At 40.8% G+C, this 144,179-nt stretch overlaps 2 protein-coding genes and 3 long non-coding RNA genes across 17 annotated transcripts; 2 read left to right on the top strand and 3 right to left on the bottom strand.

Moving 5' to 3' along the window:
* Positions 1 to 30,397: 30,397 nt before the first annotated feature.
* On the bottom strand, positions 30,398 to 86,119 carry PCGF3 (polycomb group ring finger 3). Of its 12 annotated transcripts, XM_064405718.1 has the most exons (14): positions 85,830 to 86,119; positions 80,141 to 80,178; positions 57,923 to 57,965; positions 56,851 to 56,938; positions 56,014 to 56,057; positions 53,997 to 54,059; positions 51,259 to 51,376; positions 46,472 to 46,568; positions 42,663 to 42,718; positions 41,596 to 41,706; positions 41,003 to 41,091; positions 39,224 to 39,361; positions 37,145 to 37,225; positions 30,398 to 35,736 (listed from the first exon to the last, which is right to left on the bottom strand). In XM_064405718.1, the coding sequence occupies exons 7-14, from the start codon at positions 51,365 to 51,367 to the stop codon at positions 35,689 to 35,691; spliced, it is 729 nt and encodes a 242-aa protein (XP_064261788.1). In that variant the 5' UTR covers positions 51,368 to 51,376; positions 53,997 to 54,059; positions 56,014 to 56,057; positions 56,851 to 56,938; positions 57,923 to 57,965; positions 80,141 to 80,178; positions 85,830 to 86,119; the 3' UTR covers positions 30,398 to 35,688. The 12 variants fall into 12 exon arrangements, with proteins under 12 accessions (XP_064261788.1, XP_064261792.1, XP_064261789.1 ...); XM_064405722.1 differs by lacking the exon at positions 56,851 to 56,938; XM_064405719.1 differs by lacking the exon at positions 80,141 to 80,178.
* LOC135291483 (uncharacterized) lies at positions 47,469 to 66,321 on the top strand. Its single transcript, XR_010354272.1, has 4 exons — positions 47,469 to 47,544; positions 50,856 to 50,937; positions 60,672 to 60,818; positions 66,166 to 66,321. It is a non-coding gene; the product is annotated as an uncharacterized LOC135291483 (long non-coding RNA).
* A 21,389-nt stretch (positions 86,120 to 107,508) lies between the features above and the next one.
* On the bottom strand, positions 107,509 to 113,969 carry LOC135291533 (uncharacterized). Its single transcript, XR_010354345.1, has 3 exons — positions 113,765 to 113,969; positions 111,678 to 112,871; positions 107,509 to 109,674 (listed from the first exon to the last, which is right to left on the bottom strand). It is a non-coding gene; the product is annotated as an uncharacterized LOC135291533 (long non-coding RNA).
* Positions 113,849 to 139,272, top strand: SLC49A3 (solute carrier family 49 member 3). 2 transcript variants are annotated; one of them, XM_064405802.1, is made up of 10 exons: positions 113,849 to 114,427; positions 123,249 to 123,407; positions 124,284 to 124,503; positions 130,212 to 130,288; positions 130,406 to 130,543; positions 131,107 to 131,223; positions 132,749 to 132,901; positions 134,692 to 134,849; positions 135,836 to 135,948; positions 137,362 to 139,272. In XM_064405802.1, the coding sequence occupies exons 1-10, from the start codon at positions 113,888 to 113,890 to the stop codon at positions 137,514 to 137,516; spliced, it is 1,830 nt and encodes a 609-aa protein (XP_064261872.1). In that variant the 5' UTR covers positions 113,849 to 113,887; the 3' UTR covers positions 137,517 to 139,272. The 2 variants fall into 2 exon arrangements, with proteins under 2 accessions (XP_064261872.1, XP_064261873.1); XM_064405803.1 differs by lacking the exon at positions 135,836 to 135,948.
* LOC135291534 (uncharacterized) lies at positions 114,439 to 118,866 on the bottom strand. The gene is made up of 3 exons (XR_010354346.1): positions 118,662 to 118,866; positions 118,334 to 118,512; positions 114,439 to 115,082 (listed from the first exon to the last, which is right to left on the bottom strand). It is a non-coding gene; the product is annotated as an uncharacterized LOC135291534 (long non-coding RNA).
* Positions 139,273 to 144,179: the final 4,907 nt, after the last annotated feature.

The raw sequence follows: 144,179 nt of genomic DNA, 5'->3' as shown, positions 1-144,179 counted from the left end.
CCTAGGACGTTGTCCTGCAGTGATCCAGACCCATCATCTGGGGGTTGTTCATGTTTCCAAACGGCTCATGTCATTGAATATTTCCCACAAATTCCTGTTCCACATGGCAAAACCACTTCCCCTGACCTATCTTTCTGACAGGTGGGAAGGTTGGGTAGGTTCCACAGTTCCTACCTGAGGGTTAGCTCAAGTATTTCTGTAGAACCCTTCTCGCCAATTACTAAATCCCAATTCCCTAAGTATTTTCCAGAATCACTGTTCTGAAAACGAGCCTAAACTCCCAGAACACAAAACTTTTTGCTAGAAACAGCTCTGCATTGATACAGAGCCAGATTTTTTCTGTTTCTTTCATATTAATCCACAATTTCATTATATAAATTTACAAAAAATTAAATACATCCAATTACAGAATTTCAAAATCTATTCAGAAATAAGAAAGGAGCAAGCCCACAATTAGCACAGTCCTTAATGCAGTTTCATAAAGCCCATAGCAATTAAGTTGCAAAGTGCTGTAATTTACATGAACAAACAAAAACAGGAGTGGGTGTAGGAGTCTTTGCTTCATAAACAAAATAAATGTCACAGACAGCTCTAATACAAGACTGTACAACAGCAACAGCAGGGATGGCATTGCTCAGTGATTCTGGCTATTGCCTGCAGACATTCAGGTTCTTTTCAGATGGGCCAGAATTGGTGAAAGTGAGGCAGGAAAAGGATGGCATGTTTCTACCAGAGGTTCCCAGGACAACAGTTAAACTCTGCTCAAATCTACATCAATGCCTGATCCCAGAAAGGGCATCAAAGAAATAAGATGCAACTGGGAACATGACCTCACATTTTAAGTGGCAGCCTGTGACTACGGCCCTGAAACATCAACAGGAATGTCAAAAAATCTCTGCATTTTTACATTTCCCTGGGCAGCAAATCAGTACAATGAAAGGGTTCTTAAAGAAGACCTATAAATGCCAGCCCTCTGCCCCGCTTCCCATCATGGCAAGAGGTGTCTGGGCCCCGTAAGAAGAGGGAAGCAGAAATCCCTCTCTGAAGCTTTCTTTGAGGAGCTGTTGTCCTTAAGTTCATTGGAAAAAGCTACTTGGCACCCTCATCAAATATCTCATCAACAGTTCAGTTAGTGTTGTGGCTGCTCAAGACAATGGGACCAGCTACTCCCAAAACTCCCCTACAGGCTTTGGGCCATGGTGTCCAATTCTGAGCATGTAGGATAGGGTTTAGCTCAAGTTTTACCAGGAACAAACTGGTCCTTCAGGTGCTAGGGAGAACATGCCAGTCATCCAGACAGCCTTTCAGCTAAGTGCCTGACAGGTAGAGGCTCTGGGGCTCCCAGCTTTCTTCAGGCATGCTGCTGGAAACTTGACTCAAAAGTGAATTCATAAGCTGCAAGAGAAATGTGTCATTTCCCCTTTTCATAAGTGTGAAAAATATGTGAAAATGTCACAATATCCCTGTAGGAGAGAAATTGCAGCTTTAACCAGCTCACCTCTGAAATTTGTCAGCATTCTGGTACATTTGATGCCACTCCAGACAAAACAAGCATAGCTCATCTTCCCATCTGTGCACACAAACTACAATAGCCGAGGCTGTAGAGAGGAATTACATAATGGTTCAGCCTCCTATCTCTGATCCCTTCACCCTTCCCTCATTAAAGTTAGAAAGAGAAAGTACATTATCATCAGCTGCAAGAAAGGCTTTTACTGGTAAAATAGTGTGACTAATGGTGTTTAAAAATAGCAAATGGCCTTTAGAAGCATTAAATTCCCCAACAATTTCACAGCTTCACTGTAGCAAAATCAGTTTTGCTAAAGTTCTGTAAATGTCACATCAGCATTTCATAAAAATGTTTTGCAGCTGTTTTCCTACATTTTAAGTAACATCATGTAGTGAAAGGCCTGAAGCACTTGCAGATGTCATGCTTTCCTAGAAGAATCAGAAATATTCCAGGAAAATGGTTTAATTATTTCAAAGTCCCATATAATTTCTCAATAGTTTTCAAAAACATGCATTGTGAGAGATGAACAACAGAAGATGTCCCTGAAGACCTTCCCTGTTTTGCTGGAGACACCTGTTTGACACCATGGTGAAATGAATTCTCCACCGTTGCAGGAGCCCTTCTGAGCAGAGGGAAAAGCATGGTGGTCTTGTCCACAAAATTGGATTTGTTACCTGGTGTGCAACACATTGACAGAGACATTGATTACTTTTTTCAGATCTGTGCTGTGTGCATGGAGGTTTTCCACAAAAAAGCACATCGGTAGGACCCTCTGCAGCATTATTTATCACAAAAGTTCAAAGTTAGTAACTTCCCAAGTACAGCCCACTCATTATGATTTGTTAGTACTTTCCATTTAAACAAGGCAATCCTAACTTCTACACAAGCCAAGGCAAGGCTTGTGTCATTTGACTTTTAGGCATGACTTTCAGTGTTATAATAGAGACAGCTCCTCTAAGGGATACATCGTCCTTGAGTCATTTGCCAAGTTTATTCCGTGACATTCATAGACATACAATGTTTTCATTTATTACGTTCTTACAGCCTGGTTCCCAGATATCTTTGACTAAGGAATGCTAACTGCTTGTTCCACTGATTAGGAGTTCTTTCTTGCTAATATAGGAAAGTCTTAATTAGCCAACCTAAAGTATTTAAAGAACATCCCAACTTAAGATAATTTCGACATATCCCTCATTCTGCAACAGTGGTATTGAGAAAACTGTCACTTTTCACACCCAGAAATCAGTCCTGCTGCTTCAGTCTGGAATAGAAAAGGGCTCTACTGTAAATTACAGACTGTCTTTAAGGTAAAATCAAGAAAATACAAGTGATTTTGTGAAGATGTTTGAAGTTCAGTGTCTTCTCTGTCCTTAATTTTGCTGCTGCACTGTACAGAGAGATTGGATGTATACTTGAGTGTAGTACTTCTGCTTGCATCCAGAGCCAGAAATATCTATGACTCATGCATGTTAATCTACACCTCCTGTGATCATTAAATTCCATCAAAATCCTTTCTGCTGGGGAAAAGTTCCCTTTCTAGCTTTCAGGGATGCAAAGAAATGTGAGTGCCCTGTTCAGCCTTCCTGGGCTTGAAAGAGAGATGAACCCCTTCTCCATAGTTTTCACAGGTTTTGTAACCAATTTTAGGCTTCCCACCACCACGAGCAGTGCTGATCCCACAGGGAGAGTCTGGCCAGGGTTTGAGCACTGGACCCACAGTGGGATTGGAGGTGACTGGACATAGAAAACATTTGTGACAGCATGACTAAAAAAACCCCAAATGCAAACATACACACTCATTCAGTCTCCTAAAAGAGAATGGTGGGAGTCATCTATATGTGTCACTCACAGCATCTCCTGGAGGAAACTGTGAATAAGGAAAACACAAACCTGTTTTTAAAGTCCGTGGTTTTTAACTCCTCTGGCTCAGCTTTGTGGAAGGTACATCTGATGCCCTAAATTATAAAGGCCAGCGACAAACAAGTTCTTCCATCCTTGCCTTGCTGGTGCAGTTGATAATCTTCTGTGGCTCGGGACGAACTTGCCTTTACACAGCCATCATTGCATTCTCAATCAAACCAGAGACAAACCAGATGTGTGCCTTGTCCTCCTCCCTCAGGTAGCAGCTAGCTTCACCCATCAACACCTGCACATAAACTCTCAGAGAAATAATTGAGTCCTGTCTGACATTAGGAGGCATAAATACAGTCCCCAGCACTGCCATCTGCTGAGTTAGAAGTACCATGACAGCACATGCCAACCCAGCTCATCCTCAACCAACACTGAAGTGCCAGTAGGTGTTACAAATACCCTGAATTCTTCTCTTCCCCTGTACAGTGGAAGGAAGTTATTGCAAAAAATGTAATGCTCAGAAGTGCTATAAACTATCAAAATCATTCAGAAATAACACAAAGACTTAGAACAGACTACAAACCCCTCTGCTCATGGTCTGACATATCTGGCAGAAAACACAACTGTGAAATTATAGTTACACTGGACATGGCAGCAAATGACAACTAAAACAAATATTTGTGACTTCTATCTTTAAAACACTTCACAGGTGTTAAAACAGTCAGAAAAGCAAATCTTCTGGGCAGATCAGCATTTCTTTACTGCATAGTCAGTGCAAATTCTCTGAGAAAAAGCCTAGAGCTTCTCCCTGTTAGCAGTTTGGCTCCTCATGAAAGATAGAAGTCCTGTCAACTTAAGCCTTAGATGGACATTGCTGTAGGATTCTATTTGATATTTGCATAGATTGAGGAAGTTTTAATATCCACTACATTGCCTAGTTAGTTCTACTGAGTAGTTGTATTTGAGCCTGTGTCTCCCTCCTGCAAGATTTCACACATTTTCTGAGTGTGGCAGCTCAAAAAATGCCCCACAGCATCTTCTATAAACAAGTCAGCTGTGCTCACACTTGATGCCTATGTAGCTTCCTTCATCAGCATGGATTTTATAACTTTTTTAACCCAGACTTACTAAGCTTGTGAAGATTTAAAGCCCTCAAAGGACTGAGTAACTACAGTTTCAAATCTGACCTTGGCACTGCTCTACTTTCAAGTGGTTACCTGCTTGTTAGCAAGTGTCCTATTTATGGAAATTTTTCTGTGGCACAAATAACACAAGAGGCTACTAAACCCTTCACAGTCTTTAAAAGCATGGTTACAGGTGAAAGCAAGAGTTCATGTAGTCTAACCCTCCTGCAGTACTGGTCAATTTGAGTTATTTGTTTAATTTGAGTTATTTGAGTTGCTTTGCATTTATCCACAGGACTTGGGATTGGGCAATGTCACATTTTAATTACTAGTACCACATGCTGTTTTCACTGGAATTTTTAAATGTCTCACATTTATTTGGGCTGAAATCTTCTGACACATTTCATTCCCAAGGTGATCTGAGATAAGAAATCTGCTCACAGCTGCTTCTAAATTCTGCTTCCATACATATTATATCACTCAGCATGTTTCAAATGCAAACTGGTAACTCAACAGCTAAATCCTTTACTGATCACTTTTTAGTTCTCCTGTATCTTTTCAACAAATCTCAGACCACTAACAGGACCATAAAAAAGAAATGAATATAATTAGTATACTCCTTACAGCGTGGAATTGACTGAATGGAAAGCTTGTTAAGCTGCAGCTATTCATTCACTGCCTGGCTTCAATAGACACCACAATAAGAAAACACTGAGGTCTGAATTGTTCCTTCACTTCCATTGCTCCCTGGCTATGAATCCTGTGGTCCATAGGACACACTGGAAGGTTTGGAAGAGCTCACATGGGAAAAGCTGGGGACTTAGGGCTCCATGGGTATGAGACCTCAGCTATGAATGCTTATGCTTCGCCAGCTAAGGAATAACAGGCTTTAAGAATTCCTGTTTCTATTCCTATTAGGGAACTTTTATCCAGAACATGTCCTTGAACTACTTTGTTAAATCCAGAGTTAAAAAAAAAATCTGGAAAGGCATCATTAGGTGATAAATATTTTGATTAAATCAATACATCTACAATTTTCTTATTCACTGCTTCAAATTTCACTTCAGAAATCTTCAGAAAGGAGATAAAGAGAAGGTTTTGCAGTCCAGAGACTGCTGGGTTAAATAAAAATTCTCTTCTGATGACTTTGAAATGGAAACTGTGACTTCACACAAAATAAAAGACCAATGAAGAACAAATCCACAAGAAAAAGTCTTAATTTTTCCTCTCCAGTGTACTTTCAGATAAAAGGAAATCAATAGTTGCTGTGAGATCCACATCATAAAGATCAGCTTATTTATGTATGAGCACAGGTCCCTGACCCCCTGAAGATGTCCGTGCCATTCCTGGGAACAGGTCAGACTGGCCTGAGGGCAAAAAAACATTCGAGGACAGAGTACTCAGCAGTGACATAGACTTTAATCTCTGATAAGTTGGAGATTTGGTCAAAGCAAGGGAAAGTTTTGTATTTCCCTATGACCACAGAACCTGTTTTTTAACTTCCTTTCTATGCAGCAAAACTCAGAGAATGCTTCCTTTCCCCCACCACCACCACCACCCCAGCTTTCTTTATTCTGAAAAAATGCATTTTTCTACCTAGAGAGGTTACAACAGAATTGGGTTATCTTCCTTAGAAGATACGTTTTAATATATTCATAGGCCAAGCAATGAACTATGTACATATGTTTACCAAGGTACTCTAAATTGTTGGATTACATATATCTGTATTTCTGTCCCATACTGAAGTCCCAAAGCAGAAGCCAGACCTTTGCAGCAGACTTTAGGCTGCTTGAGCCCTGTTCTACAAGGCACTTGCTCACATGTGGATGCATGCCTGTAGTTTCTCTATGGGCAAGGCCCTGGAGAAACTCACTAGCAGGCTGAGCCTGGGAATCAGAAGAGGACCTTGTGTGTCAGACTTTGAGAAGTTAATCTGCTCTTCACAAGACTGCACTAATTTGTAGGGGTAAGGAATGGGACACACTTTGCTTAAGCGAGCAGGAGAGCTAGAGATGCAAATACTGGTTACATACTGTGTACCACACTAGAACCATCCTTTCTCAAAGATTTGACTGCTTAAAAGAATATTTCCTATTATAGATTTAGACTTTCATCTTCCCTCATTTTATTGCTGCCAGCCTTGACAATTTCCAGCAAGTCTTCCTTGGCATATTTCAGGATTAGAAAAAAAATTCAATTCCCTTCAAAAATCTATTTTCAGATTCAAACTTATTAAGAATTCAAGCTCTACTCCATCTCTTATCCACACCTACCAAATGCTGTCTAAGATACTTGGCATACAAACACAGGAGACTGAACTGGAGGAAGACAAGGAAGTCGCATCTTCCAGACTGTTCAAATGTTATTTTCAAAGAGAAAAGTCTTTCCTTTTTACAACAGAATCCTTCAAGACAGAGCACGAACACAGACACGCAGGGCTTTGAACAGAGTATGCTGAGCCATTAGTAACTTGTAATTATTTTCTTTCTTTAGTTTTCAGAGTTGTCTCCCTGAAACAAATGGTACATATTGTGAAGATGCTCTCTTCATAACTATTTTAGCTGTGTAGATTCTGACAAGATTTGTTACATTTTATTTGGAAATTAATGGGCTACATCTTTCAAACTGTTGAGTTATGAGCACAAGCACTGACAGAAGTTTTGCTGCAATATAAATTAGATTCCATAGAAGTAATCAAAATTTAAATATATCTCCCAGATAGTACTGGGAGACACACACCAGCATTAAAGCATACTAAATGCTTTGGTGCGTACTGTAATAAGCAATAGACAGTAAAATTATGTTTACGAAGGTACTCTAATTTGCCAAAATCTTCCCTGACTGTCCATAAAATGTTCTAGCCTCCAGTTTATAGCAAATCTCATCTAGAAGGAGATCAGCTGAGACTACTGAGTTTCAGAAAAAAAACCTGTGGACAAGCAGAAAAAACACCATTCTTCCATTCCCTTTTCTATAGCAATCAAAGTGTTCTATTTGAGGTGGTACAGATTTTTTTCCAAATGTTTCTTAACAGAGAAATCACAAAACAAAAGTAACATTTCTTAACAAGCACACAGAAAATGGATTTAGAAAATTGCATATTGTTCACTCTACTCCTGCATAAAATTTGACCTTCTGGGGTGCCACGAAAATTCTCCTTCCTATATTCTCTGCCAAGTACCAAACTCCAGAACTTGAATTGAATGAGAATGGACAACTTTACACATGTTCTAACTTCCCTTTAACCCCTAAAATCCCCGAGGCTCTGAATAAAACATTACCAGAATAATTCACAATTAATTCCCTATGGAAAACTCCGAACTACCCCTTAAGATTCCTTGTACAAACTCTTCATGTCTTTTTGTGTGTAATACATTATGAAAGACAGGGAAGGTATTCACAGGTTCTGTCTTCTCTCAGCTGCATCTAACAGATAAAATGCTTCAAAAAAGGGTGAGAGAGGAACGCACATTTTGAGGTCAGAAAGAACCACTGGCTATCAGTGATCTTTGTTCTTGGCTGTAAAGGGGTTGAGCCAAGAGGGACACAGTTTGCTGATAAAGGCAGGAATTGTTTCACCCGTGCAGGGACACTCAACAAGGTCACTCTAGATGTGGAAACAGGGACCACCAAACTAAGTGTAATGCCTCTGTGCCAGCGCTGTACCTCACAGTCATCTGCCCACTTGAGGGGGCACTGCAGAGAAAACTTACTATCCTGAGCCTCTGCTAATTATGGTGAAAAGCTTTCACCATCAAAAAGAGCTTCCTGAAGACAATGCTTCAGTGCCGTGTGTGCTGCAGAGGAGGAGGCTCGATGCTAGTTGGCAGGAGACAGCCTGGGAATCTCAACAGAAAAGGGCATGCACTTCTCCTGTGCAACTTACTCTGGCTCTCCATGGCATCTCAACACCACTGAAATTCTCATTTGGGAATCACCACCGTGTCTGTGTGATGAGAAATGAGAAGAGACTTGGTGAGGCTGGAAGCTCTGTAAGAAAACAAACCTGGATATGAAAAGAAAATGAATGAAAATAAAACAGGTTGTGTGTTCCCAAGAAGACAGCATGGAAGAGGCGGCTGAGAAAGAAGGCAGTACCTTCCCAATCTGCACACACACATGGCAAAAGGCAGACCCATCCAAAACATAAATTCAGTGAAAAACTAAAAAACAAATTATTGCTGGTGATGATGGTGGGGGGAATATCTTCAAATCCTGATTCAATTGCCAATTGGTGCAAGTCTTAAGGAAGACCAAGTGCAGATGAATGGACAATTGCATTAACTACCCAAAAGATAAGTACTCCAGAGCAAGTCCTATGGGATCAGTTAAACAAACACAAGTGCGAGAATGAACAGTGGATCCCAAAGAAGGAAAAACATAACCCAAAACAGTCATCAGCCTGCAGCTTGTTGTAAAAGCTCCTTTTTCTGCCCAAAATCACAATGGTCCCCATAAACTGTCAAGAAAAGACAAGCTTTAAAATTTTCTTTGTTTTAAAACATTTGTAATTCAACTTTGGTAATTAAATCTCTTCTTTTGATATTTGTGAGAGTGAGTGTGTGTGGGGTGTGTGTGTGTGTGTAGGCTGGTGGTTTCTTTTTTCCTGTTTCCAGTCCACAGTTTATTTTTAGACCTAACCTTTTGTTCTGAATCAGGAGAGAATAATAAAATAAAGCAGTGAAAATTCCCACAAGGCAGAGAAAGGAAAAAGAAGAAAAAGGTGTTACAGAACACCAGCTTTTGAGATAGACACAGAGCGACCTCACCCTTCTTCAAGCCCCTAGGAGATCATCCCCATAACTTTTCTTGTGGCATTATTTTAGCTCACTCTTCTTCCCTACAGACTGCTGTAGCCCTGAATTTCAGAAGTTTTCCTCCCTGACCTGTGTTTCTATCGGTTGCTGTATTCATTGCAAGTTGTTGCAATGTGCAAAAGCCCCATAGCAGGCAGGCCAGCTCAAACTTCCCTATCTAAAATCAGTTGCATGGATTGGTAAAAAGCAGAACAGCAGGTTAGAAAATCTAATTGCTTAGAAAACACTGTAGTCTCAAAACATCCTTTGGTGACATAGGGAAAGGGGGAAATGTTTCACTGAAATAACTCCAAATAAAGAAATCTGCTTTACACAAAACCCACACAAGCACTTCTGTGTACAACTGATGTCACTGCTGACAAGTTAAGCTGTTTATATTACCCAAGGGGAAAAAAAACCAACAGAGAGCAGGTTTTCACTTGCAAATGGAGTTTAGCTTATTTCCAGGAAAATATCATGGACACAACAAGTTTCTCATTTTTGCTTCCTTAGTCTCTCATTTCAAAAAGTATTCTTCACGAGATATTGATTCCTTCATTTACAATGCAACAAACAGAAATTTTGGAGGACAACAGATGCTGTCATCAGAAAGCTGGACTTTGGATTGTATCAAAATTTGAGTATGCAAAACTACTCTAAATCACAATCTGCTTTGGTCATCCAAGCTCTCCTCAGGCTCAGAAACTGCATCAAGAGCCACTTATTGCCATGTTGTTCAGAGATTGCATTGGCTCTGGAACACTTACCCAGCAAGGCTTGAAAGAAGCAGCACTGGCCAGAGATGGACACAAGCTGCACATGGATTGTGACTGTTCAAGTCCTTTCACTTGCAAGAGCAGCGACTTTCAGTCTCCATTCTTGCATGAAGGCACTGCCCAGATGACAAACCCAGTGAGCTCATTTGCTGCTTTGCACTTGCTGACTTAAAGCCTTTACAAGTACAGGGGTTTGGCCATGACTCAGAGAGTGGTTGCTAAGCTGCACATTCTTCCTCAAACACAGCAGCTGGGAAACAGCTGCCCAAGAAAAACACGCCAACCCATTGCTCTCCCTCCTCTGCAAAAGATCTCCCCCAGTCCTCACAGGCAATGGGGATACCCCATGGATACCTCCTCAAGGGTACTTCCCAGGAAATTATGTTTTGCAGGCCATAATGCAATCCTGAAGGAGCAAAAACCTGACAGGAAGTAGTGCCCATGTCTTGCGAAGTGAGCATCCTTAGATGCCAGCTTTCTCTGTTCTGCTACTGGAACAGAAAAACAATGAGAGAAAAAAAATCTGCCAGAGAAAACAGACTGAAATAAAGCATTTGCAAACACTTTCTCCACCCGTGTTCCCAACTACTTTCAGATACTTCCTGAGACAAACAGTCCCACAAGGTCCCCAGAAATGTCTTTGTCTCTGGTTCTTCTAAGCTTATCCAGTTTCCTCTATCATCTGCACACTGAAACTCTCAGCACAATCATATGGAGCCCTTACGTGATTTAGCAAATACTTTTTTCTTCCACATATCATCAAGCAAGCTGAGCATATGGACAAGGCACTTCAAAAGGGTTACAGCCAGGGCCAGGAGATGGCATTTTTTTCTACTCTGTGCAAGGTACTGTCAACAGAGAGACAAAAGATTCTGAAAGAGAGCCAGAAGACTAGAGCCAGTAGAATCTTCAAACTTATGGGGTGTTTCTCCCATGGCACAACCTGACAACTCCTGATTCAGTTTCAGATACAGGAAAGACTCCAGCTCCAGCTGCATCTAGACAGAATGAAGCTTCTGAAGAAGAATTTTCGAGTGCTTTGCAGAAATTTGATGCATATCATCCATCAGCATCTGGGTTTTACCTACAACAGAAGTAAGTTCAAAGACCCTTCTAACATTTCACTCAATTTGTGTGAACTCCAGAAAGCTTTGGCAAGTACATATATTTTTACCATATGTACATAATGGCTGAAAGGATTTATTTTGTTTCAAAACAAAACGGTGCTGCATCCAGTTGGTGGCCAGTCACCAGTGGTGTCCCTCAGGGGTCTGTGCTGGGGCCAGTTCTGTTCAATATTTTTATTGATGATGTGGATGAGGGGATTGAGTCTTTCATTAGTAAGTTTGCAGACAACACTAAGCTGGGAGCGTGTGTCAATCTGTTGGAAGGTAGGAGGGCTCGGCAGAGAGACCTGGAATGGTTGGATGGATGGGCAGAGTCTAACAGGATGAGGTTTAATAACTCCAAGTGCCAAGTCCTGCATTTTGGCCACAATAACCCCCTGCAGCATTATAGGCTGGGGCAGAGTGGCTGGACAGTGCCCGGGCAGAAAGGGACATGGGGGTGCTGGTGACAGCAACTGGACCAGGAATAGCGTGGTCAGCAGGGCCAGGGAGGTCATCCTTCCCCTGTACTCGGCACTGTGAGGACACATCTTGAGTGCTGTGTCCAGTTCTGGCCCCTCACTTTGAGAACAATGTTGAGACGCTTGAGCGCGTCCAGAGGAGGCAACGAGGCTGGTGAGGGGCTTGGAACAGCCCTGTGAGGAACAACTGAGGGAGCTGAGGTTACTTCATCTGGAGAAAAGGAGACTCAGAGGTGACCTTACAACTTGTCTACAACTCCCTGAAAGGTGGCTGTACCCAGGTGGGGGTTGGTCTCTTTCTCCAGCCAGCAACTGACAGAACCAGAGGACACAGTCTCAAGCTGCTGCAATTAGGAAATTAGGGAAAATTTTTTTACTGAAAGAGTGATAAAATACTGGAATGGTCTGCCTGGGGAGGTGGTGGAGTCACCATCCCTGGATGTGTTTAAAAACAGACTGGATGTGGTACTCGGTGCCATGGTTTAGTTGAGGTGTCAAGGAACAGGTTGGACTCGATGATCTTTAAGGTCTCTTCCAACCTTGTGATTCTGTGAAAACGACTTTCCCACTGCTTTTTTTCCCAAGTCAGATAAGCCATAGCATGATCAAAAATATAAGAATCTTTCTCCACTGGTGAACTCCTATTTTATGACTCTCTTGTGCATGCACAGGTTTTGCACTTTGCTTGGCTTTTCTCCTATGGTTTCAATGATTCCCAGTTTGCATTTGATTGAAGCACAGGAGAGGGTAGAAACTGTCCCTTTACTTTTTTCCTAAGTATTCGATGACGCATCTTTGAAAGGGCTTCATAATCCTCCCAGTTCACAGATCTTACTTGCTGGTGCATGTACCACAGCAGCTTCTCTTCATAATATCTTTTCACCGCTGCCTCATTTTCCCTTTTCTTTTTGTCCAACAATGCATAGAGCCTGCTCTATACTGCCACGTGAGCACTGCAAGAGGAGCAAGCAGGTCATTCTGAATCACATACCTGATAACTCAAACTAACACCAGAGCAGGAGGGAGATGCAGAGGTGTGCCCAGCCAAAGGCAATTCTGTTTCCAGAATGTCACAGGCGGAGTAATGGAGACCTGTGATCCTGACTGGCATCACAGAGGTGCCTAGGAGTAACTGTGGTTCAACTTATTAATCCTCAGAAGTTTGGGAGTTTCAAAAGAGGAGATGCTGTCATGAAAATGCTGTGACTGTGAATTCATCTTATCAGCATCACTAACCATTCAACATCTTTAGGGAAAGCCAGCTCTGCACTGAAAAAAAACCACAAAAAATTACCTAGAAATCCACATAATTAGCTATGGTTTTGGGGGAGGGTTGGAGATCTTGATATGTCTGTATGTTTACACTGGTCTTTTAAAGAGTATACAGAGGACAGGAAAGATCTGTTGTGCTCTCACAGCTCTTTTTCAATAACCTAAAAGAAAATGCCTTTGTTACTATGAGACTAACACTGCTGAAAATGGAACAGAAAATTATGAAATCAGTGGTAATACCTTTGGAGAGGGTGGAATTCACAGCTTTATTTTTTGGAACTTCAGAAGCCTTTATGATCCGAAGACAAGGTTACCATTTTTCTATTATACCAACAGAGAAACAATCACAAGGTGTTGAACACTAAATGCATCCCTAGGCCATAAGATTTCCAAGGCGGCAATAATTACTTTTTCCTGTCTGCAAGGCCTTTACTGTAATGAAGCCTTCATTCTATTCTTTACTCTATTAGTCACATCTAAAATGATAACTTTCTGCTATTACTAGTGATGATTGTGCTGGATTTTTGGCAACGTTCTGTACTATGAGAAAAGTTTAACATCAGATAACTGGGGCAAGAAAGTACAGGAAGGTTTCACACAAGGGGTATTGTATCCTGAACAGAAGCTGCTGGAGGCAGCCATGAGGGTAAGAACAACTGGGGCAGTCTAGGGCAGATGGGATAAGCAGTCGTGATGGCCAAAGGTGAATGCAGAAAACTACCGCAGCTCTGCAGCTCTGCAATCAGGTAGCCAAGTATTTCTCCCAAGCATGTGTTTGCTCATATACTGGGAGAGTTAGCTACACAAACAGAAGCTTGCACTACCATGGTTCATTTTTTGTATCTGTCAGAATAGTTTGGCACCCACGAAACACCACCACAACGAGGGATAAATATCCATACCACTGTGAGTCTATCATCAATTCTCCTCTGCTGAAGCAACTGACTTTGATTTGAAAATTAACAAACATGACCTGACTGATTGTTTTTATGTTGCTGCTTCTTGTATTTATATTTATTATTATTTGTAAATCATTAACAAGGAGATGGAAATTCTACTAATTTCTCCACTTCAGCCAAAAATCAGACTATAGATACCTGTGTGCACTTCCAAAAAGCATTCTGTGAGTTCTCCATTATCCCTGATTGGCTTTTCGTTGCTCACCTAACTTCCCCCACATAATTTTTGTCTTCACTCTTCTGCCATTCAGAGAGTTGAAAGCTCCTCTGTTCCTTTTTGCCCAGTACTCTAAAGAACAGTAATGGTCCTATGTGGCCACCTCTCCTTCTGCTTTTCTTCCCAGCATGTTCTCAGGCAAATCTATATTTATCTGACCTGATTAACATGTCCAGACTCTGCTGCTGACTGGGAACCTCTCTAGAGACAACCAGGTCACCAAGAGCCAGAGCCATGAGACCTGGGGGTGTCACAGGCCTGCAAACACTCTGTCTGTATTTGGCAAATTCACAGAGAGTCTTCTAATCAACAGAGCTTACAGGCACATGGATAAACTGCAGGCACTAACAGGTCACCATCATGTTTGTGAAGGAAATATGTGTTTTACTAATTTATTTGTGTTCTTGGGATGACCTGGTAAACATGCCAGCTTGAAACAGTTCTGATGGCTTTCAACACAGCCCTCAAGAGATACAGCTTTACCATGGGCTTGCAGGCTAAAACCCTCATATAAATGGTTAAAAGAGAAAAGATAAAGAACAGGAGAAAGTGGGGGTTTATTTCAACAGAGGAAAATCTCAAGAGAGGTGTGTATCACTGACCTTTGCTGTTCGACACAGTCTCAAATAAGCTTGTAAAAGGTCAGAAGAGAGGAGCAGGGAGGCTAGAAACTTCACCAGCCTAATCACAGTTATCCAGACAAGAGCTGACTTTGCATATGTATCTGGTAATATCAAGTGACTAGACAATAAGAGAGCAGATTAAATTCTATGTGGATAAGCATAAAATTATGCACATGGGTGGGGAAAATACTGCCATCAATTTAATATATAAAATGATGATATCTGAGCTAATAGTAGTCCCTCAGGAATCGCATCTTAGTTGATGATACACCAAAAACACCAGTTCTGTACTCAGCAGTAGTCAAAACTTTCACATTCTCAGATTTATTACACAAGTAGTGGAGGACACTATAGAGAACATAATTATTATCTTCCCGTATAGGTGAATAAATCCTGAGTTCTCTGCTCAGGTTTCCATGACAGCTCACTAGAACTATAGACCTATAGTTAGATAAATATGTAACTACATAACTCTATCCAGATATAAACTACAGCTTGCTTCCCTGATCTGTTAATTGTCATCACTGAATTTATTCCTTATGCACCAGCATAGCACAGCATCTTGGAGACAGCAGTACAGGAACAAAGGAAGTAGAATTCATACCTGAAGCAAGGAGGAATTTCCAGGTTAGATAACCCTTGGTGATACTGTGATCACTCTTTGCAGCATGTTTTCCTAGGCCATATGCAAACCTATCTAATTATAGATTATAAAGCCTAGCATGCTGGAATAGTAGCACCTTACAAAATCAATAATGTCAAAAGGTAGACATATTATTTACAATTACATATTATTTACAATTACATATTATTTACAATTAAGAACAATATAATTATTATCCTGCCGAGAGTTGGCTCTGGCACATCATAGGAAATAAACCAGAACAGAGCTGTTCCAGTGGGTTCATCAACATCCTCGCTAAACTACAGCCAATTTCTAAGTTTTACTGCTCCAATCAAGTAATTTAGCTCCAATCAAGCTATTTTTCTCATACCTACACTTTCCTCTAAAGAAAAAAATGCTCATTCCCATGTAACCTCAAAATGCACAGGTCCCACATCTTACAAGTGACTTCTGTTGTGAGATCATAAACCAAAATGTCTTCCCCCTTGCTATGCACCCCATTTTCGCTAGGAGTTTCAAAGTTCTACACTTAGATTATTTCAGTTTGTGCCAGAGACAGGGTTAAAGCAGAAGTGGATGCTGTGAGCAGCTGAGGTCCTAAGGCGTCTCTCTGTCTCTTATTTCTACTTTCAGGTGCACTTTAAGCTGCCTTGTGTTAGTAGTGATGGACCAATCACAGAACATATTATCATAGCATGAGGGAGGCTGAAATCTTGACTTCTAGCCAAACTAGGTAAATTGCCTTTTGTACGTCTCAGAATTTCTACTTTCCCTCCTGAGGTGGGAGGGAAACACATTCAAGCAGATCTCATGAGTGTGATGGCAAATCAAATTCAGTTATCAGAAAGAAGAATCAGAAGCCTGAAATGGCCAATCTTCTGAAGCACCCTGCAGAGTTATCACTGAAATGTGTAGCTATTTGCCCTCATCCATAAAGTGCCCTGCACACAAGCTGTGCATTGATCTGAGATTCCTGCATTAGGGTCCTTGTCAGGAAGGGCAGAATAGTTTCTTGGTTTTGTTAAATGAAATTCTTCCTTGTTGACACAGCTATCAAGATCTCCATGTAGCTTTCTCTCTACCTGCCCTTGCATGGCTCCAGGAGAACCATCCCAGGCAGCCCTCCCCAATTTCTTGGTCTCAGGAATCACACACATGCAGATCAGAGCTGCTGGTGACTAACCAAAATGTTTGCCAGAGTGTTCACACAGTTTGTGCCTCCAGCTGCTGGGCTGTTTATCAAGTATCACTCTAGGTTACTTTGCTATTAACTCTTCTTTTGAAGAGTGTTCAATCTGTTACCCAATGAGGCAGAGAAGCTAGCAGACAGGCCTTGGGACCTCAGAAACCTCTCCCCAGCCTCTAGCTCAGACCTGATCCTGCAGGCCTGATGAATAATAACTGCAGACGTGTCCCCATCAGGTGGAAATGATTCTGTAGAAGATGTTAATTGACATCTTACAACAGCAACATGTGGGGGAAGAGGGAGCCAGAGGGAAGGTGTAATTTAAAGCCAGCCAGAGCTTAGTGTCCAAGTCTTTGCCAACCTGCAGGCCTTGGAGAGATTTCATCCTGCACCAACCCATAAGGACACAGTTTATTTGTGACAAACGTTCTGTGGAGGATGTTCCTCCCCAGCTCTCCCCAAGTATTTTCTATCCCCACTGGGATGAATGATGTGAAAACAACCTTCCTGTCTCCCGGAGATGGAATGAGAGGGTGCTGGCATGCTCCAGTGAAGATTGCTGTAGGTTTGGCCACACTGCTCAGCCAAGTCAGACATTAATTGTTCTCTTAATCAAAAGCTGTGTTGGGGTTTCAGATGTCATAAGACAAGGATCTGCAAGTTATCAAGCAATAACCAAAAAGTGTGAAATACAATATTTCGCTTAGAGCCATGCTACATGATTGGACTCGGTCTGTAAAATCATAGTGCTATTCAAGGGAACTTGTATCCAGATGTGTTACAGGGATATCACTTCCCCATAATTTTTATAGTCTGTCATAGCAGTACTCTCTCTTTCCCTAGCAGAGAGTTGTCAGGAGTTCCACACTTGTCCCCCATTTAATCCTCACTGTGACCAAATTTCTTACTCATTTCTCTTGTGAGAGAACAAGGCTCCAAACAAAAGAACTCAAAACTCTTCTTCTTTACTCATACTACTGAGTACGGTAAACTCTATTTGTGTCTGTCCCAAAATATTCTGACAACCAAAGCTGAAATTATTTGTTCTTCCCATCTCTGAGCTTCTTTCTTTGTCTCTTGTCCAGCTGAAATGAAGACAATGTGAGGATCCCATCCACTCAATTGCAAATTCCATAGAAGAACATTGAATAGAAGACAATCACTATTTCTAACCAGAGAGAAAAATCTTATCTGTAAATGCAAGAGCAGTATGTTTTAAAGTCCAGTGTAACTTTTCTTAGACAAAACCAGGTATTTTTATCCATTTCTTACACCCTGGCAGTACAATAAAAATTATCTATTCTGATTCTCAGTCCTTCTAAGGTATATAACAACAATAAATCATAGAGAAATAAGAAGTGCAAGTATCAAAATATGCAGTGGTACTTTCCCCTGTACTAAATCACCAACTTCACTTCCTTGGTCTTGATAGGCTAAAAAGTTTTATTTAAAAAGAACATACTTATCAGACCACTTGCAGAAAATTCATTTTACCATTAATTTTAAGATAGAAACTGTCTCTCCTGAGGCAACTGTAATTCTCTTTTTTGACCTGATGTGTTGAGCTAGACTAAGCAAAGCAAAGGTATAAAGGACTCAGACTAAAGAAGATAGCTGGGAAACGTGCAGTAACATACTCTGCATTTATAAAGCAATAAGACAATGGCTTGCACCCTTAAGTAAGGTGAATACACAACAACTTTGCAGAAAAATAAACCTAGATTAATAAACCTTATTCTGCATTGAATTAAGAGGTATTACAACATATCCCATAGCATTATGCAAAAAAATATATTTCTTGACTATTTGTAAAGGTGGGTTTGCCTTTTCCTTTTTTATTATCCACCCAAATTACATTACTGCAGTTTGACTTTCAGGCTGCAGCCTCCAACATTAAGTAATGGAATTTAAGTGAGGACTAAAGTCATCGATCGGTGCCGAAGCAGTTTCACTAATGTACTTTGGGTAATCCTGGCTTGTGGTGTTAACCAAGGGCAGCCAGAGCAGCCAGCTGCCCTCACAGGGCCTCCATCTTCCCTGTCAGCAGGTGCATGCCCCACTCTTCACAGTGGGAATGGGCTAGTCTGTGGTGTCAAAATTCCAAGAAAGCACCTTGATTTTGTCAAAGGTAAATTTTATGGTAGCCCAGTGAGGTTGTTTGGGATGGGTGGTGCAGCACAGGCACAGAATCACAGAATTGATTAGGTTGGAAAAGACCATCTCTGAGATCATCAAGCCCAACCTTCTGAGCAATCAAGACTCCTTTGACTGAGAGCCACATCCAGTGTTAGCTTAAACACCTCCAGGGATGGTGATTGCACCATCTTCCTGGGCAGCCCATTCCAATATCTAATCACCTTTTCTGTGAAGAAACTCCTCCTAAAGTCCAACCTAAACATCTGCTGGTGCAGCTTAAGACTGTGTATTCTTGTTCTGTCACTAGTTGCCTGGGAAAAGAGGCTGGTCCCCACCTGGCTACAGCCACATTTCAGGGTCTTGTAGAGAGTGATAAGGTCAGCCCTGAGCCTCCTTTTCTCCAGGTAAAACACACACAGCTTGCTCAGGTTCTCCTTGTAAGACTTGTGGTTCAAACCCTTCACCAGCCCTGGTCTCGCTTTGGAGGGAAGAGCCTTGTGAGAAAGCAGTCCTGTTCCAGCACTGAGGGGAAAGTCTAAAACCACAGGTTTCCCCAGGACCAGATACAGCAATTCCTGTATAAAAATATGCCTAGAGCAGAAATCTTAAATGCCTCATGCACTCAAAAGGCATCACCCAAAGTGAATTTGGAAGTGAAAAGTTAAATCTGAGTCACTGCACTACCATTATACAGGTATTTAATTAAATACTGTACTCTCCCAAGAGGAGATATGAGTATTCTCATAACAACTGTAAGAGATGTATGTGTAGAAAGAAACATTTAAGATTTTTGATATAACTAAAACCTAAATTATTAACTTTCTGTTTTGGATCACTTTTTGCTTAAAATGATGTTTTATTTAGTAAAAAGGTTATCCAAAATGAATGGATCATTTTTTTGAAACGTTTAATATATTACTCAGAAATGCTTATATATTTTAGTTTGTCTAAATTTATAAAACAGCTACAGACTGCCAAAAGAATTATATGTTTACTACTACAGCTCTGCTAGGAGATACTCAGTAGCAGTTTATATTGGCAGGTCGGGGAATGCAGAAGAAATATTAACACTGAAAATGTTTGGGTGGTGAGCTGGCTGTTTCAGCTGCCTCCCTAAAAGAAATCTAACACAAATTTTTGTTCAAATAACCCATGACAATACTATAGCAGTTTTGAATGAATGAAATTACCTAGAAAGCAAGATCAGAAGAAGCTGTTCATGACAATAGCACAGTCTCTAGGATTGCTTTACTTTTCTACTTCTACATACCTGGAGAGCAATGCTAACCAGTGTGGACAGGGTCAGGGGGGAAATCCATCAGCAGTGTCCGTGCACATACTCCTCTCCGAGGTCACTTCTGTTAGAGGCTCTCACTGATGCACCCCTAAATCTTTGCAGCCACAGTGTGAAAAACATAGACAGTCCGAATGAAATGAGGATGCAAATCTCTGCAATGGCAGAGGAGGAATTTTCCCCAGTTTTTCACCAGCCTGCACCTTCCCACTGGCCAGGTCCTGGAGCTCTGCATGGTGACATTGGCATACAATGGCACCATGCTGCTGGCCAACTACATAGACACTCAAATCAAGGAACTATTTCCTTCTGAAAACCTAAGGGAGATGCATGTCAGTCAGTTTATCAAAGCATAGCATTACTTAGAGCTTATTTGTACAAAAGACAAGGCAAGGAGAGGAAAGGAAAAAGGACATTTTTTCTACAATGTAGTGAACATTGATAAGCTCCAAAAATTGCTGCTGTAAATTTAGTCTCAGAGAAATACAGCTGGTGACTCCAAAGTTCAAATGATGCACAGTGGCCAACCTTCTAGCAGCCAAGTATCAGTTCTTTGCCATCAAGCTACAGGAAGAGATCAAACAGGCAGTGTACAGAGGCAACTATGGACATGACTACTTGGTATTTAATAATTTTTGAAAATACTAAGGTTTACATCAGTGGGCCACAAGAGGAGAAGCTGTGAAATAAATGCTCCCTGGGGCAGAGAGACTCTTCCTCTCTCTCTCAGAAGGAATCACAACTTCTAAGAGCTAAATCAGTGTCTTATACCTTTTTCAGGTGCTCTCTTTTGTCTCACAGGTAATACTACTGAACAGCAGCACCACCAGATCACCATGCAAAACATGAGACACATCTTTAATTTTGCAGGTGTCAATCTCTCAGTAGCATTTCAGATGTTTTTTTTCAAAGAAGAAGAAGCTTTCCAGAAGAGATGTGTTGCCTTAAGAGAACAACCTGGGCTTGTATCTCTTCTCTTCTCTTCTCTTCTCTTCTCTTCTCTTCTCTTCTCTTCTCTTCTCTTCTCTTCTCTTCTCTTCTCTTCTCTTCTCTTCTCTTCTCTTCTCTTCCCTTCCCTTCCCTTCCCTTCCCTTCCCTTCCCTTCCCTTCCCTTCCCTTCCCTTCCCTTCCCTTCCCTTCCCTTCCCTTCCCTTCCCTTCCCTTCCCTTCCCTTCCCTTCCCTTCCCTTCCCTTCCCTTCCCTTCCCTTCCCTTCCCTTCCCTTCCCTTCCCTTCCCTTCCCTTCCCTTCCCTTCCCTTCCCTTCCCTTCCCTTCCCTTCCCTTCCCTTCCCTTCCCTTCCCTTCCCTTCCCTTCCTTCTCTTTTGTACCTTCTGAAACATGAAAAACATAGGCATTGCGAGAAGGAAGCTGCTGAATTATCTGTGTTCTGGTAGAGGGTCTGAAGGGCAAGAATCAAAGCAACCAGTGATTCTTTATTTCTGCCATTACATGTCTTTGCTTGAATAGAGGTGACCCCGCAGAGGGTTCAGAGTGATGTAGTGACACATAAAGCCTTGGTGGTCTGGTCAGACACTCCATCCCACTGTCCCACCCAATTATCCATCTCCTTGTGAATTTGCCTTTCTGGGAGCTGCAGAGAAGGCTTGACTTCTCATTCCTTTCAAACACTGCCACTTCCCGGTTCAGCTGAACCACTGCAGTTCTTCATTTGCAAGAAAAGCCAGGATGTGGACTAGACATGCCCTAGAAAGGAATCGCTCCAGGAATTACCTTGCATTACTGTAAGAGGCTGAAATCCTAGGTTGAAGCAGGAGGAAGTCTGATAAAGTTTGTTCATATCTTAAGGAAAATTTTAATAACTATTTTAGGGTAGGTTAGACCAGTCTCAAATCTTTCATTTACTCATCCTAACTAAATCTGCAGAGCCGCCTCCAAGCTACAGTATGCTTCAAATGTCCCCTGCTAGCTCCCTGGAACAGATGGGAGACTTTTTACTCTTAAAAAACTAATCTATTACTCGATTAGCCCCCTGAATTTTATGTATTTCTACTATCTTCTCATAATTTCAAATATTCCTTTGGAAAGTTAAATAACATTTTCAACAGGAATATGAACATGAAATATACAGGAATTTCTGCTGGTTTCCCATAGCTGAGTTTATTGCAGACATCTCAAATGAAAGTTTTTTAGGGCCAACAGTTAATTTGCTTCAGATATTAGCTATGAAATCTCACAGAATCCTACAGTCCTCAAGTGTCTCTCTAAGGCAGGCAGTGGTCAGCTGCAGGCTTAAAAAAGAAACATTTGAATATGAAGGGACAATATGAATATTTAATCACTTGCACACATTGCTTTTTAGAGTACCACAAATATTTGGAGAACATAATCTATGTCTTTCTCCAAATGTAAGAGAGGTGGTGCTAATGAAACTGCAGTGGGTGGGTTTTAAAAATACCTCCCTGCAGAGATTTTTAGGAGTGGTTGAAGTGACTCTCATGCAGCTTTCCTCCTGTACTATTTATAACCAGCCCAGCCATCTGAGGTGCCCTTGAAATATTTCATTATGTCAGCATATAACATTCTGCATACACTGCTGGTTCCCTGTGGCGCAAAGCAGTTGAAATAATTGTTCTGCAAACAGGAGCTTTAGGTTATGTTCCAGAAAGCTGGTCAAAGCCTGGAAGGACCTCCAAAATGATCCAGACCTCCAGGACTAACTTGACTTGGACTCTCAATCTGTATTCTATTGCAAACCTGGAAAAGGTCAGCTTTACCAAAGTATTTCCAAACTTACTGCCAAGCACACGAAGAGAGCTCTGCTTGTCCTGTCCCAGGCCACTTCATTTTGTCCAATAGTCCAATACTTCAATCAGTGAGCCAAATCTATTGAAGTACATTCATGCCCACAGCCTGCACATAAAAACACGACTGCATGGAGGGAAGTTTTACAAAATGGTTAGAGAAAAGCAAGGCTGGCCAGGATGAAGAGAAAACATCAAACAGCACATGAAATTAAATGCATCTATTTTTGCACTCCCTGGACTAGGATGTGTTCCGCAGAACCCACAATTAGCTCAAGAAAATTGACTTTTGAAAGCATGAGCATGGATACACCCCCAAAATGTAAGCCAGGAGGAGGCATAGCACAAAATAAGCCATTACTTTAAGTGCTTTCTAAATGTCAGTCCTCATTCTTGCAACATTTCACAACAGTTCACCCCGACTGTGACCCCACTTCCAGTCTGTCTAGAAAGCCTGTTGCTTTGAAAAGCCATCAGGTAGATGCCACACTGCTGTTAGTGCACTCAAAGCCTGTGGGCAGCTCAGTTTGTACTTTACTTTGCCAGCTATAATCCTTTTCCCTTGCCCTGAAGATATGTATTCCATCCCCAGCAAGGCTGAACACATGAGGAGAGGAATCTGCGCAAAGCACTTACAAAACCTCATGATGATCACCTGCAGAGGCTTTCCAGGAATAATTGTTTTTCCTGCAAAGGTGAGCACTGCCACCACATTGCAAGAGATGGGAAGTATTTAACATAAGCACGCTTGATAGTGTTAAAAGCAATAGGCTTCTCCTTTTCTACAAAGTAGTGGTGGGCTTTAAAGAAGTTTATTCAGAATGCCTTGGGAAATTCACAAATGCATGAAGTCTGCCTGCAGCTGAGCAGAGATGTGCCTCATTATCCTTTAAGGATAGCTTGCAGCAGTGGGCAGGCATCCTGTCCAGTCTCTCGTCTCTCCAAAATGAGAAATGAGCAAGATCTGCAACCAGTTCTTGTCTACTACCCCTCTTGCTACTCTGCATGTCCACAGCAGCAAAACTGAATCACTCTTGCACCAGGATGATTTACTGTTAGCCTTTATCTAACTCAGACACAGGGACACAATGGCAGGAAAATTAATGACTCTTGAGGAGTCTTGTCCAACCCCTTTGAGGGCTGTCCCAGGAGAACCATCAGCCCAATGTTCAGGTGTCATAGCCACGCTCATGAGTCATTCAGGAGCAGCTCTCCAGATCAGGTGTCTGAGGGTTTTGCTGCTTAGGGCTATGAGATGTTTTATGAAATGTGGGGAGAAAGCAGTTCTGGATGGCACAGGACTCATTATGGGGAGGAAAAAAAGGCAGGAAAAGGGAGAGGCTTAGGTGATGGGAAGCATGAAAAAAAACATAGGAAAACAGAGCTGTAAAGGCATTTAAAAGGACCAGGTTTGTGTAAATAGCTTGTCAGTACCTAGGTCTTACTGTGCCATGCACCTGGTGTGCATCTGTCTCATCTTTCACAGTGAACTCCTTTCCACCCACTTCCTGCATGAGGGGCACTCAGTTATGCATGCAGGTGTCTGGGGATGGTGAGTGATATGTATGTGATGGTCAGTACCAGGAGCTGGAATGGAGCTGTGCCCTCCAAGGCATGCATGTCCAAGCAAAAGCAACTGAAGAGACTGGGATTTGGTGTCCATCTATTGGATGGGTGGGGGACTGAGTCCAGTCCACCTTGTACTGAGTAAATGCTTTCTGTGAATGACTACAGCTGAAGCTCAGAGGCCCCACCACACACAAACACACACAAGCACGTGCAGTTCACATGTTCTGCTACTGGTGCCAGTTCTGAGCTTTTGTTTTGTATTTGGTTTCTAGAAAAAAGTGCCTGTTTTTCTCAAAACTTTGCTCTTCACTAACAAATGCACTTTTGTGAGCAGTCTGCTCTTCAGCACCTGGTTTTTTTCATGTTATGCATGACTTTGGCTGCTCTGAAACAAGCTGCAAATGGCCAGCAAGGAACTCTGTTTTTAAGTAGACCCATTATACAGTAAGACAAAAAAACAGATGCATGAGTGTCAAGGAAATCCCATGTAATTCAGCTTTCATGTCTGTTATCAAGAAGTTGGGTTTATACACAGTGGAGGATAAAACCAAGAGGCTTCCTGAATTACAATTCTAATAGCAAAAGAGATGTGTTAGCATATAGCCCAATGTACAGTGACAAAGTCAGCTGTCCCTAGTGCATCACATTATCTGCAGCCACCATCTACCCCATCCACTCCTCTGAGATCTGTAGATCTCTAGACCCTGTATTTACAAGGGGATTTCTAACTCCTTCTATGCTGCAGATCAGAGAATGGATCCACCATTGCCTTGGCCCAACTGTTTGCTTGGAGGGTGGTCAGCCGAGCAGTCCAACACTGCACTGCTACCCTTAATAACCCCAGAATGAACCAGACCCAAAAAAAACTTGGAAAGGAGCTGCCATAGCGTGATACAAAATGCCCTAAAGTGGAACAAAAGAAGCAAGGGAAAACCAACTAAGGAGCTCTTGGAAAAAGAAAAACTGCAGCTAAATCAGGAAAATTTAGTTGTAAAATAATCAAAGCCATTTCTGGACTCCAAGACCAAGAAGACTTACAGAAGTGGAATGAGCAAAGAGCCTGAACCTTTGGGGACTTAGAATGCCAAGTTGTGCCTTCTTGCATGTTGAAATCTTGCAGACATGTGCTCCTAAAGCTCCTATGAGTACCTGCCAGCAGATGGGTGGGATCTAGCTGAGATTGGCTCCAGATCGGTACTAAGTTTAAAACAGCTGCATGCATCTCTGATAAAACTGATCTGTGAGAGGGCAGATCGATGATAGATGGACCATTGACTTCCAGTTAATGACAGCACCCTGCTGCACCCTGGATGTCACTATCTGAAAGATATGCCTTCTTTTCCCTGAGGCTGGCTGGCTGGTAATTGTCCGTAAAGCTACACGCTTGTCTTTGGATACCCCTCTTGCTGCTTCCAGGGCTTACCTCTCCCACTAGCTGTTTGACCACCTCAGAGGTGGTCAAATGACCCTGGAAAACCCCAGGACACAGTTTCTCCCCCCCCTAGCTGTGACTGGCCATTTCGGAGCCTCCTTTCTAACCAAGGACCTGATGAGAAACTCTTTCACTGCCACAGGGCTCAGTAAGGGCCTCCTAGCACAGCTTCTGCACTGGGGCTGCTGGGTCACCAGGAAGTGTGCAGGGACACCAGCCCAGCACTTCCAACATACAACAAGACATTAAATGGTACATGACACAAAATCCAAAGCAACCTCATCTACTGAAACAGGCATTTCCCAACTCATCTCTCTTTTCCATTGTGTCTTTTTCCAATTACTTTGCACCCAGAAGTGCATAGACTTCTCAAACATCTCAAGTAACCCCTGTGAAGCCCATCATTTTTCTATTGTCTAAGCACAGACTTCACTGTTTCAGTCAGCTCACCCTTCCTGATGACCTTTAGAATCTCCTGCAGAATTCTTTTTTTTTCTGACTTTAAATTAAATTTATCATCAATTATGTAGCAGTGGCTGTCCTTTCAAATGCCCAGCCACAATAATTACATTTTGTATGTTCCAGGCACTCAGTGTGTTAGTCTACACACAGTAGACTTACCTCTTCCATGAATTATGGATAATGATTGATTAGTAATAAAATCAGCCTCCTCTCCAATTCCAGCACAAAATCCAGAAAACAGCAGACAACTTTTAAGATCATGACTACCTGTGTCTGCAGAACCTGATATTAAGAGAAAGGCTACAAAAATGCTTCACCATTATGTCTGCTTAGCAAAATCTCTCGTGAATTCCTGAAAAGTAGTCCTGTAAGTCTGTAAAAAAGTAGTCTGTAAGTCCTGATTGTGAACAGCCCAGCTTGAGATCCATAAAAAGGAAGGCAAAACCTGTGCAAAAGTGTGGAGAAGAAGAGAAGGGCAGAATCTCTGACCTTTGCCTTCCCTGACCCAACACCGCCTGCTGTGAGACACCCCAAGGCCTCTGGAAGATGATGCTGTCAGCCCAAGGAGAACCCTCCAATTCTTCTTCCTTGAATCCAAATCACATGTGAGCTGTGGAAACCCCCCTTCTCCCTGCTCCTGCCTTGTGTGCTGAGAGCTTGACCACAGGGATCGGACACCATGCCTGCATTTTGGAGGAAGGGTGGCTGCTTTCCAGCTAAGCTGCCCCCAAGATTGGAGAAAGCAGATATGACACTTCAAATGGCAGAAAACAAAAAAAAAAAATGCACAAACTGCTTCGTCCCAACCTGGTATCAGTGGCAAAAAAAGGTAGAAACAGTGTGGTGGTGAGCTATACTTTTTAAAGTAACCTTAGCTTTTTCTAACTTTTCTCTACTTTTCTTCCTCTTTACTACCTCTTTACTGTTAAATAAAATATATCAAATTTTTTGGTATCAGTGTCTAACCTCGTTTTGGTTTTATTCTTGTTGCTGGGAATAACTGAACCTTTGAGCTCGTCCTGCTTTATTCACAGAGAGTTCTCTTTGTTCCTCCATGACGGGGGCGGATTATAACACCACCAACAGAACTGGCTCCTGCTCCTAGCGTGAAGCAGGAAGTTGAACTGTCACTTGTGCCATTTACAACACAATGTGCAACATCAAATGGGCCACACAGTATCTGAACAGCGAAAGAGGGACAGATGAGGCCTTCTTATACCCAGTGGGAACAGCTCCCACACTGCAGCAAAAAAGTCAGTCAACCCACCAAAGCCAATGAAGCAAGAGGATCAGGCCCAACGCAAGTTGAAAGCATGCTTTCTTAAGAAGGATCCTCAGAGATCAGACAAACAGTACCAAGATGCCAATCAGCCATGAAAAATTCTGAAGGTGGGATCCACCTACTACCTCAGATCTGAGAACTTTCTTGAAGGCAGTGTGAGGTACCCCAGGTGCCCATCACAGCCCTGTGAGCAACTCTTTGCACCTGCTTAGTCTCCAGCCATTCTAATTAAAAATAGCAAAGTTACTTGTGAGACCTTGTGAGCCTGAATAGTCAACCTTGTCTGTAGAGGATACTCTAATCTCAAAAAGCTCTTGAAGAGAGAAATGGTGAAGCAGTCCCTGTCATATCAGAATACATAGACTTGGGACTGCTTGTTTTCTAGGGAAAGAAAAGACAGTCATCAGAATGACAAGCCTGTTTTCTCTTGAGTCACAACACAGAGGATCTGTTGAGGTGCCAGTGGCAGAGGATCCAGAAACAATTCATCATCTGTGCTTCGAATCAGCATTGACCATTTTTAAGCAATGCCCACTGCAATGGCTGCAATAAAATCTAGAGAGACCCTCAAAGCTGAGCATTTCAGTTGAAATCATCAAGTCTCAGATATGCAGCTGCAGTCTGTAACACTGACACAAAGCAGAGAAAGGAATCTTTTCCAGAGGCGTGAGATCAGCCCAAGGGATACATTCTAGCTGACATCAAGATTCATTAGTGTACTAGTCTCTTTCCAGGCACTTCTGTAAAAGAGCAAAATGCATTTAAATAATAATCCAAGTAATGCTAATACATTCCATTGCAGCTAGTTACAAAGGCATTTCTTAAATGGGAAAACAGAAGCATTTGGACAGTACATTGTATTACAAAGTACACCAAAGCAGAACTTCTGTTCTGTGCCCTGATGAGAACCAGTAGAAAAGACAAGAAGAAGAGAGATTATTTGCTGCATCAGCAGTCAGTACTGCTCCCAACAGCAATGGAAACTGTCATATGGTGCAGCCGTGGAGCACCCACAATCAAAGCCTTTGTGTTCTCTTGGAACAAGGATTCAACCAAGGGACAGCAAGGGAACTTTGCATCAAAGGAGAAAACAAATAAACAAATAGCCTTTAAGAATTTAATGACAATGAAGTTTTACTTTCTTCAAGTGTGTGAAGAAACATTTGCAAACTACAAACTGGGGCAGGAAACAACAAACAAGGCTTTAACGGCAACATCTTCTCATGGAAATCACCCAATCAAGTCTTCGGACTGAAGCCAATGGCTTTCATTTTTGTTCTGTTCTCATTTCCATGGACACATCAACATGCAATCATTACACAAAACACAAAAAGCACAGACATGTCCAATTCAAGCCCTTCAGTAAAACACCCCTACACACAAGTGCAAGCGTATTGCCATGTGAAAGACTAGACATATTTAAACAGATGTGGATCACATCTTCCTTTTAGTAGCCGAATAATCTCTCAAACTACTGTTGCAAACATTTTATCCACTTTTTCAAAATAAAACTAATGAAAAGGAAGCCTAAAAAAATCAAGAATATAAAAAACTAAATGAGGATGATGTTGGAAATTAAAGACGCACAGGAACTTGTTATGGAGGTACTAGGGATTTGCACTGCAGTCTACCTCTATTCATATGCAGGACTGGATTAAGCCTAACTTCAGTTGTGGCCAGTTGAATCCTGAGTGACTATGTCTACACCTGGGTTAAAACAGCTGAATGTATCTATCTTAAATGCACATATTCAATTGATGTGGATTTTTTTCTCTGACTTCTCTAATCCCAAGGAAGAAGTTATTGCATAAAAAAAGGTAATGCACTCAAAGTAATGATTTTTCTGTAGCAGACTAGTCAATCAGCAAAATAAGAAACTCTATGTTACATATAAAGTAAGAAATACCAGTAAAAACTTTTGTATTTCCTCTGGGATAAAAAATGTAGTTAGTTTCTACTGGCTGCAGGGCAGGTTTATGCTTTCAGGGCTAGCAAACACAACTATTAGCACAATTAGCACAATTTCTTTTTGTGATGCTTGGGAATTTCAGTCAAACAGGAGAAGTTTTTACTCTTTATTTATTAGAATAACACCATGTTTAGGAAAGGGAGGGAATGAGGCCCATACTGGTTACGTCACAGATAGATGGAAGCAACCAGTAGCACAAAGTTCAGGTAAGTATTAAAACCACATATAATAAAGTCTTTTGGAAGACTTTCAAAAAGCAACACTTGCTGAATTAGTGCTAATTTTCATTCACTTTTAAATGACTATACACAGGCAAAGGGACTTTTCTGCAGTTAGTCTCTCATATTGATATTTAAATGAAGCTAGTAAGTGGCAAATGCCTAATTTCCTCAGGACAATTATGCATGGGTAATATTAGTGCAAATAAGAAATGTGTGTATGAACTGATTTCACAGCAGCCCAGAGCTGCTGGCAGTTCCTAACAAGCCAAGAGCATAAATAAAGGTATTGTCCTCTCAGCATGCAGAGCAGTTCACAAGCTATACATCTGCATTACTCCATGTAATTCCAAGAAATTCCACTACTGTAGCATCTGTTTTGCATTGTTAATGTCTCAACCAGGGTACGGTTGTAAGAGTAAGACTGAAAGGAACACATATAGTTCAAGTAAGTACCTCTTTATCAAGGTACATAAAGACATCAGGATAGTGCTGTTTTCCCTCTGGGTGACTGAAGCCATTTAATTGCCTATCTAGCAGTTACTTGACACACACTTGTCACAGACATACTGCCAGCGGAGTAATACTTTAAGCCATCCTTCTGTTTTGAGTAAAAGGCAGATTTTATGACAATGCAATGCCACACCACCTCTGTTTCAACCACACTGCATTTATTCAGTGCTACGATGACTGCCAGCTCCTTATGTTCCTGGGAGAGAATGGGACAAAAACTTTCAGCCTCACAGCATTTCAAGTTAGTTTCTCTGCTTTTATTAACAAGCATATAATATTCATTGGCAAAACACTGGATACAAGCTTCACTATCATAAAATCAAAACATTAAGCATTAATCCCCAAAAGGCTTATTCAGACAAAACTAGCCACCAGTAGTACAGAAATTACACAGCAACACAAAGCATAAAAAATTGTAAACTTTTAAATGAAGCTAAGCCAAAAATATGGTTTTACACTCTGACAGTTCCAGAATCTTTATTATGCCACATATGAGGATAAAAGGCTTAGTGGTTGCACTGGCTAATTGTCCCTTAACTGCAAAATGATCCTGTTTGCAGAAGGAAAGAACAAACTTTCCTTTTGTCCAGATAAGTCACTTGAATTAAAGATTCCATCAAACCAATACTTTCCATTTCAAACAGAAATAACAAAAATAGTGGAATATCAGTACTCAAAACTCAGGAGTTCTTCCTTCAGCCACACCTCTGTTTGAATGAATGATCCCACTGGTTTCTGTGGAACCATCCAGGTTATTAGTAAAGTTACCAAGGTAAATGTTCATAGAATTGGACATGTAGTTCCTACCCTACCACCAGGACATGGACAGGTCATTGTGGCTTCAAAAGATTTCCAAAAAACTCTAAGTAGGATAAAATATGGAAGAAATAGTAGAATCATACCTTTGATTTGTATATAAATAAAACAGGTAAAACACTACCTGTTGATTTGCCACAAGACCCAAGTTCCTAGGTAATTTTTGTCCTGACTGCAAGTTTTGATGAGAGCAGAGATTGAAGCATTGTTCCATACTCTTTATTGTTATTCTCTGCAACTTCTTCAAAAACAGATCTCAAGACCCAAGTAACATCTAATTGGATCTTATGTAGGGAGACTTGCGTGCGGAACAATTTCTGTTATCAATTTTAGGCAGACTAACTAAAGTTGCATTAATGTTTTCAGTGAAACATCCAAACGGAAGTGATTACCTGAGGAAAAGCAGAAACTTGATTTTTCTGTTCAGTAAAGCCTTCTGTACAAAATGTGTACCTAAGATTCATCTCACTGATGTACAGACTGGTTGGCTTTTTCCTATTATATTTATCTCAATGTAATATGCAGAATGCTGTAAAACAGCAAGTTATATTTATCATCTAGTAGAAAAAAAAAATCTGTAAATCCCCTAGAACTGTGTTGTTATAAAGACAATAAGAGCCACATAAGCTTTCAAAGGCTCATAGCCTATTGGAAAAAATAGCACCATCATAGTTGTAGTCTGATATTTTTTACGGTCCCATATCTCCTGAGTGACAGTGTTGTGTATACTATTGCACAACCGCAGAAAAAAATATTCCCAGGTGTGATGGTACACAAATATACCAGACCTAACAATGGCACAAAACATTTTCAGATAGGCTGCAAGTCTTGTCGATTGCTTCCACAATTCACATTAAGGTTTCTTGCAAGATCATTTATTTTAAAATATTGCTGACAGATAGTTCTTGTACTTACAGATATTTTAAATCCCCCATTTCACTCTTAAAATAAAAAATGGAACAAAGCATAAAACACACACACCCACCCCCAAATAACAGCCCCAAATAAAACTCCATTTGAACAAGTGAGAAAAGCCATCTACATTCCTTTTAAATGTAATGGTAAGTAGATGCTACATTTACAATTTAAACATAAGCCTAATAAATGCATGTTTCAAACCTATTGCACGAAAGCATAATAATGCTCTTTATCCATACAAAACAAAAACATACAGATGAAAGCTACTCAAACTCAATGTAAAATGAAGAAGCTTGTAAAAACATCTTACAATTTCAATTTATATGCCCGTAAATAAAGCTGGACCACTAAAACCAAAAATACTTGGATGGTAAAATAAGACAGAAGGCTTAAAATAGAATAAATAATTTTATAAAGTTAAAATTTAAACCCCCAAATCTTATTTAAATTCAGCATTATATATTCTATCTGAATTATTTATTTTTACTGAAAGTATACTTAATGAGACTCTAAGCCCAGGTGATTCATCAGTCTCACTGCTGCTGAGGATAATGCAACAAGATACTTCCTTACCGCAGCTATTTACCAGCGTAAGAAATTGTAAAAACTACTTCACAGTAATGGCATCTTCACAAAAGCCAAAACCAACTACCATGATCTCATCAGGACTAAGAAATATGTATGGCCAAGTCCAAATTTTAGTTCAACTTTCAACAGTATCAGGGTTACTTTACCCAATATAATCTTGATATAAATTGTCTCTTAAGTGTCACAGAAATTCAACAAGGCTCTGACCCAAAGAAGACCTCGATCTACACTGGAGTCTTTTAGTGAGACTAACATATGGTACAGACAGTCACACCACTTCTGAGGGCAATTTTTGTAGTGAAGATGTTATCACATGTGATTTAGAAAAACAACTGAGTAACTTTGGAGTTTTCTGTTGGTTTGGGGGGTTTTTGTTTGGTTTTCTTTGTTTGTTTTTTGTGTTTTTTTTTATTTTTTTGTTTTTTTGTTTTTTTTAACTGGTGCGGTTTTATCAGATTAAACACATTGCAAAGCAGTTACACACAATTACAAGCAAAAACCCCAGCTATAGGTATTAATACTGGCTTGAATTTATGTATCCATATAAAGTTTTCTATATACTGATAGCACCATAACAAATTCAAGTGATTCTAAAGATGGTTATAAACTTATGAGTTTTGTATTGTAAGTTGTTACAGCAAGAGATAGATTTGAAAGGCTTCTGAATTTGTGTGTTCGTAATTAATTTCTCAGTTGCTCAAGTACACAAGGAAGAAATGAAATCCTAATGTACTTTAACAGCACTGCGTCAGTATCTAGTCATACAAAAGTTTCCTGCAGTACACACACTTGAGGTAGACAGATCTCATTTATATGTGTATATGTATATATATTTTTGTTTATGTGTGTGTATATATATAAATATATATATATATATATTCTGATTAAGGTGGTTAATCAGAATGCTGTCTGGCAGCTTTAGTTCAATGTCTACATCAGGTACAGCCACTGTGTGTATACTATGGGTGCACAGAGCTGGGACCCTTACAGTCCTGTCCACATTCCCAGGGCCTCAGTGGCAAAGCCAGCCTCTAATTTACACTAGAACAGTAACAATCACATAGAAACAGCTCCAGAGAGGCCCATTATGAAAGCTTGTGTACACATCCATACCACCTGCATTGACTGCTTTCATGGAAAGTTTTAAAAATGGTAGACACATGATCTTGTTTGCTCTTTTCTGCCAGATCAAGTAATGCTAAATACAGAAAAAGAAAGCTGAAAATACACAAACAGCAAGACAAAATCAGAGCCAAATTTGATTCCATGAATCACAGACATGCATACAAACACCACACAAGAACCAGATGTGGAGTTCTGTGTAACCTAAACATTCAAATGCAGCTATCTTAAGACTTTCACCCACAAGGACAGCAGCATGTTCTGGCCATTGTGTGGCTCTCCTTTCCATCTCCACAATTCAGGAGGCTCCCTTTCATTCTCTGCTCACATAATTTCTTTTTCATTTCCTTCCTACTCACATCTGTGACTGTAATCAAAAATAAGGAGCCCTGTTGTCAAAGGTAAGCACAAGCAGCAGCAGAGCTGGGAAAGGAGAACTGAAGCCACGAGTCAAGGACACTAAGGGAAATGTGCTGAGGAATGTAGGGCTTTGAAAACTCAAGAGGAAGAATATTTAAAATGCTTAGATAAATCTCTTGCAGTATCAGCTTCCGGTTACTAAGTAACACTTTCTAGCAGAAGAAGCAAAAGAGCACAGCAAGAGGAAGCAGGGCTTCTTATCCAAAGACAATTTTTCAAAAAATAACAGGGTTTAATAATAGGAATAATGACTAACATTTTCAGCTGACAGGAAAAAAATTCCTTCAAAAAATCAGGTTAACTATTTCCAGCTGGCAATAATAGGGCATACACTGTTTTCAGTGACTTCACACCTGCGCCAGACAAATGTTCTTACAATTGTACTATGGATGATACACAGTGGATAGAGCTTGCAGAAATCACTTTCAACTACAGTTTTTTAAAAGCCAATTATTTTCAAAAGCCTTACAAAAAGTGCAGTGAGCCCTGCTAAGTGCCATTGAGGGTTCTTTCTATAACATAAATAGTTATATGTGTATACAGATGTATGTACCCATACATACATTAATGTGTATTACCTTGCATCCATTAGGGCTGATGCAAGCAAAATTACTATTTAAGGCCAAAAGGTGCTAAAATAATCTTGTCTTGACTCCCCCTTCCTCCCCATCCCATGTAAGTTAGGAATTGCAGCAAGTAAAATGCCATGGTTTCATAAGAAAACAGCTAAAGAAATTTAAAGCTGCCTGTAAGTTTTAATCAGTGAAATGAAAAATCTGCAATACTCCCAAAGTTGTCCAAGAGCCACTTTTCCAATAGATAGTGATAGCAAATTCTCTCTAAATTAAAAACTGATTTCTGCAAGCCACAAATACATAAGAAATGTTTATTTTTTAAGAAATTCACAAATCTAGCACTTGTGAGTATTTGTCATTACGTGGTGCAATGTATACCATAGCAAAATATATATCACAGCACATGAAAATCAACTGAAATTATTTCTATTAGCCTTACCAAATTAACACGTATACAGAAGTATCAAAACTTTATTAAAACACAGGTGAGGGAAAGCAATGGGCAAAAATGACAAATTTACTGGTTTCCCAGATCTTCTTAAGTTTTCAATGCAGCATAATAAATTATCACCAGTCACTGTATTATCAGGTATGTTCAATGCTCTACAGAATAACTTGAATAAAGCCAATGCAATCAGGCATACTATATAAGACAATAACACTTTGCAAAAATATAGTTTTTAAAGATTTAGAATGCAAGTAACTAAATGCAACTTGGTGTCAAAAGCAACATATTTATATCACCCCACAACACTCAAACTTTTTTTTCTGTGTGTAACTGTAAGAGACAAATCAGGCTGAGCTACATGGAACTGTGAAGTGTTTTCAGTATCTGTAAACTTAATGCTGGTAGTGTCGTGCTGAGTTGAAACTTCTTTCTTCTGTACAAAAAAAGTATAAATATTGTCTGCCCAGAAGTCTAGGTAACACTTCCCTAGAAGAAATATTCAGGACAGCCCACTATGAAAGCCCTCCAGTCTTCCAAAATTATTCAGCTGGTTTGTGTCATGTGATTAGTGATGCACTAAGAAGGTGCCAGATGATAGTCTCTGCAAAAAGCTCTGTCCAGAAGGACAATAAAGTTCCCTTACAGCAAGTCCATTTTGGGTCTATAATGTAGAAGTAGAGGTGCTTTCTGCAAGACAGAAATACCAGTAAGTTAAGAAACAAATCCAGAACTAATCTGTTAAGAAGGAAAAAGTTCTGCGTCATAAATTAAAGCTTCAATTAATATAAGAGCAGCCATCTGATCTGTCAAAAATTCACCAAGACAAAGACAAGGTGCAACTTCATCTGTGGAGCTCAAACAGGTGATAAAGAACCCTTTCCCCTCTAACTCAGGAGCATATCTGTTTATCTTGGAAAACTCCCTGAAGTAAGGGATGTCTAGAAAGCAGCACTAGACTATGTGGTACTTCACATTTAATAGCTCTCACTTGATTCCTCCTCTGTGAAAGCATCTGTTGATTTTTTTATGAACAGGCAAATATCCACACCACAACATCCTGCACCATGGACTTCTGTGTCTCATAAAAACAGTTACTTCAGCTTGTTTGTTCTGGACCTTCTGCGTCTCAGCTCCATTTTACATCCACCACTTCTTTTACTTGGGAGGGCAGTTTACAGTTCTGCTTTCCACATGACTCACAATTACACAGATCTCTCACAGTGGACTGTACAGATGCATATCAATTTGATGCTCATGTTTGGTTCACCCAGCTACACCACAAAACCCTAATGTTTGCATTGTATCCTTTTATCTATACCTACATTCAACTTCAGATATTTGTTAATCACCTGTCACTCAGAACTGTAAAGACTTCATCCAGTATTTTATCATCAATCTTCACTAACCTAATTAATGACAATGATGTCACTGCACTGGTAATGAACTACTCAAATGCATTTCCAGGTCATTCAGAAACACCATATGAAACAGATTCCAGCAGGATTCCACTTATGACATCTCTGCATTTTTTAACACTGACCACTGACTTTATCCTGTGACTCTTATACAGGTCAATTATTTTGTAATTCCAAGACAGAAAAATGCTCCCACATGGACCTCTTCTAGATACGCATCCAAAGCCACCGAGTGATTTCACCTCATCGTACGTTGTATGCTCAGAATGTGTTGCTTCTGCATTACAAATACAAACTTCTTCCAATAAGTCCATGTGTACATATACTGACTATGTTCAGTGTTGACTTCCCTCATAAGAGTTCAGTTTTGCTACTCATTCATAACCCCTTCTGCCTGAAGGGGTTAAAAATAATACTTTTTGTAGCTTCTACTTCCTCTGACAGACTTGATAACAATTTGACAACTAATATAGTGTTCCCTTTTCTCTTCAATGAATACTTAATTCTCTTTTCCTTAATTTACTGGAAACAAATAAATACTTGGTGTCTAAAGATATTGTAGTAGATATTTATAAAAGTACATTCCATAAAGGTATACTGCAGTATATTCCAAATTATTGCTATTTTATAAACATTTTATTTGGCCATTTCATGATTTACATTGAATCATTGTGTCATACCTTAAATCTCCATCTAGTAACAACTACAAACTTGAGCGTATGGTCCTTGCCAAGAATCTCTTCATTGCATAATATGTCCAGCTGACAAAATAAAGGAGACAGTTAATTCATTGGGACCCAATGCACCAAACAACATATTTCACATAATACAAGACTTTTTTTTTTTTCTCTGAAGACACTGGAAATTCTGAAGTTGCCCTGCAGACAAAAATCATACCAGGAAAGAAAAGATAATACCTGCTCTCAACATGAAGTACCATGTCAATGCCTGCCTAAGAAATACAGTATGATAAGGATTTAATGTTTGATTTATCTTCCCAAGCAGTACTCAAGTTATTTCCTGAAAGCTTTACATGCTTTTAAAAATGTTGAATACATGAACAAGGGGACAGAAATCTCAAAGAGAGCTGTTATTTAGCATACTATGATTTTTTTTTTTACCTAACACCAGTCAGGTGGCATTGTTACAAGGGCAGAGGTTTTTTAAAAAACACCATCTACCATATACTTATATGCTACATTTACAGGGATTTTACAGATACTCAACAGGTATTTTTTGTTTTCTATCTCTGTTTTAAAAAATCTTGATATTAGAAACAGGGAGGATCTCAACATAAAGGCATGAGGATCATACGACTACTAAATCAGCTGAACTACAATATCTGAACATGAACTAAAACCAGGCAACATGTATGAAAACAGCAAGTTCCACAAAGATGGCTTATGTTACAATGCTTTACCCCATAGCCTAGCAAGGCCTGAATGTGCATGCAGCCCACTTACATGGCAGTAACTCAAACCTGGAATAGTCTGTATCAAGCAACCAAGTAACCATATGCTCAAATTCTCCTTCTATGTTACTTGGTACTGGTACAAGGATTACACGGTATTTATGTAATTTTTAAGAAGGCACAAAGCGATAACAAGGAAATAAACAGTACTCCAGAAAAGTTTTTCCTTCAGTAGAAGCCAAGTAGATTTTTAAGTTACATCTTGCCACACCGCATTGGAGGGCTTACACACGCATATACCAAAAGAATATATTAAAAATAAACCTATTTGAACAATCCTTGTAGCTATGCAGCTGCTGTGCTAAAGCCAGGAGTCAACCACCTCTGAGCCAGCTGAGAACGAGGTGGGATACATAGTTTTGTTTTAGGAAAACTGGCAGAGTTTGGGGATATATTTGAACCATAAGAGAGAGAGTGTGTTTGAAGTGTACAGAAGATATGAAGGAAAAGTGATAGAGATGCAAATTGGCTGTTGACAAATTTGAGCAGCAAGGTGTTGACACACTGGACTGGAAAGCAGATGATTTGATTTGTATGAAATATCTTAATGAAATTCAGTGAATCAGTGTCATAATATGGAATTGAGAAATGTCAAGCTGAGAATCAACTGAGATGCCCAGAAACTGTAACCAAGATCCAGCCAAGTGATAAATAGGGGCTGCATTCACAGTTTGCCACTTTTCATTTTTGAATCTGGTCTAGGAGAAGTTCAAAGTATTGCCTTTCCTGTACCTTTCAACTCAAACTCTTCCCATGATACCCTGCAAAGACAAGGAAAAGTAGACATCTGATAACACTCTGGCTGTGGTAGGCAGCAACTTCAGATTGTGCTTCACTAAGACACAGAAAATAATAATCTATTTGTGTTGCTTTCTCTTCAACTGGGCTTCACTGTTGAAGCGTTGGTTTCTGTCTGGCCCCTGCAGAGTGCAAACTTCCTAAAATGCTGGAGATAAACTCAACTACAATCTGTCAAACAAATCATCTTGCCAGAGTCCATTTCAACACATGGAAGCACATAACCAAGGCTTTTTGCTCAACTATTTATAAATGCGCATTAAAAAATGCACTGCAAACTAAGTGGGAAGTCCTGTACAGACCAAAGAAAGGACAAGAAAATTGCTACATAAAATATAATTCAAGAAGCAGTGTATGCTTCTGTTTCCTGGAAATAAAATCAGAATAAAAGACATCCTTTTGCAAAGGAACAAGCCCACCCCTTTCAAGTTTTCGTATCTGTATGATACAGATTTTTAAAAATTAAAATTTTTAAAAATTAAAATATTACCTCATTAAAAGAAGAAAGGTTGAGTTTTTTGGCAATGAACTTCTTTAGATGCAAGACTGTTGCTTGTGCAGAGCAACGAATCCATTTTCGTTTCAATCCACGCAGTTTGCTACTATTGCACTCCAAGCAGATGCTCACCTTCAGGAAAAGGCAAAAAATCAAGAGTTGGCTGCAACAATTTCCTGCAGTCTCCTATGTATTCCACATGCAGTTTTTATTAATCCAATACAGTGAAGTACAGTACTAGTGTTCTTTAAATTGAAACACCTATTAAGAAAACCACTTTTTCTAAGATTTCATAAGCTGAGTGGTAAGTAATAATCAAAAATCTTCAAGCAGTAATTTTTGATGTTGGAACAAAGAGGCTACTTCAGTCCAAATTCATAGGCTGTCAATAGCATAAGAGGACCATATGATAAAAACTGGAGCAAGAAAACAGTAAGCAAACTATTGTCAATTCTTAATGATTGCTTCTAACATAATTTCCAACTGTCAATGCAACTGCTAATCTAGTTTAATTTTAACATGTTTAGAAAGAATTAATATAAATTATATGACAAATATTTCAAATGCTCACCTTTTTTCCCTTCCAGCTATTCATTACAGTCTAAACTCTTTGTGATGGTATGCACTTGTATTGCACTAGGAGGATCTAGTAACAAGTATAATCCCTTTGAAAGTTCCCTTACATGGCAACTGAGAAGAAAATTAACCCAATCTAAAGTTACTCTGGACATGCATAACTAGAAAACTTAAAAGGCATGGCCTGTTTATACCAAAGGGAATTTTCACCTTCAAACAAGCTTTGTGTTTAAAACTTAACAGTGGACTTCCCCGCTTTTATGATATTTTTATGATACAGGGCTAACACTGACTTAACATTAAAGGTTGAAAACAAAATATGTAATAAGTTAGTAAGAGTGCTGTTAAGGAAGCTTCCCTGTCTGACCATGCAGGAGCCTCTCTGGCAGTCACATTCACACCAGCTAAGCTGGGACTGTGAAGCCCCTTCACAGCTACACCCCTCACACTCACATTCAGACCAGGATTCCTTACCAACTCAACCCCAGGTTTCCCATAGCAGAGTCTCAAACATCCAAGTCCTTCAGTTAGCTTAATTGTGGTGCAGTAACTAAATAACAACAGCTCCAGCTGGTGGCTCTGAGAAGGGGCCCTGAACAAAGGAACCCCTGGGCATTCAGACCCTAGCAGCACCAAAGTCTGGGGGTCTCAGCTCCTGCTGTGTCTCAGTGTCCAGTCCCCAGGCTGATGCCACAGGTCCCTGTGCCCCTTCCTGTGCCAAGGGTTGGCAGCCCATGGCCTCTTGCCTCGGGCTCCCATCCAGAGCTCAGCCTGCAGCTCTCATGCAACTGCACCCTGAGCTAACTGCACTGAATGTGTTAACAGTGCCAGAGGTTTAATTCATAATTATCAATACACATTCAGTTTAATGTATCATACTAACACTGGGGTACATTCCTATAGAAGGTGGAAAATTACACAAATATGTTTTCACAGCAAACTTTGAAGACTCACAAACAGTCAGAAATATAAAGACATTTGCATGAAGATTTGAATGTATTCTCCTGCCAAAACCCAAAGGTAAAACCTCATCCTTACAAAAAAGTATTGCCCAAACTGCATCGTGTTTGTATCAGAGAACAGAAAAAGTAGCTTCAAAGAAGCTTATTTTCTTCTCTGTTAGATTATCAAAGTTACCTTACCAAAACACAACAGCTAAAACACAAAATAAAACTAGAGCATGCCCTATGATCCCACCTGTTCATCACTTCGGTGGTAGTCATTATCTTCTTCCTGTTTTTCCTCCGAAGTTTCTTTATTTATATTTTCATCTGCTTTAGTTTCACCTTAGACAAAAAACCACAGATATATGGGATACATATATATTATTTTCATATATAAATCCCAGATATACTCAGCAGCAGCTTATAGTGCTAATACAATTAAAACAGCACGTTTCAGGACCACAGTACAGAATAAGCTTTGCTATTCCCAAATTGTACTTATAGGCTCAAGCAACACTTGTAGCCAACAGCCCGTGACATGAAAGAGGAGAACACCTATGGAGTTCAGCTGCTAGCAGCCCAGAAGCTGGCTAATTTCACAATCCCCATAGTAGGCACTACTATGGAGACCAACTTTGCCACAAGCAACATGCTATTAACAGCTAAAACCAAGAATTCTGAGCACAAATAAGGGACAAGGCAACAATCCTATGCTGATTCTATTCCTTGCTGTTAGGAAACAATTATGACTGTAATATACCCACTGGGCACATACTTCCAACAGATCTGTTTATCAATTTACTATATGTCACCCACCAAAGACAGAATAAATAAAGGACTATTTACCATTTCGATGAGAATCTAGGTGCTGTTTTGTAGAACATGTCTCCCCTTTGATGTCCCCTGGAACTTCCATGCCCAGTTTGTGATAAAACTCCCTTTGCTTTTTCATTTCCGCTGTTTAAAATTGCAAATATTAATCCCTGTAATAAAGTTCTAATGCAATATTCATGAAGTTATTCCAAATCCCTTCCCACTTAAGGATTGCCAACAAGTGGCGGTGGTGTCATTATTTACTGTCTTCTATCTCTCCTATCACATCAAGTTATGCCTAATCTTATTTTTCAGAATTACAAAAGCATAAAGTTATCTGTATAATTACTACTATACTATTACTACTAGAATGAGATGGAATTTAAAATACTACAACTAATTCTGAATATCCCCTATTCTGACTTTGACCTTATTTCAGTCAAAACATTGGTTTTGAATTTTTATTCATAGTTCTGATTTTCCCAGAAATAATTTTTCAAGTATCTATTTAATCACACTGATATTTGAAAATGCTCTGGTTAAAAAGAAGCTTCAACAGAGTAAAATACTCTATTTAAATGAAAGCTTTAATATACATTAAGACAAAAAAAACCCCACTGAGCAATATTTATAAAGTATTTCTTTATTTTAACAGATCTCGTGTCAAAGAGGATTATCAAAACAGTAATTGAAAGTTCTCTAATAAAAAAGAACTCTCAAAACAACAGAAACTAAAACCATTTTAAAATTGCATTTTACCTCTGAGAATTCTAGAAAGCTTGCACAACAGGTATACAGTTTAACAAAAACAAATTAGAATTATGGTATGGCAACATTCAAAAGCTGAATGACTATTTTGCTTTACATAATATTGCTTTTGGAAGAAACATCCCATGTTGTCTCCCACCACCCCCACACACAGTTGCTGCTAGTTCAGGTACGAAATTAAATTAATTGCTAAAAATTACACAAGTGAAAGAGTCTAGTTTTCTGCATTTTTTCTCCCATCCCTTTTTCATCACTGAAACTTTCTTTTTTTTTTTTTTAATGTCAAAGAATATGTGCAAACTGACCTTTAAAAAGGTCATACCACAACTTACCTTCCTGGAGGCCTGGCACAAGTTTGTAAACAATATCTTGCATTGTTCTGTCATGACTAGCAAGGAAAAAAAAAAAAAAACAAAGAAACAAAAACAAAATCAAAAGCTTAAGTTCATGATCTTGATTGAAAACATTTCTCTTTAAAAAGTTCCAGTACTAACCATATGCAAAAATCTCAAAATTCACCTAAGAAGGATTTTACTTCTCAATCAGTATTTCTATCAAACCAGAAAGAACAGCAACACAGAAGAAATTATGAAAAAGTACAAGCTAAGATAGAAAACAAATGAAAGTTTGAGAAAGACTAGGCTGTAGAAGAATTCACCCCACTGATATGTCCTTCTGCATCAAGACAAGAATGTCAGGCATAATCTAAAATTCTTTTCCAACTTAAAGGTAAACTCATTTTTATTACAACAGAATCAATAATAGCTTGTTTCTCACTCCTATAGACTAATTTCTCACATTTCTAGATTAGTTATATTTACTAGGATTCTTCTAAAATGCATGAGACCAGTTCACAGAAAAAGACCACGACAAACTAAATTTTACTTTGTTCTTAAAAGGACAAAGTAACTGTGAGAAACATTATGTAGCTAAGCAGCCTGTAGAGGTAGTGTGACTCAAATGAAAAAAAGGTAATAATTGCACTGCAAGTAGAACAGTAAGGCCAGTAAAGATTCTAAACTTTAATCCCCAGCTCACCGAGAAAAATCCTGTTCTAATCTAAAATAAGTTATGGTCTCAAAGAAATTAAATATTACATTAAATTCCAATTAAGAAATAGTATATGAAGCATTTCAAGTGTCTACCTTGACTGCTGCAATGTCATTACCTCAAAAGTGTCTGCAGTATCAAGTCGTAAATTGGACTTGAACAGAAAAGGCTTACAAAAGTAGTCTCAGGATTCTCATCACCTGACATGAGCATTTCACAGCAGCAGAGATCAGTAAGCAAGTACAGAAATGGTGACAAATCAAGACATTTACAAACAGTAATTACAATATTCTAAGTACCACTACAACAAGATCCAGAATATCACTTATCCTAAATTCATGTCATTTTCACCAGTAGCAATCCCATTTGTACAGGCTGAGATTATGAAGTGTCATTTATGGACTGCAAACACATTGCCAAAATTATTTGAACAAAAATATAAAAGACATTAAATCAAAAGGGACAATTTGGGGGTTGGAACTAGATCATACAGATGATTTTAAGGTCCCAAAGAATTTAAGATTCTATGGTGATATTTAACAGTACTTAGAAATGTAAACAAGGAGATACATTTAGTTTACTTATTTTTCAGACAGACACATATGAATAGGAGTTTAAATCTTCATTTTCAAACACCCTTTGAAACTCCGGAGTGTCAATTATTTTTTTAAAAAAGTAAATAAATATATCCAAAAGCAGGCCGGTCAAAGTCTGTTTCAGTTTCGATGGGGCAGTATTTTAAAACTAGTTTAAGCAGCTTACTTAAGTTGAAGTGTATCCAACAATAAAAAACAAATAACAAATTGCCTTCTAGCCGCTCTCAATATCATGCTGTTTCCCAGCCCTTTTAGCACAAAACCCAGGTTTTTGAACCAAGGCAAACATGTTGTCTTACATGTCATTTATTCATTCTTGGCTATTTGCATGTACTTGTCCCTTTAATTATACACTCACACAGGAGTATGAGTGTATTATATGAATGTGGAGACAGCATACTTAGTTTCAGGCTCCTGAATGAGGATGAGCTTGAGCAATTCAAGTGTGTATGGAACATTGACAGTTTTCTGTAAAAGTGCAATCAGACTCATTTGCTAAAACCATTGCTTCAGAAATTGTTATAGAAGTGAGAAAGGCACATTGAAAAATGCTATGAACAAACACATGTTCTTTAAAATGGAAGACAAAACACAACACGATATGGAACAGGTAATGCAGACACATCATTACAATGTATTTTCATCAGCAGGAGTAAAATGGAAAGAAAGCACTCAAGGAAAAGAAAGAGAATGTCTTTTCTGACAAGAAAAGGAGGAAAAAACCCAACAAAAATACTTAGTGAACATGCAATTTGACTATGTAAATGCAGACGGAAAATAAGGAGGAGATTGGCAACAGCCAACATGGCTTTCACTATGAGCAAACCATGTCAGACAGATTTGGTGGTCTTCTCTGATGAGGTTACAGAGACAGTGGATGAAGAAAGGGTGAGTCATGACATCTACCTGGACTAATGCAAAGCATTTGATGCTGTCCTGCACAACATCCTTGTCCCTAACTTGAGAGACATGGATTTGACTAATGCAGCACTTGGTCGATAAGGAATTGGCTGGATGGTTGCACTCAAAAGTGATCAACAGTTAATATCCAAGATGAGACTAGTCACAAGTGCTGTCCCACAGGGGTCAGTACTGGGATCAATGCTGTTTAACATCTTTGTCAATGACAGTGGGATTGAGGGCACCCTCGGCAAATCTGGCAGTGACACCAAGCTGTGTGGGGCAGTGGACATGCTGGAAGGAAGGAATGCTGGAAGGAGGTGGGTCCATGTGAAGCTCAGTTCAACAAGACCATGTAGAAGGTCCTGCACCTGGACTGGGGTAATTCCAAGCACAAATGTAGGCTGGGCAGAGAAGTGATTGAGGGGAAGGACTTGGGGATACTAGCAAATCAAAAAATCAACATGACCTGGCAATGTGCACTTGCAGTCCAGAAAGCAAATTGCAACCTGGGCTGCATCAAGAAATTCGGCAGCATATCGAAGCAGGTGATTCTGCTTCTACTCTGCCTGCAAAAGCCCCCACCTAGACCACTGCTTTCAGCGCTGGGGCCCCCAAATAAGAAGGATGTGGACCTGTTCGAATGAGTCCAGAGGAGAGCCATGAAAATGACGAGAGGGATGGACTTCCTCTCCTGTGAAGACAAGCTGATCAAGCCGGAGCTGTAGAGCCTGGAGAAGGAAGACTGCAGGGAACCCTCAGAGCAGCCTTCCAGTACATGCAGAGAACCCAAAAGAAGGCTGGAAATGGACTTTTTACACAAGCATGTAGTCATAGGACAAGGAGGAATGGTTTTAAACTAAAGTATAACAAATATAGGTTAGATAATAGGTAGAAATTCTCCAGTGAGAGTGCCAAGGCTGGAAGAGGTTGCCTAGAGATGTTGTGCATACCCCATCCCCAGAAAGATGGGGGTGCAGGCGGGGGGCAGGGTCCAGTCCAGGCTTCATGAAACTTTGATCAATCTGGGGTCAGGTAAAAGGTGTCCCTGCCCATGGCAGGACAGTTGGAACTAGATGATTTCAAAGGTCCCTTCCCACCCAAACCATTTTATGAAGATTCTATGACATTCTTATCTGCTCCTACGACCTAAGCAGACCGTTGAAAGATTAACTGAACAACAAAGCTGAAAATTATTTCTATTACTACTGTGAGACACTGAAAAGCACTGTTCAACTGAGACTAATTTTTGATAATTTTGTAAAAGTGTAATACCTGTTTCATATATATAATTTTTGCAACCCAAGCATACAAAATGAGGAATGACTATATCCCATTAAAAATTACACAAAAATTAAACATTTGAGTGTATAGTTTACTTGTTTGTAAGTCTGGAACAAACTGCCATGCTAAGGCCTTGCAAACTCATAGCAGAAGTTTCATGCTGTATCTCCTCCTCAATCTCCTTCGTACCTCTTTTTCAATGTTTAACATGCTGATAAGCATGAATGAAAATTTTGAGAGAAGCTGTAGTGTATCAAAGGGGATGAACCAGTCTAGAGTAAAGCTACCTGCACTTCTGCTTTTATACTTACCCAATATACTGCAATGGGTGGCTCTGATGTATAACAATCCTACATGTTGGACAGGTGTTGTTTTCCTCCAAATATTTCACTAGGCAGCTTCTACAGACTAATAAAAAAGACATTCACGATTAAAAAGGAATAAAAGTAGCATAACAGAAGTCTGCTTTTATACAGTCACAGAATGCACATTACTGAAATTTACACAAAGTTCATTTTTCTACATCATAAGTGCATGATGTCCAATCTTGCAGAATACAGTTTCCAGTACCTTTCATAAATTTTCCTGATATAGGGAAAGGATGCACTAGAATTAAAGCATCATACCTGTCAAAAACCTTAACACAGTACACAACACTAAATCTCACTTCAAAATTTACTAGAACAATTTCTAGCAGGTCAACATGCAGCTTGCATGGATGACATTACAGGAACGATTTGCCATTACAATAGTAAACAAAAAGTATTTGCTTTAACCATGACCACATACAGAACAAGTGTGTGTGGTGGCAACACACAAAAAGAATTCCAAAGCAGGAAAATGGAAATCTGGGTGTTATCTTAATTCTAACTTTCACAGAGTGTACTACAGCTGAACTTCCATCAGAAAAAAAATTACATTGTCACAGACCCTCATTATTAGTAAAATATCCTGCTAGAAGTTGCTAAAGAAGTCATTCGCTATTAAGCTGCACGTTTCTATATGCATACACACAATCACCCATCTTTTTCAAAGTAAACTATTTATACACCACTCTCCTCTCCTGCCCCAAAACAGTACTCATAAAATACACTACTACATTATATCCTCACTCACTTGAATTTACAACTGAGAAGGTATGGAGCAAAGAAGGGAGGTTTTCTTGAAGTGCACTAGTTCATGTAGTCTTGGTATTAATGCACTTACCACACAAAACAAAAGGATTTCTGTAACTCTAGCGCCATCTACCTCTCAAACAAGAAGACAGTACAATTACATAAACACCCGTTGACTAAAAAAAAAAGTAACAGTAAATGAAGTACCATAACTTTGCACTGTGTTTTGCATTTACACACCTAGGATGACAGCCCTGTTGGTGGCAGAGGTAAGACAAAGCCTCATTGTCTTACCAAGAGGTAAGACAAGCACAGCAGCTTGCTCCAGCAGGGTGCCAGAACAGTAGATCCATCCACTTTGCAAAACTGGAGTGAAACACCATTCCTACCAAGCCAATAAAAGCAGAATCTGACAGAGGAACCAGGGACAGGTATCCTGGAAAGAGTATAGGGATGTTGTTAACTTGGGTAGGGAAGGGTCAGAAAGGTTCAGCTGAAGCTGAACTCAGCGAGGGACATGAAGCATTATAAATGGTTTCTGTAAGTATGTCACAAAAAGAAGGCCAAACAATGTGTAACCCCCAGACACACGACTGGCAAACCAGTAACAATCGACAAGAAGATACCTGAGGTATTCAATTTTTCTGCCTCAGTCTTCTCTAGCAATTTCTCCTCCCACAGCTCTCACACAGATGAACCGCAAAGGAGGCACTGCGGGTGTAAAATCCCTTCTACTGTGTGAAAAGATCAGACTTATGAACACCTGGGAATGTGAATACATCTAAGTCTCTGGGACCTGATGAGATGTGTCCCAGGGTCTCAAATTGGCTGATGTAGCTGCCAAGTCACTAACAGCGATAGTCCTGACAGTCAGAGGAAATGTCCAGTGACTAGAAAAAGGCAAACACTGCTTCCACTTTTAGGAAGTGGTAGAAAGGGTGAGACCTGGAAATCACCAACATGTCTGCCTTGACTCTGTGCCTGGGAAGATCATGGAGTACTAAAAGCTATGCTAAGGCACGTGGAGGACAGGGAGATGACTCCAGACAGTCAGCACAGCTTCACCAAGGACTCTGAGAATCTTCATGCAGCTGAAGATGCCCTGCCCATTGCAGTGGTGATGCATTATGTGACTTCAATAGTTACTTTCCAACCCAAAGTAATCTCTGATATCTAAAACATCATCCCATGTTAGCACATCTTCCAGCTTGGACTGGGTAAACACTAACTCCTCCTAAAATGAACTGGTCACAAGTTAGCTAATGTTCTGGCAGGTTTCAGTCTGAGTACAGCATCCAAATAAATGCCACTAGATGGCTTATGAAGGGTGCTGCAGCCATCTAGATTCTTTTTTTCTGGGATCAGGTTGAGATTATAAACTCTCCTGAAATGAGAAGTCTTTGGAACAATGGACATGCAACATGGAAATCACTCTACAGCCTGAAACAATATTATTTCTAGAATTTTCCATTACTTTGGTTTTCCAGTATCTCTGATCTCTGTTCACCCAGACATACAGGCACTGATTGTGGACATAGACTTAGCTGTACATTTTCTGATTTCTTAAACACATCACAGAGGTTTGATCAGAACAGGAACAGTTTTTTTAACAGTTTCACTTCTCTTGACTTTTTTTATTTTCAGTATCTAGTTCAAGCTGACCTTTTATCATCCTGATGCACTCCGAAGATGATACGTTTCATAATGTGAGGTTTTCCCTTTCATAACACAGGACAGCTTTCACATGTAAACACTAAAATACTGACATTATAAACACAAAGTTTTACAAGACCTCCATACATCATCTAGTCTGGAAGTTTAATCAAGGAATAAACACAAACTAAAAATACTTGACTTTTTTTTAGTTACTACTGATGAAGTTTTTAGCCACTGATTCAGTGGCCTACCTGTCACCAACAAACTAAAACCACAGCAGAGAAATAAGTAGGATAAAAATTGTTTTCTCCTACATTCCGTTTTACAAAAATTCGCTCTGTTCCTCCAGAGGACTGGCCTTGGTCCTCCAAATTACTTTCACTAAAGGACTCAATAACTTTATTTATTACTGAAGAATCTTTGAATGACTAAAGATCAGTAAATTAGAGAAAAATTGAAAAGGTAAGAAAAATGTGCAGTTCTGAGTAGAAGAGAATGAAAATTTCAAGTTGGTATAATTTAGAAGAGAATTCACTACCTCAACAGACAGGGTAATTTCATTATGGATTTTGAAAGGATGCTTTTCCAGGAACATACATTATTAGCATTATCTTATATAATACAAACAATGCCAACATGTATGAAGTTTTGTTAAAAAGGACAATGTGCCTGTTCTCAAAAAACTAATTCTACAGGCACAGAGTGAAGTAGTATTCATAAAATATGAACTGTCAAAGTACGGGAGAAACAAGCCAAAGAAAACCGCAGAGAAAGCAGCAGGAAAAGGTAGTAAGGTGCATTTCCTGGCTTTTGCAGCAAGCACCATAGAGCTGTGGATCTATGCATTTCCCCCATAAGTAAATATGAGATGGTGCGGATGGGATACCGTATTTGAGGCATATTTGTGAGGTTTTGCTTTGTTTTTAAAGAACAATAAAAAATTACCTCTCTCTAGCTCTCTGTCAGCCATGTTAACTTGTTATGATACTCATTTTGGATAGTCTTTTAACCAGCAACAGTAAAGAAATCTGGGCACAACTAAGTAGAAGTCTAGCTCTGAAAATAATACTACAGAAATTGAGACAGGAAGCAAGGCTCTGGAGAGACCTTAAAGCAGTCTTACAAAAGTTTAAGGGCACTACAAGAGAGACGGAGATGAACTTTCTACAGGTGCGTGTACTGACAGGACAAGGAGGAATGGCTTCAAACTGAAGGAAGATAGGTTCAGATTAGATATTAAAAAGAATAAGGGTAGTTGGCACAGGTTGCACAAAGAAGCTGTGGACATATCATCACTGGAAGCATTCAAGGTCAGGTTAGATAAGGCTTTGAGCAACCTGCTCCAGTAGATGCTGACCCTGCCCATGGCCAGGTGATTGAATATAGATTCTAGAACCATTCTGTGATTCTTGGAATCATACAACAAACCCTTCTACTGTGCTAGATTCTGTGAGGATATTCAGAATGACACGAAGCGTGACAAATGCAACAAATTCATCAAGGCTGATAAACAGAGCTTCTAAATGGAATATAATAAAAAACATAATAAACTGACAAATCATGAACATTGCCTTTCCCCTTTGTCAGATATAAAAGCTGAAGTCTGACGACACTTATTGTTTTATGATAAAGACACAGTCACCAAATAATTGCCTTGCAAGAAAATTTAGGACTAAGTCATTAGACTAACTAAACAACCTACTAGCTTTATCAGAATAAACATAAATATTGTGACAGAGCAATTTTAAAACATAGGATGGGTTGCAAGGTTTAAGTCATCCTTTGCTTACATGAAAATAGAAATTCACGGAGTAACTTATCAACAAACAATTACTTTATCACAGTGTTTTGGAATACAAGCTTATTTCTAGGATATAATACAACATACTTATTCCTTATTGGTAAACTACTCTGTTTTCTGCAGAGGAACAAGAGAGAAAGAGACATCTAAAAGGCTCCAGGTGGAGAACATATGCTACATCAACTGTCACAGAAGAGAGAACTAGGTATTCCACATTCCTTTAGCATGAAGGCACACTGCATTCTTGAATAGTTACACTGCCACAAATTGTATATGGCTTCAAGTTTATGCAGCACAGCTTTAATGTTCCCTCCATTTGTTTTGTTAAAAAAGCAAATCATCTGTTAAAGAAAAGCAGTCTAGTAAAACACATGCTTTTTGGCTGATGCACAATTTGAAATTTCAACTGAAAACCATTACAATATGTTTTAAACTTGCATATCAAGTTTTTTTTAAAAAAAAAAAAGCCAGAGACAAACAGATACAAAAAAGTCAGCAAGTTTAACTTAATTATACTTCTACTTACAAGTATGCAAGCATTCTGTTACAGTAGTAGCATCAATCAGGTATCCATTGCACAGACGACAGGTTATATGGGCATTAATGTCCCAAAGCTTAATCTTCCTTGTTAGCATCTTTGGTGTCTGTGGAAGAGACGCATCATCAAACAACACAGCTGTAGTCATTTGGGAATAAATTATTAACTTGTGTTAACCTAGCTTCAGACTTTTGTACAATGTACATTGATGTGCAGGCACAGTGGTGGCACTAACTTTTATGTCACTTCACAGAAACTAAACAACGTAAACCCCACACCATTTTGCAAGTCAGTACTGCAAGAGCATAGAAAATGGCCCTTCTGTATGCTACTACTAAGTTCCTTTACCAACCAACAGACTCAGATTTAAAGTGAAACCTACTATCCTGGTAACTTGAGTCATCATAGTCAATCGAGTAATGATGGAAAACTCACAAAATATGGAGGAAGAAAATCCTCAAAGTAATTTCAGATTCAAAAATATTTTGACAATTCAAAAGTCAAAGCAACTGTTCAGTTTAACCACACTTTTAAGTGTTTGCCTATGTGAAAGCATAATTTTGAATCTGTCTCTCAACAATGGAGCTGGAAAGTAAACCTTCTGAAATCCCTTTTATTTAAACAGAAGTAAATTGAAGACTACAGATTAAAATAATTTCATTGGCAGAGGAGCAGTTGATTGTGCTAAAACTAGAACTAGACATTTTTCCTTTCTTTTGAGCATAGGATGGCATAACCATCTTTAAAAGGGAAAAAAAAATAGAAATCAAAAATGAAAAAGCTCATTTAACTTTTTTTTGCAGTAACTCCAACTGCTTAGAGAGAAAACACCACACAAAGCCCATGCCTTTACAAACACACTGTTACATTTTAAACACAGCTGTTATTATTTTTTTCAAAACATTTTGAAAATTGTACTGTTACCAGAACTTGATCAGCATTCTACTTACCACCTACTATATTTGTTCTCGTACTGCAATAGTCACCAAATTATACTGTTTTCCTTTAAAGTGGTTTTACTGTCCCTGGCTCACAAATACTGGTTTTCATCTAGCTCAGTTTGGAAAACATTTCAGAATTTGAATGGTGACACATGTTCCCCAAGTTTCACAGTGAACAAGGTTGTCTGATCTTAAATTTTGTCATCTTTCTTTGTCTGTGTTCAGTGAAGTGGTACTAAGAAAAAGAACTATCAAACAGCAAACTTCCACAATCTGAACTATTCCAGTGCAGAGAAGTACCAAATGTTCCACTGTAAACTGTGGAGAAACATATCCAACACCTATACATTTAAATCTGCATTGTCCTATACAAAAAAACTAGGAAGATTTCCAAGTCTTATTGTTAAAAATTAAACAATGGGGAAAAAAAATCAGTATTATTTTATAGTATTTGAGATTTAGCTATAAATCTAGTAACCGCCTATTAAAGAAGAATAAAAGAGCAGCTTGGTTTTGCAGCAGACAAAATAGGTGAGAAACATTTACTCAGAACCTGAATGACTTTCCTAATTGTAGAATTATTTTTAACCCTCTGAAAACCAGATGCACATTAAATCCTTTCAAGTTAGTACATGAGATCATCAGTTAAACGCTACTACATGAGGTATGTAAGTTTCTGTGGTGCTGAGGAAGAGCTATTCAACATCACTCTTCAAGAAGAGCTCAAGAGATGGCATTAAGCCACCAGTTAATTTGAAAGTGGGCATGCTAAAAAACACAATTCATGACAGACAAAAGGGAAATTAGCCTAAACAGATCGTGAAAAAGGCAGTATCAATACAACTAGCTGTTGTCTACGCAGGAATTGAGAAGGTGTTGAGAACAACCACAGGCAGAAATCCAAGCACTCCTAAGGCAGAAGAGCCAAAGACTTAACAGTGAAATCTGAAGTAAAGAAGTTTATTTTCTAGAAAAAAAATTACAAGTTTTCCTCCCAACAGTAGAGATAAATGCTGGCACTAACAAACAAACAAACAAACAAAAAAAAATCAGATGGGGTATAATATTATGAGAACAGTGACTGAACCATACAACAAAGGCAAAAATAATAGAAATAAAGCCCATTGTGCTAGAGGAAAAAAAAGGGGATATCAAGAATAATATACACTTTTCCAACTTAATAGGAAAAAAAAAATCATACACATTTTGGCACTGGAAAAATGAGCATCTTCTAGAATATCAAGAGCAAGCCTATCAAATCAACCTTATGAAAATTTCATACACCTTTGAAGGAGGACAGAAAGTCGCTCTCATTAGATGTTTGAAGGACTGAGAATAAGAACTATTGGAAGAAGCAACAGAAAGGTAAGAGGTCTTTCCAGGACAGTAGACACCTCAAAAGGTGACAAAACCTACAGAAGGAGCTGCCTTCTTGCAGCTACTAAAACAGGAGAAGGATCTCTTCTCTGCTCATCCAGAGATCCAGACATGGTTGCTTCAGCACACCTTGAATCTCCAATGAACAATACAACTTTTAAGATCTATAAGGAAGCTATCAGTGTCATACTTTATTTGAGCATCTTCTACAATTGTGACCCACATCCTCCAGTCTTGGGAAAAAAAATAACTCAAAATGCCTCTCTTGCTTTTCAAAACAGTTAACCTCTTACAACAAGAGGACTTATTAAAAATTTTAAATTAATTAAAATAAAATTTTAAAAAAGCCAGACCACTTCATATATATTTAGAAAGGTAGAGAGAAGCTCACAAAAAATGGCATATTACCAAGATGTCAGTTCAGTCAGATAACATAAATGCTCAGACTTTGCAGAAAACTTGAATTGCTTCCTAGAGAGAAACAGAAAAAAAAATTTAGCAGAACTAATGACACATATAAAGAAAAATAGAGACACTTATGTTACAACCTCATATAAGAAATTAAATTCACTAATCATAGCAACTAATTAAAAACATAAAGTAATTCCATATTATGTAAAGTAATTTCACATTTATCACCTGCTTGTTCTGTATCACTTCATAGGAAAGTAAAGAACATAATTGCAGATTTAATCATCACTATTTTTTTCTCACTATTATTGCATTTGAAGATGATACACAGTCATACTAGAAAATACCAGAAATAGAAAAACTAAGCTACTACTCACAATGCTAAAGAAGAAACACTCCATGTGGATTGGAAGCTAATACAGGATGTCTTTCACGTTCCTATCTGGAATACACTATCAGCTCAGAAGGGGTACTAGCAGTACTCGAACCACACATCTGTTCTTGGGAAGGCACTCCAAGATGCCCATGTTTCTACAGTCCAGGGCCAAACAAAAGTTAAGCACCACTTCTATTGTATAAGACAGCCAAGTTGTTACCATCCCACAAAAATCCATGCCAGTAATGTCACACAAACTGGAACAAAACAGCAAGACTACACAACATCCTAGACACCAAGTTTGACTAAGAATCATATAAGCTATTTTTCTATTTTCCAGGCAAATCCAGGTCTCCCTTAAACAACTTCCTTTTGAAAAGGGCATATTTTTTCAAATCTGAATTCCAGATGACCTCTTTCACAGAACTTGTCTTCCCATCTCTCAAACAGTTGTATGCTGAAAAGAAAGCTAAAAATTAATTCACATGCCTCCAAAACAAGTAATCTAACCTTAGAAACAAAATCACAAGTTTAAATACATATTCCCAAGAAATTATGCAGCTTAAAAGCACAGACAGATATCTGGATAACACATTGAGCCACTTGGTCTGACCTCAGTTGACTTTGCTTTGAGCAGCTGGATTATATAGAATATCCTAAGTTGGAAGCGACCCATGGAATCATCAAGTCCAAATCCTGCACAGGACATCCCTAATGTCTCTCATGCGCGTGAGAGTATTGTCTGAATGCTTCTTGAACTCTGTCAGGCTTGGTGCTGTGACCACTTCCCTGGGGAGCCTGTTCCAGTGCCAAACCACCCTCTGAGGGAAGAACCTTTCCCCAATACCTAACCTAAATCCTCCCTGACACAGGTCATGCCATTCCCTCAGGTCCTTTTACAGGTAACCACCTCACATAAAGGACATGATCTTTTTGTAACCTGAATCATCATATGATCCTATGAATTTACTACCTCTGCCTATCCATGTATTAAACAAGCTGAACTTCTTGACTGATCTCAAGCTGCTGATGACTGTTAGAAAATCATAGAGACACTAATTCAATGAAGTTAGCATGAGCTCAATAGCGAACACATCTAAAGCTGCTGTGAAAAGAAAACACACAGAATCAGGTTGACAATTAAGTCATGCACACCAGCTTGAACAAATAGCAGAAGTTTACTTTTCCAAAGCACAACCTAGAGTGATACCTTCTTGCCTAAATAAATATATATATATATATATAATTTTTAAAAAATCAGACCAAAAACATATCTCCCAATTGACACTTCCCCCCACCCCCAGAGACTAACTAGACTGTGCAGGATTTAGTAGAAGTAGCAAGCCTCTAAAAGAGACCATTTACATTTGCATTATTTTGTAATATGACCTATTGTGCACTGTAGAAGATGCATGCACAAGAGCTTCCGAATCTTTCACAGGATCACAATCAAGTTCAGAAGCAAAAGTTTCACAGAAAGGTACCATCCTATATAAAAACAGGTAAATTCAGAGGACAGACCAAACTCTGAACATTTATAGCATCATTTTCCAAACCTAACAGCTCATTTGAACACTGTGAACCTCAGGCTCCCACTAAACCCCCACAACAGTTAGCAGACAAGAGAAAATACCATACCTTAATTTAGTTTTTAGAAAGCCAAAGCCAAGAAAGGCAAATCTCTGTAAAACAGAAATTCTTTAGTTCTTCTAAATTAAATTGTTAGTTCTTATGAGATTTACCTGCTGAAATAGCAACCTATGACAGCAAGCAATCTCAAACGTTAAGAACTGTAGATAAGATTGAAACTTTCAATCCACTGACTTAACCATGACACTTGATTAAAAAATTTAAAGCCTTGTTTTGTACTTAGTCAACAAATGAACACTGGAGCCAAAACACAGTTCTTCTCCCTCAAAAGCATGTTGCCAGAATAGTAAGAAGTCACTACTCAGTTCTATAATCACCAAACTCTACTCAACTCACCAATAAAAAAATTAAAAAAAAAAAAACCCCACCAAAAACAACAACAAAAAAAAGTAAAGCAAAGCAAAACAAAAAAACCAAACAACCCCCCCAAAACAAAAACCCACCTAAAAAAGACACACAACACACCAAGCTGACCCTCACCTGTTTTTACAGGAAATGTACAATTCATAAAAAGTGTCCCTTGAACATGTCACATAGGATAATATTATAGATATAATGAAGTAACCTCTCCAGGCTTCTCTAATCCAACCTTGCATTCAAAGCAGGCCACTTACATAGAATTACAGTGGGCTATTCTATTTCACTCAGAAATTGTTCAACAATTAAGATTCCACAGCCTCTTTGGGCAACCTTTTCCAGTTCCCAGCAACCCTCACTGGCAAAAAATGCTCCTACTGTCTCATAGGAATCTCCTGCATTGCAACTTGGGTACAATGCCTCTCACCCTACAAGTGTGCACCTCCAAGAGTAGTGCAGTATCCTCACCTTGATTTCTGTCCACAGATTGTGTAGAAAATAGCAATAACATCTTCCCTAATTCTTAGCATCACTTTCTTTAGGAGTTTTGTAAACACTGCATAAAAAAGAGCAACACCAAAATCTTACTCAACAGCTGAAGAGCCACTCTTAACCCAAGTTGTTAGTAATTCATCCTGGTTATTGTTTTGGAGGCAGAACAAATCAGCACTGCACTGCTTTAGAGATATAGGAAGCCCTCTGAAGTGCTTAAAAAGAATTGAGAGATCCTGTTTTAAAAAGTTAAAAAAAGAAAATACTCACACCAATCTTTCTCTTACAAAGACAAAGCCTACTTTTCTAACATATGCCACTACATCTGCTTGAAATGGATGGAAGACATGGTAGAAGAATTCCATTTTGAATAGACAGTTTTCTCAACAGCTGCCAAACAATGAATTATTCAAAAACAACATACCAACAATGGAGAGAGAAGAGACACTTTTTTTCAGTGCTGGAACACGAAACCCCAAACAAACACAGAAAATGTTCCAAACATTCAGCTAATATGAAAAAAAGATAATTTGCAAAAAAGATTAGTATTTCTTCATCTTGGATCCAACTGACATTATTTTAAACACACTGCTGGCACGGTGTCAGCCTCTCACTGTCTGGATGTCTTACAAAACACCAAAAAGGGAATGAGGGCGTTTACAAAATCTGGACTATATTCCCAATTAAAAAACAAGCAAACAAATGAACCCCCACACACACGAAGTCATGAGAGGCTGAAAGAGGACACGCACATTTCAGAAAGTTGACTTGCTTTGTTTGTGCTTCATCCCCTGCGTCCACTAAGGCAGTGCTCTCTTAAGATGATCAAGCAAAAAGTTAAGCAACGTATTACAGGTCTCTCCACTAAAATTGATAAGACAAGCCTGTATATCTCAGCACAAGCTTTCACATTTCAGAGAGTTGTCAGCATTGAAACTATTATTCATGCAAGATTACAGAGAGGATCAGCAGATGGACTCCTCAGAAATACAGCCTTATCATTTATATGGAAACCAGTCCAAAATATTTTGGCCTACATGAGGCATACCTCTTAAAACAGCATTTCTTTTCAGAGTCTGCCATCCAGAGACCTGAAAAGACAGAAAAATAGTCTGAAAGTTAACATCCAAAATTCCTCAAAATACTGCTGCCACAAAGAAATACTCAGCTCACTAAATTTACCTAAGTATTTAGGTATCACTATTAATTTAAGAGAAGAGTAGGGCAGAAGCACTCGTAAGCAAGAAAAGGGGGAAAAAATGATCCTCAGGAAAAATAAAGAAAAATAAGATTTAACATAGTCTCCTACTAGACAAGGAAAATTGCTCAAAAATGAAGTCCTAAAAAGTCCTCTTATGTGATGGAAAAATAAAAGAAATTCGTTATATTGAAAAATGACATGGAAAAATAACCAAATAAATAAGCAGATTTCTTAGACAACAACCTATGGACTAGAAAGTCTGTAAGAAAAGAAAACATTTTGAATTGAAGATGCACATTTAGATGAGCAGCATTCTCAGTTTTCAAGCTATACTTTCAAGTAATCTGCTCTTTGTATCTTAATCTTCCAAAATACTTTCAGGGAAATAACTAGTATTTCCAGAATCTCTAGCCATTTGCCAGAATAAAATTATATTTTTAAAAATAATAAAAAATAGGATCTTTGTTCTTTGGCCAAAGATGATACAGTCTCATGTGAGTAGGTAAGTTTGACAGAAGAAGCAATTTTTCTTATCGACTCATACAGGGAAGATTCAGCTATTACAGTGACAGATAAAGACTACTACTAGTTCCATCTTCCTGCTCCAAAAAGTCAAAGGTATAGCCTGTAGTTACTGATTTTGCTGTTTTATTGCAAAGGGAATTACAAAAACAATGACAAAACAAGCTGTTAATGACAGGACTTGACAAAAACTTAAGAAAAATGCCAATAAAAATATCTTTGCAGTTCCACTGTGAACTTCTTTGATTGAATGCAAAATAAAAAATTACTAGTAACTGGAAGCAGTACAGAGTTGCAGGAGGTGCTCTTTTGTTGGAATCCACAAAAAAGATCCCCATTAAGGACACATAGCCCCTCACACAGCAGAATAAACTCTGTAAGACTTTGTTATTTAAAAGATCTATTTTTCCAGCAAAATGTGAAGAACAGAGCAGTCACTCTGCTTCTAAAGAAACCAGCTCAGAGGCTTATCACAACTCTAAAAGCACATCACAACATGAACTCAAGTAACAAGTCTTCCAAAAGGCCTTGTCATGAATCTTCCCTCACTACTGCTGGAAGAGGAAAAGATTACACTTTGGTTCATGTGGAAAAAGGAAGTGGTACTCAATTTGTGAAAAAAAAAAACAAAAAAACAAACCAACAACCAAATTCATCTTAAATCATCAGTATATTCTTCCAGTTCTAGTTACAGGGTGATAGTGATACACTATGAAAGCTAACAACAGGGAAATTCAGTTCCTTTTTAGATCTAGATGGATGCTGGAGACAGGGCAAGTGGATCATTGTACTGATCTTGCAAAAAGTTAGAAGTGAGTATTAATATTTTCTTTAAAGGATTTCTTAAGTGCTGTGATTGCTATTAACAACTTGTCAGATTATCAAACTGAAACTGTGGTTTGTACCACCTAACTTTATGGTACAAGACAGGAAGTTATTCTTACCAGGTACAAATTCAGAACTGAAGAGAATGGCAGATGTACAAACCACTACAACTTTGCTCTATTTTAACAGAATAAGCATACATATTTTTCTTTTGCTGAAACTTAGCACAATAACGTTAATTCATTAACAAACAGAAGGATAATGCTCACAGTGGGGAAACCCTGAGGAAAACAACTAAATGTAGCAAATAATAATAATTTAGCTGAATAATTTTGCTGAAAGGTACTAAAGTCATACAGCACCAAAAGCTGAATGACAACTGTACTGAAAGCAACAGGTATACCTCAACTCACAAGGACAGTATATTTAAGGTGAAAGTCATAGCTCTAAGAACAAAGCACTACAACAATAGAACTTTGTTCAGATTCAAAACTAAGTGTGGAAAAGAAAAATTTTAAATCTGATGCTCATGATTGTGTGGCATACATTGAGCATAAGCACCTCACTTTTATGAGATCATGAAAATCAGGCATCTCACTCAGCAGACAAACCTAGATTTTCAATGAGCTGAATTTAAGTGCAGGAAAAGAAGTGCCCTTGCTATGGCAAACAGTTTTGTTATCCTCAAAGATGACCAACAAATACTGATAAATTAACATTTTAACTATAATTTAAATATTAACATTAAATTCTTAACTACTATTATATATGTTAAATTTTAATAGCTGTTTCTATCTAATTCCACAAACTATACTAGCTGAACAGGCCTGGAAATAACTTATTCTGTAAAGACAGAATTAAAAAATGGCTCCTGATATTGTGAGCACAACGATGTAAAGAGAGAACTAACGCAATTACTTATCAGAACTAAGTCTAATTTACACTTCTATCACAATGCCAGTAAAGTGATGTATGGTCATGAGGTCAGAGATTGTGAAGAAATACAAGCACAGAATTTGTCTTTTTCAACTACCTGGATTAAAACAAAAATAGTCTGTTATTCTAATCAGCTGCAATAGAAAGAAGTTTTTAATGACTGAACAAACAGACGTCTGTTCCATAAGGAAATTTATTTAAAAGTAACTTATAAAAATAATATGGTGACCTGCAACAGATGAAGAGTAACAGTTAAATGAAATTAATCAAAAAGCTCACCAACTTAAAATAAAGTACCTTTCTCTTTTACAAGTTTTTCCATTGTAGGGCAAGATACTTATCAGTCAGACATTTACTTCAAGAGAAGTGGAGAAGCAGGTCACAGTCCTACTTCCATCGCTAGAAATGTCAATACAGCCTGTACAGAGCGTTCTGAAGAAGGATGAGGATATTAACTCAGGTAAGCAACTTAAGATGGAGGACACGATTTCAACAGATGGGCAGACAAAGAAAACAGTACTGTGGTTGCTTTTGCTTCAGATACCAAAGTTTTTTATTTCAACTGTCGTCAGATGTATGTTGTTGAACTTTTACTTTGCAACAATATATAAGCAACTTACAAAACAGCACAGTGACTTCAAACATTAGCAGTGAGAAATTTTGGCTGGTTTTAGCAAAATGGTATAACAGAAGATATTCTGTCTTTCAAAATGAGTTTTAAAATATTGTAAGCTCCAATGAAACTCTTCTATGTTGTTTCATAGAAGAAACTACTAGAAACAAACCCTTTTGTTGAGCAGAAAGAAATAGACTAAAGACTTAAATTTGCTGTAGCAAGCTTAGTTATGAATACATGTGCAGATTTTTATGACTTAATTCAAGAGAATAATTACATGCTAAGGCAGAATATATATCCATGTACTTTTTTTTAAATTCCTCACAAGGGATTTCTCATTCCTGGGAATGCCCTAACACCACCAGATGGCACCAGTACTCTACCTTCAATAAAGCAGCTAGCTGTATCTTAGTAACTGAGCACAGAAAAAAACAGGACTGCTCTGAAACAGAAAGAAATAAATTAATTAAACCAACACATTCACCATAATTTTCACGATGGAGACTTCCAGATCCTGCTGTGTCCCTGGAAGCCATCCAGACTCACTTGGTCACCCCAACAGTCATTTCCTCCATCTCCCCCTTAAGACACACATGCCTGTCCATGCTGGTGAGCTTGGCTGGTTTGTCAGTAGTACTCACTCAAATTACTATAATTGCTGGCACTATAAACCACAGATTCAGCCAAGCACATCACTAAACCATGTCCTTTAGTGCCACATCTAAACATCTTTTAAATACCTGCAGGGTTTCAACACTGCCCTGGACAGCCTGGTTTGATGCCTGACCACTATTCGAAATCTTTCCGAATATCCAGTCTAACCCTCACCTGGCATAGTTTGAGGCCATTTCCTCTGATTATATCACTTGCTTCCTGGGAGAAGAGACTGACCCCCACCTAGGGTCAGCCTCCTCTCAGGTGGAGAGTGAGAGCCTCTTTTCTCCAGACTAAACAACCTCAGCTCGCTCAGCTGCTCTTCAACAGGACTTGTGCTCCAGACCCTTTCACCAGCTCCTTTTCCTTCTCTGGACTTGCTCCACCACCTCAATGTCCTTCCTGTCATGAGGGGCCCAGAACTGAACACAGAACTTGAGGTGTGGCATCACCAGTGATGAGTATAGAGGGACAATCACTGCCCTGGTCCCGCTGGCCACACTATTGCTGATACAGGCCAGGATGCCATTGGCCTTCTTGGCCACCTGGGCACATGCTGGCTCATGTTCAGTTGCTGTCAATCAGCATCCCCAGATCATTATCTGCTGGAAAGTTTTCCAACCACTTTGCCCCCAACCTGTAGCACTGCATGGGGTTGTTTTGATCCAAGAGCAGGACATGGCACTGGGCCTTGTTCAGTTTCATATCTCTGCCTCAGCCTACCCATCCATCCTGTCCAGATAACACTGTAGAGCCTTCCTGCCCTCCAGATCAACACTCCCACCCAATCTGGTATCATCTGCAGGCTGACTGAAGCAACACTTAACCCCCAGATACAGGTTGTTGATAAAAACATTAAATAGAAGCAGCCCCAATACTGAGCCCTTGGGAACACCACCTGTGACCAACAGCCAGCTGGATTCAATTCTATTCCCCACCAATCTCTAGACTTGCCCATCCAGAGAGTGTTTTAACCAGCAAAGAGTGCACTTACCCAAGCCCTAAGCAGCCAGTTTCTACAGAATACTGCGGGAAATGGTGCCAAAGGCTCTACTAAAGTTCATATAAACAAGATAATCCCTTCCCTCATTCACTAAGTGGGTCACCTTGTCACTGAAGGAGATCAGGTCAGTCAATCAAGATTAAAAACTAGGTCAATACAAGGCCAATATAAAAGTTATCAGAATGCATTTACCTTTCATGAAGTGATTAGGAAGAAAATCACCATGCCGTCCTTCTCCAGGATAACATCCATATCTATTTTGTTTTTGTGTATTCCAACACTTTGGAAGGACAAGGTGCATGGGCATGCTGGGATATTTCACTGTTCCTTAATAAACCAGGAACCTTCTCTAGCAGGAATAACTTTATAAAATGCGGAAAAGTTATGGAATCCTTCCCAGTAATTCGTATTACTGCACGCTTGTGTCAGAGGTACTGCTTCCAAGAACAATGGTTACCAAACACATTCAGAAACCCTAAGAACACAGCTAAGCAAAAGGGAAGGTGGTAGGAGAAGAAAAACTGGAGCAGTACTTAAAGCTCTAGACTATCACATTTACCTGAAATACTCCCCAAGTCTAAGTTTATTTATTTCAATTCCAGTTTAGAGGAAATCAAAAAAGGGGAAAAAGCCCAGAAAACCAACCAAGGACAAAATCCCCACCTTATTTTGCACACAGCAAGTAAAAATATCCTTGATACAGACAGATTAAAATTCCTAATTTATACAAGAGCATTACTATTGTCACAAGAATACTGGAGAAAATTGTTCAAAAACCAAAGCCTATGATCCTAGTTTTAAAGTGACTGTGTGAGTTGGTACCTTAAAAGGCTGTTTAGATTTTGTTATTTGGTTTTTTCATCTCTAGTCTTGGTTCTGCAACTAAACAAATACGTGAAATGGTTTTTTTTTTTTCTCCCTCCCTGCAACCAGCTGGCAACTCAAATAAACTCTATCTGAACATTTCTGTGTAAAATTTCCTATACACAGGAAGTATAACTTGATCTTTAATATTGCTACCCAAGAGACTGATTCAGTGATGAGCTTTATGCTAGACAGATTTTTACTCTAAAAGTTCTTACTATTCACTAGACAATTCCCATTTCACATTTATGATCAAAAGACAAAGAGCTGACAAGTCAACCAACGCATAAATAATGGGATCTTTAGAAACTTATTTGTAATTAAGTTTGCCATGTTATTTTAGAGAACTTGGATCATGATTAGTGGTAACGTCAACTATCAGATAATACAAAACAAAGAAGTCTTCAAAAAAGAAAGAAGTGGTGTAATAACGCCACAAAAACAAAGAAGTAGTGTGATTACACCACTTTCATGAAAATATCCTTGAAAATCACCATGTAGTATTTATTTCTTTGATCTATTACATTCAAGAGAACCTGGCTCTTTTTTTGAGAAGACTTGACTAATTGGTTAAAGAGAAACTACTCAAGATATATTCACAACATTACTAATAGTTGCATTAAGGTGGCTTAAGAAAAGTTCACCCCAAAGCAAAACACACTCACTTTTACACACAGTTAATTCATTTAACTGTAAAATAAAAGACAGCACTGATAATAAATTACATGTAAAAACTGACATAAATGTTTGAGATAAAGTAGAAGCAACAATAAGGACACAGAAGCATTAAATCTACCCATCAACTCTTTATTCACATCACATATTTTCTTTTATGTTACAATGAGAAGCTGATCTATCTGGTACTTCTCCATCAAACATGTCCAGAGAAAATGAAACAGGCCCTGTAGTAAATTGTCAAAGCAGCAAAGATGTTCAAAATGTATGCTTACATGTCATTAGTGAAAGGCATAATGAAGAAAAGAAGGATTTCATTTAAGACAGGAGAAATAGCATTGAAGTTGAAGTCTAAGTGACTAAGTGACTCAAAACTAGGTCCCACAACTCTTCACAAAAATTTTGGTAACATTTTATGTCATTTCAATCTGAAGAATGAAACAACGAACATAAAATACCACCCCCTCCCAGCTGTCACAGGAATTAACTTCCTTAGAAAATTTGTAAGATATAAATACTATCAAAATGTTTTACATATCAAAAATAAATTTAATTCCCCACACACAAAGTGATCACCACAAACAACAACAAGAAGAACCATTCAATCTCAGTTTGCCAAATATCTTAAAAATCTCATTTACTAGACATGTATTTAATACCAGGGTTGAATACAATGACATTTTAATGTAAGGTTTTATTTCAGTATTTTCTCTTACACATTGCTTAGATTTGGAGTCTTTATTAAAATTAATTGACTGCATGAGAATCCTGAACTGTGAAGGAACCTGTTAAATTTAGCTACAAAATGGTTGCAAAACTGATCCATCAATGTGTTTGCAACCAAAGAGATAAACAAATACCAAAATCAGAGTTCTTTAAATTTTCAACTGACAACAGATGCTTAAAAAGCACTAAATTTAGGAAGATGCATTGAAAATCAAGTAAGTAGCCATTATTCCTCTAATAAAATCAACTAAAGACAATAAATACCTATTTGTCAGAAAAATGGCAACACTAGAGTTATTATACACAGTGTTTACTTTAAAAACACATCTACATCTTCACCTACCAATAACATAAGACTTCAAAGAAGAAAAACATAATCCCTGCACTAAGATTCATATTTCATCTTCAATAAATAGAGTTTCATTAGATTCATTGTAGACTTGAATTCATAGATGCCAAGACTTAACAGCATAAAAACCCCACATGGACAGATGCGCAGTACCTTCTGTCCAAACATGTGAAAGCACAGGCTTCAAACATTGACAGTATTTACTGCAGCCATAATCAGATAGAGACTAATTCAGAATGTATCAGGGGCCAACTTAAATAGCTACAGTCTGCCTTAAATGCAATGTTGTAAGCTACTAAGTAAAGCATCTTTTAAAATACAGTTCAATTCTATATCAACACATTAAGGAATAATGACATGAAACTGGACCAAGTATCAGAACACTGTGAGTAAAAAAATCCCTCTGTCTTTCCTATATTCACCTATCACATCCTGGTCTGAGAGGGCTATATAAATGTTACTTACAAGACAAGGAGAAAACAGAAGGAGTTATTTAAATTAAATATACACTGGGAAAAAACCACATGCGCAAACTATCAGAGTATATTTAGGTGGGCTTTAGAAAAATGTTCCCAAATATCTGTAATACTTTTGTATTTCACATAATGTAGAAATGTAATAAGGAACTTTGTTTGTTTACTTAAAGACAGAGGGAGAGTGAAGTTAACATAATAATCCAGACAGTGTTTCAGGCTTTACAGTTTCTCTTTGATACAGCAAGGTCACAGCAAACACAGCAAAATGACAATAAAAGTGGTTTTTTTCTTCTCATTATGCCAGCTGCAGAAAAACAAATGCAAATGATGTCATACTCTCAACTCTGACTTGCAGCACAACCATTATTTAACCCTTCCCATAAAGACCACCTGTAACTTCTCCAAATCTTTATTATAATGAAGCCTGCTACAATTTTGCTGCAGGACTACATCATGAGGAAAGAAAATGAAACTGCATTTAAAATGTACAAATGGGAATTCAACAGAGCGGAGAAATAAGCACCCTGCCTCTCTATAGGAAGCTGGAGACAGATTTTGGCATTAGCTGCCTTCAGCTCTGAAGGCAAAAGCAAACACAGTGCAAAGCAATTAAAGATTAAGGTTTTCCTGATGTCAAGCAATGATGATTAAAAATTGTCTTATATTAATATGCATAAAGTACCAATACCAAATCAGAGCTGGCATTTTAAAAAGTTCTGTTTAGGAAGAAGAGCAATGTGAGTAAAAAATAAGAGAATGGAAGATTTTTGAAGTAAGGAACATGTACATACATACACACTAAATGCAACATCCTGGCCTACTTACTTGATTGCTTCCCACCTACCATCACTACTGTCAGCCCCAGTGCATTATTCCCCATATCCTTCCTCCTCCACTTTTTCCACTGCCTCAACATTTCTTAGAGTCAGACAAGGGATAAATATGTATTACATCCACCCAAGACACTGGAAGTGTTATTATGGAAGAGATCACATTCCCACAGTTCATCAATAGGAAGCTTTTCAAGTAGCAACAGATGGCAGGCATTTCTTACCAGAAATAAAACATTATAATGAATATAAAGTAATACTTTATTTGAGAATTTTTATAGGTACTTTCAGTTTTCTTTAAATAAGAGTATTAACTTAAAAGTTACAGTAAGTGCAGTTGCAGTGCTTTTACTTGAGCTTGTAAGTCACAATACAGATTTCACTGTAAAATGATATCTTATCTTAAAATCAATATTCAAAATTTGTTGAAACTAATCCAAAGACTGCTGCTGTTACAAAAGAAAAAGGATTTTAAAAAAGGGGGCTGACTACTGAAAAAATATTCATCCTAGAGAAAGAAACATTAATTATAAAGGCCATGTATTCCTGTAGCTAGTCAAAAATGTACAAAACACAAGATAAATCCAATTCTCAGAGTACTTTCACACTGACTAATATTTTTTCCTATTATTTTACTGAGGTGTATTAGGATACTAGGGTTTGGAGTATTGTTTGTTATATAGTGGTTCATCTCAAAACCATGCATGCCACAGTCAGTATTCCTAAACTGTATTGGTCATATGTATTAATATTGTAAAGCTAGACTGTAAAGCTCAATAAAGGGGGTAAAAAGGTGATTATACTCTTCAAGGTTTCTTGAACGATATTTGAAACGGCAGTAAGCATACTACCAGAAAAATATAGGGATATTTAGTATTGTGAATTCGTATAATTTAAACATACTTTTTCCACATCAACATTTCCTTCATCAGGCAGGATGTAGACAACTGGCTAGCCAGCCAAATTTCAGATGCAAGATACTGAACTGCATTAGTATGAAACCCTAATTACTGGGATCAGATTTACAAGCTTTTGACCTGGTACTGAATTTCTGTATCTTGGGAGGAAAGGTGTCTGGGCAAAAGATCTGCACAAAGCAGCAGTCTCTCTGGAGACTCAAAGTGAGAGCATATGAAGTGGCCCTATTGCAACAACACAAAATTTTCTAAGTTTTGTTGTACCTGCAGTGCCAGCTGTTATGGGAAATGTGATTCTTTCATTTTTGGCTCCAGCCTTCCGAATCATTCATTCCTTTTAACCTCTGAGACAGGTAACGCAGTGGGCAGAGCAGGAGTCAGCAGCACAAAACCAGAGGGAAAGAAAGGGCAAGACAAAAAGGTTTTGAAAACAACAAAACACCTTTAAAACTTGGTGTCTTGTACTTGTTTTTGCTGTGCTTGTACTCAGTATCAAAGAAATTAAGGATGTACACCTAAATATAATGTCAGTTATTTCACTATTAAGCCCATTTAGAAAGATTTAGATTAAGCCCATTTAGAAAGAGGATGAAATTTATTACTGAGAATTTTATGCCCTTCTTTTACACACCCCGATATACTAAGTACCATCTCCAGGGGGAAAAAGGTGTTAAATATAAAGAGTCATAGGACAAAGAATTATTCTTAGTAACTTTTGCGCTCATCTGTTAACAGGGAGGGCATGGTCACCTACAAACACCTACAATTTGTGTTTCAGCCCAGTCACTACCTTGCCCTTCACATAAACCTTTTTGACACAGTTGCTTTCACTAAGAGCAGCTACTATATCCAATGCAATTAATGCATTTAATGTGTCTATATTACATGATGTTTTGGTAATGTAAGACATTTCCATTTCATTCTGGTAAGACTTAGGCAGCTGCAACATAAACAGAGAAGAACTACGGGAAAATGAGGAAACACTGCCTCAAAGCAAATCTTTCATTTGGTAATAGAAAACCTAAGAGAATCTCAAGCACTTGTAATATAATACAAATAGAAATGGTAATTTAGTGATCTCAAACCTCTAAAATATCACAGTTATTCTTTGCTTTTTATTTTGGTGGGTTTTTTAAAAATCAAATGGACTTATTTGTAGTTTATTGTAAAATACCTGGATGTACACAAAGTCCTATATAACTAGTAAGGTATAAATTTAAAATGAAATTTCATTAATGAAACCTATACTTAGAAAAGCTTTTATAAATGACCTTGTCAGTAACATTCTTTGCAAAAAAAGTATTTTGTGGCACCTTACATTAGAAAACATGTTTTCTTAACTAACATCTAGCTTCTCTTGATTACCAGACTTTAGAATTTCACCACTGTACTGTTCAAAGTGCTCCTAACAGAGTCACATTAAGACAGTATCTTCCAGACAGGCAGTGCTGTTTCAAAGCTTAGAGATGCTTTGGAAATGGCTCCAGTCTGGGGATGGTCTTCTGCAGGACTGCTAAATTCACTTATTCACAGGAAGGTTAATGCAGAACTTGAGAATGCTCAAGCAAAGAGGATGCACTGCATGGTGAAAACTGAAATTTGTTTGGTAGCAAAACACCACTACCTTGGCTCCTCAGTCTGTGAAACCACTTCCTTCATTTAGGTGCTTTCCAGACCCTTCTTCCAATTAAAACATGCTTAATTGTTTAGATCATGAGATGATCATGACAAGGTCTTGACACAGCCCTGAGAACAAAGTAACAAATACAAGGACACAGAAAAAAATTTCTGCAACAAAAGATAAAATTCTCTGCAAGATAGCTTGAATAAAAACATCTGTCTGGCAAGATTTTATCCAACTAAACATTTTCCAACTTCTGACAAAGAAACACTGATTTAATTACATTTAAATTACTCTTTATATTCTGCTATTTCCTTTTTTAGTGCTGAGGTCATTTCCAATCAACATCCATTTACAAGCATGGATAAAACTGGGAAGCAGTCTTAGAGTGCCAAAGTTCCCAAAGTCTTAAAATAGTATAAAAGCAAAAAGCATTACTGCAGAAGTGAACTTACTTTCTGAAATGAACACCACTATGACCTCCTCTAAATAAAATCTGTCTCATTATTAGAAATCAAAATCACTGCTAGAGGCCTCCTGACTTTTGAAGAAAAGACTACTCTTGAGTGCTATCCCAGATCAAGTCTTGACAAAATGGTATGGAGACATATGTCATACACCGTGTTATGAATAGAAAATTATATTTTTTTTTAGGTTGCAGAGTTAAAAAACAAGTCAGACCAGTTGTTGTAAGCTATTTTCACTCCTAAAGAGGAGTTCTTCAATTACCTGTTAATGGCTGGTGATTAACCATTGTCCCCCTGATGCTGGCCGCTTGCCAGGGAGGGACACGGGACAGACCCTCCAGGTGAAGAGAATAGCAGTGACATCAGAGCCAGAATGCAGATGAGAAATGCATTGCGCCCCGAATTTTTACAGTTTTTCCCAGGAAAACCCCTAAAATTACGAGCCAACAAGTGACCTAAGTGACGTCTAAGGATGGGAGCGTAGTCCTGTACCTGCTTGGATCCTTTTTGCTTCTTACCCTAACCTGAAAAGATGTTGATTAGAGAGACGCCCCGGGGTGTTAGACAAAAAAAGCCAGGAATCTGCGACTCTCCCGTGAGGACGGAATCCCCAGCTCTGTCTGCAGACCAGCGGACAAAGCTGCATCACCCTCCTTCTCCGTGCCACGCCTGGGAGCAATGGCGGTGTGGGCGCGACCCGTCGGCTTCTCCCCACCTGAGCTGATTCTTCTTAATAAAGGCATTAAAAAGGAGAAAGATCTCCTGCCCATTCATTTCACACCGGAAGAATATATGCCAGCATACTACATGTTAAGAATATAGAAATGTAAACTACAAGTCATTAAAAAAGCACTTTGTTTCACACAGACCAAGAGATCCTTGACTTCCAGTAAGTAAAACTGAGATCAAAACCAGCCCTGAATCTCATGAAGAAAAAAAATCTTCAGTGAGATTTTACTACCTGATTTCACATCACTTTTTGAATGTTTAATATCCATGCACTTCAGAGAAGTAATTTAAGGTCTTAGCCACAGCTGAAACAGAATGTAATATTCATTATGAAGACCTCTGCAGAACAGATGGACAGCTCAAAATAACAATACTTTCAGTTGTCATTTGAATCTGATGGTGTACATTTGAATTGATTGCTCTGACTCCATCCAGACAAGAAAACCAGGGATGGAAAAGTTTACCATGAAGAAGAAAGAAGCCTTATGGATCTGTGCCATCAACTCCTCAAAATCTTTAAGGTGTGGTGGTCTTTGCCTTCCTCATTCTACTTACACATATATGTTTTAACTTTCATTGTTGAAAAATCCTAATCATACAATAAAAACATCCAGTTACATAAGAAATTAAATGTAATTCTATAACCCCAGAAATCAACCACTTATTAACAAAGACAAGAAAAATGTGTATCCTTAATAAGTAATTGTATGATAACCTGAGTACTAGGATTTTTATCTTTCATCACAGATCTCTACCAAAAACAACAATTTTCTCTATCATTTGTTTCTGAAATAGAGAGGAAGAATATTCATAAAATTGTCATAAGACAATTCCCCTTGCTATCTATTAAAAGGTCCTTAAAAATTCAGGTTTTCAGTCACCTGACTCCACTTACTGGCCCAGGTACACTGGCAGAACAGTAAAAGAGTACCTGTTAGACTATGTAGTGACAGGCCAGAAGGTACCAGCTGGGAAGAAGCAGAAGGGTACTACAATTCAGCTGAAGACACATTTTACCAACAATCACTTTTTCACATTCCCATGTAGATTAAGCCCAGATAGCAGCACTTGATGGTTAATTAAGCCAAAGATTTGAAAGGGCCTGAGAAACTACATACCCCTTGGTTAAAAAAATTAAGTGACTAAAGCTTTCAACTTCACTGATCTGTCCAATAATTGATTCTGTGCTGCTACAACAGATGACAAAAAAAATGTTTCTAGAATTTCTCCATAACCTGCAAGTGGTTAGCAGGTACTCTGGAGTCTTTGTGGATTTGAATGTACAGACAGTAAATTACAAAAAATTAGCTATCCATGTACCATATAATTCAAATTATAAAGGAGCCTTGCAAAATTTTTCTTTTGTTCCTGAAAGCCTGGGAGGACTCTAAGATGCACTCTGTTCATATGTTTCTCCCATTATTCTGACATTCAGCTCTTTCAGATATAAATTGTGGCAATGATACAACAAACTCAAAGTCTCCTTTGAACTCTTGCTGCAGCAGCTTTCTTACCCCAGACACAATCCTCATGTCTGGCAATGAGAAACAAACAAATAGTTTACATTATTTATTTCATATTAAATACTACAGCAGGAGTGTAACCAAGAGAGCACAAAAGCTATTTTTCTTTCCACCTACAGCTGTTCAGTCCTTCATTTCTTTCAGGATTTAATTCCCTCAATTCTTGAAGTCTTGAAACTTTGCTTTTGAAAGCATTTTCCATCTTTTTTCCTCTCTCAAAACAAATGTAATTGTTAAAGTGACATCATGCTTAGTCAATTAAGTGGGGAGAAGAAAGAAGAACAAGGGAAACTTTGGCGTGATGGCATTTGTCTTCTCAAATGACAGTTAAAAGTGATGGGGCCCTGCTCCTGGAGATGGCTGAACAACTGCCCATAGGTAGCAGTGAATTTGTTTTCTTGTTTCCACTGCTTCTGCACACAGCTTTTGCTTTCCCTGTTAAACTGTCATTATCTAAACCCATGAGTCTTTTTAGAGTACACCCTTATGATTCTCTTCCCCCTGCTGCTCCAGGGGAGTGGGTGAGCAGCTGCATGAGGCTTGGTTAAACTGCGACAGTCCTTTTTTGCATCAGATATTAGGCACAAAGGGTTCAAGGTAATGACAGATTCCATTCCACGTATTAGACTGAATATATAGCTTTTAGTACTGTTCAGCTGGTAAACAGCAGCCTCCTGAGCTTGCCTTGGGGCTTGCTTTCCTGACATGTATTAAGAGCCTAGTGCTTGCCAGTGCTTGCTTTTTGCTTTCACTGCTTTCTGTACTGCTACACTGCTTCTCACCTTCCTGAATTGTGCCTGGGAACACTCTGGTAACACCACATCGATGTGCCTGGGCTGGCAGATGGCCAGGGTAGTGCTCCTGTGCTGACAGGTTAAACTTTGATCTGAGTTTGAGCTAAAGAGACTGTGTTGTGTCCTCCATGGTGGAGGAGTGATCCACCTGCAGCCCATGTAGAATCCCCTGCTAGAGCAGGAAGATGACTTAACAAGGCTGTGACCTTGTAAGAAGCCCAGGCTGGAGCAGGTTTGCTGACAGGACCTGTGTCTCCACAGGGAACCCTCACTGGATCAGTTTATGAACAACTGCAGCCCATGGCAAGGACCCACGTTGGACAAGTTCAAGAACAACTGTTTCCCATTAGTGGGGCCCCACACTGGAGCAGGGGAAGCAGAGTCCCTTGCAGCCTGTGCTGAAGACAATGGTAAGGCAGGCTGTGTCTCTGCTGCCCCGGGAAGGCCTACAATGTGGACTCCACTAACAGTGGACTCTTTACAGGAACCCCCTTGGAGCCAGGCTGGGGACAAGAAAAGGATTTCACTGCAATACTACACCCTATAAACCCAAAAGGACCAGGTGTGAAGATTATAATGGATATGTCATTAAATTGTTACAATCCATTCCCTGAATTGTATGTTGCAGGAATAAATATAACAGGAACTTCTCAAACCAATGGAGGAGAAGCCTTCCAGATGTCCAAGCACAGCAGTGACACAATCTGAGCTGGCTTTGGTGCCCAGTAATTGGACTAAATTAATTGCATGCAACACACCTCCTCTCCTGTCCTGAGTAACTAGCATAACAGATGGAGCCTGAAGTCGTGGACTAAATGAATGAAAAGATATATTATGGACATTTTGCAGGTGTGGTCCACAGACTACGGTATGACATCTGGGTATCTTATCAAAGAGAGAGAAGGGGAATGGTGTTTAATGAGCTTGTATGGAATAGTGTGGGACCTGAGCATAATGTAAATGGTATGGGATAAGGGGTGCAATCTGCTGGTTTTGAATAGGGCAGAGCTAATTCTCTTAAGAGTGGCTAGTATGGCACCATGTCTTGGATGTGTGCTGAAGAGTGTTGATAATACAGGGATCTACTTGGCTGCTGGTTGGAGTAAAACCACAAGAAGCTTTTATGTGCTATTTACAAAGACTGGAAGATTTCTCCTTGTTAACTATATGCTAGAATACACTATTAAAAGCTTCCCTTTTTTTAACAAGGAGATCTACAAATAATTTCAATGATACATTAATCCATTAACAGTTGGGATAAAGCTACACTTGTCAGTCACTGCAAGCAAAATAATAGACCTGGAAAAAAATCATCACTAATTAGTGAGATTGCATGTGTCATGAAGCAGCATCCACTCCTATTCCCGCAGACCCCTATTCAGTGTCAACCCCACACGCCTTGTACTGCACATATGGTTCTCACGGTTAAGTCATTTTTCATTCAGGTACCACTCATGGCATGTGATGAACTTCCCTTGAAAGACAGCAGATAGCCAGCAGTGAAGGCCCAAAAGCCATTTCCATCAGCCTGCAAGTGAGCAGCAGAACTGATCAAAAAATGTGAGACACCATTCCTCAGCTGCACAAAAACCCCTTAGGCCCATCTGTCCTCTGCAGAATCAAGGGCAATGAATAAGCACTTGTCAGCCCTACAAAGACAGGAAAAACCAGCAACCTAGTCAAATCAAACCTAGCAGAACTCTTCTTTTCTTCTTTTGTACCAATGCAAACTGCAATCAAATAACAGCCTTCAATATAAACAGACTAAAAGGAAAGCTGCCATTAGAGTGACAAAAACATGTAGGCTTGTAATAGAAGAAGGGATACCTGAGAGGAATTAAGAAATAAATGGACAGATTAACAGGTAATAAAAAGGAAAAATAGCAGTTTCAACAAAGGAGGACTAAGACATGGCATAAAAAACCTTAGACTCGTCCAGTAAGCATGAAACCACATCCTTCCAATACAGTAATACTCTAGCTTTTAAGATCTGAGCTCATTTTGACATGATGAACATACCACTTTTATCATATTAAATCAAAATAGGAACATAAATAGCAGCCCTAAACTACTAACCAGCTGTCCTAACAGGTTATTTTTAACCTTTACAATTTTTCAGCAATTAGATGCTGTATCCATTAGAACCAGCAGACACCACAGAGATCTCAAAGTATCTTCTACCAAAACACAGAAGACATTCATAACCAGATTTCATCAGCTATGTCTCTCACATTTCATCTATTCTAAATTTTTCTTACTATGCTTGTACTTAGGATTGGTCCCATTATGTGAAGGAAAGATTACACTCATGCTTCTGGCAGGCTTAATGAAATAATTACAGAGACATGAGCCAGGCATCTCTGAAATTTCTTTACATTGCTATGTATGCTCATGTAAAACTACTACACTTCCAAGTCTGAATGATTCAGCAATGAGAATTACCTCACTTTCCATTTCAAAATATTCTCAGCAGAATAACAGTGCTTAAAAATGTACACTTGTAGAAAGAATGGTACCTTTAAAGCACTCACATTCTATTTATTTTCATTTCTTAATCATTATTAGATCTGGTGTTTTGCATGCATGTAGGAATGAAGACAAGAAGTTAAATGTCTAGCATTATCAAAATATGCATTATCTTCCACAATGAAATTATACCTCACAGAAAAAAAAAATCTTCAGTTATCAAAACTGTTGCTGTTTTGCTGGGTATTGGTTTGAGGTTTTTTGATTGTTTAGTTTCAGTTTGTTGGTTGGTTTGTGAGTTTTGGGTTTGTTTTTATATTTCACTGTAAATGTTGCAGATAGAAAAATCTTCCAAAGTTTTACTGTTAAGATTTTTTTCACTGCATAATCTAATAATGTGTCACAGTTCAAGAAAACCTGATAGTAAATACAGAAATCAATAATTCCAAACATTGCATCAAAGTCATTATTAACAAATAGTTCCTCAAACTCCAACCAAAAAGCAGAGTGACACCATTACACCATCACTATTTTGTCTGTCAGTGTCAATGAAGAACATTGCCCACAGTGGACAACAACATGAGAGGCTTCAGCACTAACATCTGAATTTTTTGCTGTGACCCAATCACTGCCATGATGTGACATTTGCTGGTTTATTTAAAACAGAGAAAATTTGCTTGGCAGTATGCAGGAGCTGAAAGGTCTAAATTACTAAGGCAACAAAATTTCACCAGAGGCTTGTTTCACTTATGCAAGAGCCTAGACGTACTCTAAAACTGCAATTTTAGAAACTACTGATTGGTACTGTCCACTTGCCTAGCTGGAGATGACCACCTGAAAGCAAAACCTTCTTACAGATCAGGTGCTTATTTTAACAGATACTACCACAAATTAATGATGAAGGCAACTTTGTGGCAATGCAGGCTTCGTATAGCAGAAGAGCAAGGAGAAACTTCAGGAAAAAAGGCAGGTGCAAGAAGAGGTACATCCACCAACCTGCCTGACAGACAGAATTCCCAAGTGCTGTTTTAACAGTATACATTATTAAGATCTGTCAAAATGATAGTCTGCATTTACTTCATCTAGGTCACTAAGAGTTGCAGTTTAAGGAAGGAGTAGCCAAGGAAACACTTGCTAAACTGCCAAATACCAGCTGCTTAACTGTATCCCAGAGAAAGTAAATAGTTACCAGTTTCTCTTACAAGCACCTCAGTACCTGCTGCAACTTTAACAAAATACTCACATAATCTAGCTAGTAGAAGTTTCCCTTTCCAGTCTTGTCTATAGTAATTTCGCCAGACAGAAGGCCTTCAGTCTGAAGTCAGAAATATAGAAAACACATACTCAGTGCAAAAGTTAAGTTGCTCTTCCTTATCCAGTCCTGGTAACGGTACTCTGCAGCTTCCGCAATACTTTAGTTTTAATCCAAAAAAGAGTTTGTTCAGACATGTTCTGCATTTAGATCTTTGCACAAAACTCAGAATCCCTTAAAACAAGACACTGATGTCAACTTTTATAGGTAATGGGAAATTGTTAGTGAAAATAAAGAAGTTGGAACAGAAACCAAATAACCAGCTACCTCTTGCCAATTTCAAGTAAAAAGGACAGCATTAACAGACAGGTGAAATGAAGTAAGAACATACATGTGGAAAACTAGTACAAAAGCAGACAAATAATGACTAAAATAATTACTAAAATGGCTTTTTTGCTGTGAGGAATCATGACAGCATTTCAGATGAACATTATGATTTTCTGATATACTGATAAACTTTTCTAATCCATAGTTTAAGATCAGAAAGCAGCAAAATACAAAGAAAGCACTGGCAAGTCATTGATGAGCTACAGCTTTTCATAATTATCTTTTGCTTAGTCTGTATAAAAAGTTATCCATCATTAGAAACATCACTGAACTTACAGAATTGATAATTAACATTCAAACAGATAGCCATTTCCACCCAAAACTGTTCAGCTGCACATTGATACAAACTGTTCAAAAAGTGTAGAAATAAACTAATAAATCTCTGAAAAGGCTCAGCTTAAACAGAGCCTGACAGTCCATGCAAGGAATAAGTAAATAAATAAACACTATCTCTGCTACTTATCTTAATAATTGTATCCCAGATATACTTTTAAACTACCCTCAGGAATTTCTTGAAGTCAAATCACTTTCATACATCCCTATTGCTTCCTACAATAAATTTCAAATGCTAGATGGATGTATGACATGAAGTAAAAAGAAAATATAACCTTTCACTTCAAGTTATTAACTACTGCAGCTTACTAGTAGTATCTGTAGGCTTGAATTTAGTCCTTCTTTGCAATTCACAAAGACCTGCTTTGGGTGACTAAACTATACCATAAGAGACAACGAAAATAATTTACCAGTTTTATTAAAAATGTAATAGTTTTTTAATTGATGACACCCACACTGACACTTGCCTCCCTCCATTCTTCAGAACACAACATTCATCACAACAAACATGCACCAGTAAAAGTTTGGCTGACAAGGTCAGAAAAGACCATGTCTCCCAGCGATCTCCACAAGGCAAATCCTGGGCATCTCAAAGACTTTCTGTTCTCAGGATTTACCATGTATAGGTCTCTTCATACTAGAAAGAAGTAATTTCAGAGGAAAAAGAAAGAAATTCATTCCTTTGGTTTTGGATTAAAGCTGGGAGAAGAGAGCTGAATTTGGGGTTTTTTTCCATCTGAATGCTAAAATTGTCAAACTCTGCAGATGGTGATAATGGATGAGTAAGTCGAAAAAAAGGTTACTTATGGGAAGCCATAAATGGCTAAGGAATCTGGGGGAGAAGCAAAAGCAGCTCATTCTTCCCTTGTCTTCACTCTTACAGTGAATATACCTTATAGTATCATCAGGCCTAATAATGGAAGCTACAGAAGAGGACTCCAGAAACTTTTTGCATTTACTTATACCCTTTTGCATTTACTTATTACCCTTATACCCTTTCCCATACTAAAGATTAAGGAAAAAAAAATCTATGACACTTTCCAAACACCTTCAGAAATTCAGTTCATTGGCAACTAATGGTTGTGACTGGAGAATAAATGCTCTGACAGAGCACTGGCTTTGGAAGTGTACCTCAAGTTCCATAATGAAAGTAATTTGACCCATCTGGTGGAGTGATGGAGAGCAGAACTGAAGAATGGGGACAGGATGGACTTTCTCTTCCCTAAGGGAAGCTGCAAAAGAAGACTATAATCGATTTACCTATCTGATCACAGAATAGCTTACATAAAGAATTAGTCCTACAATTATTTTCAACCCGTAGCATTGATAAATTCAGTAAATTAAGAGAAAGGCCAGGGTAAAACACATCTTCGTCCAAAAAAAAACAAACAAAAGAACAAAAAAAACCAAAACCACCAATACCAATGGCAAACAAACCAAAATATTATCCTCCCTGTATCTGCAAAACTTTGTTCAAATTCAAACCATTTTTAGTCATAAAATCATAATCACACAACCCAAGAGCTATTATTGTCTGGACAAAATAACCTTACATAATTTGAATAACTGCTACAGATTAGAGAAACAGATTTAGATAAACAATTCCCAGTGGCAGTATCTATGATTATCCCCAAAATGTTACATTAAAAATTATTGCAATTAATACAGTACTTTTTACACCTATATATTCCTAAGACAGTAAAATGAAACCTTGAACTGCCAAGATCCACTTAATACCACATAGATCAGTGTGCAGACTGCTTCTGATGACTTTTACCAGAAAAATTTGAAAGAATCTCACAAGCAAGGAAGTGAAGAGACAAAAACTGCTCCCCGCGGAGTCCTTTTTACATGGTGTGGTGTCATTTACAACACTAGGCTACTTTTCCTGTGGCCAATGGTCAAAGAATGACAAATTAAGTATTTTACCAACATAAACACAAGTCTTCTGAAATTGTTGCAGAAGGACCTGATCTTGGGAGAGATTTCTACCTCATTCTAGTCAATCTAGAAAGAGAAGTACAAGACTAGAAACAGAAAATTAATAAATTGATGTGCAATAAATTACTTACTCTGGTGCTACCAATTCTAACACTACTATTAACACGAATACATGTTATTAAAAAGCATTTGAATTAAACTCCTCCTACTCAACAATAGTTAGATTGAAAATTTTGGTAAAATATGTTATTACCACAGTAATTTCTGTCACAGAAAAGGCCTATGGATTTTTCAAGGGCAAATACAAAAATATCGTCCATCTGCAATTTATCTGAGAACAAGCATAAATCAGAGAATTTTATTTTACCAATATTCAAACTAAATACCTGTGAAGTAATCATCATCTCATGGCAACCCAATAAAAAAGTATGATCTTAAAGCTTAAATTGATTTAAGATGGAAGTCTACTTTGCAATTAGTTTAAGGAAAGTGCTACTGGAAAAGACACTTTAATTACTTACTTCATTCAACATACTAAATAAATCCATACAAATGTTACTAGAAAAACTAAATGTTTTTCTCTAAGACCACGAATTTCACACAAGAGTGCAATTTTTTACTACACTTTCCACAGTGCAGAACTTTTCCACAAGTGTAGTCTTTTGCACATGGTAAGAACAACACGTACATGCAGATAAGAAATTTTAAGTGAGTATTTAAGAAGTTATGCTTGCTTTTTCCTAAAAAAGGTTCAGTGAAGCTTAAAAACCAGACAGTAAACAACCAACTAGTACAACGCTAAAGCAAGAAAGATTAATCACTTGCTGCAGCACTGCAGCTGGGAGGCTTTCCTAAGTACAGACAGAAGCAATCCGGCAAACAAACACTGTACACTGGTGTGGGATTCGGACCTCGGACGAAAGGAATAACTCAAAGACGGAAAGAAAACCATTTCAAGCGTTAAGAAGATGGGTTTGAATACAGTGTGTTAGCACTTTCTTGAAGTGATGAAAAACCATTAGAAGTATCTTTAACAGATACAGATTTAACAAAAGTTACTTTCTAAAATGTAACTATCTGGATGTAGGAACAGGGGCATATATACATTTAGCAGCATGCATGATTAGGTACTTACACAGCACATAAAAAGTTTCCTTACCTCTTCCTATTTTGAATTCTGAAATCAATATCTGAGTCCTTGTGTCCAGAATAAAATTTATATATTAGGGAAAAAAAGGTAAATGAAAGAAAATCCAGTTATTATCAAAACAAAAAAGTAGGAAATACAATCATCTGAAATGCAGGAGTTAAGATCCCAGACCACCTTGATGTTAGTGCCAAGACAGAGCTTAAGCTTCTAAATGTCTCTGTGTTCCAATGACTTTTGGGAAAAGTCACTCAAGGAACAAAAGACGGCACTATGTTGAAAAAAATCCAAAAAACCAAAAGCTCCTGTTCCTCAAATCTGTTCCAGTGATTGCCTCTGCTTAGTTCAACAAATAATTTTTTATTGCAAAAACATTTTGTCTAGTCAGTTAAAATAAATTTGGCAATGCCCTTTAACTAATTAATCAACTGACTGATGCCTTTTATTATGCCACTCTGTGTACTCAATAGTGAAAATACAACAGTAAGTGTCAAAAAGAATTCTTCATAAATAAAACATTTATAATTTGGCCAGCAGTACTGTATCTTTCAGCTTCTTCTTTCAGGTGACAAACCAGAAAAAATTGTACATCACAACACAGTCTCTAAAAATTGTATTGTTTGCATGCATATTGTAAAAGAATAACAAAGATGGCCTGTACTAGTATAATATAATCATAATTCACACAAAAAATTCATTATTTATAAAAATTGTGATGTTCCTGGATAATAATCAACTAGAGAAGGTACTTTATGCTGTCTGGTTATGTACAGAGAAAAAAAAGTTCTTAAAGAAAAATCTTGACAAAGCAGCCATTTGCAAGTTAGCAAAGAACATCAAACTTATGCCATGAACCTAAAAAATTAACTTTTCCTCTCCTAATTACACAGGTACTGCACAGCATTTTCTCATTGACACCAAACACACACAGAATGTTTTCCGTCTTAAATGAAAATGAACTTAATGCTATTCACAAAGCAACAGTTTCCAGCAAAAAGGACAGTCTCAGTATCAAACAAGAAGGATCCTTACTGCTGCCAGAACACAAACCATTTTAATATAGACAAAGTTGTATGTTACTGTCAGTTAAAAATTCAGAAAACAAAATAGTTATCTATTCAGATCATCTGAAATAGATGTCTGCAGGGAGAGTAAGTCTTTTCAGACTTTGCAGACATGAAAAATAGTGTCAGAGCTAGTTTAAGTTCTTCTACTGGCAACAAAACTTCAAAAAAGACTGATTACCACTCTTGCATATTTCTTCCCTACAATCCCTGTACTATAATAATGCTATCACACATACCTTGATATACTCCAGTTCTCACCCCCACCCCCTGAAAAATTTCCCCACTGGCTGCATCAACTTATAATTGTAATTTGAAAGAGGCAGTCATAACTATGAGAACAGTCATTTTCTGGTACAAAGAACAAGTAACTTAAGCTCACCAGAGTTTGTCATTCCCCCTACTTTTAATGATCTGTACCACCCCCTACTTTTAAAAAGTATGTGTTGTGTTTGTCAAAAGAATAAAGAGACCCTTAAGTTCCTACATACAGTTTGAAGTTCCAAGTCTAAAGTATTGTTTCTGATTAAAGAGAAAAAAGAAAAGGTAGAGGGGAAAAGAAAATAATGTCATTGAAGAACTCACTGCTGGTTTATTTGTTTCTACAATGCTGGGTCTTCAGTATGATTGCAAAACTTCAGGTCTCTACAAACTTCAATCACACTATCAGTAGCACATAAGGTTTTCAGTCCAATTAGTTCCCACCCCACTGAGTATTTCAATTTCATATTCTGTTGATTTAAGTATAGATGCACTTATTCAGTAAACTTAACTTGAGAAAAGCTAATTTCCAGTCAGACAATGAGGCAGCATTCACCAGCACAGGTAAGTGTAGGTGAGCACTAGATCAAGATGTGCAGGGAGGTTCCCAAGCTCAAGGACTCCTGAGCAAGAGCCCAGACCTGCATCCAGACCTGGAAACCTTGGTGAGCCCATCAAGTTGGCAGACAAACAGATGGAGAGCAGCCCTGGGGAGAAGGACTTGGGAGTGCTGTTAGTGGCCAAGAGGGCAAGGGAGGGGATTCCGCCCCTCTGCTCTGCTCTGGTGAGACCCCACATGGGTCTAACCCTAACCCTACATCCAGCTCTACAGTCCCAGCACAGGAAAGACATGGACCTGCTGGAGTGAGTCCAGAGGAGGCCATCAAGATGATCAGAGGGCTAGAGCAGCTCCTACAAGGCAAGGCTGAGCAAACTGGGGTTGTTCAGCCTGGAAAAGAGAAAGCTTTAGGGTGATCTAATAGCAGCCTTCCAGTATTTAAAGGGAACCTACATGAAAAAAGAAGGATTTTGTACATGAACATGTACTGACAGGACAAAGTGGAATGGCTTCGAAGTGAAAGACAGGAGGTTTAGATTAGATACTGTATGGAAATTCTTTGCTTGTAAGGGTGGTGAGGCACTGAAACAGGATGCCCAGGGAAGCTGTGGATACTCCATCCCTAGAGGTGTTAAAGGCCAATTTGGATGCTGCCCTGAGAATTGGGTCTAGAGGGAGTTGTCCCTGTCCACAGCAGGGAAGTTGGAACAAAATGATGTTTAAGGCTCCTTCCAACCCAAACATCCCATAATTCTATGAATTTTGACAAAAGTGGCAAGTTTTCTCTAGGCTCTTCGAAGCAATTATAGAACAAACCACTATTTATAGTGTTTCTTCAGTTAGCAATGAAAATGTGTTACAATAGGTAAGACTGCTTTTAACACACAAAAACTTGATTCTTTTTTCTCTTGTACTGCATGTAAGACTTTCACATACTAGCTAAACTTGCAGCCTAATATAGCAAGCTTGTATTTTAAAAAGGGTGGTGTAAGTAATACAAAACTACTTCCAGACCCCTTCCAAATAATCTTGTGTAAGCTAGAAGACATGGGTACTTCTGCCTGGCTCCTAACCTACTATAGTCAAAGTGCCCTGAGAAGATTTTCCCCCCCATTTACTTTAAACATGACAGCAAACCTAACCTAAAACTAGCAAATCAGAGAAGTTTAAATGCCACTAAACATCTTTAGTAGCACTGACAAAAAGAGACCAGAGTTTAGATTAATAAACTCAGGAATGCTGACAGTCTAAATCAACTGCATCTCCAAACGCTACTATCAAAACAAACTTCCACTTAGTAACTACTGACTTACTACATACATGCACCAAAGGACAATAGTTCCAAAGCAAGAAGTAAAGATTTCTTTTATAAAATACAAGATGCCCTTACACTTTGTTGTAAGCTGGTATCATAATTTAATACAGCAGTTGTAGGGTGAAAGGCTATCAACACACATGCTTTTCAAAACATCACATCCACATCCCCTTTGTAGCTTAGAGCTTAGTAGTTCCTCTTAAGATTTTCAATGGAAATGGTTCAACTTCTTCTCACTGTGTGACCCAAGGAGTTCAGGAATTTAATCCAGAATTATTTCAGTCCTGGGAGTTCATTACATGACAAAAGCTAAAAAGGCCACACTACCTAGATTAAATGGCCATATGGGGAAAAAAAATGAAAGCTATTAAAGTAAGTGTAGAATGGTTCTTGATGAGAAAACTTACCCGTATCTCAAATATGAAGCTAAGAGATGACCTCCTCTAAATCATGTAAGTAGACAGGAGATGTAAGAGCAGGACAGCTGAGCGACTAAATGCTGTACTTTACAATCCCTTAGTAGCAAAAATCTTTCATGCCATAGCAATTAATTTCTGCCATTCTTGGCATTACTATTAGGCTAGGATAATTACAAACTCTAAGTTGACTTCATTATAACATTTACAAGTACTTCATCTTGATTTTCTACAGTGATAGCAGAGAAACAAGATCAAGTCAGCCAGATCAGCTCACAGAAAGAAATCCAATGGATTTTCCTCAAAAACTGGTTTATGAAATGTTTTATTTCCAGGCTTTCTGTCACTGTGCACCTATGCATTTCCAGAAAGTCAGCTGACGCTCTTCTAATGCATCCTATGTGCTTCCACCAAGTCTCCTGGGTTCTGCATTCCCTTCAACACATTATGAACTGTCTGCAAGAACAGCTTCAAAAGAAATAGTAACACTACAGTAATGGTACAAAGTTTCTATTCCCCTTGTTACGAAATAATTTAATGAATTTCAGAGCACCTTTATGAGACACATGATGAGTACCACAGTTGAGATTCTAATCTGATCTGCCACTAAAAGAATGAACACAGAACTTTACAAGTATCCTACCCCAAAATAACTAATAATAACCTTTTAACAGCACAGTACCCAGTACTAAAATGACTCCTAACAACATAGCTATCATATGCTTAATTGTTCATTCCGTATAAACAAAACCAATCTATAATGGAGGACACATACATGGGATGCTCCTTAAACATAAAGGCTCATCTCAACTTTTTTTTTTTTTTTTTTTTAATTCAAAGCTTTTGATCCACGGACTTAATTATTCTATGATATTCTGGAAGAAAATACACAGTATTATTTTGAAAAGCACCAAAGAAAATATTTTCAGAACATTCCAGAGAATGTAGGGGTAATAAACCAGAATTTCTTGGACTGGTTTCTCAGAGGCATTCATTTCATACAGAAGGCAAGAAGAGCCTAAACTGATCTGACAGAAAGCCTGCACAAACAGTTTTGTAACCAAAAAAAAAAAAAAAAAAAAAGAAATTGCAAATATATGAAGTAGCAAAAGACCATTCAAGTGCTTGATAAGCCTCAATAATCAAACCTCCTTTGAACCTTATTAACTTTGGGAGACGCAAAACTTTCCACACAGGACACTGAAGTAACACCCAACAGTTTCAGGCTAGAAGTGACCAGCTTAAAAGGGCAAGTGTGACACCACAAGCTCCTAGAACTCAATGGTTTAGAAAACTTTCAAAATTTCTCAATACCGAACACATACACATGCAAATATGTGTGCACATATATGTATATTTGTCTCTAGACTGTAAAACAGACTTTAGACTGTAAAACAATTCAAGCCCCTGTATTTTACGTATGAGTATAAATTAATTTCCTATTCCTCACAACTTCATATCACAGATACACAGCAGTGGAGCCACATACCTGCACGGCTGAAGTCGCACACCCAAGGGACGTGTCCCCTCTATCTCCACCTTACTAGAAACGCCATCTTCACCCCCAACCACTCAAAGAGACCCTTTCTCCCCAAGCCGTGGGATGCCGTCCCCTGCCCAGGCCCCTCCACACAACCGGCAGCTCCTCCCGAGGGTAGGAACGGGTGGGGCGGGGGTGTGCGGGCTTCCTTTCCCCCAGCACCCGAGCCACCTTCCCCCACGGGGGGCACACCACGGTGGGCACACGCGGCAGGACAGGGACAGACGCTCCCCCGGCCCACGGAGACTCCCTGACAGTTTCGGGAGAGGAGCCCCACAAAACCCCCACGCCCGCCCCGAAAGTTCCGGCGCGGCCCCCCCAGCCCCGGCCCGCTCCTCCGCGGCCCCCTCAGCCGTCGGGGCGGAGAGGACCCTCGGCCCGCACGCCCCGCACCCCCTCGTCTCACCCCGCAGCCCACACCGCAAATACCCCGCAGGCGGGCGGGGGGGCGGCGGGCCCGCCCCGCCCCCGAGCCCCTCGGCTGCCCTCCAGCCCCTCTGCGGGGCAAGGCCGGGACCCCCACGCCCGCCCCGGCCCCGCACTGACCTGACGGGGGGGGCGCGGCCGCCGCTCGGGGCTACTGCGGGGGCTCCCCCCGCCGCCGCCGACCCTCCGCTCCCCGGCCCGTCCTTCTCCGAGCGCCACCGCAGGGCAGAGAGCAGAGGAGTCGGAAACGCGAGGCGGAGGGAAACACCGGCCCCTCTTCCCTTTCCCAAGAAAATTTTAAAAAGAAAAAAAGGGGGATTTAAAGGGCTCGGCCCGGAGTTTAAAACAAAGAGGCGGAAATAGCCGAGTGCGGCCCGAGCGGAGCCGAGCGGGGGCGCCGCGCTCGTGGCGCATGCGCGCGGGGCGCTCACCCGGGCACGGCGCCGGCCGCCCCCTCCTTCCCTCCCCCGGGCAGCGGGGCCGGCGGAAGGGGGACGGGCCCCCGGCAGGCCTGGGCCCGAGCCGCGTCCCGGGCACGGGCAGCAGAGTGCGCTGAGGTGGAAGGGAGCCATCAGGATCATCGAGTCCGACTCTTATGCTTGCACAGGACACCCCTGAGAATCACACCGTGTGCCTGAGAGCGTTGTCCAAACGCTGCTTGAGCTCTGTCAGGCTTGGTGCTGTGACCACTGCCCTGGGGGACCTCTTCCAGTGCCCAAACACCTGCTGGGTGAAGAACCTCTTCCTAACACCTAACCTACAGCACTTCTGACGCAACTCCAGGCCATTCCCTCTGGTCCTGTCACAGAGAAGAGATCAGTGCCTGCCTGTCCATCTCTCCGTCGTCCATCCTCTCTGGTGAGGATGTTGGAAATTCCAATCCCCCCTCAAGTCTCCTCCAGGCTGAACAGACCAACTGACCTCAGCCACTGCTTGAATGGCTTCCCCTCAAAGCTGTCTTCACTGTCCTCCTTTGGGCATTAATGGCTTAATACTTTTCTTACACTGAATTAGAATTGTATATAACACTCAAGTTGAGGCCACACCAGCTGAGAGCATAGGTAGGAGTAGAAGCTGGGTGCCCAACCTTGAAAAATCCATGCAACTTTGGAAGGTGAGATCAGCAAAGGTGGTTGGCTTTTAGGCAGGATGTGCCTATGCATTGCTCCAAGCCACCTCTTCTCGCTGAAAGGTTTTCTTCAAAAGCACACGGCTGTCTTTCCAACTGATGAGAGTGGAAACTTGAGCAGGAGCTCGGTAGAAGGAGCGCTGATGGCAAGACACACTGTATCAAACTGTAGGTGGCTCAAAACACTCCTGACTGATGAAATGACAAAGGTCCTGTCTTCCTGAAGGTGTGAAGTCATAGGTCAAAGAGCATGCACAAAGCTTGAGAAGCCCTTGCCATGTTCAAGTTTGCACCAAACACCTGAATGTTTAACTTGCAAAGACAAGTACTTAAAAATTCAAGGGCTGTCCAAGGGCTAAAGACGCCAAACCAATCTTCGCCTTCACAAATATGCATCTATTATGAATGTAATCCTTTAAAATACCTGGATATTTCCCTCTTTTCTTTCTTCCTTTCCAACAAAGAATGAGCCATGAGACAATCTTCCACCTTGTCTAAAAATGCCATTGGAAATGGGCTATCTGATATGGCACAAGCCCTCCATGTTCTACAAACTACTGAGCTTTTATTGTATGCCAAGACAGGGACTGTGCTTGGCTCTGGGAGCTATGTTTTCCAGATGCTAAGCCTGAGTTAATGGAAAATATGTCAGCATTTTAGATTTGCTTTGTTTCAGTTCAAGGGTTATGTAGTTACATGAGTGCATCTTGTCTATCTGTTATAAATTCTGTTTCCAGTTTAACCACAAATTACTTTGTTGTGTGTTGTAGAAAGCAATGGGGCTTCCTATCTCACCCCTGGAACTGGGGTTCAAGTAGCCAGAAGCAAAAGTAACAAACTATAAGAATGTGCATGAAATTATAAACTTTATGCCTGCTTTTCTTGTTGGCTTGGCTTATTTCTCCCTAGTGTTTCCAGACCAAACACTACAAATTGGGAAAACCATTAAGGCCATGGTGTATAGGTGTTAACTTTCTCTTACTGTAGATTTTTTTTTGAAGATGGCACCTTAAGCAAGACGATATGACCATGCCCATTACAACAATCTACTGTAATATACTCACTATGATAAGATTTGTGACCCCCAGAGCACAGTCAGGGCCATCTTCTCAACCTCATCACCTAACACCAGTTCTAATGCCTTTGGCAATACCATTAGTGTGTGTTAGCCACAAGTGATGTTTCTGAAATATAAGCTTTGCTAATGACTACTGCATGTAATATCACAATTAAAGTGCATTTTTGGAACTACAACACTGGATATTAGAAGAGAAGTGAAACTTTTTGTTTGCATTTGCAGTCAGTGAGCCATGGTCAAACTACAGAATTTCAGAGAGTGACTTGAGGAGAACTGGAAACTGCATTTAAGAGTCTTGAAGTTAGCTTTACATGCATTAGTCTTCACCATTTTAACCCAAATAAGAGCATGATGTGAACATGGGTAAATTGAACCTCTAGCTTCCAGAAACATGTATTTCCTCACTAAAACAATTCATGGAACAGAATCTGAGAACTTCTTGACAGAAAAAACTCCCAAACCTCTCAGGTAAAAAAAGGTTTTTTATCTTCTTTAGGTCTTCTAACAGTGAAAAGGAACAGGTCAGCATGAGAACGTTAATAGTAATGGAATAAATAAAGAAATTACTAGAAACCAAACAAAGCAACATGTTTTCATAAACAAAGCAGAAAAGTAGCAAATAAAATGAATAAAGCACAAAGTAGGAAAATAAAGGGCAAAACTACTCTAATTTAAGACTTACTATGCTAAAGTGTTTAGAAACAGAAACATTGAGAGTTAACATTTCCAGTAGTTTCTCAGAGCACAAGAGCTACTGTAGGTCTGTGAATGAGACTGTTTGCAAGTGCTGAGAGAATCTGTTGATGCCTTTGCAAGGCTACTCCCCAGCTATTACCTTTTTGAGATCATGGTGATGAGGCAATTCCCCAATACTGGAGAATAGTAAATATTTCACCTGTCTTTGAAAACAGTAAGAAAGATAATTTGGAGAACTACAGCTTCACTTTGGTCCCTGAGAATCATGGAGAAATCAAAGATCTCAGAGCTGGACTCAAACATCTTGCAGCCTAAAACCAAAGAGTTCAAGCATTCACCAGCTTAATTCTTATGCACAGATGTACCAGGCACAAATTATTTAAGCACCATACTCTAGTGCGTCAATTTATAAGATATGGACATTATCAGAACACACATGCAGAATGTGTGAGGTTGGAAGGGGCATTTGGAGATCACTCAGAACAGTCTCCCTGCACAAAGGAGGATAAGGTAGAGCAGCAGTGTCGCTTCTTTAGTTATCACCAGACCAAGCACTGCCATTCTTACATTGTAGATTCTGCATGGTCATCCTGAGGACTGAATGGTGACTTCACTCTTGCCCAGGAACCACTGAAAAACAGTCTTTTGAATGTCAATTTCACTATAGCTACATTCTGGCTTCAGAGATGTGGTCTGTTAATCATCTTATCTAAAAATAAAGACCTAGAGGTCCTAGAGGAAGACCTAGAAGAGCTAGAGGACAGGAGGAGCTATGAGCTACCACCCACTACGGATACATGGGGGTGACATGGGTGCCAGGTCAATCAACCAGCAAACCATGTTGGCAAGAGACTATTTGGAGGTTCACTGCTCCCCAAATTCTGCCATTCTGAAATACGGTTACCTGAGCATAAGCATAATAACCATAAGTTTTTAACACCATAACTGTTATGCAATCTCCTGCATCCATAGAATAGTAGGAAATTCTTGTTTCTTTCAATAACCTTTAATATTTTGGGTTTGGTGAGTTGATATCTTTCTCCCTGTTGTCCTTGCTCAAGAACTGATAAAGCATTCTCTGAGTCTCTAGCTAAACAGTTTTATTCCTAAACTGATCTGCATTTTTTTTTTTTAATGATTTAAAGATACTGTAAAATTCTGAGAGGTTTAAACCCAAGTGATAAATATTTAACTATTCCCTCAATCATTCCAACCCACTTGAGCTGTTCAATCGTCAGTGTTACTTGGCTTTCAAGGTCCTCCATTTCCCATGGAAATAAAATCCTTCATTTTCTCACTGGTCTCAATGTCAAATAAATCAAGTTCATTCCCTAGTCAAATCCAGTCAACTGTACAAGAAAAACTGATTCAGGAATCATTTGTAAAAGAGGAAAAATCAAATACCAGAAGTTTAAGTATCTCTAGTTTTACAAATATTTCCACTGGTAAGTGAAAGATTAATGCTCTTGCCAGAGCATATAACTGTTAGCTAGCAATTAGAAACTTCTGGTTATGAAGTCTTCCTCACCAGAAAACGTCTTAATATTTAAAAGATAAGCATTAGATAGAAAAGTGGAAATAGTGAGGGATTTAGTGACTCAAAAAATAATAATCTTTTGACACTAATTACTTACATAAATACAGCTTAGATCCCTTCAACAATCTGGGTGTTAAACACAAAAGCTTTAGCAATATACTTACTTTTAAATTATGAAATTTATACTGAGGACAGGGGGCAGCAGGGAGAAGCAAAACAGAAACTCTTGCTCAGTTCCCAGGAGTTCTGCATCTTGGATATTCTGTTCTCAGAACCTGCAGCTTGAGAAAATTTATCAGCAGTCTACTCTATTGTGCAAGGCAATGTGTTGTCCCTGTGACTGTCATCTATAGATATTGCATTGAAACTGAGGAGGAAGTTCTCTTCCTGACTGGTGTTTACCTTCCTGACTTCTTTATGACCATCAATTTTAATTTAGCTCTAGTATGCCAGTTTGAACACTGACAAGAACACTGGTCAGTCTTTTGATTGACTACACAAGTACAAACCACAAACATCAATACTTAAATTCCAGCAATTCAGTTTAAGATACACTTCCATGCAACCTGTACAAAATTAAAAGCAGAGGTGGTAAGCCAGAAGTAAAGTCTGTAAGGAGAAGGAGGCTACAGGAGAAATGAATATTTAGAAAAAGAGATAAAAATAATTTCTTCTTGAATATCCAGCATGTACTGATTTACTGCTTAGACACGCACAAGTCCATGAGACCAGGGTACAGAGGGAGCTGGTGGAGTCACTGAGTCATTTTCAATCATTTAGCAGCAGGCGTGGCTAAAGAGGGAGGTCCCAGGCGACCGGAAGTTAGTCAATGTAACATCCAGCTCCAAGAAGGGCTGGAGAGACAATCCAGGGAACTGCTTGTCAGTCAGGCCTGTCAGTCTGACAGTGATGCCAGGGGAGGACATGGAGCAGATTTGTTGAGTGTCATTATGCAGCACATTCAGGACAACCAGGGGATCAGGCCCAGCCAGCAAAGGTTTAGGGAAGGCAGGTCCTGCTTGACCAACCTGATCTCCTTCTATAACAGGATGACCTACTTAGTGGATGAGAGAAAGGCTGTGGATGTTGTCTCTGTGAACCTTCATGAAGCCTTTGACACCGTTTCCCACAGCTTTCTCCTGGAGAAACTGGCTGTTCATAGGATTGGTGCACTCTTGGCTGGGTAAATATCTGGCTGAAGAGCTGGACCAAGAGAGTGGTGGCAAATGGAGTTACATCCAGCTGGCAGCTGGTTGCAAGCACTATTCCCCAGGGCTCAGTATCGGGGCCACTCTTGTTTAACACCTTTATCAATGGTTTGGACAAGGGAACAAGTGTCCCTTCAGGTCAGTATGCAGGTGATACCAAATTGGGCAGAAGTGTTGATCTGCTGCAGGGCAAGAAGGTTCTGTAGAAGGATCTGGACAGTCTGGATTGATAGACTGAGGCCAGCTGTATGAGGTTTGACAAGGTGAAGTGCTGGGTCCTGCCTTTGGGTTACAACAACCCCATGCAGTGCCACAGGCTTTAGGAAGAGTGGCTGGAAAACTCCCTGATGGAAAAGGACCTGGAGGTGCTGGTTGACAGCTGGCTGAACATGAGCCAGGACTGTGCCCAGGTAGCCAAGAAAACCTCTAGCATCCTGGCTGATCCTGACCCATATCACCTACTGTCTTTTGTGCTGAAGTCCAAATACTTCCTTCCATGGGAAGGAAGACACATTAGCCCATGCTGTGATCTTCAGCAAGGCATGGGGATTCCTGAGGCCTTTAACAATCTCCTTTTTAAACCTATCCTGAGCAGCCTTGGACTTCCCCTCCTAAGCTTTCCAATTATTTTCAAGACTTCTCTATAGCATTTCTCACAATGGTATTACAAGAGATTAATGAATTATCTTGGAAGTAGATGGGACATGTCCAGTATGCTGTTGGAAAGTGTTTTTACTTATAAATGTGGTCACCTGGTAATTCATCCATATGGAATTGGACAAGTAGTTAGGAAAGTCCACCACAGGATTTCTAAACTTATCATCAGGTTTCTTGTGGCAGGAAAAATAGGGGGACATCCTGATGATATGCTAAAGTTTGTCAGATCAGTGACAATAGCAGATGTACTGGAATGCAAATGTTTCCAGATGCAGCTGCAGCTTTTGAGGTGAAATATGCTGTTGATCTAGGAATCAGGAGAGAGACATAGGGAGTAAAAAAGCCTCAATAATAATAATAATTATTGCCATCAAGACCTCAGAAATTCATATGTTCACCTTCTGATCATATTTATTTGGGGGACTAGCATATTCATACTGTGACAGCAACAGCCACAAACAGCCACCCCACTCTGAAGAAACATGAAAATATTGTCTTATGATAAGCTGCATCATGTGACTGGACTTGAGTACAGCAAGAATACATCTTCCTGCACCTGCAGACACAGGGAGAAACCATGTCCTGAGCAGCTTTAGATGGGACTTGATGGTGCTTTCTATTGTGACTCTGTTCAAAGAGCTACAGAGATTCTGCATGAGGCCTTCTATGCTAAGTGAGGCAAACTATCCTGTGAAATACCTGGATCTGCATCATGTAGGTGATTCTCACAGCCTTTCTTAAAGCAGGAACTACTAACACCAGCATCTAATTACCGTGAAGCTCCACAGAAGCACATGCGCTACTCAGCTTTAGGCAGAGACTCCTAGGACTGAAAAGGATTCAAATGTGTATAGAAACATGAAGGGCAAACAGGATGTCTGAAGCTGTTTGATTAAACCAGTTTGCTAGTGATCTGGACCTTCCAAGAGCTGTACCCACACCTAGGAACTACCTTTTATAATTTAACATTCAGATAGATAATGTGACTCAGTGAAAAATAGCCACCTTTGCAAGGCACTTGGCAAGGCAAGTCTCTTTACTGTAAATCAGTTTTTTTCTGGTTGATCTTTGTGACCCTGTCTCACGGGGGAACAAGTTTCCTGCTTCTGTGATATATGTCTGGAAGAGTTTATACCAGAAAGAAGGAACAGATAGAACATTGGACAAATAGAAATATTTAATGGTGAGTGAAAGTCCGCAAAGTAGCAATTTATTTTGGATGAGGTACTGATACAATTTTGTGGGATAATTGTCCAAAGACAGTCTTAGACATCTCAAATTGAAGGCAAATCTCTTGTAGATATTGACACTGAAGGTGTTTGGACTCTAGTCCTCTCTGTAATCACAGAACCTACCCATAAATCTTTACCTAGTTCCTCCACTTCTCCATCATCTGATACTACATAGTATTTTCCCTTTTTATCTAAGAAGTGGCCAAGGAGCAACGCAACGGGCTGTGCGAGAGGAATGAAAGGAGGCTGGGAGATAGGCACCCTGAGATATGCTAGGCAAACTAAACACGGGAAAAAAATAAACACAAATGAATACTAGGGGAGAGAAGAATACTGCAGAGAAGGAGGAAAAAAAATTAAAACAAACTTTGAAAGTGTGTAGGAGGGGAGAAAGAGGGCAAAGAGAAAAAAGTGGAGGAAAGAGCATATGAAGTTTGGATTTGTTTTTTGTTTAGTTTTACAGAAAATGTAGTAAGTGTACATTAGTGTAAAAGTTAATTCTCCATTTATCACTTACAGGAATTCTGCAAAGACACTTCTCTTTTGTAGGGAACTTGAAAGCATCGCTAGGGAAAATGAAATGGGTGTACCCCCTTCTGTTTGTGTCCCCCCGTTTGGGTGTCCCCCCTTTTGTTATTGAGCCTGAGAGGTTATGTGGTAGTGTTTCAAGGTTATGTGCCATGACCTAAAGCTACCTGGCTTGTTAGATTTATTGCATTTTCAAATTGACACTAGTGCATTCCTTTTACTTTCAAAACAAAGTATGTTGAACTACGATATAGTTGAAGCTGTGAATTTATGACAGGTTTTGAAAAGACATTTAGATTGAAGGCCATCTTCTAAAATGCAACCACTATAAAGCCCAGGAATTTCTAGGTTGAGTTTTTTCATATTTCTTTAAAACAGCTTTAATGAAGGAGTTGCTGATTTGAGGCAGTAAGCCTTTGTCCAAAGCCTGCAACACTTTCAGGCTTATGACTAACCTTTCTACAGTAGTTTGTACTGGAGAATCCTAAGATTGGAATACTAACTACCTCCTCTAAGTCCTCTTCACTTCTACAGTATCTGTCCCATTCTGTAACTGCACACATGGTTAGTTTTTCTACGCAACTGTAGAAGAACTAGTTCACTCAAAACCAAAGAAATAAATCAGCTCTCTGAGTGGAAAAAGGGCAAGCATTTCAGCAGGAGGTCTGTAATTTCCTATCTAAAACTCCTTCTGCATGGCCACAAAGGAGCTCTCTGCAATGACACACTCACTGAGCCTAACAAAGGAAGTGAAGGCCTGGCTCCTGTACCCCTTCTTCCTCCCAGGTTTAGTGAGGTCTGCAGCTCTTTCCATCAAGAGTGCTACAGTGATGTAGTGTCTCTTGACCCAGCCACCTGCTGTCATAAACCTCGTGGCAGCTAGAGACTGAGGTCGCCACTTTATTGCTGGATGTCTTGGAGATTGGCAAAGGAAAACAAAGATTTGGAGGAGGTAGACATAAGCCATTTTTCTTAGGAAAACAAAGATCAAAATAAGAAGGCTACAGCTTAATGTAAGACATACTATTATTTCAATCAGGTATTTCCATAAAGGAGCAAATCTGAATCATGGTTTTGTGGCATACATAGCAGTCATCCACTGACTAACAATCTCTTCCTGGATTAATGAGTCAGCCAAATCACCCACACATATGAAAACTACAGATAAAATTTATAAGAGCTGTCATTTTCCTTGAGGAGAAGGCAGCTCTGATTAATGAATCTTAGTCTGCTAAGGTTCCCAGTCATGGACAGCAATGCATTTATTCCTTCTATGAACTCTGAAGATGATGTTACACACCAGTGATTAATGACTTGGGATACTTCAAATTGGTGCAGTATAAGAAGCATTGCATAATTACTCTAGAAGTTAGGCATCTCATTTTGGTTTCGTAAATCAATACCTTTAGTCCCTTTTGAAATATATTGGCCTTTAATTTTTTTTTTAAATAAAAAGCAAAATTGAGTTGGAACCTTGCTTCCATTCTTAAACACTTTTTGGTTCCCTCAAGTTTTTTGCTTGAATGAAAGTGTACCATGTTTCTATGAGAACAAAAAATAAAACTAGAAGCACTGCTGAAGTACCAACCATGGCACTAGCCTGCTTTGAAATCTTTTTTTTTTCTTAACATTTTTCTTCCTTATTTGTACCTCAAATACTACCTTTTTAGCACTATTTTGGTGGTTTTGGAGAGCTAGCCCCCACTGTTAACCTGGGAGAAAACTAGGCTGACAGCAAAGGACTTCAGACAAGGTGAGCAGTTAACAGGGCAAACACCAATTATATGGCTCCTTTAGCCACCACTCTCTGAAATCAGATCCAGCCCCTAATGTCAACTAACCAAGTTTGTGGATACAAAGTTTTGCATTTAAATTTATACCTAAGACATTTAAATTGAATTTTCATTGTATGTAAAGACAGAGTCAAATCTTCACATTTATCTCCAGTCTAATGAAGTGTTCAGTCTGTTCAATAGGCTGTTGCATGGACTGAGAACAATGTTGGGGCCATCTGAGCTGGGGTTGCAGCTGTTCTATGCTGCTCATTTAGAGATTAACAAATCCCTCAGCAGATTCCTACAAGACAAACTTTCTCTTTGGGATGGAATGGGTGAGATGGGAAGGGGTTCTTCTGGGGAGTCCAAATCTCTGTCAAAGAGAATTCTGTTGAGTGCTGTGGGTTAAAATTTAATCAATTATTGAAGATAATCATCTAATGGTTAATCTACACCCATTTATTTAAAGATTCAGCTTGGCTCATTTAACACTGGGCAGCTTAAAGATTTGTTGCATGCTACAGCAAACAGTTCCCATATGGGTGCTTTTCGCTTTCCAGAGTTCAGTGTCATTATGACATTTGCATACTGAGCAGCCATCCACGACTTCATTACAACAGCCTCTTCGGTCAACAGTACCAGCTCAATTACCATGTTATCTGAAATACATATAATGCTCAACTATCGTTAAAAAAGCACAGCAATCAAAAATTCTATGAGAGCTCAGAGACCTACATTTGAGTAAGTGGCCTCAGAAGTAATTCCTCCTCATTAGCCCCATGTCTAATGCCAGATGGACACTGAACAACCTGAAGCTCTCCTGAATACAAAACAGCACATGATTCTCCTTTGAGGAGGAGAAATTATTTCAGTAACGATTTTTGGCACTTCCTGATTTGGTAATATGTGTAGCCTTCGAGTGGTGCAACATGGAGGAGTTACTGTGTCCTGAAAATAGGAGCTGAGGAGAAGCAGCCCTGCAGAGAACAGTAGCAAAAGACAGATTTTACTTCCATTTGATGTGATCTGATCCTTTTAGGTCCCTGGACTGTAGCTCACATTCTGTACAAACAGAAACCATACATAGTTCGATCTTTTTTTCTGTCTTTTGCCTATTAAAAATCTACTTTTCAGCCCCACTTATGTCCTTCCTAGTGGTGCTAGGAAATCCTTTTCCACTGTGGTTCTCCAGAGGTTCTTCTCTCATCTGGTCAGAAGAAAACCTCTAATTCTTGGGGAATCTATGCTTCCCTTCCCAGGACAGGACCCAGCCCAATACTGGGATATGATAACTCTTCTCCATGTTCTTTTCTACCCACTCACCCCATGAGCCTCCAGTGAGTGGGTTTAAATACTGACAGCGTTCTTGTGCACAGCCACGCTCCCCAGTATGTAATCCCCAGACAGTACGGCTCCATCTGTGCCACATTTCCAAGCAGGTGGGGGAGGATCTGCAGGCTGTAAGTTTATTTCAGTGGCATAGAACTTCCATAAGTTTTTGCAGCCTTGAGTGGGCAAAGAGTTGGAGGGCAGTAAAGCTGCCATCCCACCTTTCTTCCCTTTTCACAAGTCAGCTTTAATATCAAAGAGCAAACTGCAAACACAGGATGAAACAAGATGCCAGGCTTCTAAAAAGCAGTCAGTGATTAATAGTGTGATCATGCCAAGACATTTGTGGGTTAGCTTACTGCAGTTCAGATTTTAAAAAGTAAATTGAGAAATGTATTTGCATGATGATGAGAAATGCACGAAAGACTCACAGTGACAGGGTATTACTATGGTGACCAGTGCAGCATCATATTTAGACTACAGTGATAAGAGATGTTGATGGCAGAATCCTGACTCCTGAAGCGGCCAGACCTTTAGGGGAGCTGAGTACACTTTAAAAGGAGGATGAAGGTGTTTCCCAGAGATAACAAAGCAAAAACACAGACAGAAACACTGTCCTAGCCATGCAGAAGTTTGGGGCTGAGATATGAGGGCGTTTGGATTCCCAAGCACAGCTTTGAGACTACAGCACTACTTTTTCAGTATTTCTAGTGCAACAGGCAGAAAACAAGCAGAAACAATGGGTGTATTTGTGAAGCTGGATACCAGAGGAATACAAAGAGTGTATTTTTAGCTTCCTATGAGGAAAACATCACAGCTCAGCTGTTTTCAGCTTGCACATTGATGTTTTGTTGCTAAGGAAGCCAGGGCACATCATGGGATACAAGGCTCAGACCCAGGAAATAGAAAATAATCCCAAAGTCCATATCTAGCTATAAATCGCACATTATTTTTTAGAAGAGCTGTAAAGGGAAACATGTTATCCCATAGTTTTGTGATAATTTTCCTCTGAAAAACCTTTGTATTTTGAGCATGCCAACAGATAGTATTCCATCTTTGTTATAAGCTAAAAGCATATACCTGTGTTAGACTTTAGGTCTACCCTGTTCCTTGCTAAGATGGTTTTTGTTTTGTTTTGTTTTGTTTTCTCCAGTAATATGTTCATAAATTTCTTCAGTATTCTTCTGCTACTTTCATCCTGGATTAGGCCATTGGTCTTTTCTTGTACCTGCTTGCACCTGCTGCTACTACTACAGATTCTACCACCAACTTTCCTTAGCCCTCTACAGCAGCCATAATCTAGCTTGACTTGCAGAAGCCCCTGACTCCCTTTATTCCTGTAAGGCTTTCTTAGTAACTTTTGAAATCAGGATAAGTCAGGGCATCATAGTCTCATGAGGAACAGGCAGTAGAAATACACTTGATGGCCTGCCACCAGGGCAATTGTTACCAATATTACAGCTTCAGGACAAAGAAGCCTCACAACAAATTATCGCCTATTGTCTCTATTTGTCCGCTAACACAAGGATTCATCCAACACACCAAGCACTACTCCTGTTAGTTCTGGAATGCTAACAGATTGCAGAGGATATTTCAGGAAAATGAGCTGAAACAGTGTTCAGAAAGATGTGGCATAGTATTGCAGAATATTTTTTTCACAAGAGACCTCTGAAGGTCTGTGATCCACCACTTGCCCCATCACACCTTTAGGCTCCATGTTTAAAGGAGTGGCAGCTGAACCAGGGTGCCTCAGGATTTGTTCAGTAGAGCAGGAAAGATCTACAAGAGATCCCATGGCTTCTCTGTATCTCTCTTCCTCAGTCAAGCATCTTGCTGGGGAATAAAGAGGCCCTTTGGTCTCTGGCAAGTGTCTTTGGTGCTGTCCCTCTGTACCTCAGAGCAGAGGTCTGTCCCTTTCGTTTCTGTTTCCCCACCACAAAGAAGTTGAAGACATCCAAAAGAGTCTTCCTATCCCTTCTTGTCTCCAGATTGTATGAAAGTCTTTTCTCCATCTCTTTCCAGATATACTGTGCTCCAACATTTTATCTCTGTGGCATCTGCTGGGCTTTTTCCATGGAGTCAGTGGCTGCCCAGTTCTGAGGAGGTAAAACTGGGCACAGGTGTCCAGATGCAGCCAGGCTCACTGGTGCTGATGCAAGGAGAAAAACACCTAACTTTGGGATGAAGCGGCACAGAAGCAAATTCAGGCAGTTGAGTCTATTATCTGAAGCACTGGTCTTGGTGCTCTCCTGAACTTGACTGGGGAATTCTTAGGTGAGAAGTTTTTGTGCACCAGATACTGATTTTTCTAGGAAAAGACATCTAAGTGTGAGTGGCACAGAATCAGGTGTATAGAACAGTTCCTTGACACTGTGCCAGCCCTGCAGGGGACCACTGTTTAAAACTGTCCTCAAAGGGCTGTTGGACTAGATGTGTTTCTTTCCACTGTCTTGTGCCTTAAGTCCTTGTACCTGATTTTCTTTGGCCTCATAAGGGTAAAAAAGTGACAGGTTTTAGATTGTAATCTATTTTATGGCATGAGACCCCTTAAATAATTGTACTTACTAATTTTGGTTTTAATTTCTGGCAGCTGCTGATGTGTGAAAGAGATCCAGAGTCTAGCGCAACAAAATGAATACTGTCCCACTGCCCAGGGCAGAGGCATTTCTTTTCCATGAGAAAACCACTGAAAGGCTCCCTAACCTTTATGTGGAATATCTACATACTCCATACTAATACTTAAACATTGATAAAAGTACTTTAATTCAAATTTTTGTAAGTACTTTTCAGAAACTGCTCAAAGACTTGTCTTTGTACAATGATCTAAATGCTATCCACTTCCATTGAAACAAATTATTTTCAGGACCAAAGAATTAATCTAAAACTGCCTCTGAAACTTCTTTTCTCAAAAAGACAAAATTAATTTTAGACAAAAAAATCCATAGAAATAATTTTATATTCTTTAAGTAAACTGTTGAATTTGGAGCTGGACTTCAAAAACTATTGGTTATTTTTGTATTTTAAGTATCTTGACTAAGATTTAAATTTGAGTAACTAAAAACAATCACTTTAGCAGAGTAAATCCCATGGTTCAAACTCAGCTCTTCTGTAATAATTTTAGATAAAAAATGCTTACAAACAACCCTAGGAGTGGAGAAAACAAGATCAGCTCTTTCCTTGGGGTGGCAAGGGCTTATTGTTGCAAACCCACAACAGCTGTTCTCATATGATGGGGAAGTGAGAAACCACATATAATTACTGTCTGCAGTCTTGGAGCCACTAGCTGCCTTTAATTGCAGAGAATTTGGAGACTCTGTCTAATGTAAACTCTCCCTGCAATTAAATCCAGCTCACTCACCTCTCATCTGGGCAACTGACCCTCAGTGACCCTGCTGGAGCCGGGGGGTTGGACTGGACCAGGACCTCCAGAGACCCCTGCCACCCCCAGCTGTTTTGCAGGTCCCCAGAAGCAGAGGCTGTGATCCCTGCCACAGCAATGATGAAGTGTGGTCAGCAGCCACCCTAAGACAGCCCTCCTCCCTGCGCAGAGCAGTGTCCCAGTCAAACCCCAGGTCAGGAGGTCTCAGCTCCTTATTCCTGCACTATGCCGGAGCCCAGCAAGACCCCTATCAGCTGCAATAGCAGGGTGAGGGCAAGGTGAAGCATTTCCTGACAGGCTGGAGTCATTTGGTAGGAGCTCACACTCAGAAGAAAGATGAAGGGGGGTGATAATGGTGAGATGTTCACCTCAGCATGGAATGCCAAGCTGCAGAGCAGAGCTGCCCCACCAGAGCTGAAGCCCCATGCATTTCTTGGTCTGACCTGAGGGATCAAGGACACCCCAAAGTTTAGAAGCCCAGAAAACACAGACTCCCAGCTGAGATGGGATAAAGGTTTCTTGCAGGTGATACAGGCTGCTTCTCTGGAGGCTGGTGCTGGTGCTGAGGGTAGCTTTACATTGTCATGGAAGAAGAGAAACTGCTTGATGATGATGGGGCAGTTCTTGAGGAATTCCTTGTTCGCTGTCCCTCCCTGTGGGAGGAAGCCCTTTGCTGAGACTGAACCCACCATCTGGCCTCAGTGAAAAAACTATGATCAGTCTCTAGGACATGTGGTGAGACAGGGAAAAGAGAAGTCCACAGGCTCACAGGTTCAAGGGTCAGAGCTGCACTGTGCCAGCAGGGTCATGAACAGGAGACCCAAGTGCAGCCAGAGTGATAAATATGAGAAACCCACACAAACACCATAGACGTTAGGAGCCCTGGCTTCTGGAGTCCTGACTTGCCTTTGTAACAACATTTCCATGCTCCAAACATCCTCCCATACCCACCCACAGCAAACTACCAGCAGGAAAAACAGGCTGCACATCAGAGGTAGAACATTTGTTGGGATAGGAGGAGCTGACATGAGTTTATTTTCCATACCCTTTAAGACATTGTTAATCTGAGCAAATACATTCCTGCCCTGAACTTACTTTAAAGAGCAATTTTACAGATTATATGCAGAAATTGCCTGAGCATGGCTGATCTAATTTATTATGTTCTTTAATGTTCTTGCAACAAAAACAATGTTGTCATTCTCCTCTGTACAATGAACCCTGTTCAAAAGGATGCTAAAAAATAGCCTAACAAGTAATTCTTGCTGGTCATAAATTAAACAAACATAATTCAACTGCTGACTCATAAAATAGAAGCAAGAGAAAAAATTCCTGAACTTGGAATGATTTAGAGATGTGGGTATGGCAACAATACATTGTCAAATTTTATGCCAAGCATGAGTCTGAGTAATAATACCCATAAGGGAAAGCTCACTGGACAATGCAGGCATTGCTGCAAATGGGCATTGGGGTTTTCTCACCCTGTTGCAGTCCAGATCTCTCTGCAGTGAGAACTAGTTCTCATGGTATGTATGACTGCATGTGAATGTAAAATTTTTACCAGAAAGTCCTCTTGAATGCATAAGTAAAATTCCAGACTTCTGGAAATAATGTTAAAATCAAATGAGAGACCTTAAAAGCTTGATGACCAGGAGACAATGATAAAGTTCATATTTTATTTATCTTAAATGAGTGATTTACCAACTGAGTAGCATTAGGGAAAATGGAAACCATAGGGATTATCTTATCTTCATTACTGAATGTTTAGGTCAGGCAGATGTGGGGCTAACCACTAGACATGTTCATGTTTTGCTATTAAGACATTATGTGAAGAAGGAAATTATAAACTACACTGCCATACCAGATATGCTATTGCCCAAAAGTTCCTCTTTTCCCACTTTGCTCAGGACAGAGCAGACTTTTATAATAGGCATTTTCCCACTTAGGCCTCACCTGTAAATTATCTTGTTAGAAGTCTTTTTTAGGAGGATTTGGTGGAGATAGGTACTTTGCTGTACAAAAGGATTTATTACTATGACACGCCTTTGCTGCTTGTTTTAAATGCAAGCCAGGCTTTCTGCATGCTCTTCAGAGGGGATGCAGCAGCAGATTTGGAAAGCTTTTCTTCATTTTCTCAAGCAGTAATGCTTCAGCAGCCTAGAGACCTTAGTTTGTTTCCATCTGCTTGTGCAGACTTCTAAGAGATAGATCTGAATGATTTTTTTTTATTCCAGCAGAAATCTCACTGAGATGTTACTTTGATTGAGGCCTTCACACATGCTCAAGATACATTATATCTGTGTAGACCGTTAGATGGAAACTAATCCTGCAAAAAAGGAGGCAACTTCACATCAGAACCCTCTATGGCTTAATTATCACCAACATACCTGTGTCAGATGTTTTCATCTTGAAATTGGGCACACCACACCAAATGCTTTTTCCAGACATTAGACATCGGCAACATATGACAAACATGCTAAAATAGTACTTCTTTCTCTACTTGGACTACCAAAAACTCCTACAATTTCATGCTAATCAGTTTTAGCTTAACAGTTGCCCTCCAGTGTGTGTGGTACGGGTTTCATCATGTTATTAATGAGATTAGTTAAATTGCATTTCTGATGTGCCTTTGAGCTACAGGTCAAAGGGGAATTGACAGCTAGTACGTGACTGGCTCTTCTACAGCTCTTCAACCATGTTTCCAAGGCAGACGATTCGTGTATTTGACTCTGTGATCCAGAACAATCCACAGCAGGAGAAGGCCTTCAAAAAAAAAAAAAAAAAAGCAAACTATTTGCCAGTATCATAGAGCATGAGAAACTTTGGTTTGAGTGGTGTTTGTTGAGTGTGTTTGTTGATCCACATGCATGTTCTTGGCAAGAGGATGTCCATGCTGTTAGGATTCTCTTCCTTCCCCTACCAATACTCTTCATTACAATAGGTGTCTCTATACATATTTTCTTCACTATTGGCTTGCAGATATTTACCCTAGTTTAAACACTGAATATTATCTAGCATAGTTACTGTTCAGTGATGTAATTCTACTTAGTTTTTTATTTCCTTAATTAGTTAATATGTTGTTACTTGAAATGGTGCTACTTCGCCCAGTTAAAACCAGATTAAAGAACAGAATATGAACTATTAATACAGGACTTAAATAAATGCTTGAAAAGCTTCCTGAGATCTTCAGTGATTATTTTATTATAGTCTTTTATTGCAATGAACCTAGATGTCGGACCTAAATAAAGGAAACCTATTTATGCTTTTTACAATAGAATTAGCATAATAGGCCAACCTTTGAATCTGCCAATACTTCAATGATATAGTCAGGCATCAAAAAAGAAAATTATTCAAGTTTGAATGTATGAATGGCTTTGGTTTTAAGAATGTTATCAATAAGTCTTATGCAAAAAACTTCTCCTTAGGAAAATGAAAATGTGGGAGAAAGGTTATATAGCTAAATTGCAGAGAGATGTCTTTTTGCTTTCTCGAAATTGTTTGAAATACTTATTCCAATATAGAGGGAAGCCTTATCTTTTAAATAAAATGCAGACTGCTAAAGATTTAGATGGGTCAGAGGAGAAAACCTGGCCTTTATGTTTTTACTAAAAGCTATCAGAAGCTACAGTCTTATCCCCAACCCAAGGGGAATTCAGGAATATAAATAAATTGCACCAGTGTCAGAAGTGATGAGTGTATAGAAGTTGACTGCAAGGAAAGCTTGTGAGCATACTGTGGTGAAGCACAAGTGCCAGAGAGTCTCTAAGTCTCTTGTAGCTCACAGCCCATTTCAGACAGCTTCTCTGACCAAGAAGTGATGTAAGAGAGATTTCATTTTAAGACACAGCATTCTCCACTCAGCTTTTTTTGTTGGTCCTCTTTCTTGATTTCAGTGCCAAATCAGAAGCTTACCTCTACAAATAAAATTTCCTTGTACCATGTTGACTCTAGACAGACTAAACAGTTGAGTTCATGCTGACTGTACTTGCAGACAAAGCAGAGGAGAGCAGCTTGATTTATTGTCAGCAGGAAGCTGCTTTTTCCAGCTAGGGAATGTGGTGTCTGAGGAGGCAACAGTAGCTCCTGCTGCAATTCACAGTACTTCTGACATAAGAAAGGTAAGGGCATGCTTTTTTCACAACAGTGTTATTTTCTGAGTGCATAGGTGAAAAGTAAGAAACCTTACCTTTATGAAATGAGTGTGCACACTTCCCCTCTTAAATTAAACCTTTCAGTCTACAAGGAAGTTCATCTAAAAATGCAGTTGATGCTGTGCTCAAAGTGGAAATGAACAACTGGATTTTAGAGCATTAATATAGTAAAATAAATTGGTTTTGTGTAGGTTTTTTTTCATTACATTAGTGATGAGCCAGCATAATATACTGCAGCACCAGCCTGAATGGCTGACTGCACTGGCTGTGCTATCACAGTTGACCTTTGTTTTACAAGCAATCAGTTCTACACAGGTTGCCTTCACTGGCCTCTGTAATATGTAATTTATCCCATGCTCTTTGTATGAACAACTCCTCTGGGTAACACATGACAGTGTCTCTCTCCAGCATGTGCAAAGGCTACAATGACAATCAAATATCAATCTCATTATTTCTGCCGGAATAAAAAACTGTTCGGGTCTGTCACATGGACGCTTTACCATCCATGCAAACTATGAGTTTTTCAAAATCAAATTATAATTCCAGTGTTGTAGTCTCAAGCCACAGGATGTAAACACCCCATTGCTTACACAGAGGCTAATTATTCCCTAAAAGTATTTAAAATTTTCTGTAACAATTTTGATTTTAAAAATTTGTGCTGCTGAGAACATTTAAATGGTGTAATTGCATTTTCAGCTATATTAGCATGTGTGACAGCACAGGATAAAAAAAAAAATCAGCCTCTGGTGGATAAAGTTCTAACAGGAGTTGAGCAGGGCCATAAAGATAATTTAAAATCATAGTAATTGGGATATGTATTAAATAATTCTGTCTTCAAATCTGTTAGTTATACATGGAAACAAGAACTGGGTATTTGCTCAAGGTGGGAAGCAACTGTGAAATTCATCATGAGAACACAGAAGAGGTTCTTTGTGGCATACTATCCTAGTCTAACAAATTTGAAGACAGACCTCAACTATACCTAATGTATTTTCCTAAAAACTCTGTGATACTGTAATAAAAATAATCATTAAAGCTGAAAAAAGCAGCAAGAAAATAGGCATGGTTTTTAACCAGCTGGTTTTTACTTTCTGGCCTGTTATAATAAAAATCTAAACAAATTGGTCTTTCTGCAGAAACCATGTATTTTTCATGCATTTCTTCCCAGTATCCACTCTACTACATGAATCTTTTCTTTTGGTCTCCAAGACCTAGAGTGTCTGTCAGGATCCTGAGCTCTTTTTGGTTGAGTGGACAGCAGGCCAAGGGACAGTGTGTGCTTTGGCTGGCTTGGAACAGGAGACAGGGTGCCCATCTTAACTCTGCTCCTGAGTTTTTAGGGAGTTTACCAGAGGACAGAATACCTGACCCTTGTCTGCCTTCCCTTAGACACAGTCTTCCTTCTTGTCTTCCTAGAGACCAATTTTTACAAAATTTATACGACACCAAAGCCATTGGGATTTCCAGCATGACTGAAACAGGTCAACAACAAAAAGTTACTTATACAGATCACAGACTTCTCCTTTTGCAAAAGGACAGGTCTTCTAGTGCAGCACTAAGCAAATTGTCCTTCTTTCACAAATACTTGCTAGCTCTCATTTTCAGTAACACTGACTACATGAATGATAAAAATAATTACTTTTCAATTTCTCATCCTTCTGGGTTAGTTTAGGCCCAGTTGGTTTGTTTTATATTTACTGGTCAGCACCGATATCAGAAGCAAAAGAAGGAGTGAGATTAACTGGTTAATGCTGGACCTTTGTGAAGTTTTCATATGCCACTTTCTGCCACCACTATGTAATAAAAATATTGAATTTCTCTTTTCCAATTACACAAACTGACAGCAGAAGTCCAGGAACAAAGTAAGCATGCATACCTCCATGTGTTGTGGATGTGAGAACATACTGTGTGTCCTCCTGCAAAGAGATTAAGAAGTCGCCTGCTGGGGATTTCTGGCATGCACAGATACAGGCAAAACAGAAGAGGAGGGAAGTAACCTTGTAGACCTTTGCACTTTGTTGTCCAAAATCCTCTGCCAGCCTATATATGCCTCACCCAGCCTGTATAATTAGCCCTACATCTGCTAATTTGTATAAAGCAAAAGGAATACATTAGTGCATTTGACTACTGAAAGGCAAAACTAAAAAAAACTTTTAAAAACTCTGTGTAGTTATTAGCAGTCAAAAATGACAACATCCTCTTTGGTGTTTTGAATTAGGTTTAGGAAGGAAATTCCATTCTAGAAAAATGTCCAGCTGAAGGGGCATATAACGGAATGTGCATCCAATGACATGATAAAGTCCACTGAAGAGAAACTGAAAATACCACAAAATAGGTCTTCCAAACACTAGGAATTGAACTGAGATGACCAATATGCAGGAAAGGCCAAGATAAATCACCCAGCCTTTTTGTTATTTTTCAGAAAGAAGGAAAAGGAAAGAGGAAGTGGAGAGACAGAGAGGAGAACAGGGAGCTACTGTCCACAGGTGTCACTGCTTTCTGGGAAGATGAACAATAATGTCTTGAGATATTTAAAAACAATAATGGTATTTCCTTTTCACAGTATCCTTAAAGCAGATTTAACTAAGTGCCTTGTGTGCTCCACCTGGATAGCACCAACCATCTCTTCTCATTTTCATCTTTGTTGCAGTGCGCCTGGAATTATAGCCAGGGACCATCAGGCGTCTAATTGTGTTGGCAATATATGGATCCTTACTTCACTCATTAGCTCCCATTTAACACATTTCTTTGTGCAGAGAACAAAGGACAAATCTGAGAGTGTTTCTGAGAAAAAGCCTGTCTTGGCTTGCTCACACCTGGGGGACAAGGCCCAGACACTGCTGACCCAGTGAAATGCTGACAAAGACATAAGAAAAAAAGAAAAAAGAAGAGCAGAGCCTCAGGAAAGTTAATAGTTAAAATTTCCTTTTACTTCAAAATGTAAATTGGACCTCTTTTGTCTGGATTTTGCATCCTCTTATTTTAAATGGAGCATGAAATATGGTCCGATATTATGATTTTAAAATATTTTCAGCTATGCATGTTTGCAAAGCCATTAAAATTAAAATGATTATGTCTTTCTACACCGAAAATAAAATAAAATAAAATAAAATAAAATAAAATAAAATAAAATAAAATAAAATAGTCAACTAAAGTTTTATCTCCATTTCTGTTCTTGAAAAATTTATTCTACAAGGCACTAAGCAAGCTGTGAGTTCACAAAGGACAGATTTTTAGATAAACTATAATTCCACTTGCTTGTCTTGTATACGTGGGAGAGTTGGTACAACTATAAATGGAAACAAAATAGCTCAAAGAGGACTAAATACAAAATAAGAAAATACTTTGAAATATTAGGAAATTTTTACATCTTTCACTGAATAATCTTAGGCTTCAGAAAAGGCTGGCAGCAGAAATATAGCAGTCAGGAGTGTGTTTTACTTCACATTCATAGGATCCACTTTCTAAGGCATATGTAATTTATTTTTACCAAAAAAGACCTGTTGTGAGACTGGATCTCCCCATTTGAAGGAATGGTTGAAGCTACGAAGACAAATCTGTACTCAGCCTTGGGAGAAGGAACAACTCCACAAGAAAGAGTGAGACAAAGTATAGACAAGTCTTTAAACTTACCCTGCAGAAAATTATCCCATCCCCAGAGATGGGACTGCATAATGGGCTTGTCTTTCACTGGTACTTAGAGCAGCAGAGGTGACACAGCTTCCCATGCTTTTGGCAGCTGCTTGCAGTTCCCTTACAGCTGGTTTTCCAGGCTCACAACTGCCAGTGATGACAACACAAGGAATCACTCCCAGGACCTGCCTCACAGTGAAGAGATTCAGCCGCTGGACAACTGGTTTGCTACCTGGAGTGTTGGACATGTGTTTTGCTGTCTCCTATGATATATTTTTTGTGATTTGACTGGCCTGTTTTGCTCTGTTTGTTGAAGCAAGCAGCTAATCTGTGTCTGGAGGAAAGTGTCTGGTTCAGCAGTCTGCAAACATGCCAGTGCAGTGACTTCTGCATTCCTGTTTCCTCTCCATACCTGCCAGTAATGCGGAACTTGCATATGCAAGACTCTCTTGCAGTCTGGGAGATACTTTGCTGCTGTTTTGCTCTGTGCACGCAACAATTGCTCTCCCTTCTGAAATCTTTTGTTGTTGCTGTTGTTTTTAATTTATGATCTGCTCCATGAAGGGTCTTAGACTTATATCATGGCAGTCTTTGACTATTAAAGATTTAACTAGTTTCTTTCAATCGCCTTCCACACTGTGCACCATTGATACAAACAGTATCATTGCTGGCCTCCAGGTTTGCAGAATGAGTCTTCAGAGCCCTCTCTGCTAAAAAACTCTCTGCTAAAAATTTTAATTAGCATTAAAATATCCAGATTAAACAAAATTTCGGATTCCCTGGGGAAACCTCCTTTTGCTTCTGAGATCTAGCAAGAAAAAAACAATGGACAGTGGATCCATTTATGTAACAACAGCATTTTTCATCATATTTTTGTATAATGAAAATTAATTAAGACTTGCTAATGTAAACATTAAAACATTAGGAAATGCCAGAATAAAAATTGCTTGAGCAATCCTAATTCCACCTCCACCCCCGTACACACATTCTGTATTTAATGAGCTTGCATGGCCTTTAATTACACTTTCAGGTACCATGCGGGCTCCTTAGATAGTACAGAATGCACAAAACTGGTAAGTTTGCCTATTTCTTTCTCCTTTCTTTCTCTTCCTTTCTTCCTTTCTTCCTTCCTTCCTTCCTTTCTTTCTTTCTTTCTTTCTTTCTTTCTTTCTTTCTTTCTTTCTTTCTTTCTTTCTTTCTTTCTTTCTTTCTTTCTTTCTTTCTTTCTTTCTTTCTTTCTTTCTTTCTTTCTTTCTCTCTCTCTCTCTCTCTCTCTCTCTCTCTCTTTCTTTTTTAATGTTACCAAGTTTTAATGATACATGGCAGAGAGGCAGCATTCCTAACATCACAAAAGTCCCTACAGTTTCTTGAAAACCTGTGTCTAAGGAGAGACACCACAGCACAAAAACCTGCAGTGTCAGCAGCAAGCAGATGATCCATGCAGGAGGATATTATTTATGCCCCAACCATGATGAAAGGGTTGCAACTTACTCAGTGCTAGTTAACCCAAAGGTGCAGTCCTAAGGTATCTGACTCCTTAGTTCTGCACCTCTTGCACAGCTGCTTTTCCCTCTGTCACTCTTCCAGCAGTGAGGAGATCTCTGAAGCATCAAGCAAATGTAACAATATGACATCTCTGTGTTCAGGAAAAAAGAAAAATAAACACACTGTCTTGGGTAAATACGGAATTGTGGCAGAACTCCAATGAAAAAAAAGAATATACAGAAGATGGAAGCAGGGATGGGCTACACAGGAGGAATTTACAAACATTGCCTGGGCATGTAGGAATGGTGTCAGGAAAATAAAAGCTCAGCTGGAATTTTAACTTGCATGTCAATAGTAACAAAAAGAGATTCAGCTTCTAAATGGTAAGTGTCTGAACTAGGAAAATTGCATCTGGTCATTGAGTAGGCTGGTTGTTTTACTCTACGTGCACACAATCCAACTGGAGGAACTCAACGCCTTCTTTACACAGCAAGGTCTTCTAGGGTTTCAGGCCTGGTATTCATGGAGGGGAGAGATGACCATGAGTGGGTGAATTAGGAGTTGCTGGAGAAAACTTGACTTATACAAGTCTGTGGAAATACAAGGGCTGTGTCCAAGGATGCTGGGAGAGACGTCGAATGCCAGCACAAGACTTCAATCCCCTTTGAGGAGCCATGGATATCCCTGCCAACTGTAAAAATGTTGCACTTATACTTAAAAAGAAGTCAAAGAACAGCCCAAGCAACTGCAGACTGTCCAGTCACACTTCAATCCCTGGCAAAAAAATATCATGAAACAAGTTCTCTTGCATGATATTTCTGAACACATGAAGGAGAAATAGGCAACTGTGAATAATCAGCACAGGTTCACCAAGGATAATTCATAACAGCAAAAGTGTCTGATTGCCCTTTTTTGATAAAAGAATGGAATTTGTGGATGGGTGAGAGCAATGGATGTTATTTACCTTGAATGTAGCAACCTTTTCAATTCTGTCTATCAGCATTCTTGTTTTTAAGCTAAGACATTATGGTCTGGATGTGTAGCCAACTGATCCAACCTTGAATGAGGTCAGAGGGTTGTGCTTAATTAGTTGTACTCCATCTAAGGGCTGTGTTGTGGCATCTATCCTAGGACTGACCCAGCAGGAGAATCAATTGCCCAAAGAGGTTGTGCAGACTCCATTGCTGAGGGTTTTCAAGACCAGACTGAGTCCTCAGCAAACTGGTCTGACTTCATTGCTGTAAAATCCTGGGAGACAAGAGGGCTAATGTGTGTGTCTCAAACACCGGCAGCCAGATAGCTGTGGAGCCAGCCATGGATTGTTGGTGATAACAGCCAAGAATTGTTGTTAATAATACACCAAGAAAGAACAGGATGTGTCTGGAGGTAGGGCAGCACATTTCTGGGACAAATGTCCTTGTTCTGGTTCCTGGAGACGAGCACAACACAGCACAAATGCAGGGATGAGGCTGAGAAGTGGGCATGGACTGTGAGAGGGGATTGAGACACCAAAGATCCCCAGCCCATTTCTAGAAAAGTCTAGAGGAATGGACTGCACAGGATTACTAATTTGCATAGAAAGTGAGAAACTTATCTCCAAGATGGGGAGATTTATCTGTAAAAGGTACCCCCAATAAAGCTTGGGTGTGCACGTGCTCCCAGATCCCTGAACATACCATCAGCTGGATCAGTGCTGGAGCCAGGACTGGTGATCTCACCTTCTCCCTTTTTTCCTTTCATTCTGTCTCCTCCTCTCCAATCCATGCCTCTCTTCTCATTCAACCTACCCCATTACCCAAACCCAGCGCCATGTGCTTATACCAATTTACACGCCATGAGTGTCATTTACTAATAAAACTTTTAAGATTTTGCAGCCCCTCTGACTTGTAATTTCTTTCAACCATGAGCATCTACAAATCTTGGGTACACCCCTCTCCCTTAAGTCACAATTTCTGACCCTGCTTTGAACCTGGATGATCCTGTAATTACCATCATGGGGGCTGAATACTTGAAAAGTGCTATGGATGCGGAATTCTCTTCCGCATCCATAGCATGAATGTGAAATAAACATGAAATTATTTCACATCCATTTTTCAACCAAGATACAGAGACTTCAACTACTCCACTGCTGAAAACTTTATTTCCCTTACTTACTGTATCAATTGCATAGTTGGATCTATGTTCAGTGTATCTTAGATATGCTCACACATCAGAGACTACAGGTATTCCAGTACAAGTACCTACAAAACAAGAAACTGCTTAACTAAGAAGCAGAAATCTGGCGTATCTTCCAGTTCATAGAAAAAAGAATGAGGATGAAAATAGGGACAGGAGATGCTTGGGTATGGGAAAGAGAGGGTGACACTGGGGAGAAAGAGACTGATAGAAATACATTAGGAGCAAACAAAGCACCAGAAAAGAATGAGAAGATGCAGGGCAGATGAAGCCATTCTCCTTCAACACTAATCCTATTGCTGTCCTGGTTGTGCTGCCAGTACAAAGGGTGCCCCCGTTCATAGGGGATGGGGTGTAGAGCAGAGGAATGAGGAAGCAAAGAGCTACTCAAAGTACTCTTACCTTTCTGCAGCCCCACACCAGTCCTTACAGGGTGCATACAGCAAGGCAATACATCTAGAGGGATAAGTGGAGAATAGGATAATTTTACTCCCAGGTGTGGGAGTAAATTGTTCTGCTCCAAACATCAAAGCAGTTCTCTTCTGCTGCATTGTCCTTTCTGTAGCCCTGTTTGACACTGGATTTCTGATGTCTGCACCCAAATGGCAGAGCTCTCACAGAAAGTATCTTCCTCATCATCCAGCTCCAATTTTTTCTGAGACCCTATTTCAAGTAAACAGCACATTTTATCTTGACATAAATAATACAAAAAGGGGCTAAAAAGGGCAGACTTGATTCTGATCTGTCCTCCAAATATGTGTAATTTGAGCTTTTAAGATATTTTACTAACAAAATTAATCAGTAAGGGAATTTCACATGGGATCTTGGTTTCTGACAGCATTGCTCAGACATCTTTAAGGATAATAGAGATTTTAAGCAGAAAAGGGTGTGAGCATGGTGATATTCTACATAAAGTCTTAGTGAAGTTGATTTTCACACAGGGCTTGTCTGCCAGGAGAGACCAGGGAGAGGAGGGAATGATGATTCATCTGGTGAGCACTGGCCACTGTGCCTTTCTGCTGTCCCACACACCTGGGCTGTTTCTAGCTTGTTGGTGGCTAAGTTCCTCTGCACGTGACAGCACTGCTGAGTCAGGAGGGCAGGTCACTCATGCACACAACTCAGATCACTGCATGTCTTTCCAGAGCAGGGCAGAAGCTGCTGTACACCAGCCTACAACATACAAACAACAGTGCACATTTTTCAGCAGCTCACACACCAGGCAAACCAGGTCAGGCATTTATAGACAGACTGACATGTCAATCAATTATATTACCTTAATATTCCCACTTGCTGTTACAAAATGTCAACTGGTATTGCTAAATGTCAACCCCTAATTCCAGCTAAGAGAGACTAGAAGGCACCATCTATCAGTCAGTAAAGCTGACTAGCTTGCTCATTAGCATAAATAACCCATGTTTCTCTCTACAGTGAAACAACAGGCTTGACATGGGCTAGAAATGGTTTCTTCATCTTAATTTTCCTCTCTCTATTCCCTACTCCTCTCCCACCCCAGAAAATTTCAGCTAAAATTGTTCATGAGAGAATACTGGCATTCAGGATAACCTTCCTTACCTACTATTCCAAGCATGCTCAATGCATTTGGCATAAAGTCCTCCTAACAATAAGTGACCTCAGCCTCTTACTGAGAACGTGATATGGTCTCAGCAGGTTGTGGTGAGGAATGGCACAAGGATTTCAAAGGCCTGAGCAAGAGGTGACATGGTGGATGATAGTATTTTGGGGCCATTTCTGGAATCCATCAGCATGTTGGCTCAGTATGGCTGAGGCCAAGCATTGGTGCATGGCAGGCATAGGAGGGTGATTACATCTCAGAGTTGACATAAAGATGCCGAGGCACTACCAGTGTTCATCTGATCTGAAGTCACAGGTCTTGTTTGGAAGCAGTGGAGACTTTTCTTTTGCATTCCTTTGCCTTTTTTCACTTGGTGAGTTTTTGAGTAGGAGAGAACATTTACATGGGGGAAAGACAGCAGCAAAATCAATCATAAAAATCCATAACCAAACTATATATCCTACGGCTGATAGACCACTGTGGGTCTTACCATTCTCCCCTTATTCTCCTCTAGTCCTTTTTCTGCTCCAGGGAGCGATCACCCCTTGGACAGGGCTGCTCCCGGAAGGCTTCTCCCGGCTCATATCACCACCAGCATCCCCAGCTGCGGCAGATGCCGCTCGGGTGCTGCCCGGAGGCGACAGCTAATGGTGACTCCCACGGGAACGCGGAGCCGTCAGCGGGCATTAGTGATGGTGGCGATGGTGGCAGATGTTGCTTTTTCAGCGACACACGAGCAGGAGAGGCGCCTCCTCGCCAGGGCAACCCCCGTCCGCACACCTCAGCAGCCCCGATGCGAAGCGCAGGGCTTTCCCCCGCCGAGGAGCGCGGCAGGCCAGCCCCGGCTCCGCGGGAAGGGCAGGCGCCCGGCCGGGGCGGCTCCGCAGCGCGGGCACGCCCGCAGCGCAGCCCCAACCCCAGCCGCGCCGAGCCGGGCCCGCCCCGGGGAGGCCGGGAAGGGCGGCGGGGCGGGGCCGGGCCGGACGGGGCAGTGCCGGGCCGAGCCGCGCCGAGCCGAGCCGCGATGGAGGGCTCCGAGGCGGCCAGCTTGCTGGGGGAGAGCAGCCCGGGGCCGCCGGCCCGGTTCAAGACGTACCGGCGGCGGTGGTTCCTGCTGGCCGTCGTGTGCCTGCTGAACTGCTCCAACGCCATGGTGAGTGCGGCCGCCTCTCCCGGCGCGGGCAGCCGCTCCCCGCAGCCGGCCTGCGGCTGGGACGCTCCTCCGGGGTGCTGGGGAAGGGGGCGGCCGCCGGCAGCCCCGGGTGCCCGAGCAGCAGGCGGAGGCGCAGAGCAGGCAGGGCACGCAGCCCTTCCGTGCCGCCTCGCTGTGCCGCAGGTCTGCGGAGCAGCTCTGGCCGCTGCTGCGGCTGCTGCTGCTGAGGGAAGACGGGCTGACATAGCTCGCCAGAGCCAAAAGCACCTTCTGATTCTTCCTAGAAACAGCCAGGCAATCCTCAGGGCTCTGCCCCAGTGCCCTGTCTCAGATCCACCCCCTCATCCTTGGAGCACCGGAATCGGTTGTACGCGAACAGTTCAGAGAAGCCTCAGCCTGGCCGTGCCTTATGGACGGAATAACCGGCTTTTACTTTTGTACTTTGTCGTTTTACTTATGGCCTAGGCCTTCGCGCTTTCCTTTCTGACCGGTGGGATCCGGGGCGCCGAGCAGTGGTGGCGGGGGAAGGGCAGGATGGGGCGGGAGGGTGTGTGGGATCTCCAAAAGCACAGCAGGAAGTACCGCAGGAAGACTGGGATGAAGCAGATTGTGTCCTGTAGCACAGCAAAAGTTGCTGTCGAGTCCATTTCGTGTGCTATGGGGAGACAGAGAAAGTATTCATCCTCTCTGAGGGTCACATGTTTCTAGCCTAAGAATAGCAGAGCAGTGTTGAAACGCCGTGAGAGAGGAACAGGAGTTAACTCTGCCGCATTGCTTGCCCGTGACAGCAGATTTACCTGGTCAGGAAAAGAATCAAGTTTCCTTTCAGGGTCTATTGCATGTACAGAATGCTATAGGAGTGATTATGCATTAAACAGATGGTTGTATGAACTTCTTTTTGCCTACTCTTACTGCCTTGTTCTGAGAGACTTGAAAAAATTGCATGCCAGATCACACCCCACCTGTTGAACAGATTTAAATTCAGCAGTTACAGAGATAAACCCTCAAGGAAACTTTATCCAGGCTTTGTATATAAAAAAGTAGCCCAAATCTTCCCTCATCAAGTCATTGAGGACATTGTTGATAATTATCAGACTGATATAGACTTATTAATGTTCTTGAGGATTACCATTCTGTGAATGCGGGTTGTCTGGCAGACAAGATCAGGCCCTGCAACCTGCAAACATTGAAATGCTTTGAAGGAAGATTAGCAATTTCATGATGCAAGAGTACTGGAGTAGTGAAATGGAAAAATATAGTGAGAGTTTGGCTGTATATGGGAAAAAAAGAAATGAATGCACCTTCTCAAGGGAAAATCAGTATATCCTTTTAGAGTGTAAAAAAGTGTACTGCAGAAAAGCCACACTGCTTGCTTGTGGTTAAATTGGCACAGCAGTGGAACACCATGTCACAAGAAATAAACTCACCCTGCTAGAAGTGGATGGTGGCAGCATGGGTGAAGGGAACTGTACCAAGACTTTTCCAGGATGTCTTGTAAGATTTTGACTTTGTTGAAATCTTACAGGTGAAACTGAAGGGTTTCTTAAACAGGTCTTTTCAGTACATCTGCAGTATTACTGTGTCCCCAGTGTGTTGCTGAAAGCTTTGTTTTCAAAGTTTTCAAAGCCCTGGAATATTGACCTGTTCTGTCTCCTTTGTATCTTGACTGGCCATAGTATTATTTTTCCACAGTATGAAATTAGGCCAGAACTTTACAACTTCAAAACTGGGTGCCTAATAAATATCATAGAGTGGAATTACTGTTTCTAAGCCATTGAAAATACCTGGAATGGCAACTATGCTAATATATAAAGTTGTGAGCAGACATTTCCTGATGCTAAAGTTTCTTCTAAACGTTCCTGATAAAAATCACATTAAAATGGACGTAGTAGTTGAAAGTTCATGAAATCAAAGTGGTTAGTTGCTGTTTAAAAGTCACAGATTAAAAGATTAATTAACCAGTTCTGTGGTGTGAAAAATTACCCTGCAATTTGTGTCCTCAATTCCTGTGCAGATGTTGCATGCAGCACTTTGTTCTTTTTACACCTGTGTCAGGCTATATGTAAATGCAGGTAGTAAGGACACATGACTTTTGAATTGTCTGACTGGGACCTCATTTTGCTGGACCAAGCTTCCAGAATAATGTCTTGTATTCCTTATTCTTGTCTGTAGACATGCAGTTTTCTATTAGTGGCCTTTGCTGCAACTAGCAGTGGCAGTCAGGAGACAGTACTGAGTGGGGGAGACTTTCAGTGTCAAGAAGACAAGATAGAAGCAACTTAACATGCAACAGCACATTTGGTCGTGCAGCAATGACAGGCTGAGAAAGGAGTATTTCTTAGTCTGGTTTAGAGTGTGATTGAGCAAAGCAAGACCAGACAATGTGGTGATGAAAGAGGCACTCTTCCCTATATCCTCCTTCTCTGTTTCATCATGTGAAATCCTTTCATTAACTGGAGCAGAGTCGGGTTGATGTAGAGGCTTTTACACCAATAATAAATATAGCCCCTTATTTGTGCTTCTATTACTGGCCTGAGTTTAAAAGCCTCTGTCTCTCCCTGCTGTACAAAGTGGGTACTACCTTAGCAGGAATTTGTTATCATTTCCTAAATTGCACTATTCTGGGAATTCCTAGCTGACAATATAGTGTAAGAAACTCCTGCCTTATCTTAGGCATCTGCTGTAGCACATAGCTCCTTCCTTTTTTCCTCCTTCCTGTGAAGCTGAACAGGTGGGAACTTTCTATTTCAAAGGAGGGACTTTCTCTTGCTTTAGCACTGGGGACACGTAAAAAGAAGAATGAAACCAAGAGTGTTTACTTCCCAGTTCTGTGTTCACCAGCATGAGCAAGCTGGGAAGGAGCAGGGGAGCAGAGGGTTGGTGCTAGCTCACACTTGGCCAAGTGGCTCCTGACTGACTAAGTGGAGGACTTACACCACCACTCAGTGTACTTGGGAGAGGAAGGAGAGCTGCACAAGTGGAGCCTGGCATGCTCCAGGGCAGGGTGCACACGCTCCTCACCCACACCTGTCTGCTCCAGCAGTGCCCCTGTAGATACGCGTGTGCACACAGCTGCTGCTCTTTTTTCCTGATACTTCTCTTGAGAGCTGTAGAGACTAAAAGTGACATCTTGGCAAGGATCTGGCCTTTTGTAAAGATCACGCCTCTGTCCTAATGTCCTAAACTCCTGTGTCAGCATGGGTGCTTTCAGCTGAGCACAGGGGCTGTTTGCTTCCAAACTGTGTGGCCCTTTTAACCTTGAAGATGAGGACTCTGGTGTAAGGGCTTCATCATCCAGTTTCAGGGGAGAAGGAGGCAGCATACATATCACAGAAAGACCTCTTACATCACCTTCTAAGCTGTCTTCAGGTGCATGAAATAAAGCATGCTGGAGTTGGCAGAATTGCTGTAGGCAAAACCTGTGTGGGGACTGGCGAGCTGTGCTGGTGCCTGCTACGAAGCAGAAATTCCTATTTCATGCAAGACAACCCCCTTGGCTCCTTGTTTTAAAACTGTGCATAAAAGGTACTGCAGGGCATTTCTATAGTCAGCTGTACAGTATGCTAGACAATAAAAAGCACTCCATATAGCAACCTTTGCTAGCTGATACCACCACAAACATGGCAAAGTGGCCTGATTCCCACCCTGCCTGATTGCATATGCTTGCCTTTCTGCAAATATTTTGCTTTCCACTTTTAGAATCTTGATTTGTTCATGGGGAAGGTAGGCACTGATTACCAGCTTGCCTTTTGCGAAGAGCATGTTTAGCACTGCTTTTGACAGAGTTGTACCTGGTTATATGTGTGATGCATCAATATATCATTGCTGCACTTTGAGATTCATAAATCTTGCATCTGTCATGTATGCTGTTTTCAGCATACATGACAGCTCACAGCTGTTGCTTACCAAAGTGTAGAGCCTGTGTGAAGTTCTGCTTTCAGCCACCACTTTGCTACCATTGCAGACAGAGAACTGGTGTCTCACAGCCTACCTCCTGCTGAAATGAGAGGAAGGACAAACGCTGGGCACTCTTCAAATGGGTGGAGGGAAACCAGATCTTGCAGGTGAAATTGGTCCTGGAGAGTCTGTGTAGTAGTGGAAACAGTGAAGGTAGTAAGGTGGAAGAACTGAACTAGGAGAAGAAGGAGTTATAAGGGGAATGAGCGTAGGAGGAAAACAAAAGGAGTTGGGCTGATTCTGGGAGGAAAAAAGTGGGATGCCTGTAAACCCTTACCTATCAGCTAAGGGTTTACAAGGATATCAGAAAGGACAACATAAAAACTTAAAAATGGAATCAGGATGAAATCAGCTGTAACCTGTTTTGATTACAGGAATGTCCATGCAGGCCTGCAGTTGTCATAAGATCATGATCATAGAATCATAGAATGTTGTAGGTTAGAATGGACATTAAAGATCACCCAGTTCCACCGCTCTGCCATGAGCAGAGACACCTTCTACTAGACCAAGTTGTTCACCCAGCCTGACCTTGAACACCTGCAGACATGGAGAGTCCATAACCTCCCTGTGCAACCTGTTCCAGTGCCTCGCCAACCTTAAAGTAAATTTCCCAATATCTAATCTAAATCCACCCTCCCTTAATTTAAGGCTATTCCCCTCTGGTTCTACCACTATATGCCTTGTGAAAAGTCCCTCTCCATCCTTCCTTTCAGCCACTTTTAATGAAGATTAAATCTCAGTTAATGGAGAAGAGACCAAGCAGTCTCTGGCAGGTGCAGGAGAATTAAAATGTCAGCTAGAAGATTAAAGCAGAGGGCAAGAGAGCTGAAAGTGGAGCCAGAACCATTCCCAACATCAGTATTAGTCAGATAGTTCGAGTGTCAGTGCCCTGGCCCTGGTGCAAGCTTCATTGTTAAAGAAGGTGTGGAGGGGCCCTCCTGTAACTGAGAATATGAGTCGACTGTGGGTGGAAAACATTTCTGTCCTTTTCGTCTAGTGTTGGGGCATGGCTCCCCAGCCAGACAGCTGTGTGCAGTGGAAGTTACAGCTGTACTCCAGTGCCAGCTGGAACAGGCTTATGGATCACCAGGGGCCTTTCTGTCCTCTTCCTCAGCTGCTGAGCACAAGTTTTTATAGTGAAGAGTGTATGCTGAGGTGTGTCTTCCAGACCAGACTAGCATGCACTGGAGCTTTTGCTATCTTTAAACCTAGAAACCACAGTGAGATGAAGGTGTTTCTAAGGCTTGAGCTCAGAAGAGGAGTGTAGGAACTAAAAGTCCTGCCTCTGGAGAAGAAACAGCGTCTATTATTATGCTGGGTGTTGCAACATCCTGCTAGATGCATATCTGAAAGTAGGGAAAAGTCCATACCAAATGCTGAAGGAGCAAATACCATGATCTAAGACATCAGTGAAATAACGAATTGTATTGGATTATACTACAGAAGGAGCTGTAATTTGAAAACAACTAATGTAAAATCTGTGAGAGATTGCTGGGGAAGTGAGTTTTGACAAGTGTCAGGGGATTTGAGCTCACAAACTCATTGGCTTGCAAAGGTAAGAGTCCCTGTGATTTAGTGGCTCTTCATGGGCTTCCATGTAAATTTTTTTATTAACTTGCAATGGTCCAGAAAGTGAAGTGCTGCTGACTTTCATCATCATCTGCTCTACCTTGTGTCAAATTGAGAATTTTGTCAAAGTTTGCCAAAAGGTTTTCATTAATTGTAGCACTGGGAGGGCTTTGAAGGGATATAAGCTGTAGTAGGTGAATGAAAATTGCTTGTCAGCATCGCAGTCAGGAATTGACCTTGTGGCATCTATCGAGCTGTATTCAGAGAAGTGCTTGTGAGCATGGATGAAGCATGCAGTGCATAGCAAGGACTCGTCTTGATGCCTTCTGCAGCTCACACTGAGGCTCTGGTTTTGTGTGGCCTGTCAGGCAATGGAGCTGCATGCAGCTTGACCAGACCACAAGGGTGTATTTCCACAAAGTGAAACTTGTTCAGGGACTGAAAATTGCGAGGACTGAACAACCCTGCATGAGGTATCTCTCTGTTTATCCTTTCTTTATCTGTCCCAGAAGCAACAAGCTTGGGGTCTGACATCCTATAACCCCACATAATGTCTCTCCCCTTGTCACTGCGATGTACAGTGATAAGCTTTGATACAGGCCATTCACTTAAGACTTGCATTTGATGATCCTTGTGGCACCCTTCCAACTCAGAATATTCTGTCATTTTGTGATTCTGTGGTTTTGATGTGCCAGAGATGAGTGAAGAAAATGGCCCTTGGGGAGTGGCGGAGGGCGGAATCTTTCTGTCTCTATTCTGCATTTGTGGAGCTTGACCTCACCAAGAGAGAGCTGCATCTTCTTTACCTGTTCTACCTTAGGAGGCTTACCTCAGTGCAGCCCCTGTGTAGGTGCCAGCCTTGGCAATGCAAAGTTTCAGAAAAGCATGTTGGATAAGGGTTCTAGCTTCCAGCAGAAGACCTTATTAACTGCTGTGGGTGAAGTTACCATTACTGGGAAAACCAAAAGTAGAAGGTGGCATACTGACTGTGTATTTCCCTGTGTAGGCAAAACTCCACAATGCCACTTTTGGTGGCCTCTTTGGCTACAGTTGCATCTTGAGCTCCATCAACCATTTCTGACTTTCTGTGTTAAAGCAATATATGGTAAACAATGAAACATAAATTTTCTCTCCAGACCCATAAATAGACTCAGTTCCTATTTTGAGGGACAAGCTTATTCTTGAACAAGCTGCAACTTGCCACCCTCCATGCTCTCACATGGGTATGCTAGGACTGGAGCTCTTGCATCAGGTCAGGAATATGGGGCAGCTCCTATGTTTGGTTTTCTTCATGAAATGGTTTTACTAGATCTAATGGAATTGTGCCAGTGCTTGATCCCAGATCACCTAGATGCATACAGTCACTGAACAGAAAATGCTGTGCTTTGGCTTGTGGCATCACTTTCCTAATGATGTAATGCATGGTTGAGCATGTTGTGTAGTGGAGCAGGAGGGTGAAAATGTATCTGAAGCTGGCTTACAAAATGTATAATCTCTTTAATTGTTTCCTGGTAGAGTGTTTCATCACCACCATTCCTGTGTGGAAGGCATTGAGGAACCCAGAAGTGCTATTGTTGGAAATACACAGCTGGGATTTGTTTAGCAACGGTTTAGCATCCCATAAGGAAGCTAATGCTCATGCCTTAGTAATGCTTGTAACATCTAAACAGTTACATTAGCATTAAATAATTAAACTCCAATCCCAGTCTGATGGAAGTCTGGAAAGTGACCTGGATTCGTCTCCTTGTTAAGAGAGCAGTTTCCTTCGTCACCTACCATCTTCCTTCATCAGGCTATAGAAGCTGAGTAAACACCAAATCCATCTGCTACCTGACCTCTGAATGATGTCACACAGCTGTGTCTGAGCCCAGCATGATGATGTGAGCTTTGAATTGAATACAGGAGGTACAGCATGGCAACTCCTTTCAGAAAAGAAGAAAGGGCTGATGCTAGGAGTCCTTGCCAGGCTGCTGAGAATATATTCAAAACTTCTCTGTTACTACCATTTACTCATTGGATAAATGAGCTAGATGAAAAGCTTAGCTAAAGAATAGTTTTCATGTCACACAGGCTGTTGTCACACAGTGACTCTAGGGAGAAGAAAAGACCATCTCCCCTTTGCTCCTGTCAAATGTGGTAGTTTTTATGGTCCCTATCATATAAGAAAAAAAACCCAGGGACACTGGAAATAACAAGAAGCAGTTTGTAGGAGCACACCTTCCTCTGAGATTATCAAAGCCTTTTTCATTTACACATAAACAGCACATGTGATGCTGAGTGCAGGATGCAGGCTGTGAAGAGGAAGCTTGTGATGACAGAGGGGAGTACCTGGAAAGCAACTGTGGCTATAGTTCTTTTGTAAAAAGCTATAACTGAAGTTTTTGTTCACATTTCTGCAAACTTTATAACCTTGAGTATTCAGCAGCAGCAAGATCATCTTCTAACAGTGAGGTAGCCTGTAATCAACATTATTGAATGGTTAGGCCATTTGACAGGTTAGACCAGTCTTTTTGAAAAGCACCAGGATGCATCTTGGCAAAGAATCTACAGAAACATCCTCTAACTTGTAGTACTTCATTTTCTTTCTTGTGGATGTGATCTCAGAACCTGATTTTAGGATCAAGCAGTTCCTGTCATTTGCATAAGAAACCAGAAGCAGACAGGAACAATGAAATCAGTAAAACAAAGTCTAGGGAGCTGTGTTCATATATGGCACTGGAAGAAAAATGTTGATAGTTGTTGAAGTACCTCTTCTGTGTGTACCTCCCCGGTACGTCTTCTAATACATTAAATAATGGGTAATTTTCTCTCTGTTGAGTGTGTCTAGGAAGGTAGGGAATAATGTATCTCTTGGCTGACACATAGTAAAGTTGTTCTTACAAGGCCACATACAGGTGTTACAAATGGAACTGAAAATACCAGTCCAAGTTTAAGGGGATTGTAGCTGCAGAGAGGAGGTGGCATATTCTATTTTGTTTATGCTAACACAGAATGAGTCCATGTGGTTTCCATCAGGTAATTAAGTGCATCAGAGCCAAAAGATACTGACTTCTACTTTTGCCAGCCTCCAGCATCAGGACTAGGGGACTGGGGATGAAGCAGTGAAATGTATGGGGTGCTCTGGGCCAAGTAACTGCAGACACTGGAGGTTTGAACTTTTTTTACCAGCCTTAACATCATAATTTCAAGGAGAGACTAGGACAGCGAGCCTCCTCACAACTCAGTTTGAGGGGATGCTGTATAACTCTTCTGTTGGGGTGTTCATGCTTACCGATTTTTGGTCTTTGTTTGGCAGCTGTGGCTGACATTTGCTCCTGTGGCTGATAAGACAGCTGCTTACTTCCAGATTTCCCTGGAGACGGTCAACTGGCTCTCAATGGTGTACCTCCTCATCTCGATCCCATTTGGCCTGGTGGCAACATGGGTCCTTGACAGCGTGGGGCTCCGCTGTGCTGTGAGTTGAAGTGTTCTGCTTCCCTGAGGGAGTTTCACCTAGAGGTAGCAGTAGAAGCACAAAGCATGCTTGTGCTTCTGGCAAATGCTTTGAATAGGAGTCTTGCCAAATGCTGCCGAGAATTAGCATGCTGAAAGCTCTATCCTAGTTCAGTAACATCAGCTCTGTGGCGATGGTGGAGAGACCAGTGGGAAAAGTCAGAATAAAGCTGCACACTTGCCTTTTCCAGCTTTAGTTTTCATTGTCTTAGCCAGCTGACAGGGAGAGATGACTGTGAGCTGACTCTGTGAAGAGCTTTCTCTAATTGGGTCGGATTTGGTGTGGAAAAATCTTAGCACCACAATTTTGTTAACTGGGCCAGTTTAGGGAATAGCAGGACAGAGTGCAAGCAAGAGACCCCTGTCATGTTAGAGCTTGGCCTCTGCTAAGCCAGCTTGCAGTCTGTACACAATCTCAGAACTGTGTTGTTGCTGAAACACTAGCATGCTAATAGCATAGAAGAACATTTGCAGAATCCATAAGCTGCATGATTCATTGCCATTATCTTTGGATTGTCACAGCAAAATATGGGTGATGGTGCAAAGTTGATAGCAAGGTGTGATTAGTGAACCTCAGATTTCTCATCAAGGTGGTTCCTGTATGGAGCTGAGAAAGCTACCTTGCTCCCTGTCACCCCAAGACACTCCCTAAGGAGGCGGGTAGGATCAGGAGCATCTTGCAGTCGCCCAGGAGGGTGGGGACTGTCTGCAGGCAGTGATTACTAACACCCAGTGTCTCCTGTAGTGCATTTGGGACCTCGCTCATGCTAATCTATTGCATTAAATTCTGCCCTTCAGGCTTCAGTACACAAACGTGTTTTGTTTCTGCTCACTGCAGGTGGTCCTGAGTGCGTGGCTGAACATGGTTGGTAGCATCACCCGGATGTTCAGCGTTCTGAAGTTTCTGAGCTTGGGTTCCCAGAATTACTGGTACCTGTTTGTTGGACAGTGCTTCTCTGCATTAGCACAGCCTCTTATCATCTTTTCACCAACAAAGCTGGCAGCACTATGGTTCCCAGACCACCAGAGAGCAACAGCAAATATGATTGCGTCAATGTGTAAGTGATAGCTGCAAAGTAACATTGCTGCCTCTTGCTAGCAATTTGTTTGCCTTTCAGAGGCGACAGGCAGAGAAAGTCCTTTGTACTTCAGCCATTTGCCCTTGCAAATACAGCTCTACCCAAGAGTCTTGCAGTCATGTGCAACAACACAGGTGAACAAGTGGATATAAGCCACATCCAGGTGCAGTGCTCAGTATAAACCATCCAGACTCCTAACCTTCTTCCTCTCTTCCAGGACCAGGTTGTCATCTTTGCCTAAATATCACATAGATTAACAACAGCCCCTAATGTTACTAAGTGTTTAGTGGCCTTAGTTTTGCAGTTTCTTAGGAAGGTGTCTTAAATTGCCATTGTAGTGGCAATGGTCACAGTTGCCAAGTTCTGTAACTGTATTGAGGTGAGGTGAGGCTGCTCTGGCAGTTTTGCCCATCAGTTCATCCAGTAGGAAGGCTGAGCACATATTCCTAATTGGTGTGTATGCACACACAAACAAAATATACTTGTCTGTCTGCACAAACATGTTGGGGATGCTAAATGGCAGGGCTGTCCATGCAGAAAGCACACCTGCCTTGCTAAGTGCCTGGAATCTGGGAAACTGGAGGAGAGGCACCAGATAAGCTCGGTCTAATCACATTCCTCTCTTGGCTTCTTTGGGCACAGATAGATACAGGATACTGCACCTGATAGACCTGTTTCCTCCCTTTATGTGACATTTTACCCTGCAGCCAAAGAAATCTCTTCCTCTTTTCCCCACGGACTGAGAGGTGCTCCAGAAACCGGGCTGGTTCACTGGCTCCAGCTGTGAAGTCTCACAGTACCTGCATGTGTGTGGCAACCCCATCTGTCCTTCACTTGGAACAGCCAGCAGCTGCCTTCCCTCCCCATTGCCTTGAAGCTGTAAGGAAGGGTTAGGCATGGGGAAAGAAGAGCACCCCTGTGCAGCTTTTCTAATGCTGCTACTGGGCTAGAGCATGGGCACTGTTGTTTAGCAAGAATGGATCTATGGTGTCAGAACAAATAAATAATTTTTGCACTGCTTTTTCTAGAATAGGATGGATATGAGGACTCACCTGGTTTTCCAGTGCTGAGACAGACCTTCACCTCTGCTGCTGGAGAAGGAGCTCTGTTGTCAGTCAAGCATTTCCAAGGACCACTGGGCACTTGGTGCTTCACTGCCCCGGAGGACCGCAGGCTGCAAACAAAGGGCTCTTTTAAGTGAGAGAGCAGCCAGAGAAGCTTAAAGAGCATTTTGTTCACACAGCATCTGCAGTCTTTACAGAACCAAATAAATCTAACTATGACAAACAACAAACTTGAAGAGCAAGGAATAGTGGAATCCCAACACCTGAAGCTGTTCAGTGTCTGGCATGTTGGGATGTCAGAGTGCAGGCTGAATGGGCTGTGATTGTTGTCTGCTGCAACATCTGCATGTTGCTTCCATTAATAATGCCTGGTTAGATCCATAATGTATGCTGTACAGTATCAGGATTTAATTTCAAGAAAATTTAAATACTGTCTGGAAGGAGCATCTACCGCAGCCCCAGTCTTTTAATCCAGTGGTTAATTGACTCATGACAAATGTCAACATCTTGATGCTCTTTATGCCCCATGTATTCAGTCTTGTTGCACCTGTCTGTCGGGTTGTTATCAGCTCTTCTTTACTTTGTCTTGAAAGACTGAATGGCTCCCACCCAGCCACTTTACAGCCAAATTTCCCTTTGCTTCTTCACACTTGTCTCCATTCTTTCTGTTGCTGATGTGAGCTTTTTTGTGTCATCTTGCTCCAATTTATGAGTGCCCACTTCCTGTGTAATTAATGCTGAGCGGCACTCAGCATTCCAGTACTGTCAGTATCAGTGCTGCATACAGAAACTGGATCTACAGCCTCCTTGCTGTTAATGCCTATAGTAGGCTTCCGTGGGCTTTTGTGATAAATATGAACCTTGCACCCAGGATCCTGCTGAGCAGCTGAAATTACTATGACTCAGCTATCATAATGATTAATGACTCAGCTCAAGTGTTTGTTCTACCCATCACTTGTGGAGACTTACTCAGAGAGAAGCAGTGCAAGGCCAAGAACTCATCCCCTGTGAAGATCACAAGAAATTCTCCTGTGTCAGAAGGAGAAATAGTTGTCTGAGTCCACTGAAGTGACCTCTGCTTCATTCATAGGAGTCTTCATTTATTGAAGTCTGTTGGTATATCACTTTCTTCACCCTGAAGAGTTCCAGTGCATCAGGATCACTGACCACAAAACACACAGCCCCACTGCAGAGGGGCTGCAAGCTAGTCCACCAGGACCCCTCAATCATAAATGTATAGTTGATTAACTCAGTGGCCTCCTTTCCATTCGTTATCTAGGCCATGTAATAGCTCTTCCCAGGAAAAGAAGGCAACTGAAACCATGTAATTACTCAAGTGGTCTCCTTTCAAATTTAGCCCAATGTGCACCTATACCTTTCCAACCCTCCTATACACTTTCTGGAACTTCTTCAGCATGTTGATAGTTCATGGAACAGCTGACTAGTTTACAGGCAGTCCCCTACAATGCCCAGTTGCATTTTACCCCAACAGAGGAGACGTAATCCATCTCCTTGGAAACTGCTGTTTAATTGTTTCCCTGTACTTAGAAGCAACTAATATTTTACCATCATCATAAGCTAGTACTTTCTCAAGTACAGAGTAGAAATGCTACAGTTTTATGCCATAGGATTATTAATGATGCCTCAGCATCATTATAGACAGACAGCGGTGGAAGTCACCTTTTGGGATCATCTTGTCCAACTCCCTGATCAACCAGAGTTGTCTAGACCAGCTTGCCCAGGTTTATGTTGAGTCAGGTTTTGATTATCTCCTTGGATGGAGGTGTAGCAGCTTATCTGAGCATCTTGTTTCAGTGATGAACAGCTATCACAGTAAAGAAGTTTATATTCAGGTAGAGTTTCATGTGTTACACTTTGTACACCACTGAGAAAAGTCTGGTTCCATCTTTATAATTGCTGATCAATGTTCTTTTCTCTAGGCTAACTACTCCCAGCTGTCCCAGCCTCCTTAGGTATGAGAGATGTTCCAGACCTGTAACCATGTCTTTGGCCCTTGACTGGATTTGCTCCACTAACTTGGTACCTTGTGTCAAGGAACACAGCATTGGACTTGGCACTCTGTATGTTTCTCACCAGGGCTTAGCAGAGGAGGAGGATCATGATCTTCTACCTGCTCTTCCTGATGCAGACCAGCATGCTGTTGGACAGCTTTCTGCAAGGATTCATTGCTGGCTTATAGTCAACTTGCAATCCACCAGGACCCCAAGTCCTTCTCTGCAAAACTGCTTTCCAGCAGCTTCTCCGGGCTGATCAGTCCCACGTCTTTTAGTGGCTCCTCACATGACAGAAGCTCTAGTCCTCTAATCATCTTTTCTCTTTTCTGGACCAGTAAAGAGGTGTCTCTCTCACACTGGGAACCTGAGAACTGCTCACAGTTCTCCAGATGTGGACTTGCTAGTGCTGAGTAGAGGGTAAAGACCAGCTCCCACTGACAACACTTCCTAATGCTGGGCCCAGGATTGTGGTGGCTTTCCTTATCAGAAGGCTGTGTTGCTGGCTTATGGTCAAGTTGGTGTGCACCAGGACTCCCTGCCCACTCCTCGTCTGGTCCTTCTCTGCAGAGTTGCTTTCCAGTTGGTGAGTCTTAAGGAGTACTGGTGGATGAGTTATTATTCTTCCCAAGGTGCAACATATTATTTCCTTTAGTCAAACTTCACAAGGTTCTCCTCCGCGTATTTCTCCAGTCTATTGCAGTACCTCTGAGTGGCAATATGGCCATCTCTTCTGCAAGTCACTCTTCCCATTGTCACATCATCTACAAACTATCTGTGGGTGCACTCTGTCCTATCCAGGTAAACTGTATGGCCCCAGTATTAACCCCTGTGGTGCATCACTGATGACGGGCCTCCATCATAATGATGACAATCCTTTGGGCCCAGCCATTCAGCTGGATTTCAGTTCATCTTGCTGCTCACTTGTCTAGACAGTACTTCATCAGCTTGTCCTCAAGGTTGTTATGGAGACAGTGTCAATTGCTCTTTTCTCATCCATACAGCAGTCATTTCACTGTATAAAAGCTACCAGGTTAGTTAAGCTTTTTTCCTTTCCACCTTGTCATCCCTCATGTGCCTGGAAATGGTAGCAAGGCTTGATTATTCCATGACCTTCCCAAAAGCCTGAAGTTCCCTGGATTCTCCTTCTTGTTCTACTTGAAGATGGGAGTTACATTTGCTCTCTTCCACTCCTCAGGAGCCTCTTGGAATTGCTGTGGTCTTTTAAAGGTAACCAAAAATGGCCTTGCAGTGGAAACAATCTGTTGCTTCCGCACTGATGCGTCCTATCAGGCCCATGGATTTGTGTCTCTGGCTTACTTAATATTCTCCAATCTGGTCTTTCTCCATTGAGGGTAAATCTTTATTGCTTCAAACTTTACCTCTGATTCCAGAGCTGAAGTTCAGTCTTACCAATCACAGAAGAGATGAGGAAGGCATTGAATACGTTGATGTTTTCTGTGTCCTTTGTCACTGAGTCTCCTGTCCCATACAGCAACAGGGCCACATTTCTCTAACTTTCCTTTTTCTGCAAAAGTAGTTAAGGGTACCTTTCGCATTGCCCTTCACCAGATGCACCAGGCTGGCTTTGGCTTTCTTAACCCCATCCCTGCACACTAGTAGAAAAGCAGCTTTACTTCTTTGACCGTTTGCAGAATGTTGTCTTAACATTAAAAAATTGTTGTTTGTAATTTTGGATGTTCCCAAGCTGAGTCCCAGAAGTGCTGCTTCACACACTGCTCAGCTCCAGTCCCGTAGTAATGCAACTGCCTCCTGCTGTACAAAATCTGCAAGATTCTCTGCTGCTATGTAATTTTTGTACTTGGTAGTAGAGATCAATTTGTATACCTGCCTGGTCTTTGCAAAGGAAGTATAAAGGCTTGAAAGGTCTCAGGAATGACCTAGTGTCACTTTTTTGTTCATGGCCTTTTTACAAAAAAAGTAATAGCATCCTGGTGATCCTCATAAAGAGCAGCTTGAGGAACGTTGCCTTCTACATCTGAAGAGCTGTGTCGGTTTGTAGATTCCTATATATGAGGAGGACATGGACATATTAATGTAAGTGCAGTTAAGAAGCCACTAAGACAATTAAGGGAAACGAGCATTTGTCTGGCAGTAGAGGCTAAGAGATCTGCGGCTGTTCACCCTTAAACAGAGGAATTCTCTACACAATGTATACATGCCTAATGGCATAGGGGAATACAGAAAGAAAAACACCTCTGTAACTCCTGCTAGGTAACACCAGGACAGATGACATGTATTCGCCCATTTTAATTTTGTTCCTTCAGCTTGACATTTACTGATGCAGCCTTGTGAGAGTGAGGACATCATAGTCCATAGTTGAAAAACAGTTTACAGGAGTTAGGAGTTAAAGGGAGATGGTTTTATAGAATGGATTTCATGGGCGTGAGACAACATATGTGGCAAGAGTAAGACTACACAGTAGTCTTCTCCAAATGTTCCCCTCCTGGTTCTCTCTCTATATGCCTTGTTTTGCCCTTGTTCATTACAATGCTGCACATTGCAGCTGGGATGCTGGCAGGCAGTAGGGCTGGATACATGATCCAGACTGCTTGCATGAAGAAAATGTTTCTCTTCTATTTCCTTCCAGCCAATCCCTTGGGCATTCTTATAGCAAACTTGTTGTCCCCGGCACTAGTTCCTGAAGGAAAGCACATTCCATTGATGGTAAATGAAAACTGCTTTAATCAGTCAGCTGGCCTGATTTGGGTCCAGCTGATTTATTTGTTTAGAGGTGGTGGAGCTGGAAAGACCAGTAACTTGTCTTGTCCTTCTGTTGCGTAGCTGGGTATTTATGCTGTCCCAGCAGTAACAGCCTGTGCTCTAGCAACTCTGGGGATTCACGAGAAGGTCCCGCCAACACCTCCATCAGCCAGTGCCACCAACTCCAACTCACAGCCGTTCTTCACAGGGCTCAAAATGGTAAGTGTTGCAGCATAGGGACTGCCGTGCTGGAGTGAGGGATGCAGCCCTGCAAGGCAGGGATATGCTGAACAATTTGCTTACAAAACAGACTCTGAATGCCACTCCTCCAACCTGCCATGGAAGATCCTTGAAGGAGATCAGTATTCCTTTCTTCCTCAGGCAATGGAACCTGCTCACAGCAAAGGTGCAAGAGATGCTATCTGACCATTCAGCTGTGGGCTGGGAGCCATTCAGATAGCTCAAACAGGCAGACTTGGGCTTATCCAAGAGGAGCACACAACCTGAATCTTCTGAGCAGATGTGGTAATAGTTAGGATAGCACATGGCAAAGCAAAAGAAGAATTTGAGCACTGAAGAGTTCCTTCCTCCGTAACATGGTCCCCATTGTAACTTGTCCTCTGGCTGAACTGCCAGGACAAAGCCACACCTTCATCAATGATCATGGGGTTACCTTGTCAGCAATTTCAAGTGAGGAGTCAGAGCCAGTGACCCTCAGGTTTGCTGTCACAGACAGGCCTTTTTCCTCCTCCACTTATCTACATTAATTTATTTTTTTTTAGCTCCTGAGAAACAAGCCATACATCATCCTGGCAGTGTGTTTTGGAGGAGGAATTGGGATGTTCACCTGCTTTTCAGCTCTGCTAGAACAGATCCTTTGTGAAAAGGGATATTCAAATGTGAGTCTTCGTGCTTTTCTCCCCATTGTCCACATTGTCTATGATACAGTCATATTGATATTCCTCATAAAGGACTCAGAGCAAAATGAAGACAATTGAATATGCTGCAGTCTCATATCTTATTTGTTCATGTTATCTAATATAGATTAAGCAGCAGATTAATCCAGAATGCAGTCAGACTCTTAGTATAATAAATGACCTGCATTTTCATTATTGCCCATGGCCAGGCTCCCGCTTGTAAATAAATTTTTTTTTTAGGAAAAAAGAATATTGTGATTTTTCTAATCCACTCCAGAGCATTGCTCTCTATGCAGCCTTCTGTCACCTAATCCAGAGTAGAATGGGGCCCAGGCAGGCCCTAGAGTGAAGCTGAAGACCAGCTGATGTAAGCACCTTTTCCTCTTTGCACAAATTTACCTGAATTCAGGGCAGCAGAAGAGGTCAGTGGTACTGTCACAGCTGTTTATTCAGTCTTCTCATGACACCAGCAGGTGCTGCTTTTACAGTTCAGCACAGTATGTGCACAGCTGGTTCCTGCTGCTCTCTCCATCCTGCTTATTAGGAGTCCCCCTGCCCCCAGTTTAGGTGTTTCCTCAGCAGGCTGCACTTCAGTCCTGGTGTTTGTATTGCCATGGGGGTCCTCTTAAAACACCTCTCCAGCTGTTACATATGCACATTAACATGTCTGGTCTCTATTCACCCCCTATTCAGCTCCCAGATCTGATATCTGGCTCAGGGCTCCATAGCCAGGTCACATTTTGCACACTCCATTGGCTTTTAACTGGAAACCTCTTAAACTTTGCAGCCTTGCTTTCTGTGCATCCTGATTTTGTCCCTGTGTGACTGGCTTGTCCTTTAGCCCAGAGAAGCTATTCCATGTACCCTTTCATTCCAGTGCCCCTGAGGGTCCCAAACATGTTTTTCCAAGTTTGTTGAAAGCTTCTCTGCTTTCAGGATTGATGTCTGCATTTAAATTCTTGTGGAGCTGGAGAAGTGCTATAATCATGTGCCCTATCCTAGCCACTGCTCATTGCCTCTCTAGTTAGACTTTGACACAGCTGGTGTCTCCTCTAACATGCTTCAGGTGTGCCACTGCAGGTCCCTGGTAAGAAAAGGGCCAGGAGGGTAATTACAAACATCAGCAGGTACCAAGGCAGCTGGGCCTGTTGCCACCAGTGTGGACAAAGCACCTGACTGCCACTGGAAGAACCCAGTGGCTCCAGGCTGGAATATTTAATGCCAGGGACCTGCTCTGGCTCTGCATCCAGCCTCCCCTGACAGGTGTACAGAGATTTGTCATCCTTTGGGAGTGCTGCCACCCTTCTGTCCCCACACACTTGTAAAAGCACCTGGACTCTGTCATTTGCTACTCAGAGCTCTCTGAAGGCTTCAGCTACTGCAATGGTCAAGGAAGCTTTTCCTACCTCAGGAAGTGAACCACTGGTAGCTGACAGATGGGTCAGTGACATTAAAATCTCTGATCTAACTGCTCTAGTTTCTCATTACTTGTTCTTCTGCCCTCCAGGATTTTGCTGGCCTGAATGGTGCACTGTTCACAGTCTGTGGTTTGTTGGGTGCTTTCCTGCTAGGCATGTATGTCGACCGGACAAGGAAGTTCATAGAGTCCACCAAGATCAGTTTCTGTCTGAGTGCACTTGCCAGCATCATGTTCGCAGTGGTGAGTTCTCCCTTGCATTGTGCCATTCCCATGGGCTTATTTCTGTTGCTATCTGATAAATCATCAACTTAAACCAAGGTCATTTATGTCATAGTGTTTATTAAGCCCTGTGTTACGCTTTGGGATTATCTCTTTGGGCTGGGAATTTCTTGTTTTAAAGAAAAACCCTTTACAGTGATTTGACAGTCACTGTGGAGCCTGAGACAGACTGATTTGGCATAAATAGGCATAATTTTACTTCTCTGTACGGCTCACTATGTTTGCGTACTAACTCCTGAGACCATTCTTTCAAACACAAAAAGAAAGGGAATTGCTAGATATTTATATCACAGAAATGAACAAGAATGTCATGTTTTTCCAGCTCCTGCCTTTAACAGTGGTGAGTGTTAGGGTTGTAATATTAGTGGAAAGCACCTAGTTATATTGTAATTCTGAAGTAGTTCCTTGTGGGGGACAAGAGAGGCAGAAGAGGAAAATGCTTGAATTCAGCCAGGAGAGAAGTGCACAACCTGGAGACTTTACAACCACGGGGCCAGGTTACGAGTACTGCACTCAAGCACAGCCATTGCCAGTGGGAGCCATCACACAGCAGGAATTTGATCACAACACACAGCACTGCAGAGGACCCGTAATGCTGCAGGTTTCGGCTTTCCCAGCAGCCTTATGCTGTGCATTTCTCTTGTATAGTAAAAAATACAGACTTTCACTAGTGGGTGATCACACCTTCCCTGGGGCCAAGGTTCCAGAGATGGTAGCTTCATTTGGAAGAGACAGACAAACATAATGCTTTTGTCAATGTAGGACAAGATGCCTAAAGCACACCTTGCATTTTCCACTTTCATATTCTGGCTTTTGTTTTGAGGATGATTGGAATACAAGCCAGCTTGCCTGGACTCAGGTGAAGCACTGAATAGGTAAGAGTCTGTGTTAGGAGCAACAAGCAAACCTATTCCTCCTGCCCTTCCCTCCTCACCTTCATCTGATACAGATGAACTGTTAGTTCAAAGTAGTAGAATAAAAATCACCCTTTCAAATCTGTTTGATCCCTTTGTGCTTTGAACTCAGATTCCAGACACACAGAGTTTTCCTTGACGTAACCAGTTTAGCTGGGCCAGATTTGCTTCCATCCCAGGACAGACACCTTGTGCTCCTGTGTCGAATTTATTACATGGTCAAGGAAGGAGGTACCAGCAGCATGGCTGCAAAGTACTTTGTCTTTAGTAGCATTGGCTGAACAAGGTCATACTCTTTCCTCCAGAGTTAGGGACAAGGCTGTTCTAGGCACTAAACCAATCTTCAGGTTTTGTAAATATTTCAGGTGGTTTTTTGTTTGCTTTTTTGTTTGGATCTTTTGAAGTTAAAATCCTAGTGTTACAAATGTCTGACTGATTTACCCTGTAATTGAGCTGTAGCAACCCAGAATTCTCACAAGTAACCTAATACAAACATAATTTCCAAAATGTTATTTTGCTTTGGGACAAAGGTATGTGTTTCACTTGGCCCTAGAGAGCTGTTGAAATACTACTGTAAGTTACTGACTGGTGGAGTTACTATAGTACAACCACACCAGTGCTTTTCAGATAATTCTGCTCATCCTCTCCTTACTTCAATTCAACAGATAGCTCTCCATTTTGTAGCCTTCTGTTGACTCTAGAGGGTTGAGAGTGAAAAATTGATTTCCGTAAAAGGTAGGGAATATACTGAGACTTCCTACAGGTTAAAGGTTCAGAGACTTTCTGCACAACAGTGCTGACATTGGGACTTTGGTATTGTCTTTTTTTTGCCTGCAGACTTCTCGATTCAGACATCAGGCCATCATGTTGGCCATCACCAGTTCACTCTTCGGTTTCTTTGGTTTTGCTATCTACCCCATTGCCATGGAGCTGGCTGTGGAGTGCTCCTACCCTGTAGGAGAGGGCACATCTACAGGCCTGATTTTTGTTGCAAGGTAAGCAGATTAAATCCAATTGACAGATGAGCTTGGGTTCCAATACTCACACACACACACATACACACACACAGGGGTGTGGGTGCAGATACAGACATCAGTGCTTGCTGTCCTGCTGAATGTCTTTCTGGTGTCTGTGCACTTGCACCTGGCAAGGGGAGCTGGCTGGCTAAGCCATAGAGTTGAAGGGCTAAATGCTTTAAAGCAGGGAGGACTATGTGGAAGAGGTGCAAGAAAAGCAGTAAGGAAGATGAAGGTCTCCCTTGGTTGGCACAAAGCATGCCCAGCACCACCTGCCTTTGAAGTAGATGGGGGTTGCATGCCTGATAGAGGCACCCATTCCCACACCAGTACAGGGACGAGTCAGTTCCCAGTGCTCTGTTGAGGGACAGTGGCTGTCCTTCCAGTTACCAATTTACCTGCCTAGGGCTGGCTCTGGACTTCAGCAGGAATGACTTGCTGCAGCTCTAAGCAGCAACACCAGTGATCTGATGCCATGTGTTTGTGTCAGGAGGAGGTGCAGCAGCAAGAAACATCAGTGAGGGGCATCGGACACTGCCTTTGAAGGCTGTCTCTTACTGGTTGTAGACTTAGTGACTGCTGCCAGCCAGCTGTGAATGAGGAGGAGGCTGAAATCATAGCCTTTCTTGTATCCTCAGTTCTGCAGTGAGAAGTGTTTCCAAGTCTCTGCCCAGTGAATATGCCTCAGGTTTTTGTCAGGTGTAGTTCAACACCTGCTCACCTTCAGAGGGAGTATGTAGTGATCCTGGCACACTGACCCTGTGTCTGGAATTGACCAGGACACTGTGGAACAGGACCAGTTAACCAAATGTCTGGGCCAGAGGAATCCAACAGTAGCTTTCTCTGCTAGAAGCACCATGCTGCAGAAAGAGGCATCATTCTCTTCCGGCTGGGGAAGGTGGCCCTGTCTGCAGCACTGGTACCTCAGGCAGGTAACATAACTGCATGTTGGCTTCTCCCCACAGCCAGATTGAGGGTGTGATTTTAATGATTCTTCTACAAGCTCTCACTGTCCATGTTTCTGAGGATCCATTTTCCACCTGTGCCCTTGATGAGGATGGAGCCCTGGACTGGACAAGTACGTATGTCCTTAGGAAATTATGCTGGACACTCGGTTGCACCCCGTGTACTCCCCACTCTCCTCCAGGTCTCAGTTTGAGGAACCCTGCAAGTCTAATTCCTATTGTAGAATATTTTCTAACCCCCTTTCTGAGACTGATGGTGTACTCCTTGCTGCTCCTGCTAAACCAATCCTTCAAGATTGAAATAGTAAGAACTCTAAAGTGCCACGAATGCCACTGCTGGCACTGGGTTAAAATTTCTCTTGCAGTCACCCTGAAGAGACTTGAGTTTCATAAAACTAGAAAGCAGTTCTGAGGGGAAGACACTGGCCATTTAGCATAACCAGGGCTGGTTTTTATACTGGAGGCCAAGGTTACAAATGCTTTGACTGAAAGCTACATCTGTCTGTTCTGCCTGTATTTGTAACATACTCGTATAGCTTTGTTCTCACTTATTCCAGATTTCCCTTCCGTTCCTAGCTGGTCAGAAGAGACAGCAACTGAGAACAGGAGCACATAAGTGTTTTCAGTGCAGGATAAACCCTAGTCTTGATCTCTCAGCTGGTTCATATTTTTGTAATACTGACACCTGGGGACACCATAAGCAAAGGCTGACTATCACCTGTTAAATACATGCTGCGTGACTGAGCAGAAACTCCCCAGAATAAAGTCTACTAGCTGTAAGGAATTAAGGCTTCATAATAACTGTCCCCAAAAAGCAATTTGACTGCTTCATCTCTGAAAGCCTGCAATTTAATCAGATCAGAGCTGGATCTTGGGATTAGATACCCATTCATATTCCTTTTTTGGTCTGATACATACAGGAAAATCTGTGGAGAAGGGGATGAAGACGTTCATTTGGAACAGTGGTGAAATTAGAACTACTTGCAGGCTTTGTTGCCTAATCTTTTAGATATACTTTTTTTCCCTTCCGAAAAGATTCTTTAAACACAAATTTGTCATTAATAAAAGTTCATGTTAAGCGTACTTTCCTACATCTTGCTCTCAGATGATTTTACAAGAAGCACTACCTGTGAGGACCTTGTGGAGCTCAAGTGATTTGATTCAATCTTTTTGTAATGTTTTTCACTAACCCCCAAGACACAAACATGTACACTTATAGAGGGATACACGCTCCTACAAGTAAAACGTGCTCTGATGTGAGACCTCCAGCCTGGGGTATCATGCAGGACACAGTGTCCTGGAAGCCTTCCACATTTTACCTAAATACTCTTCCTATGCTAGTGTTAGGTAAAGCAAGATTTGTCTGTTACCAAACTGGTAATGTCCCACTGTGGTCTGCATCCTGTCCTCAGGGGTATCACTTGGCAGGTGGTCAGACAGAATGTCATTTTGCGGAGTTGACCTGTAGATTTCTGCAACCATGGGGAGTTTTGGATTCACTGCCTAAAAGTGTATCTCTCTTACAGCTCCGGTACTGGTGCTGGCTGGCCTCTGCAGTGGTATGGCTTGTTTCTACGTGATCTTCTTCCACACTGACTACAAGCGGCTCCATGCTGAGACAATCAGTGCTGATTTGGTCAAGGCAGAAGATGCAGTGACAGCACATGTTTCTGAATCCTAAACTGACCAAAAGGGGATGCCAAGGGTCAGGACTCAGACTAGTGGGCATGGACCAATCCTGAGCTGGTACACTGGGATATCTGTGTCATGTTGCACAGTAAGCAAGGACTAGAGCAAATAGCACCTTTGCTGTGCATCTCAGTCTTGTGTTTATTTGGGGATCTGGGCTGTTAAGAAAGGTTATCCTTCTAGAAAGGTCAAAGTGGCAATGGACAACTATGTTCTTAACTAAAATTTTTAGCCAACTTGATTCAACCTAAAGAAATGCCATAGTGGAGGGTAGCATTGTATTTCAGCCATTTTTAAATTTTCATGTACGTGGATCAAGGGTGAAGGTTTCAGAAAGATGGAAGCTGTGCCTACCACAAACCCAGTGGAAAACATCTATTTAAGGACTGTGGTATAGCATAACAACTCTTCCACTCGTGTTGGAGCTAATTGTGCCTTTTAGCTAAAGGGCAGTAGAAACTAGAGCATCCTTCCATTCCTATGGGGATATGTAAGTATGTGATCTGTAATACAAGTCTGTTACAATGAGTCACTTTGTCTTCTACAAAAAAAAAAGCCTTCCCTGTAGTGCTGCCTATAAAAGAAAATATCAGTAAGCAGCAGAAGTTAAATACAGCAGCATTTCTCACCCCTCTGCTACTCTGCTAAATGCTGAGACATTCAGGATTAGCTTGTTTCACTTGGGATTCTGTTTCTTCACCTCTTTTGCAGTTTCAGTGGTTTAAGTTTTCCACAAGAAGACAAACTTGCTGGTTTAGTATTAAACTAATGTGATGCTCTCCTATCGAGCATCACTCCTTGGGGAATGACACTGTAGTGCCTGGCATGATAGAAGCTGGCAAAAGAACTGGCAAAGGTGACACTTTAGTGCAGGGACTTGTCATAAGTTTCTGCAGGTGACAGAGGCTTTGGGGAGGAGAGCAAGTAAGAAACAACATCAAAAAACACCTGTTCTCTCTGCACCTGACATTTGTTCTTTAGTGTTAGATGAGACAGGAAGTGACACAAAAGATCCCTTCTGGAGTTCAGTTACACTGACAATTACAATGGGTACAACTGTATTTTTACATTTTACAGCACTTCCACAGCAGTGTAATGTCCTGCTTTGAGTTCAGGTCTAGGTGTACTATCTGAGAAATTCTTACTTTATAACACTTAAAAAAAAAAATTTGATAGTTGGGATTTCATGATGCTTCATGTGATACGTATTTCAAGGGAATCTGAGTAGTTGCTGATTAAGGGACCCTGATGCAAATTGAATCTGTGACTAGCTTCATCCAGTCCAGCTAGGAGACAATCCCAATGCCAAGAACACACTGTGCCTGGGGAAAATTGTACAAAGGAGCTCTCTCAGTGTCTAAATTCTCTCCTCCATTAGCAACTGGAAGGCTCTCCCTTTGTTAAACATGTTTGCATGCTTCTAAGGAGCCTGCTTGTTCCTACAGCCCCAGCTGTGCTCTCACTAGTAAGCACTGATGTTTGTCAAAAGGAGCATGAAAGAAGTCTGAAACTAAAGTGAAACAAGATTGTTTAAACCTGTCAGAGGAATGAGACAGCTGTCTTTTGCAAAACTAGCTGGTCAGTTCTGCAGCCCTGGAACTAACATACCAAACAGATTAACGCCAAATTTACCTTCCACTTCTGAATTCCACTGTACTGGGAAGCAAGAAGCACTTGATATTTTATAATTTTATATATTTACAAATGTTTATTTTTTTTTTAATAAAGGGTGGTTTAAGAAAGGATTAGCCTCTTCTCACTGTATCATCTTTTAAAAAGTATTTTATAGATGCAAGGGTGTGTTGGATCTGCTGTGCAGCACAAGGCAAAGGTTGCAGTATTTGCTAGCTGTGCTTACACTGACAATGTGTGAAGTATAATCTCAGAGTAATCTCAGATTGTTAAAATGGACATGTGAAATTAGCTGTAGGATAAACTATGGTTAGCTCTGTTTTGAAGGATAGGTTAAAAGAGGAAGGAAATACAGCAGCTGTCTCCAAAATCTGATGTTGCCCTGGTGAGAGAGTCTGCTTGCACCACCTGAGACACTATTATCTTTATCTAAGCACATAAAAGAGATGACAAAAAGGGGAGACTTTTCTGTCTACTAATGCATGAGGCATAGAGGTGTGTGAGGCTCTTTTTGGATTCCTGATGAGTAGTTGCTCCCTCATTCTATGGTTTGTCATGCCCTGACAGTGTGCCATAAAGGTGTGATGGCACTGCCAAGCAGTGAGGCCAGACAGCTCACGCAGGTACCTGCTTTGCAGCATCAGCTGTTCCTGCTGGCTCAGCTAACTTCACATTTTGCTTAGAACAAGAGAGGCCCAAGTGTCCATGCTAGTCTGTAATTACTACCACAGCTGAAGGAGACTTTCTGCTGTGTTCTCTTCAAGATTGTGTAACTGATTTATCTCACAGCTCACTTATAGATATGCCTTTCCTTGGAAAACCTATGGAAAATGTGAAGCTGAAATCTTAGCAGAACAGAGGGATTTTGATGTTAAAGCCTGGGCCAAGTATGCGGGGGACCCGTGTCCTTTCCCTGCCAAAGGAGTGGCCTTCCATGAACCCAGCAGAAACCTCTACAATTAGGTCTGTAAGCATCACTGGAAAACTGCAGAAAGTCTTCTGCAAAGGTGAACAGTCTTGGCTGTGGTTGGGTCGCACTAGACCCCCCCCTTTTTTGTGAAGTCAAAGGAGAGGAGACGGGACAGTCATGTCACTAGTCCCATTACAGCAGTGGATCAGAGAGAAGCCCTCTTGAAACAGGCTGGGGATACACAATCTTGCTGTGGCTGCAGTCTGAGGTGTGCAGTGCAGCCTCTCCCCATAGCAGTTCTGTCTGGGTGAGGGCAGCACACACCACCAGGAGAGATAGGACAGGTCTCAGATTGCAGGAAGAGACATGTTTCTCCTGGGGCAGGGAGAGGGAGCAGACCTGCGTGCAGAACGCATGTTCAGTTGGTGCACCTCCTGCAGCAGGTGGCTGATCTGCAGAAGGCAATGAGAAGGCTGCATAACATCAGGGAGACAGAGAAGCTGGTCCCAAGCTCAGCCTGCAGTGGCCCCATAAGCCAACGACCAAATAGCCAGAAAGACTCCCTCACTAGCACATACGGAAGGGAGGGCCTAATAATGCAGAAGAATGGAAACTTGCAATGACAAGGACCACAGGGGGAAGAGACTTCCCTGAAGCCTGAAGTGCCCTTGCATAACCACTTTGTTTCCCTGTGGACTGAAGAGGAAAGACCTGTCACATCATGAAAGACACTGGAGCTGAGTAAGGCAGCCCCATCTGCTCCCCATATAACAAGCAGTAAGGCAGCCCCATCTGGTCCCACACCACAGCCAGTACATCTAAGAAAAGGCAAGGGGTGGTAGCAGTAGGTGACTTCTGAGAGGTTCAGAGGTACTGAGAGACCTGACACACTCTCTAGAGAGGTGCTCTTACAGGGCAGTCGTAGCAGGGATGTCACTGATAGGCTGCTGAGCCTTGTACAGTCGACTGACTCTTACACACTGCTGTTTCATTAATTCCCCCCCACAAAGGGAAGGTGTTTGAAAGGGCCAGGTCTGCTAAATCAGCAAATGGTTACAGGCTGGTACCACAGTCCACATTTTGGCTTCTGGAACCCTATGACTGTCACCCATGAGAAACTGGGTGTACTGAGGGCTCATGGGGTCCACCTGTCAGAGAGGGGGAAGAGCATCTTCAGCCAGAGGCTTTCCAGGCTGGAGAAGAGGGCTTTGAATTTGAGGTGTCAGGAGATGGGAACCTCAGTCCCTCTTAGTCCCTCCAGTCTGATGGCAAGTCAGCAAGAGACGGCCAGAGCTTGGAGCGGGTCAGGAGGAGAATACATGAAAAGTCATGAAGGAATTCCTGACACTCCAGCCAGTAAGTCTGCTTCATGAAGGACTGAACTTAAATGCCTTTGTGCAAACACACACATCACAGGAATGAACAAGAGGAGTTAGAGATGGGCTAAGAGGCACCACAGAGATATGGTGGGGTGGCTTCTATGAACCACTGCTCCTATGAAGTGTTGAAATGAGACATTACAGACTCTTGAAAACAGTCAGGAGAGATGAGGAAGGAGTGTTGCTCTCTGTGCCAAGAACGTGATGAAGTGGATGGAGTTCTGCCCTGGGATGGATGAGGAGCCAAGTGAGAGTTCATGGATCTGGATTTAAGGCAGGGCAGGGGCAGGTGACGTTATAGCAGGGGCTTACTACAGGCTGCCTGACCAGGAACACAGAGCTGATGAGTCCCTCTGTAGACAGAGAGGAGCAGCCAGGTCCACAGAGGGGAGTTGAACCACCCTGAGTGCAGTTTGAGAGCACACAGCAAGACATAAGCAATCTGGAAGGTTTCTGGAACACAATTTCATTCTTCAAGTGATAGAGAAGAAGGAGACATGTGATGCAGGACCTTGTTCTCACCAAGAAGGAGAGGCTGGCACGGAATCTAAAGCCCAGGAGCCGTCTTGGCTGCAGTGACCATGAAATGGTGGAGTTTGATATCTTCAGGACAGTGATGAAGGTGCACATCAAGCTCACTGCCCTGGGCTTCAGGACAGCAGATCTTGGCTTCTTCAGGGGTTTTTAGGGATAAAGTCCTGGAGGGAAAAGAAGCCCAGGAAAGCTAGTTGATGTTAAGGATAACCTCCTTCAAGCTTGGCAGCAATACACCACAGCAAGGAGGAACTCAGGCAAAAAATGCCAGGAAGCCTACACAGATGCCAGGAACCCCTGAACAAACTCAAACACAACAAGGAAACAGAGGATGGAGGCCAGCACAGGTAGCCTGGGAGAAGTGCAGAGAGATTGTCTGAACCACCAGGGATCAAGTAAGGAAAGCTGGTATTTGGCCTGGTTTTTGGTAGCGGGGGTGACCACAGAGGTGACTTCTGTGAGAAACTGCTGGAACTTCCACTGTGTCTGGCAGAGACAATCCCTGATGGCTCTGAAGATGAACATGTTGGCAGCCAAGGCTAGAGATGATGGTAATGCTTCTGTGATACAATCTTTAAGAAGAAACCAAAACAAAGGTGGGAGCACAGTTTTAATTCCAGCCAGAGAAGAAGAGGAAGTGAGAATATGTGAGGCACCAGGGTCAGTGGAGAAGGCAGGGGAGGAGCTGCTCCAGGCACCGGAGCTGGGATTCCCCTGCAGGCCGTGGTGAGACCTTGGTGAAGCAGCTGTGCCCCTGCAGCCATGGGGATCCACGGGGGATGCTGAGATCCACCCGCAGCCCGTGGGGGAGATGCCAATGCCAGAGCAGTTGGATGCCTGGAGGAGGCTGAGGAAGACCCACTGGAGAGAGGGGGCCCTGATTCCAGGCTGGAGCAGCCTGTCCTTGGAGAACTGCACCCTGTGGAAGAGTGACACCACAGCAGTTTTAGGAGGGACTCACGTTGCAGCAGTTTTGGGAGGACTGCTGCTCCTGAGATTTGGAGCCATGAAGAAGTTCATGGAGAACTGTCTCCTGTGGGAAGGGACCCCACGGTCTCACAGGGGAAGGACTCCTCTCCCTGAGCAGCAGAAGAAAACCTTGGGTGATGAACTGACCAAAGCCCCCATGCCCTGTCTCCCTGTGCTCTTGGTGGGAAAGAGGGAGCAGTTGTGAGAAGAAATGTGTTTTTAAGTACTTATATTCTTATAATCTTCCTCTGATTGTTTTAGTAATAAACTCACTTGTATCTCTAAGCTGAGCCTATTTTGCCCTTGGAGTATTTTCTCCTCATCCTTATCTCAGCTCATGAACCCTACATTAAATTTTTCTCTCCTCTGCCCAGCTGTAGCAGAAGAGGGTGAGTGAGTGGCTCTCGTGGGTGCCTGGCACTTGGCCAGTGTCAAACCACGACAAGTCCTCATAGACATAAATCTGGCCAGGGACAACAAGGGCAACAAGAAATTATTCTGTAGATAAACTGTATAGGTACTGTAGCTAGGCTGTCTCAGTCACTGTCAACTAACAACTGTTTTGGCATTGGCAAAGGCATGGTGACAGACCTATTGTTGGGGATGGTCCTGATGTGAGGAGGCTGGACTGAAAACGTCCTGTCATCAGCACAGCTGTAAGTCCATATTCAGATGAAGAAAACAGGTGGGTGGAATGTACCTCAGATTCCCTCTAGTAACTCAAGCACCATGGGACCCAGACTTTCAGGATCACTATTTCCAGTTTCCAAATGATGTCAAGAAGTTCAAACATGCCAAATATTCTGTAGAGGATATCTAGTTGCATGTGCCCCACCATCAGGTATGAAACGTCACAGAATATCTTTAGGTAGGTCAAGACTGGGCATTTTTGGATCCAGTTGCATTCTGCAAGAGTTCTCTGTCTCACACCCTCCATAGAATCTTGAGTTTTAGAAATCTGTAACACAGTTAGGGAATTGCATAACCAAAGCAAAAGTTTTAGTTACCCATGAATTATAAATACACTGATCAGGACATAGGAAGATCATATTTTCTTAAACACATGTGTAAGTATACTCAACCACTGTTCTGCAGACAGTGTTCAAGAACTTTGTAATACTCTGATGGCACAGCCAGACACACTTTGTGGTTAAGTATGTGAACCATGTAATTAACAAAGAGGCAAAGTAGGATTCAGGTTCAGAATACAGGTTTTCAAGTAGCTAAATGT

Source organism: Passer domesticus, chromosome Z (assembly GCF_036417665.1).
Source record: "Passer domesticus isolate bPasDom1 chromosome Z, bPasDom1.hap1, whole genome shotgun sequence".
In the NCBI taxonomy this organism is placed as follows: Eukaryota; Metazoa; Chordata; class Aves; order Passeriformes; family Passeridae; genus Passer; species Passer domesticus.
This window is presented reverse-complemented; position numbering and strand designations above follow the sequence as displayed.

Coding starts and splice junctions, on each gene's coding strand:
- PCGF3 (XM_064405718.1), bottom strand. CDS start 51,367: ATGCTAACAAGGAAGATTAAGCTTTGGGACATTAATGCCCATATAACC. Junction 37,226..39,223: donor ACCTTTCTTCTTTTAATGAG/GTAATATTTTAA, acceptor TTATTTTGTCAG/CTGGACATATTATGCAATGA. Junction 35,737..37,144: donor TTACTAGATGGAGATTTAAG/GTATGACACAAT, acceptor TCTGTCTTGCAG/AAAGCACCTCTACTTCTACA.
- SLC49A3 (XM_064405802.1), top strand. CDS start 113,888: ATGCCGCTCGGGTGCTGCCCGGAGGCGACAGCTAATGGTGACTCCCAC. Junction 123,408..124,283: donor GCGTGGGGCTCCGCTGTGCT/GTGAGTTGAAGT, acceptor TGCTCACTGCAG/GTGGTCCTGAGTGCGTGGCT. Junction 135,949..137,361: donor TGGAGCCCTGGACTGGACAA/GTACGTATGTCC, acceptor TCTCTCTTACAG/CTCCGGTACTGGTGCTGGCT.